The sequence below is a fragment of the Hyperolius riggenbachi genome, chromosome 5, assembly GCF_040937935.1.
Source record: "Hyperolius riggenbachi isolate aHypRig1 chromosome 5, aHypRig1.pri, whole genome shotgun sequence".
Lineage (NCBI taxonomy): Eukaryota > Metazoa > Chordata > Amphibia > Anura > Hyperoliidae > Hyperolius > Hyperolius riggenbachi.
Window position 1 is genome coordinate 34,323,846 of NC_090650.1, and position 144,179 is coordinate 34,468,024.

Sequence of the window (144,179 nt, forward strand, 5' to 3'; positions counted from 1 at the left end):
ACGGAGACTTCATCTTTGCTCCAGGGGCCTAGTAGATATAAGCCCCTTGCCATAATCGCTGTTTGTGCTCACTCCTGCGCACATTCTCATTGCCACCCATTAGAACATTAACCAGTGAATGTGTGAACTTAGTTCCCATTCACCAATCTACAGTAAGTGCCTGTAATCAATGAGATGCCGGTGGTCATTGACAAAAGTAAAAGTAACACATAAACACATTACTTCCTCTGTATACTGTGTGTGTGTGTGGGGGGGGGACATCTAGTGGCCAAATAGTAAGATTACACCTACGTATATTACATTAAGTAGCAATATATAAAATACAACATTTTGCAACCCCTTACCTCCCCTTCTGTAGTTACCAACATAAAAAAGTGGCATTTTTAATATGTATGTCATGAGGGTATATTACTGTTATTTTTACAAATAACGGTGTGTAATTAGGGCTGGTTCAGACGGACGCTTGCAGAGCGTTTACCGCAAGTGTTCGGAACGTCGTCGTAAACGCACCCATTCAAATGAATGGGAGCGTTTACACCAAGCTTTTGCGCGCGTTTACACGAACGCGCCGTTCGGGTCCCGATTTTCGTTAGTGTTCAAGCTGCCCCTGGAAACGACATGTAGCTTCCAGGGGGCGGCCAACCGCGACGGCTAATGTCCCCCTAGGGGAAGAAAAAAACGCGACCGCATCAGAACGCGACGTGAAGGCTACTGAAAGCCGGAACGCGCAGCCGCCGCAACGCCCCCAAGCGCGACGCCACGCAGACGTCCGTCTGAACCAGCCCTTAGTGACATACGCAAAACGGAAAACATACACCTTTATTCCCAAATAAAATATTGTCACCATACATTGTAGTAGATGCATATTTTAATGGTTGTAATAACCGGGACAAATGGGCAAATAAAATTGGTGCATTTTATCCACAGTAAAATGTTTTATTTTATAATACCCAAAAACTGAGGAATAATGATTTTTTTTTTCAATTTGTTTCTTATTATTCCCATTACAATGCATTTAGAATACATTAATTGATAGCAAAATGTACCACCTAAAGAAAGTCTAATTGGTGGTGAAAAAACAAGATATGGATCATTTAGGTGTGATAAGTAGTGATAAAGTTATTGGCGAATGAATTGGAGAAGCGCTGACAGGGGAAAATTGCTCTGGTCCATAAGAGAAAAACCCCCTTAGTGGTGAACAGAATGCAGATTCAACTCGGAAGTATTTAGCCAATCAGAGAATGCAAAAAATGACCCAAAAAACACTACTCAGAAATCGTAAACCGATTGGAAATCCGTGAAATCGGTAATCGGCATTGGCAGAAATCGGAATTTCAGTGGAATCGCAAATTGACATTTCTGACCATCCCTACCAATTACACTTGATACTAGACCTTAGATCAGCGGTGACCCGCACTGCCGCAGTGATGAAGAGACAGAAGGGCGGCTCCCGTAGTGGTGCTGGTGCATATACAGGAAGTACTTCCTGTATATGCGCCGTTACCAGGGGAACTGCTCTCCTGTCTCTTCACTGCAGTGCTGCGGGTCACCGCTGATTTGAGGGCTAGTAGAAAGGGGAACCAGGGACCATCATGGAGGAAGAGGCTGCTGACTCAGAAGGTAATCGAGCGGTGGCCAGGGAGGTAGGGGTGACAGGCTAGCTACCTACGGGGCACCTACCTGGCTAACCTATACTGCGGGCAACTATGCCTGGCTACCTATACTGGGGGCACCTATATCTCGCTAACCTATGCTGGGGGCACATATATATTTGGTTATCTGTACTGGGGGTACATATACCTGGCTATCTACACTGGGGGTACCTATACCTGGATTTCTTCAGGCTCACATCTAAAATCGAAATTGCAAACGCAAGCGTTTTGCGATTTGGTGAGGAACTTTTCTTTAGCGCCTCCCGTCGCTCCACTCTGCACTGCATTTTTTTTGAAAAGCGCTATTCTAAGCACTTTTTCAGCGCAATTTTTTAATTCACTCCCTGACGCAAGGAAAATAATAAATACAATGTATTTATTCTTAAAAACGCGAATGCAATCGCTGCACAAAGCGATTTTGTGAGCGTTTTTCATTTTTTCCTGTACCTTCCATTGAGGCAAAATCGCCTCAAAAATGGTACAGGCACCGCTTTACTGAGCAGATCGGAACGAACCGCTCAAATGTGAACTCTCTCATAGTGAATCATTGCACAAGCATTTTTAGGGCGATTTTGAAAATCGGCTGCGTTTGAAAAAATGCCCTCGATGTGAACGAGACCTTACTGGGGGCAACTATACTTGGCTGCCTATACTGGGGGAACCTATATCTGGCTATCTATACTAAGGGCACCTATACTTGGCTACCTATACTGAGGGCACCAATACTTGGCTACCTATACTGGGAGCACCTATATCTGGCATCCTCGAAAGTTCTGAACGTAATAGTTCGGGCACCTCTTACAACTCTGGGCCCCCCTGCTGTTGCAGTGGCTGCTCCCCCCTAGTTACACCCCTGGCAGCAAGAAAAAAAAAACGGTTGTTAGAAACTGTAAAAGATATAATTTTATTTAACGTTTCACGAAAATTCTTCTGTTGGCACGTGTGCCCTGCCAGAGTCAGGGGAGCAGCAGCAGCTCCCACCTGAGGATTCTCACACAGGTACTTTCCATCATGACATTTTGCCTTTCAATTTCCAGTTAATTGAAGGAAAGGAAAGTTCTTGGCTCAACTAGAGAAAAAAAACTTTTTTAGATTTCATAGGCAGCAGAGGTAAGAGCGTTGCATGACATTAATAATAAGTCTTCTTGGCCCCGGGAAAGCTCGCTTCAAAGCCGCAGATTTTGTAACTTAAGCATGGGAATGGTTTAGCTAATTTGCAGTTAACTGCAGCAAACATGTAAAGCTTAAGCCGCGTTCGCTCCGATACTTTCTAGTCAACCGGCTGGATTTTTTTCTCTCCCAATTTAGAACAGGCTTCATAGAGCCGAGGAAATTCTTAAAAGAAACCTGCACAACACTCCTTCTTCTAAAAATAATAGGAATTGTGGAGTCGCTGCGCAGGGGGGTCGTATGTCACCACAGATCTCTCCTTCCTCAAATAACACATTACTTTTTGTCTTTGCTGCTAATATACCTAAAAAATTACCTTTCCAAAGGTTCTTAAAGGGAACCTACAAAGCAGAGGAACAGGGAAGCTGCCATCTTTATTTCTAGGACCACTATCGCGAAAATTGTAATATTTAAAATACAAGTAATCACTTTCATATAAAGTACATTTCTTCCGGGGTAATATGAGCCATAAATTACTTCTCAACCTATGTTGCTGTCACTTACACATACCTCCCAACTTTTTGAAATGAAAAAGAGGGACATTTAAGCCACACCCATGCCACACCCCTGATCACGCCCCCACCACACCCCTAGGCACGCATACCATAAAGATTTAATAAGAAAAATATGTTGTTTTGTATTTAAAACCACACTGGTCCTTTATATCCTGGTTCATTTTCATTTATATTAACATTTTAAAATTAGTAATATATCAATTTAAAGGATGAGAATAAAGTTTAGAGTCAATCAAACACATTTTTAGTAGAGAAATGTATATCTTTACATAGAAAGAGGGACAAAGTCCTGAAAGAGGGACAAATGAGGAGGAAAGAGGGACAGAGGGTCAGTCCTCCCAAAGAGGGACTGTCCCCCTAAAAGAGGGAGAGTTGGGAGCTATGCTTACAGTCGGTAGTAGAAATGGAACCGACAGGTTGTGGAGTAGTCGATCTCCTCATGGGGGGTTCTCAGGGCTTTCCTCATTTTCAAAAGCACTTAGCGAATGGCAGTTGCTCCTTTCAGCTGCCAAAAAACTGTGCAGCGAGCAGGGAAGCTGGCCAGCATCTTTGTATAAATCCTTTTCAGGGAATATCTTTATTGGGAATAAAGGCCAAGCTGAGAATCCCCTATGAAGAGATGGACTAGCCCAAAATCTGGCAGTTCTGTCAGATTTCTACTGCCTACTGTAAGTGACAGCAACATAGGAAAAGACATTTATGGCTCATTTTACTCTGGAAGAAACGTACTTCTTATTTCTATACATTTATTTTAAATGATAGTTTTTTTTGAAGAAAGTGCATAGACTGCACTGTCTGATGTTCACACTGCATGCGTTCTGGACCAGTGCGGTCGGCGAACGCATGCTGCACGCATTCTTCAGTGAATGGGATCAGACATGCAACGCATACAAATGCGGATGGCGTGCGTTCGTATGCGTTGCATTCAGAACACACGGCCATTCGCGTTTGCTGATGTGAACAGGGCCTAAAGGCACCTATTCCTTTTTTAAAGGGAAACTCCGACCATGAATTGAACTCTATCCCAATCAGTAGCTGATAACCCTTTTACATGAGAAATCTATTCCTTTTCACAAACAGACCATCAGGGGGCGCTGTATTACTGATATTGTGGTGAAACCCCTCCAACAAGAAGCTCTGAGGACCGTGGTACTCCTGGCAGTTTCCTGTCTGTGAACCTTGCTGCATTGTGGGAAATAGCTGTTTCCAACTGCCAAAATAGCAAGCAGCAGCTACATCACCTGCCAGCAGTAAAAATGTCACCATGTAATAAATGTCAGAATGTAAATCAGGGATGTAAAAGATTTTACAATGGACAAACACTGACTAAATCATTTATACATAATTATTGTAAAAATGAAACACTTTTTTATTACATTATTTTCACTGGAGTTCCTCTTTAAAGCAAAACTGGACAGAAAAAAAAGTATAATATAATGAATTCTACAGTATATGTAGTACGGTTAATAAATAGAACATTAGTGGCAAAAAAAGTCTCATAAGTTATATACCGGTAGCTTTTTTTTTTATAACATTGCATCATTCTGTCACATTTGCAATTTTTTTAAACCACACTCTGTCTTTTAAGCTATAAAACAAAAGCAGAAATAATGATCCTTTGAAGTTTCCTGCAGTGAGGCCCGGTGCACACCAAAACCCGCTAGCAGATCCGCAAAATGCTAGCAGATTTTTAAACGCTTTTAAAAAATTTTATGAGGCGTTTTGTGGATTGCTGCTGCGGATTTCAGTGTAGCATATTTCATATATTGTTACAGTAAAGCTGTTACTGACCAGCTTCTGTAACAAATCCGCCTGGCAAACCGCTCTGAAGTGCCGTTTTTCAGAGCGGTTTGTGCTTTTCCTATAAAGGGATACTGTAGGGGGGTCGGGGAAAAATGAGTTGAACTTACCCAGGGCTTCTACTGGTCCCCCACAGACATCCTGTGTCCACGCAGCCACTCCCCAATGCTCCGGCCCCGCCTCCGGTTCACTTCTGGAATTTCAGACTTTAAAGTCTGAAAACCACTGCGCCTGCACACCCGTGTCCTCGTTTGTGCTTATGTCACCAGGAGCGCGCAGGCACAGACCATACTGGGCCTGCGCTGTGCGCTCTTGATGACATCAGCGGGAGCGAGGACACGGGCGTGCAGGCGCAGTGGTTTTCAGACTTTAAAGTCTGAAATTCCAGAAGTGAACCAGAGGCGGGGCCGGAGCATCGGTGAGTGGCTGCGCGGGCACAGGATGTCTGCGGGGGACCATTAGAAGCCCCGGGTAAGATCAACTCATTTTCCCCCGACCCCCCTACAGTATCCCTTTAACATTGAGGCAGAAACGCCTCCGCAATCCAAAAAATGCCTCACCCCGGGAGTATGCGTTTCTGCAAAACGCCTCCCGCTCTGGTGTGCACCAGCCCATTGAAATACATTACCCTAGCGTATCCGCACCCGCAAGCGGCTACAAAAACGCTCAAAAAGCCGCTCAGTGTGCCCCAGCCCTCAATGCTTATCGTAAGCTGTCTCTCACTGTTTCTTGTCTACTTAAAGAGAACCTGAGACAGAATTTTTAAATCCTAATAGGACCCAGAGGCATGTCATGTGCACAATGACATGCCTCTGTGTCCTTCTATCACCGCTGCTAGTCCCTCCATGGCTCTGCTGACCCCCCTGAAAATATAAAGTTTCAAAAGCACTTAGGCCCAGTGCACACCAAAACCGCTAGCAGATCCACAAAACGCTAGCGGTATGGGAGCTGATTTCAGAGCGAATCGAGGCATGTTTAGAGAGGTTTTCTAAGCATACCTAGCGGTTTTGGCTGCGTTTTTGGGTAGCAGATTGCACATATTGTTACAGTAAAAGCTGTTACTGAACAGCTTCTGTAACAAAAACGCCTGGCAAACCGCTCGGATGTAGCGTTTTTCAGAGTGGTTTGCGTTTTTCCTTTACTTTACATTGAGGCAGAAACGCTTCTGCAAACCGCAAACGTGCAGCAGGAGGCACGTTTGCGGTTTGCTACAAACCTCAAACCGCCCGTGTGCACCAGCCCATTGAAATACATGAGCTAAGAGTTTTTACAGGCGGATGCGGCCGGCGGATCGCATCCAAAACCGCTCGGTGTGCACTAGGCCTTAGTGAATGGCAGTTGTTCTGTCCAACTGCCAAAAAAGTGTGCAGCGATCACAGAGGCTGGCCAGAATCTTTTATAAATCTTTTTCAAAGAGTGTCTTTGTAAAGAATAAAGGCTATGCTGAGAATCCCCCATGAAAAAATGGACTAGTCCAAAACCTGTCAGTTCTGTCAGATTTCTACTACCTACTGTAAGTGACAGCAGCATAGGAGAAAAGTAATTTATGGCTCATTTTCTTTGGAAGAAACATACTTTTTATTTGTATATGTTTACATGTATTTTAAATTTTACAATTTTAAGCAATAGTGGTCCTTTAAGGTACATTTCCAGGCTCTGTAGATAAGATGGGCCAAGGGGCAGTTCCAGGTTCATTTTGATGTTCACTAGGCCAATCTGAATATTGTTTTTTTGCGAATAAATCAGCATTTTCCTTAAAGTGGACCTGAACTCAGAACTTCCTCTCTGCTCTAAAAGATAAGCAACAGCATACTATCCTTTAAAGAAAAACACTGTTTTTGTTACAGCTGATACAAATCCTGCAATAAATCTGCAGTGTATTTACTTCCTGCTTTCATGGAAGTAGACACAGGGTGAACATCCTGTGTTTACAAATTAGCTGCCAGCTGACACAGCTGAGAGATCAAATTACAGTTGTGATTAGTTACAGATGATACATAAGCGGCGATTCGCATAGCGGTATGCGGTATGCGAATTCTGCAGGGTCTACCGTGCAGATTTTTTCTGCACAGAAAAACGCTCAGAAATCCTGACAAGTGGAAACAGTCCCATCCAGTTGTATTGTCTATGCGAATCTGTATGCAGGAAACGCATGCAGATTCCCTCAAGTGGAAACGGGCCCTTATACATGTCCTGTGCAAGACTTCAGGTCCATTAACACTGACTTTCATTTTTTTTTGTATTGTTTACAAATACATAAATAAATAAAAGGAAATATGAAAAAGAGCACATTTATGCTGACTTTGATCATAGGAAAAACATTTCTCAAATGAAGGAATGTGCTATTTTTTTTTTTTTTTTTTTTTTTTTATGCTAAGCTACATTTTGCCATTTCCTTGATTACTAAAGTACCAGATCTGTCGTTTTCTTTCCAGTTCAGTTTTTTTTTTAATATGATATGTGTATGCCCTAAAATTCACAGGCAGATCTCTGCTCATTAAAATGCCATGGCAGCTCTGATAAGAAACAGCGGGCGACGGTACGTAACCATTGATACTGCCACTTTGTAATTCATGATTACTGTGATTGATAATCAAAGACATTTTGAGACATTTTTATGATTGCATTCTCGCCTCTAATCTACATAAACATGCTACATGGCCAACCAGTGTATTCGGGGGAAACCCAGGCCAACCCAAAGAGAATGTACAAACTCCATCCAGATAGCGTATTCCTGAGATTCTTACCTTGGACTGTCCTGTCCACAAAATGATTAAAGTGGACATGAACTCTTGAACAGGACAGAAGGACATAGAGAAATGCACCCTGTATGTATTTAGAGAGTTTAGCCTATCTAATTCCCCCCTCATCTGTGACTAATTAAAGCTGTAATTTGATCTCTCAGCTGTGTCAGCTGACTGCAACAACAGATAAGCTCATTTGAAAGCACAGGCTCTTGACCCTAAGTCTGCTTCCATGAAAGCAGGAAGTAGACAAACTGCAGATTTATTGCAGGATTTGTATCAGCTGTAACAAAGAAATGTTTTTGTTTAAAGGTTATTATGCTATTGCTTATTTTTTAGAGCAAAGAAGCAGTTTTGAGTTCAGATCTGCTTTAAGGTGAAATAGGGTTCCTGGACAAGGTAGCATTTTCTGTCCACCGCTGATGATCACCTGGCTTTTTTTAGTAAGATTTGGTGGGGTCTAGCATCCACCAGGCCCCTATACTCTCTCTACGCTCTAGGCAGCTGCCTAGGTTTGCCTTATGGATGATCCGACTCTGGTGCTGTCCACTGTGCCCCATGCTAGTCATTAACAGTTCTTTATAAATAGGCCCCATGCCGGCCTTAGCTTATGCATAGCTCCCAACTGTCCCTATTTTGGAGGGACAGTCACTCTTTGGGGGCCCTGTCCCTCTTTCCTCCTCATTTGTCCCTCTTTCAGGACTTTGTCCCTCTTTCTATGTAAATATATATATTTCTCTACTAAAAAATGTGTTTAATTGACTCTAAACTTTATTCCCATCCTATAAATTGATATACAGTATTACTCATTTTAAAATGTTACTATGAAGGAAAATGTACCAGGATAGAAAGGACCGGTGTGGTTTGAATTATAAAACGACATATTTTTCTTATGGTATGCGTGACTAGGGGTGTGACGGGGGTGTGATCAGGGGTGTGGCAGGGGCGTGGCTTAAATGTCCCTCTTTCTCATCTCACAAAGTTGGGAGGTATGGCTTATGATCTGCAGACCTGAGCTATGAGTGCTTAACAGAGATGGTCAGTGAGTAGCAAAATAATCATTTCTAGTTTGCATGCATATTATAAGCAGTTTGGAACTGGGCCAATAAAAGTCACTTCCTGTTTGGCTTTGATTGGCCCAATTCCAAGCTACATACAGTTTGCGTTAAAATTGCATTCAAGCGGGGGCATAAATAGAGGGGAGCATCCACTGCAATCTCACGGGGGCCCAGAGCTGCGAGAAGGCCCCAACCACTAACCTTCTAATCCTCCAGATCAGGTGTTTTTGTGGCTACACTTGTTATGGGTGTGAAGATTATGATGGCCATACTTGTTTATGGACCTTGTGAGATGGGCCTCCAGGCTGCAAGGGTCACCAAAGCAAGGGGAAAGAGTGTAAACATTGGAGGGCCCAGGATTTGTAGTTATGGCCCTACATTCAAGTCAGAATTGACAAGACACAGAACATTTATATAGTGCTTTTCTCCTGGGGGACGCAAAGTACCACAACTACATCCACTGGGGCACACTCTATAAGCAGTAACAGTGTTAGGTAGTCTTGCCCAAGGTCTCCTCACTGAATAGTTGCTGGCTTACTGAATAGGAAAAGCCAATATTCGAACCCAGGTCTACTGTGTCAGAGGCAGAGCCCTTCACCATGACACTATCCAGCCACTGCATGTCATTGCCCAACCCTACTGCTCAACAAATATAAACATGCTGGTCTGTCTGGACAGAGATCAACCCATTCAGATACATTTGTGGTAGGTCCAGAATGATTCACATTCAATCTTATGGACCCCCTAACCAGTTCACTTCCGAGTCAGCTTATATCCAGAGTTGGATTGTGGGGCCTCATTCAGAGAAGGATTAAGGTGACACGGGGCCCTAATCAAGATATCAACTTTGGTCCAACTGTGGTCTTTTTGAAAGATTTGGTAGGGGACCATACTAGCCCCTAGTATGGACCAGGCTGCCGGTCTGTCTCCAGGCCCCAGGCATGTGCCTAAGGTATCTTGGGGATAAGTCGGCCGTGCCTCCAGCTCATCTTTCACTTCGCTATACCATTTTGTATCTCATCCGTTTATTTTTCCCTTCTGAGTGCTGGGCAGTGCTGGGCACTCATGATGGTAGTGGATTACCCCGTAACTCATTACAAATCACTTTGAAACTAACTTATTTATGACTCTTGAAATTACCTGAACTTAGGAAAGCAGACTAAACTTTGAACCCGATGACGTGAATGCTTTTTCCTAATCTAGAATACTTTAAGACTTATTTTGAACTTTGCCCTTTCCTGAATTACCCAGCAACGGTTGCCGGGAAAAATCCATTCCCACGTCTAAAAGAAATAAAGTCTTGGTTCTAATTACTGCGCAATCTACTGACTAGAATTTATAGGCTAACTATGAACTTTCCTTAATTAGTTTGGTTGGTTTCAATGAGCAGAGTTGATGCCGCACAGCCCATCCGGTGCCTCCTCCTCCTCCTCTCGTAGCGGGGAGATGTTCAAGGCCTGCAGTTATCTTAAATTACTTTATAATCCTCTTGTCCTATACCCTTATCATTTACAAACCTTAAAGCGCCCAATAATGTTGGAGTATCTTAATAATGTGTTTTATCTCTGGACACAGTCTACAAGGATTGAAAGCTATTTAAATATTGTTCCGGAGATAGAGCTCAAGCAAATTCTTTCCCAAGCGTTGGCAGATTAGTAGCAGGCAGGAATGGATCGCTGCGTGACTGTCACGGGCTGAAAGGACATAGTTGCCCCCCCACGCTTACACACACTTCTCCGGAGGCAGACAGGTGACATAGGGCACCAGCAACAGGAGTGTTTACACATTTTCTGGTGTTTTCATTTAATTTGACATGATGTCCTCATCGCCCATTATCTTGCACTGCTGTGTTTTAAAGGATAACTGCACTGTCAACACCTTTTAGAAATTGGGCAGCATGGGACCTTTAAAGAGAACCTGTAACTTAAAAAAACACCCCTGGGGGGTACTTTACTTACCTCAGGAGGGGGAAGCCTCTGGATCCTATCGAGGCTTCCCCCGTCCTCCTTCGTCCCACAGTTTCAGCGCAAGAAGTCCCCGAACGGCAGCCATGTAAATATTTACCTTCCCGCTTCCAGCGCAGGTGTGGCTCTCGGCTCGGGCTAAGGCGGAAATAGCTAATTCCAATTGGGTCCGCTCTACTGTGCAGATGCAAGTCGCCTGCGCAATAGAGTGGACCCGATTGGCAGGGCAGTTTCTAGGCTACATTGCACCCAGGACAAGGGTGTAAAAATTGCGTTCCCTTCCGCCCCACCCCCATGGACTCGCGAACCCTTGCTCTTTATGGACAGTCACACAGCCACAGTTCACAAGTAGATCTGTCTACTTACTAGTAGTGATCAGCCACCCATCCAGGAGGAAGCAGGGACCAGGAAAACACACAGGCGAAGAGAGCCCGGAAAGCCCACTCCTCCATGGGCGCTGCGGACTGACAGCATGCAGTACCGCTACAGGACATCAGGTGTTATCATGCGGTGATGACGTGATGATGACTGGACATCTGACGCAGGCAGCCCAGGAGAAGTCAAGGAAGGTGATCCCGCTGGTAATCTTTCTTCTTCTATTTGGCTGCACTGTGTGTCACCAGCTCGCTAGTGGTTATGTTCTTCTGCCTGCGCCCCCCTTCTTCTACTTGCCGATCTGCGCCCAGGGCGGTCGCCCTACCTGCACTGCCCAAGAAACGGCCCTGACGATTGGGATCGGCTATTTCCGCCTTAGCCCATCAGGGAGCCGTTACTGCACCTGCGCTGGAGCCAGGAAGGTAAATATTGCAGGTGCTACTGTGCCAAAGCACAACGAATTGTCGGCTGTGGTTTTGGAGGGGCCCAGCGAGGCCACCGTGGGACGGAGGATGGGGGAAGCCTCGATAGGATCCAGAGGCTTCTCCTACCGAGGTAAGTACCCTCCAGGGGCATTTTTTGTATGTTACACAGCCTCTTTAAAATGACCCCCCCACCACCACCACCACCACCACACACGCAGTGGGAAGTGAATGGAACGGACCCAAAAAGATCCAAACAAAGTAGATTGTGACAGAGGTCTATGGAATTAATGCTAACCTCTTACTAGGCTGCTTGCCATGTATGTACTCACCTTTCACTGTCCATTCCGATCCTCTGCCACAGAGGCCGTCCTCCATTTGGTTTCCTGCTCTCTAGAAACACCAGTATACCAGAGCCTCATCAGAAGCATCAGATTACAATTGGTTTGCAATAGACCCATGGGAATCGTCCCTCCCCAGGGAGGATTCTCATTGGTTGGCTGAGTAGTGGTGGACCAATGAAAATCTTCCCTAGTGCTCTGGAAGGATTCCCATTGGTCTTCTGCAAACCAATGGGAGCCTGATGCTTCTGATGGGGCTCAAGGATCAGTATACCGGCGTTTCTAGTGTGCAGGGACCTAAATGGATGGCAGCAGCGGTGGAAGCAGCAGCAGAGGAATGCGGTGACAAGTACCAAGCTGGTGGCAAACGTAACGCAACACTACATGGAAAAATGATGCCCAACGTAACAAACTGATTTGTGCATACGGAAAACGGATCCATTTTTACAGGATTAGTTTTTCATCGGGTAAAGTGTGAATCCAGCCTAAGAAGGTTCCTCAACCTATCACCCTCTCTTACTTACTTATGGGGGTCCTAGTCTAAAGATCACTTAAATTCCACCTTTGGAATCTCACACTCCTCCTCATATTACCAACACCACCCACCTCCCTGGGCAACAACTATCTCCAATTGGGAAGAACAGATAGGAGGATTAGAGCCTTACATGCTGGGGTTTTTGGAGTGTGGCACAAGGTAAGGGATGGGGCAAAGCTAACCCCAACTCTACTCAGATCTTAAAGTGTACCCATGCCAAAGCTCGGGTCAAAAGTGGAATTCTTACCCAAGAAGAGGGAAACCTATGGATCCTGTAAAAGCTTGCCATTGCGTCCTCCGGACCCCCATTTCCGCTCGCAGACCCTCTAAAGATTTTCGACAAGGACTTGACTGATTCAGGTTGTGCTTTTCTTCAAGCACAAGCACGGCTGTAATGTGCCTGCACAAGTATGGCTGCATCCAGGGCCACCATCAGAGGGGACAACAACCAACACTGGAGTGATGAGTCCAGAACCCGTATCTGGGCACCCCGCCAACATGTGGCAGTCTGGTGTATGTGGTCCGTGCGTGCCCTGCTGTGTACCGCTCCGTCTCCCTCCCTCTTTAGCTAGAGCAGGGCTACAAGAAAATATCAGCCGATGTCTACAGCGGCCATTTTTCTGTAGTCCAGCTCTAACTATCAGCGGTGAGGGAGGGAGAATGAAAAAGCAAGAAAGAGCGGGGTACTGAGGAATGACGTCAGCGCTGGAACACGAAGCTAGTGAGTTAGCCGCCAGCCCACGCTATTGGGTGCACCTATTCCTAACGCTCTATCCTGCTGCTGCGGGCACCTATTTCTAGCTATATATCCTGTGGGCATCTATTTCTAGCTATCTATTCTACGGGCACCTACTCCTAGCTATCTATCTTGTGGGCACCTATTCCTAGCTATCTATCCTGCGGGCACCTACTCCTAGCTATCTATCCTGCGGGCACCTTTTCGTAGCTATCTATACAGTGGGCACCTACTCTTAGCTATCTGTAATGCGGGCACCTACTCCCAGCTATCTATCAAGCAGGCAAATACTCTTAGCTATCTATCCTGCGGTCACCTAATCCTACCTATCTATCCTGCAGGCACCTACTCCTGTATATCCTGCGGGCACCTACACCTTGCTACCTATCCTGAGGGCACCTACACCTTGCTACCTATCCCGAGAGCACCTACTCCTAGCTATCTATCCTGAGGGCACCTACTCCTAGCTATCTATCCTAAGGGCACCTACTCCTAGCTATCTATCCTGAGTGCACCCACTCCTAGTTATCTATCCTGAGGGCTCCTACACCTCTCTACCTATCCCGAGAGCACCTACTCCTAGCTATCTATCCTGAGGGCACCTACACCTTGCTACCTATCCCGAGAGCACCTACTCCTAGCTATCTATCCTGAGGGCACCTACTCCTAGCTATCTATCCTAAGGGCACCTACTCCTAGCTATCTATCCTGAGTGCACCCACTCCTAGCTATCTATCCTGAGGGCACCTACTCCTAGCTATCTATCCTAAGGGCACCTACTCCTAGCTATCTATCCTGAGTGCACCCACTCCTAGTTATCTATCCTGAGGGCTCCTACACCTCTCTACCTATCCTGAGAGCACCTACTTCTAGCTATCTATTCTGAGGGCGCCTACTCCTAGCTATCTATTCTAAGGGCGCTTACTCCTAGCTATCGATTCTGAGGGCTCCTACACCTCTACTACCTATCCTGAGAGCACCTACTCCTAGCTATCTATTCTGAGGGCGCCTACTCCTAGCTATCTATTTTAAGGGCGCCTACTCCTAGCTATCTATTCTGAGGGCTCCTACACCTCTCTACCTATCCTGAGGGCACCTACTCTTTCTATCCTGAGGGCACGTACTCCTAGCTATCTATCTTACGGGCACCTACTCCTAGCTATTTATCCTGCGGGCACCTACTTCTAACTACCTATCTTGCGGGCACCTACACCTCACTATCTATACTGAGGGCACCCATCTACTCCTGGCTACTTTTACTGACGGCACCTACTCCTGGCTACCTATACTGAGTAATCCTACTCCTTGCTACCTGTACTGAGGGCACCTACTCCTGGCTACCTGTACAGGGGGCACCTACTCCTGGCTACCTATACTGGGGGCACCTATACCTGGCTACCTATACTGGGGGAACCTATACCTGGCTATCTACCTACCTATACCGAGTATAAGGGCGTTTGATTGGGGGGTGGGGGGTGGGATGTGTCACAGAGATCTAAGCATTTGATTAGATGTGTCACGACTTCAAGATTGGGAAACACCAAGGTGGGGGGGGGGGTTGGTAGGGAAGGCCTGATAATGTGTGAGGGGCCCCAAAATTTCTGATGGCAGCCCTGGCTGCACCTGGAAAATAATCTGGAGCCAGTCATGCACAAGTAGCTCCGTGCTACTGCTCAAGCACAGCCACGCTCGTAGCAGAAGAGGGACGCTGCCCCGGACCTATCTGGCAGATACTATTGCAGTCTGAATAAATACATAGCAAGACACTGCTGGACTGGTCCCCCTGTGTTACAGGGCCTCATAGCACTTTTCTGGTCTGCCACAGTTGTAGTTAGGTTTGATCGAATGAAAAAGCGTGCTATGGCTTTTCTGGGTGATTCTTTGTTCTCATCAAGTTCCTGTTGGTTCCTGTGTATATTGATTGATTGGCTGCACTTGCAACCGGCACCAATTAATATTTACCAGCATGTTCGATCCCTAAATGATTGTACAAGCTTATTGGTTTTTTTAATAAATGTACATGAAACAGGCCTTCAGTCATTCATTGTCCCTACCTCCCTCACTGAGCTCCTCTCATTGGCTATCTGTCACCATTTCTAGTCATGTGACATAACTGGCATGATCACAAGATAGTGGTCTTCATTTATCCTAGTGTGGCTTTTCCTGTGAAAGCGATGACACTGTAGCCTAAGGTCTTCTGTGAGATACGTATTTGTGCTTGTTGCTCATAGCAACCAGTTACATTTCTTGTATCCTTTGTAATTCAGCACTGTGAAATGACAATTGGAAGCCGGACAAACATTCCATTGGAACCAACAATCATTCTCACCTACACGGAGGAAAATAAATGCATGGGACTGACTTCCTGTGCCCATGTACGTCAGTCGGAGATTTAAAGAGACACTGAAGCGAAAAAAAATTATGATATTATGATTTGTATGTGTAGTACAGCTAAGAAATAAAACATTAAGATCAGATTCATCAGTCTAATTGTTTCCAGTACAGGAAGAGTTAAGAAACTTCAGTTGTTATCTCTATACAAAAAAGCCATTAAACTCTACGACTCTCAAAGTCGTGGAGAGGGCTGTTTTCTGACTTTTATTATCTCAAATGTTAGTTAACTATTTACTTTTTTTCTGCCAGAGGAGAGGTCATTAGTTCACAGACTGCTCTGAAAGAATCATTTTGAATGCTGAGTGTTGTGTAATCTGCACATATTAGAGAATGATGCAATGTTAGAAAAAACTATATACCTGAAAATAAAAATATGAGAATATTTTCTTTGCTGCTAATCTTCTAGTAATTATTCATAGTACACAACCAATTCATTATATCATATATTTTTCTTCGCTTCAGTGTCTCTTTAACCCTCCTGGCGGTAAGCCCGAGCTGAGCTCGGGGTAAGCCGCCGGGAGGCACCGCTCAGGCCCCGCTGGGCCGATTTGCATAATTTTTTTTTCCTGCACGCAGCTAGCACTTTGCTAGCTGCGTGCAGTGTCCGATCGCCGCCGCTACCCGCCGATCCGCCGCTACCCGTCGCGCCGCAGCCGCCCCCCCCCCCCCAGACCCCGTGCGCTGCCTGGCCAATCAGTGCCAGGCAGCGCCGTGGGGTGGATCGGAGTCCCCTTTGACGTCACGACGTCGATGACGTCGGTGACGTCATCCCGCCCCGTCGCCATGGCGACGGGGGAAGCCCTTCAAGAGATCCTGTTCTTTGAACGGGATCTCTTGATCTCCGATCGCCGGCGGCGATCGGAGGGGCTGGGGGGATGCCGCTGAGCGGCTATCATGTAGCGAGACCTCGTCTCGCTACATGAAAAAAAAAAAAATAAAAAAAAAAAACGTATTTGCTGCCCCCTGGCGGATTTTGTCAAACCGCCAGGAGGGTTAAACAATGAACTTCTAAACTTACAAGAAATAGACGGTATGGAAATTCTTAATTATCACTCAGTATAGCAACTGAACATGCCTTTAACCTATAAGGGCTGGGAGCAACTAGAGCACTTTTTGGAGCGCCATAAATTGCTGGCGATTTCCAAAAATGCTTGTTAATGTAAGTGAACTGAGAGGAACCCACTGGAGCAAGGGTGTCAAACTCAATTACAAAGTGGGCCGAAATTGAGCTCTGGGACCAAGTCATAGGCCAACCTCAATGTCTTGTGGCCACCTCTCTCCCTTATAGAGTTCCCTGGTGTATAATAGCCGCCCTCCATCTCCTATACAGTTCCCTGGTGTTTAGTGGTCTTCCCTCCCTCATCTATACAATTCCGTAATGTTTACTGGTCCTCCCTGCTCTATACAGTTTCCTGGTGTCTAGTGGCCCCCTTCCCTATCCTATACAGTTCCTTGATATCTAGTGCTTTCCCCCTCCCCCATATGACTTCCCTGGTGATCTGGGGCTTCACCTCAAATATAGCTTCCCTGGTGGTCTAGAGTGGGCCAAACATAATGCAAAGTGGGGAAACCACCTGAGGGCCAAATCTGATGACTCCGAGTGCTGGATTTGGCCCACGGGCCGGAGTTTGACATGTATGCACTGGAGTGATGGCGATTAGGATAATTGCAGCATGCAGCATTTTGGGAGCATTTGCGCTCAAGTGTACATAAGCGCTGTCAAATCGCTAATGAATCACTACACATAGCGCTTTGTGTGTAATTTTAAAGCCCACAAACCATTAAGCCCACAAACCATTATTTTACCCAGATGCTTAAAAAGCACCATCAGGCCCGGATTTACCTCACAGGAGCCTATAGGCACAGATCTCCTGGCACTCTAGATTTCGCCCTCCATGGACCTACAGATACCCACCAAACTGCATCGCTGGCTGCCCCAGCCGTCACCTCTCCCCTACTTTCCCTGCCTGGTGTAGGTAGCTACAGGCCCCCTTAGTATTAGGTAGCCAGAAGTACCCTCAATATTAAGTAGATAGAGGTACCCTTAAGTATTAGGAAGCTAGAGGAACCTCAGTATTAAGCTAGAGGTGCCCCCAAGTATTAGGTAGCTAGAGGAACCTCAGTATTAAGCTAGAGGTGCCCCTTAGTATTAGGTAGCTAGAGGAACCTCAGTATTAGGTAGCTAGAGGTGCCCCTGACTGAAGGGAGATCATGTCAGTGGAAGGCAAGAGAGAGCTGGGTGAGTAACCTCTAATCTACATTTCACTCGGGAATCTGCATAGGGAAGAAGGGAGGGAGGCGCTTGTGGAGGGAAGTGACCCGCCTTTCAATCATCAGGCGCCTGTAGGCACGTGCCTACAATGCCTTATAGTAATTCCGGCCCTGAGAATCGTGATACTTTTTGTTTACTGTCTCCTGATTGATTTAAAAATTGCTAGTCGCAATCACAATTGCTGGCAAAAAGCTTACACAATTAGAGAATCTGAAGCCAGATTAAAAATGGCTTGGTAGCTTATATTCAGCAGGGGCATGTTTGCCCCTGCTAAAACGCCGCTATCCTGTGGCATAACGAGGGGTCTTTACCCTCCAAATCCCCTCCGTGGTGCCTGGAGAGCGCTTCCGTATGAGGCAGGGCTATGAGCTGCAGCCCTGCCTCACACGCATCTGTCAGTGCAGATCTCCGCCCCTCCCCCGCTCTGCCTCACATGCGTCTGTCAGTGCGTATCTCCGCCTCTCTCCCGCTCTGCCTCACATGCGTCTGTCAGTGCGTATCTCCGCCTCTCCCCCGCTCTGCCTCACATGCGTCTGTCAGTGCGTATCTCCGCCTCTCCCCCGCTCTGCCTCACATGTGTCTGTCAGTACGTATCTCCGCCTCTCTCCCGCTCTGCCTCACATGCGTCTGTCAGTGCGTATCTCCGCCTCTCCCCCGCTCTGCCTCACATGCGTCTGTCAGTGCGTATCTCCGCCTCTCTCCCGCTCTGCCTCACATGCGTCTGTCAGTGCGTATCTCCGCCTCTCCCCCGCTCTGCCTCACATGCGTCTGTCAGTACGTATCTCCGCCTCTCCCCCGCTCTGCCTCACATGCGTCTGTCAGTGCGTATCTCCGCCTCTCCCCCGCTCTGCCTCACATGCGTCTGTCAGTACGTATCTCCGCCTCTCCCCCGCTCTGCCTCACATGCGTCTGTCAGTACGTATCTCCGCCTCTCTCCCGCTCTGCCTCACATGCGTCTGTCAGTGCGTATCTCCGCCTCTCCCCCGCTCTGCCTCACATGCGTCTGTCAGTGCGTATCTCCGCCTCTCTCCCGCTCTGCCTCACATGCGTCTGTCAGTGCGTATCTCCGCCTCTCCCCCGCTCTGCCTCACATGCGTCTGTCAGTGCGTATCTCCGCCTCTCCCCCGCTCTGCCTCACATGCGTCTGTCAGTGCGTATCTCCGCCTCTCCCCCGCTCTGCCTCACATGCGTCTGTCAGTGCGTATCTCCGCCTCTCCCCCGCTCTGCCTCACATGCGTCTGTCAGTGCGTATCTCCGCCTCTCCCCCGCTCTGCCTCACATGCGTCTGTCAGTGCGTATCTCCGCCTCTCCCCCGCTCTGCCTCACATGCGTCTGTCAGTGCGTATCTCCGCCTCTCCCCCGCTCTGCCTCACACGGAAGTGCACAGGGGCAGCAAAATCCACGACCAAGAAAGTTGTGAATTTTGCAAGGGGGATTTGGGGGGTAAAGACCCCTCGTTATGCCGTGGGATAGCAAAACTGAATTTCTCCAAACTCTCTTTAGCAGTAGTTGAGAAAATCCAGTCAGGGAGTGCAAAATGTTTTGAGTCCATTTTTGCTGAATAATTTTTATTCCAGTCAGAGATAAGCTGACAGGTTATTACAGCGCACAGCTATATGACAAGAACAGAGGCAGCATTTGCCATGCCTGGCTGCCATAAAGAGGGACCATTATCACTCAGCGGCAGTAAATGGTGTCATTTGCAGCTATAAAATGATTTGCGTCTGGCGGCTGACATCAGAAGAGAAGAGGGAATATTGATAGATAATACAGATAAAGGCTTTAAACGCTGGAAAATTGTCACCTTCTCCGTTATCAGCGGCTATTTGCTAACTGGCAGATAATGCAACTGGCGGTATTACCGTAGGTGTGGCGGTAAAGTGCTCCAATCATGTAACACTGAAATCTGCTATTATTATTATTGCAGCAGATGGCATTTATATACCTTTGCCTTATCATGCACACATATTTAATCATAAGTTAACATATGATCAGTAGCGTCCCTACCGAAGGGCGGCAGGGGGCGCCCCGCACCGGGTGTCGGGCGCCCCAGGGGGTGTCATCAGGCCTCCCACAGAGGCCTGTGTAATGTGCAGGACAGGAGGGGGAAGCAGCACGGAAAGGAGGGGTGGCGGGGAAAGCGGCGGGGAGGGGGGCCGGACCCCCCACCTCCCTCACCTGGGTCCCCTCCTTCTGGCGCTTCCCCCTCCTAATTGGCAGCAGCGGGCAGCAGCGGGCAAGAGGACTTACTCACCTCCTTCCTGCGTTCCAGGCGATGGCAAATAGCGTCATCGTCACGTGACGCTGGTCTCCGCCTTCTCCACCGCTCACTGTGCTTCCTGATTGGCGGAAGCACAGTGAGCAACAGAGAAGTCGGAGACCAGCGTCGCGTGAGGATGACGCTATGCGCCGCCGCTATCGCCAGGAGCAGGTGAGTGAGTCTTCTTCGCCACTCCTGCCCCCTGCTGCTAATTAGGAGGGGGAAGCGCCAGAAGGAGGGGACCCAGGTGAGGGAGGTGGGGGGTCCGGCCCCCCTCCCCGCCACCCCTCCTTCCAGGCTTTCCTCACACTGGGGGCAACTAAACTAGCTATACTGGGGGCAATTATACTAGCTATTCTGGGGGCAATTATACTAGCTATTCTGGGGGCAGCTATACTAGCTATTCTGGGGGCAACTGTACTGGCTATACTGGGGGCAACTAAACTAGCTATACTGGGGGCAACTAAACTAGCTATACTGGGGGCAGCTATACTGGGGGGCAGCTATACTGGGGGCAGCTATACTGGGGGCAACTAAACTAGCTATACTGGGGGCAGCTAAACTAGCTATACTGGGGGGCAGCTATACTGGGGGCAGCTATACTGGGGGCAGCTATACTAGCTATACTGGGGGCAACTAAACTAGCTATACTGGGGGCAGCTATACTGGGGGCAGCTATACTAGCTATACTGGGGGCAGCTATACTGGGGGCAGCTATACTAGCTATACTGGGGGCAGCTATACTAGCTATACTGGGGGCAGCTATACTGGGGGCAGCTATACTAGCTATACTGGGGGCAGCTATACTGGGGGCAGCTATACTAGCTATACTGGGGGCAGCTATACTAGCTATACTGGGGGCAGCTATACTAGCTATACTGGGGGCAGCTATACTGGGGGGCAGCTATACTAGCTATACTGAGGGCAGCTATACTGGGGGCAGCTATACTAGCTATACTGGGGGAGCTATACTGGGGGCAGCTATACTGGGGGCAACTATACTAGCTATACTGGGGGCAGCTATACTAGCTATACTAGGGGCAGCTATACTGGGGGCAGATATACTAGCTATACTGGGGGCAGCTATACTAGCTATACTGGGGGCAGCTATACAGGGGGCAAATATACTAGCTATACAGGGGGCAAATATACTAGCTATACAGGGGGCAACTATACTAGCTATACTGGGGGCAACTATTGACGATTGAAGTGTTTTGTGGACAGGTCTGCCACACGATTGCATGTATTTTCTGGTCAAATCTGCTACATGATTGCATGTATTTTTTGGGCAAATCTGCCGACATGATTGCATGTATTTTCTGGGCAAATCTGCCGACATGATTGCATGTATTTTCTGGGCAAATCTGCAGACATGATTGCATGTATTTTCTGGGCAAATCTGCCGACATGATTGAACGTATTCTCTGGGCAAATCTGCAGACATGATTGCATGTATTTTCTGGGCAAATCTGCCGACATGATTGCATGTATTTTCTGGGCAAATCTGCCGACATGATTGCATGTATTTTCTGGGCAAATCTGCAGACATGATTGCATGTATTTTCTGGGCAAATCTGCCGACATGATTGCATGTATTTTCTGGGCAAATCTGCCGACATGATTGAACGTATTCTCTGGGCTAATCTGCAGACATGATTGCATGTATTTTCTGGGCAAATCTGCCGACATGATTGAACGTATTCTCTGGGCAAATCTGCACACATTACGTGTATTTTCTTCAGAAAACCTGCACAATTATGTGAATTTTCTGGGGAAAGGGTCACCAAAACTTGGGTCCACTGTCTTTGCATTGCACTTTTAAAGGGAACCCGAGGTGAGAATAATATTGAGGCTGCCATATTTATCTCCTTTTAAGCAATACCAGTTGCCTGGCTGCCGTGCTGGTCCTCTGCCTCTAATTCTTTCAACCACAGACCCTGAACAAGCATGCTTGTTTCTGGTGTGATTCAGTTCACTACTGCAGCCAAATAGATCAGCAGGGCAACTAGTATTGTTTAAAAGGAAATAAATATGGCAGCCTCCATATCACTCTCACCCGGGTTCACGTCAAATTACAGTTAGCTCCGCCCTCATCCGGTCATGGCCACGCCCATTTTTTTGGCGCGCCGCATGTTATAGCGCCACCCATTTTTTGCCCCTTTACTTTTTTTTGGGGGTGGGGGGTGTCTTATAATACCCAGCACCGGGTGTCAAATGCCCTAGGTACGCCACTGCATATGATACATCTATATAAAACCTTTCCAACACATAGCAAAGAGAAAGAGCACTCAAACTTAGCTGAGGCACGCCATGTCAAAGTTAAATAATGGGAACCTGAAGTACTGTATATGGAGGATGCCGTATTTATTTCCTTTTAAACAACACTAGTTGCCTGGCAGCCCTGCTGATCTATTTGGCAGCAGTAGTGCTTGAATCACACTTGAGGCTACTTTCACAGTGGGACGTTGCGTTTTGATGCGACGTTAAAGTCGCAACGCAAACTAACAACGCAACGTCCCAAAAATGTCACAACGCAACTCTATGCCCTGTTGTCGTCGCATACAGTAGAACATACAGGCAATGAAAAGTATGCTTCCAGGTCATTACTGAGCATGTGCAAACAGACCAACGCAGTTAATAACGTATGCAGCATGCAGCACTTTCTAATATTGCTACACGTTGCACACAAATGCAACGTGTGCACTGTGAATGTCGCACAGACTTAGTATTGCTGTGCGTTAGGCCACGTTAAACCATTTTCTAACGTGCGACTTTAACGTTGCACTGTGAAAGAGGCCTGAAACAAGCATGCAGCTAATCATGTCAGATCTGACAATAATGTCAGAAACACCTGCTCTGGATGCTTGTTCAGTGTCTATGGCTAAAAGTATTAGGCCCCATTCACACTTAAAAGCGCAAAAACGCCGGCGATTACTGCTGGCATTTTTCGGGAGTGATTTTTCCGCAATTTCCAGAGGAAAAATCACTGGACACTGCAGCAATTTTTCCGCGATTGCGTTTAGCGCTTCTATAGCACTAAAACGCGATCTCCGGGAAATCGCCTGAAAATGGTGCAGGCTACGTGTTTGCGTTTGGCGATTTGCATTTATCGCTGGCGATTAACGCAAATCGCCCAAGTAAAAATTGGCCCATAGGGTTTTTTTACACTAGCGCTTTCAAAAGCGCTAGCGTTTGCGCGTTTGGCCGAAATTGCCTGCAAAACGCTCTAGTGTGAATGAAGCCTCAGAGGCAGAGGGTCAGTGGGGCTGCCAGGCAACTGGTATTGCTTAAAAGGAAATAAATATGGCAGCTTCCATAACACACTTCAGTTGTCCTGTAAATAATTGGAGAATTCTGCTCTGAAGGGTGAAGGGGAGTAATGTGGAGGTATCAGAACCAGGAAACTGATATTGCTTAAAGGGAAATTAATATGGCAGTCTCCATATCCCTTTCAATTCAGGTGTCATTTAAAACGACTTATTTAGTCTCTCTTTCTTTTACTGTCTGTTTGTTAAAAAAGTTATATTATAAATAAAGTAAGGAAAAGATAAGTGGTTGATCAAATAAAAGGCATCAGTGTATTAACAAATTTTCGTTATCTTTTTGTATTTTTTAATCTTAGGTTAGAAACCAGTAATCATCAGATTCTTTTTAAGACTCTGCCATGTGCTTTTGCCATGTGCCCCCCCCTTTGCACACACACACTCTCGGCATAACCCCTGTCACATGTCCCTTCCGCCCTCCTTCCTCCCTGCCTTGAGTGCTTGTAATAAGCAAGTGGGGATGATGCTTTCCAGGTATAATCAGCTGCCCCTGCCAAACAGCCTGAAACAAAGCCCTTAAAATGTTAAAGAGAACCCGAGGTGGCTTTGTATAACGTTAGTGGGGCACAGAGGCTGGTTGGGCACACTAACACCAGCCTCTGTTGCCCCATGGTGTGTGTCAAAGACCCCCCTGCTCGCCGCTATCCTTCCCGCAGTGCTGGCGACACGCAGCGCGTCGCCAGTAGTGTTGTCCGGATCATGAACGATTCGGATCTTTGATCCGAATCTATTTTATGAGTCGATCATCCGAATCATCAAAATGAACGATTCGGATCGCAAAAGGGGCGGGGCCAGGAGCGACACGCCCCCTCTCAGCGGGCAGCGGGGTCCTGGAAGCAGAGCTGAGATGGATCGCTGAGTTGGAGGGGAGCCAGCCTTGCAGGGAGACAGGTAGATGAGAGAGAGGGGACATGGGTGCCACTGCCAGATATGTGTAGAGCACACATACTGGCTGCAATGTGCTGCTCATTATAGGCTGTCTGTTCCGTAGTTGTGCACAGTGATCACATGGGAAGCTTTTGGCTCAGCACAGCTCAGTAACTTTGCAGACACTGTGATTGAAAGGCAATATAATCCTCCTGCACTGGGCACTAAACAGCTGCACTTATCTTCTGGGAATGCTTTCTTTCACTGTGCGACCTTTTCTTTCAAAGTGTACAGATGAACATATAGGTGAAATATATGTAAAGCATGTGATTTGCAGCATGTGGGTATTACGTGCAAACATTTCTGCTCTCTGCTCGTCCCTCCTCCCTTCTCTGTCCACTCCCTGCCCTCTGTCCATCTTCTCCCCTTCTCTGTGTGTCCACTCCCTCCCCTTCTCTGTCCACAGACCTGTCCTGCTGTTCATTTCACCCCCGAATGCTTCCGGTAGTAAAATGATCCGAGATTCGGATCAAAGATCCGGATCTCTTCAATGATCCGATTCGAATCATCCGGATCATTGAAAAGATCCGAACTTCCCATCTCTAGTCGCCAGCACAATGTTTACCCTAGCGCTGTCTGTCAGCGCCGCTCCCCCGCCTCCTCCGCATCGCCGCTACCCGCCCTCGTCCCTTCCCTCCAATCAGCGTGAGGGAAGGGACGAGGGCGGGTAGCGGCGATGCGGAGGAGGCGGCAGAGCGGCGCTGACAGACAGCGCTAGGGTAAACATTGTGCTGGCGACACGCTGCGTGTCGCCAGCATTGCGGGGGTATAGCGGCGAGAAGGGGGGTCTTTGACACACACCATGGGGCAACAGAGGCTGGTGTTAGTGTGCCCAACCAGCCTCTGTGCCCCACTAACGTTATACAAAGCCACCTCGGGTTCTCTTTAAGGCAAGACTTGTAGCCACGTCACACAAAAACATAACATCTGAGAACTCACATTGGTGTGACATTGGAGCAGGCCGGGGCAAGCGTTAACATGTCTGAAATTCCAACCCCCCCTCCCTCCAGGAAAAGTTGCAAGCGGGCACCAGGGGATTTGAAACTCACCTTGCTCACGATGTCATTTCCATGGCAAGAGGGAGTCACATGACGGGACGTCAGGACGTGCCAGTGCATTACACGCTGGCACATGCTGACGTCACGCCATGTGACATGCCCTGTAGCCATCGAGACGCGACTCATGACATCAGTGAGTGAAGTGAGTTTCAAATCCCCCGCTGCCCGCTCGCAATTTTTCACGGTGGGAGGGGGAAAGGAGGGGAATCTGCCTGTCCACTTTTTGGAGGGCCGGAGAAGCAGCGCACAGAGGCCAGATCTGGCCCGCGTACCGTAGTTTGCCCATCGCTGCATTAGAGGATATTTGAACTTTTTTGCTTTCAAAAATGGCTTATGAAGTTGGGCTTTAAGTATTAGTTCTCACAGTACTAACAGTCAAGTAGGGGGCGTAAGGGGAGCAGCGCCTGCGACTGTAGGGGAGCCTAGGGCTGTAAAGGGTTCCCGAACTACTACTTCACTCCTTTTCATAAAGGGGTCCGTCCTCCAGATCAGGTGTTTTTGTGGCTACACTTGTTAATGCTGTGACGAATATGATGGCCACACTTGTTTTATGACGTTTGCAAGACGGGCCTCCAGGCTGTGAGGGTCACCAGGGGGAGGCAAGGAAAACATGGTGTGAGGGGGGGGGGGGGGGGGGGGGCCATGATTTGTAGTTAGGCCCCTGCAGTCAAGCATACAGACTAGGGAGACCTTTGAGCTCTGTACTATACATCAGATAGTTTCCTCATTCTAATAACCGTGTCCTTTCCTTTGATCTCTTTCAACATTTTGATTGTATTTTTTTCCTTTTCTTGTCTTCGTCAAACAACAGGTAAATAGAGTGTCTTGGTCTGATGACTATATTACACTCTAGTTTAAGTAAGCCCTTGTTATCTCCATCTTCCATGTCATCTTCCCGTTCCTATAGGCTTAGAATGTTTTTGACTTGACTGCGATTGTTCCCGTAAAATCTCTCCACAGTCAGAGTCAGCTCACGCCAGACCCATTGTAGCCCCTGCGATGGGCAGCCAGCCCAGAAATATAGGTTTTATCTGTAATAGACCCATTCCAGATGCTTGATGGCTTCCCAGGCATTGCATAGCATGATCGGGGTGATAAAACCGGCGTGCTGATTTTAATAGGGACTCGTCCTATTCTTAGAAGTCTTTAAGGGACTGTTAAGCAGACATCAATGGCGTGTTGGGATTGTGCACTAATCTTATCAGCCAAGCGCAAGGCCTCTTCTAGCTGCTCCTGAGACGTTATGGAAACTGAATATCGCCATCAGGATTTACATCGTTCTCAGCACTTGGGGCTTATTCAGTGCAGACGTGTCCTTTTCCGAAACCTTCACTTATCTCTTCCACTGCAGGCCTTTTCATGTGCCCACTCCTTCTCACCAGGTGCCCAAGTCATTAGAACAGCCCCTGTGTGCCGCTATTTCCACTGTTTTTAATCTGAAAGAATGCAGTCTGTGCTCCGTTCTTGGAACTGCAGGTAATTTGAACTGAAGCTAGCGGAAGTTGCCATCTGCCATCCGTGGAGGCTGCCATCTGAATTCCCTTTAACTACTTTACGACCGCTCTACGCCAATCGTCGTGGACGTGGCGGCAGCCCCAGGACCGCTCAATGCCAATTGGCCTGTGGTCCCTAAGTGGTTAATTAAAGTGAACCAGAGACGAAGCACCCTCATGTATTTTGCCATATAGATCAGTGGGAACATTAGAGAAAACACCTACCTTGCTTTCTGTTTCATTCTGCACTGCACAGCTTGCTTCTAATCAGCCCTGATAAAATCCCCGACTGAGCATTCAGTCTGGCTTTGCTATAATGACTCAACTATAATGATTCCTGAGCAGAGCCAGCAGGGGGCAGGCTTGGACTTGAAAAGACATGAGAGAATACAGACTGAGCTATAAATATTCCTGAACAAAGCCAGACTGAAAGCTCAGTCGGGGATTTTATCAGGGCTGAATGAAACAGAGCAAGCTGTGCAGTGCAGAATGAAAAAGAAAGCAAGGTAGGCGTTTTCTCTAATGTTCCCACTGATATATATGGTAAAATACATGAGGGTGCTTCATCTCTGGTTCCTTTAAAGGGGACCTAAACTCTTGCACAGGACAGAAGGAAAACATAGAGAAATGCACCCTGTATGTATTTAGAGAGTTTAGCCTGCCCGATTCCCCCTCATCTGTGACTAAGCACAAGTTGTTATTTGATCCCTCAGCTGTGTCAGCTGCCTGCCACATCAGAGAACTAATTGGTAAGCTCAGGATGTTAAGACTATGTCTGCTTCCATGAAAGCAGGAAGTAGAAACATTAGATATTTATTTTAGGATTTGTATCAGCTGTAACAAAGAAATGTTTTTTTCTCTTTAAAGGTTCTAAGGCAGAGAGGAAGTTCAAGTACAGGAGGTCCACTTTAAAAGGTGACAGCTACCAGGCGGGTATTTTTTTTTCTTTTTTCAATCTTCAATTGCCCTTTTAAAACAAAAAGTCATTGCATTTTTTCCCCCTTCAAACGAGTGAGATATCTACAATTTATCGCTTCAGAGCAGTCAGTCACGCAGGTCTGTTTTCAGGTAAAGGCAAACCAGGCAGATTCCTGGGGTGACACTTGTAGGAAGGGGCACCACAGAGCTATTGCTAGCACACTGAGCCTGATTCAATTCACCTTTTCTCCTAGGTGATATATTCATACCTTTTCATGCCAGAAAATACTCAGAATAACTTTGATAGTCCTTTTTTTTGTATTTAGTACTTTTTCAATTCGACTTAGGAGGTTAGCCCCCCCGATTTGAAACGATCGCACAGCACCCAACAATTTACTCAGCTTCATTTAATGTTCTCAGTCAGCAAGAGAGAATATGCAACAACTTGAGACATGACATGCTGCAGCACAACATAATAATACACTGTGACTCAGCCAGTTGGCTGTCCTCCATTCCTCCTCAGTCAGGACAGTAGTGCCACCTCCTCCCTTCTGCTGTGCAAGTCAAATGAAACACTGCTGCTCTCCTGACTCCCCCGTCACTCACTTTCAGACTCCTCACACAGCACAACAAGCTGCTTTTCCCCAATGATGACCTCTTCACCTCGCTCTCCTCTCACTTCTCCTCCTACTCTGACTGCATGCTTTAAGTGTAAACACACAGTACAAACATGCTGCTCCTGTAATCTCTGCGCCTGATGCAAATGTTTAACCTTGCTTCATGAGAGAACCGGCCCTGCTACTATACAGGTATGTCGTTACGGTTTGAGTTTACCTTTAACACTTTTTTCATCAATAAGTACTTTTTTTTATTCTGCCTGACATGATATCTGTGGTTGGAATGGAGTTGGCTTTGCCGCTCTGTGCTGCTATTTGGACTTCTATCAGGAGGACAAATGCCCATGTAATAATATTATGGGATTTGCATGTGTTTCCAGCTAAGTAGAGCAGATTTCTCTGGGCATTGCCAGTGTAGCAGAGATATCTAAGCTCTGAAAATCAGCCTTATCCAAATACTGGAAATTCAAAACAAACATGGATCGTGGCTTGCTTCTGTGCCATCCGTGGAGGCGTGAGAGGTCCACTCACATCTTTGTTCCTGGATGCAGATTGCTGTTTGATCACGTGAGTCAGTCGGCAAAATCTAGGAGTCAATGTTCGGACAAACACAGAGGCACTTAACTAATCTACCCAGCACATGAGTTGTTATGCTCTTCTCAATAGCCTGATGAAGTGGGATGTGCCCACGAAACACGTTGCACTGTCTTGGAGTATGTGAATAAATTAATTTTTGTTTAACAAAAATCAACGTTATCTTGTGACTACATTGGGGAGATAAGTCCACCACGAGCCTCCCTATTTTTAAAACTTTTATTGAGATTTTACATTTCTGGCGCCTCTGTACCATTGTACGAATTCGGACAAACAGTTTGGGTAACCTGGTGCCTGCCTAGTCTCCGCTCTCCTGCCTGCCTTCCTGGCACAGGCACTACCCTCCTCATCCACACATCCCCATTAGAGGACGACCTACCATGACCAATCAGACGGGGGAACCGGCACCAGACCGCGCCACTGCTCCTTTTACTATTACATGTCACTGCTACTGATCGAGTGCAGTGATTGGCTTAATGATGGTGCCGTGATCCTGCCCACGAGACCGTCAGCACCAGTTAGTCAAAAGAGCAGCGGGCGGCTGTGATTGGCCGGTGTAGTGCCAGCACCTTAACCCCATTGCTCGCATGCCAAAGCTTCCCCTCTGGCTGGCCATGGTGATCTCTCGCCAATGATGGGGTTTATATAAGGAGTATATATGATAAGAGGTATAAAAGAAAACGACGCTTATGGCGACGGGCGCGTGATGAAGTCAGGTGCCCGGACGGGCCGTGCATGCGCAGTTGTGCACAACTTTGCCTGAAGTCACTGGGCAAATGGGGCCGCCAGTGGGACCACAGAGGGGACTCAGTGGATGCTGTGGGACCTTGTGAGCTTTGGGGGGCTGGAGAAAGCCCCAGTTTTTCATAATCATTGCAGATCTTCATTTTAAAGAAAATCTGTAATGAAAAAAACCTCCCCTGGGGGGTACTCACCTCGGGTGGGGGAAGCCTCCGGATCCTATTGAGGCTTTCCCCGTCCTCCTCGGTTCGGGAAGCCTTGATAGGGTCCAGAGGCTTCCCCCTACTGAGGTGAGTACCCCCCAGGGGGACCTTTTTTTCAGTACAGGTTTTCTTTAATGGTCGGCTCGGGGTCCCTTTAAGACACTGTGAACTTTCCTTCTCTGCAGGGTGGTAAGTAAGCAGGCTGGGAGAGCTGACATCTTGGGCGGTCTGGCCTGGAGGTGACTCGCACTGATTACTGCATGATGAAAGTTGACTGCGTGTTTTTCATTGCATCCGCGATATCAAGATATGAGAAGTCTGGAAATAAAAATAATGTTCGCCCTGATCTCTTTCCCAGGGTGGGGCCGGACGGTTCCTAAATGGCTTATACGAGTTTTCCGATGCCGGGTGAAAAAAAGGGAAATATAAATTATCTGTAAACAGGAGGAATTACATTTTTCCAGCAAACGTTTAATGAGAAGTTTGGGTGTAGCGGGCTGAAGTATGCCAAACATTCCACTGATCTCCAGTAACAGAATCCTGGAATGTATACAAAAAGTGAGTGTCCAAGTATTTCGTGCAGCGCCGCAGTATAGAAAGACATAAAGTGAGCTTCCAGGCAGGCAAAAAGAAGAACCATTTCATTCAGTAATGTGTTCAACAGTGAATGATGAAAAGCATTTTTAAAGCCACCCCTACCCTAACTAAGAGAAAAGTCGTTCCAGTATCCTCTCATACTCACCTAGAGGGTTGCCTGGGAATTTGCCAGATATATGAGGCAATAGTAATGTTAGCTCTCTGACCGCTTGGGCGGCTCAGGGTTATTTTTGATCCCCCTGTACCTATAAGTTTCCAGGTATAATTACTGTCCATGGGTCTTCAACACTAACCTCCCCTCTCCTCTACCTAACACTAACCTCTCATCTAACCTCCCCTCCCCTATGCCCAACACTAACCCCTCCCCTCTCCTCTGACTAATACTAACCTCCCTCCCTCCTCTGCCTAACACTAACCTCTCCTCTGCCTAACACTAACCTCCCCTATCCTCTACCTAACACTAACCTTGCTCCTCACCTCTGCCCAACACTAACCCCTCCCCTATGCCCAACACTAACCCCTCCCCTCTCCCCTGACTAATACTAACCTCCCTCCTCTACCTAACACTAACCTTGCTCCTCGCCTCTGCCTAACACTAACCTTTTATCTAACCTCCCCTCTCCTCTCCCTAACACTAACCTCCCCTCTAACCTCCCCTCCCCTATGTCTAATGGTGTTCATACATGGTACAATTTTTTTTATCCAATCTTACCATTTCTATGTAGTAAGGGTAAATTAAGTGAATATACTGAATGGATAATTTAGGCAGTTCCCTTATATTACATAGAGATGTAAGATTGGATGAAAAAAAATGTACCATGTATGGCCACCATAACACTAACCTCCCTGCCCTTTGCCTAACACTAACATTCCCTTTCCTCTACCTAACTCTAGCCTCCCCTCTCTCCACTGACTAACTAACACTAACCGATCCTCTGCCTAACACTAACCTCCCCTCTACGCTGCCTAACACTATCCTCCCCTCTCCTCTACTTAACACTACCCTTCCCTGTTCTCTGCCTAACACTAACCCCCTCTCTCCTCTGCCTAACACTAACCCCCTCTCTCCTCTGCCTAACACTAACCCCCCTCTCCTCTGCCTAACACTAACCTCCCCTCTACGCTGCCTAACACTATCCTCCCCTCTCCTCTACTTAACACTAACTTTCCCTGTTCTCTGCCTAACACTAACCCCTTCTCTCCTCTGCCTAACACTAACCCCCTCTCTCCTCTGCCTAACACTAACCCCCCTCTCCTCTGCCTAACACTATCCTTCCCTCTCCTCTACTTAACACTAACCTTCCCTGTCCTCTGCCTAACACTAACCCCCCTCTCCTCTGCCTAACACTAACCCCCTCTCTCCTCTACCTAACAATAGCCTCCCTTCTAACCTACCATCTCATATGCCTAACAATAACCTCCCATCTCCTCTGCCTAACAATAACCTCCCTTCTAACCTCCCCTCTCCTATGCCTAACGCTAACCTCTTCTCTACTCTACCTAAAACTAAACTCCCTTGTCATTTGCCTAACACTAACATAACCTCTCCTCTACCTAACACTAACCTCCCCTCTCCACTGACTAACACTAACCTCGCCTCTCCTCCGCCTAACACTAACCTCCCCTCTTCTCTGCCTAACACTAACCTCTCCTGTCCTTTGCCTAACACTAACCTCCCCGTCCCCTCTCCTCTGCCTAACACTAACCTCTCCTCTGCCTAACACTTAGCCCCCTTTCTTCTGCCTAACACTAACCTCTCCTCTCTTCTGCCTAACTCTAACCTCTCCTCTTCTCTGTCTAACACTCAGGGGTGCAGCTGAGGTTTTGGTGGCCCCAAGCAATCCATAACTTAAGTGCCCCATCCATGAAAGAAGGTGAAAAATGGATAGCCACACCTCCGTGGTAAAAAATGGGCATGGCCCAAGCATGATGTGGGTGGAGCCAAATACTTTCAGTTCCTAGGCTAAATTGCACCCAGGGCGAGTGCGTAAAATGCGCCCCCAACGCGGAGACAGGTATAGGTGCCAGCAGTATAGGTAGCCAGCTATAGCCCCCCCCCCCCAGTATAGGTAGCCCATATAGTTGCCCCAGTATAGGTTAGATAGGTAGGTGCCCCCATATAGGTTAGATAGGTAGGTGCCCCTGTATAGGTCAGATAGGTAGGTGCCTCCAATATAGGTAGCCAGTATATTTGCCCCAGTATAGGTTAGATAAGTAGGTTCGCCCATATGATTTAGATAGGTAGGTGCTTCCAGTATAGGTTAGATAGGTAGGTGCGGCTGGCGCACGGAAGGGGTTGTTCCGGGTGTCTGGAACCACCCCCTTGCACCTAGACCGGAAGTGCCTCAAGAATCTGAGCAGCGGCAGCCACTGAATGTAATAGTGCAGCTGCCGCTTGCTCATGTGTGTGCGCAGTAGGGGGGCCCGGGGCCCGCTAGCCGTGTGGGGGGGGGGGAGCGCTGTCACCCTCCCTATTGAGGGACCCCCCAGCCAGATATGCTGCTTCTTCCCCGCAGCCCCGCAGTCTCCCGGAGGCAGATCAGGGCTACGGCAAGATGGCTGCCGAAGCCCTGCTCTGGAGACTGCGTCTCCAGTACAGGGCTTCGGGAGCCATCTTGCCGTAGCCCTGCACTCTGCCTGTCAGCGCGGGAGATGTGCTGCAGGATAGTGATGGGAATTCCGGCTCTTCTCGGAGAATCGGCTTTTCTGAATCGGCTCCCATTAAAGAGCCGTCTCTTACGGCTCTCAATCGGCTCTTCATTAAATATCATTAGACACCACTCAGAATCGGAGTAAAAGCCCCGCCCCTGTCTCCATGACAACTCCAGACTGCTTCACTGACTGGTGCAATCCCTCCTGCTACTGCTCTGCTCCGCCCCATACACTCGTACAAGCTGCAAGAGGAGGACTACATCTCCCAGCATGCCTCAGCGCCCTTTATTACACAGCAAATCAGAGCTGTGTGGGGTGGCTGAGGCATCGGCTCTTTGAAAACCGAGATCCGGCTCTTGTCGTTCACGACCCATCACTACTGCAGGAGGATCATCGGGGAGCTGCGAGCCAGATGCCGGGAGAGGAGAAGACTTCTGTCAGGTAAGTGATTTGTTTTTTGTTCACAGGTGCATTTTTTTTCTAGTTTCTGCTGCCCACATTACGATTTTCAGGTGTCTGCTGCCCACATTACGATTTTCAGGTGTCTGCTGCCCATATTACGACTTTCAGGTGTCTGCTGCCCATATTACGATTTTCTGGTCACTGCTGCCCACATTGCGATTTTCTGGTGTCTGCTGCCCACATTACGATTTTCTGGTCACTGCTGCCCACATTACGATTTTCTGGCGTCTGCTGCCCACATTACGATTTTCTGGTGTCTGCTGCCCACATTACGATTTTCAGGTGTCTGCTGCCCACATTACGATTTTCAGGTGTCTGCTGCCCACATTACGATTTTCTGGTCTCTGCTGCCCACATTGCGATTTTCAGGTGTCTGCTGCCCATATTACAACTTTCAGGTGTCTGCTGCCCATATTACGATTTTCTGGTCACTGCTGCCCACATTGCGATTTTCAGGTGTCTGCTGCCCACATTACGATTTTCTGGTCACTGCTGCCCACATTGCGATTTTCAGGTGTCTGCTGCCCATATTACGACTTTCAGGTGTCTGCTGCCCATATTACGATTTTCTGGTCACTGCTGCCCACATTGCGATTTTCAGGTGTCTGCTGCCCACATTACGATTTTCTGGTCTCTGCTGCCCACATTGCGATTTTCAGGTGTCTGCTGCCCACATTACGATTTTCTGGTGACTGCTGCCCACATTGCGATTTTCTGGTGCCTGCTGCCCACATTATGATTTTCAGGTGTCTGCTGCCCACATTACGATTTTCAGGTGTCTGCTGCCCACATTACGATTTTCAGGTGTCTGCTGCCCACATTACGATTTTCAGGTGTCTGCTGCCCACATTACGATTTTCTGGTCACTGCTGCCCACATTGCGATTTTCAGGTGTCTGCTGCCCATATTACGACTTTCAGGTGTCTGCTGCCCATATTACGATTTTCTGGTCACTGCTGCCCACATTGCGATTTTCAGGTGTCTGCTGCCCACATTGCGATTTTCAGGTGTCTGCTGCCCACATTACGATTTTCTGGTCTCTGCTGCCCACATTGCGATTTTCAGGTGTCTGCTGCCCACATTACGATTTTCAGGTGTCTGCTGCCCACATTACGATTTTCTGGTCACTGCTGCCCACATTGCGATTTTCTGGTGTCTGCTGCCCATATTACGACTTTCAGGTGTCTGCTGCCCATATTACGATTTTCTGGTCACTGCTGCCCACATTGCGATTTTCAGGTGTCTGCTGCCCACATTACGATTTTCTGGTCTCTGCTGCCCACATTGCGATTTTCAGGTGTCTGCTGCCCACATTACGATTTTCAGGTGTCTGCTGCCCACATTACGATTTTCAGGTGTCTGCTGCCCACATTACGATTTTCTGGTCACTGCTGCCCACATTGCGATTTTTAGTTGTCTGCTGCCCACATTATGATTTTCAGGTGTCTGCTGCCCACATTGCGATTTTCAGGTGTCTGCTGCCCACATTACGATTTTCTGGTGACTGCTGCCCACATTGCAATTTTCAGGTGTCTGCTGCCCATATTACGACTTTCAGGTGTCTGCTGCCCATATTACGATTTTCTGGTCACTGCTGCCCACATTGCGATTTTCAGGTGTCTGCTGCCCACATTACGATTTTCTGGTCTCTGCTGCCCACATTGCGATTTTCTGGTGACTGCTGCCCACATTGCAATTTTCAGGTGTCTGCTGCCCATATTACGACTTTCAGGTGTCTGCTGCCCATATTACGATTTTCTGGTCACTGCTGCCCACATTGCGATTTTCAGGTGTCTGCTGCCCACATTACGATTTTCTGGTCTCTGCTGCCCACATTGCGATTTTCAGGTGTCTGCTGCCCACATTACGATTTTCATGTGACTGCTGCCCACATTACGATTTTCTGGTCACTGCTGCCCACATTACGATTTTCTGGTCACTGCTGCCCACATTGCGATTTTCAGGTGTCTGCTGCCCACATTACGATTTTCAGGTGACTGCTGCCCACATTGCGATTTTCAGGTGTCTGCTGCCCACATTGCGATCTTCAGGTGTCTGCTGCCCACATTACGATTTTCTGGTCACTGCTGCCCACATTGCGATTTTCTGATGACTGCTGCCCACATTGCGATTTTCAGGTGTCTGCTGCCCACATTGCGATTTTCAGGTGTCTGCTGCCCACATTACGATTTTCTGGTCACTGCTGCCCACACATTGCGATTTTCTGGTGCCTGCTGCCCACATTGTGATTTTCTGGTGACTGCTGCCCACTTTACGATTATTTTCTGATGACTGCTGGCTGCTGCCCACATTACGATTATTTTCTGATGGCTGCTGCCCACATTACGATTATATATATACACTGGCTGTATGCAGGGGGAACTGGCTATATACACTGGCTATATGCAGGGGGATCTGGCTATATACACTGGCTATATGCAGGGGGAGGCATCTGGCTGCATACAGTGGGTATATGGGTATATACAGGGGGGGGATCTCTGGCTATATATACAGGGGATCTGACTATATACACTGGCCATATATACAAGGGGGATCTGGCGAAATACAAGGGGGAATGTACTGAACGGGGAGTTATCTGGCTATATACTATAAATGGGGATCATATGGTTACTTATCCTAACTGGGGGGGGCCTCATCTGGCTACCTGTGTGATAAATGGGGGTCATCTGGTCACCTATACTAAAGAGGGGTGGGGTAATTTCGTTATCCATAATAAAGGGGGGTTATCTGGCTACTTAATCACTGCCACATTATATATATTTTGGCGAAACGCTACTGCATCATGTGTATTTTGTAGGGAAACACTGCGCATTGTGTGTATTTTGTGGAGAAATGCTGTGCATCATGTGGATTTTGTGGGCAAACGCATGCGCGGTAGTGTGCGGCTTGCCAAAAGAGACCTATCAGGAATCCTCCCCTTGAAAATCCTGGATTTGCCCCTGGTGCCTCCAATATAGGTAGCCAGCATAGTTGCCCCCAGTATAGATTAGATAGGTAGGTTCCCCCAGTATAGGTTAGCTAGTATAGTTGGCCCCAGTATAGGTTAGATAGGTAGATGCCCTCAGTATAGGTTAGATAGGTAGGTGCCCCCAGTAGAGAATAGATAGCAGAATAGGCTAGATAGGTAAGTGCCCACAGTATAGGTTTGATAGGTATGTGCACGCAGTATAGGTTAAATAGGTAGGTACCCCTCAGTATAGGTTAGCTAGGTAGATGCCCCAGTCTAGATTAGATAGGTTGATGCCCACAGTATAGATTAGATAGGTATATGCCCTCAGTATAGATTAGATAGGTAGATGCTACCAGTATAAGTTAGATAGGTATATGCCCCCAGTATAGATTAGATAGGTAGATGCCCCCAGTATATAGGCTAGATAGGTAGCTGCCCCCAGTATAGATTAGATAGGTAGATGCCACCAGTATAGGTTAGATAGGTATATGCCCCCATTATAGATTACATAGGTAGATGCCTCCAGTATAGATTATATAGGTAGATGCCCCCAGTATATATACAATAATACAATACAATAACATTTCTATAGCGCTTTTCTCCCATAGGACTCAAAGCGCTTAGGCTCTCTCAGATTCAGTAGTTAGTAGGATGAAGTATTCACACAACAAAAGTTATATTTCTGCAAATGCCAGACTGAACAGGTGGGTTTTCAGTCTGGATTTAAACACATCCAGGGATGGGGCTGTCCTGATCTGTTGAGGTAAGGAGTTCCAAAACATAGGGGCAGCATGACAGAAGGCTCTGGGACCAAAAGTTTCCAAGTGGACTCTGGGTATGACTAGATTATTAGAACCTGTGGATCTGAGAATGCGGGGATTGCTACGCAGCTGTAACATATCTTTCAAGTATCCAGGGCCTAGATTATTCAGGGATTTAAATGTCAGTAGGCCGATCTTGAATAGGACCCTCCATTCTATAGGTAGCCAGTGAAGGGAATGCAGGACTGGCATTATGTGGCAGTGACGGGGTTGGTTGGTTAGCAGTCTGGCAGCAGTATTCTGTATCAGCTGTAGGCGGTACAAGACCTTTTTTGGAAGGCCAGTGTAGAGAGCATTGCAGTAGTCCAGTCGGGATGTGATGAAGGCGTGGACTAAGGTTGGCAGATCTTCTGGGGGTATGAGGTGCTTGATTTTTGCAATGTTCTTCAGGTGAAAATAGGATGATTTCACCACCGCAGAGATTTGAGTTCTGAAGTTTAAATCCCCATCAATTAGAACTCCCAGGCTACGCACATGATCAGAGCTGCGTAGATCCGTGCCTCCTATTCCCAGTGGTGAAGACTGCAAGTTAAGTTGTTTTGTTATCATGCTCTGCCCTCCAATCAGAAGGACTTCAGTTTTGTCTGCATTTAGTTTCAGCCAGTTGTCATTCATCCATTGCTGTAGTTCACGTAAGCAGGCGTTTATAGTTAGAGTTGGGTCTGTCACACCAGGCTTGAAGGAAAGATATAGTTGGGTGTCGTCTGCATAGCAGTGGTATGTCAGGCCATGTTTTTGGATTAGTTTTCCCAATGGTAGCATGTAAATCGTGAAAAGCAGGGGAGAGAGGATTGAGCCCTGGGGCACCCCATACTTAAGTGTTACAGGGGTGGACAGGAAGGGCCCCATAGACACTTTGTGGGTTCTGCCACTCAAGAAGGATTGGAACCACTGAAGTACTATGCCATCAATGCCGCAGTATTCCTGTAGCCTGTTTATCAAGATGTCATGGTCAACTGTGTCAAAGGCTGCAGAAAGGTCTAGCAGTATGAGGATCGAGCACTCTCCTCTGTCTCTTGCCATGAGCAGGTGGTTGCATATTTGGATGAGGGCAGTTTCAGTGCTGTGGTGTTTCCTGAAGCCAGACTGGAATGGGTCATAACTGTTATTTTGTAGGATTCTGGCTTCTAGCTGGAGGTATACAGCTTTTTCAATTAGCTTGCCCAGAAAGGGGAGGTTAGAGACAGGTCTGTAGCTGGTCATTGCATCTGGGTCCAGGGAGGGTTTTTTGAGGAGAGGCCTGATGATTGCTTCCTTCAGTAAAGCAGGAAATATCCCTGATTGTAAGGAACAGTTAACAATTTTGAGGAATACCGGTACGAACAGGTCTGGGCAGTTCAACATGAACTGTGTTGGGCCAGGATCTAGGTCACAGGTAGTTAGGCGGACGTGAAGGAGGTAGATGCCCCCAGTATAGATTAGATTGGTAGATGCCCCCAGTATAGGTTAGATAAGTATATGCTCCCAGTATAGATTAGATAGGTAGATGCCCCCAGTATAGATAAGATAGGTAGATGTCCCCAGTATAGATTAGATAGGTAGATGTCCCCAGTATAGATTACATAGGTAGATGTCCCCAGTATAGATTACATAGGTAGATGTCCCCAGTATAGATTACATAGGTAGATGCCCCCAGTATAGGTTAGATAGGCAGGAGGGTGGGCGTAGCGGAGGGGGAAGCGGGCAGAGAGAAATTTCCACTCACCTGGCTTCCTCGATCCTGCAGACTGCTTCTATCTTCATCCTGTCCTGGCCCGCGTCGCATTTGTAAGAGCTCCCCCTGTGATGACATGCGGTTACGTCATCACAGTGGGAGCTGTTACCATAGCGACAGACCCCAGGACAGGATGAAGATAGATGCTGCGTGCAGGATCGAGGCAGGTGAGTGGAAACTTCTCTCTGCCCGTTCCCCCCTCTGCTATGCACACCCTCCTGCCGCACCACCTGCACGCCCGCCGCCAGCTGCAGAGCGAGGCCCCCCGTAGTGTGAGGCCCTGTGGCTCACCTGTATGCTGGCGGCGCCCCTGCTAACACTATCCTAAGGGTACCCACTTATGATAAAATCTTGATTGTACAATCTTACAACTTCTATATAATATAAGAGACTATCTAAAGCAGGGCTTTCCAACTTCAGTCCTCGAGGACAATATCCAGGCCAGTGTTTAGGATGGGCTGAGACATGGAGAAATGTGTTCTAGTTGATCGACCACACATTTCCGGATTCAGTGCCACCCCTGGGGCCCATAGCTTCTTAGTTATGCCTCCATTGAAGGTGGTTAACTAGCGTCAGTTAAAAAGCAAAAACCGAACCACTCGTCAACCAGTTGCATCAGCTAGGCCTTGCTTTAAAATACTTCCCCTTTAAATGCAGAATTAGGCACGCCAATCCAGCTTATAACAGGCGAGAGTTCCAGGCACATTTTCTCCACTTTCCTAAAGCTGTCTCTCCCAGCACAACAGCTCCGGCTCAGCCGCTGCCAAACCATAAAAGGCTGTTACGTCTCTTCCAGCTTCAGCCCTGGAATCTCGTCTGCCAGGGAGCCTGGCCAGCAGCGAGGAATGCGTTCTTCCTAGCCATTGTTTCTCCTCTATAGAGTACAACTGCTAATACTTTGCATGTGTTATTAGAAAAGGCGGCCTTTATAGCGGAGCCAGCGCCTCGAACATTCCGGAAAATATCACTCCGACGGAATTTTCCTGCCTCACGTGTTCGAATTCACACTTCCATTTCGCAGAGTCGCCTGCGATCCGTTCCCCCAGTTTCTGTCTGGAGAGGATCGCAGCTTTTAGAGAAAAACAAGTTACTTTCTTCTGTTCTCTGACTTCTGTTCTTCGGGCCACACACGATCACGTTAGATAATAAAATGTTTGGCGTCCTTTGGGGGTTCCAAGAATGTTACACATCTCTCTAGCAACAATAACTCCTGATCTGCAGCAATAAAATAAGATTTTCAAAATAATAAGGCCTTAGGGTTGACCTTCATTTTACTACAATATTATTTACGTTCCATCTACAGCAAAGTCCCCTGTATCCGGCTCCGGTGGGGATTGCCTGAAACCGCATACATGTGCTTGCCGCCTAAAAAACCCACACCCAGCATTACAGCACTTACTGTGCCTCCAGCGGCGTCTTCTAACCTTCCTGTAGCTCCTAGTGGCTTTCAGTTGTCCAGCTCCCGGCATGTCTCATGACCTGCATCGGGTCACGTGACACGCAGGAAGCCATGCACGGACGCTAGAAAGCTGCTTGGAGCTACAGGAAGATTAGAAGGTTAGAAGATGGAGCTGAAGGCTCGGTAAGAATTTAACCTCCTTAGCGGTATGCCCGACACTGTGTCGGGCATACCGCCGGCTGTCCCCAGGAGTCCCCCAGTATAATTTTAAGCGATCGGATAGCTGTAATAGCGCACTAGGCTAGCTAGTAGTGGTGGAGAGGATCCTCAGATTACTTTTGATCCCCCCCCCCCCGATCGCCGCTAAATACATTACCCCCCCCCCCCCCCCCCCCTGGATCCAGCGATCGGCACAGCCTCACTGCACATCTTCGGTCCTCTCTATGGGGAGGATCGGGTCTGCACATGACGTCATGTGCGATCCTCCCCACAGAGAAGAGGGGAGCTGTCTGTGGAGGCTGCGCCGATTGCTGGATCCAGGCTTGGTAATGTATTTAGCGGCGATCAAAAGTAATCCAATTACAGCTTCAATTCGCTAAGCCTTCGCTGAATCCGTGTTCATGGATAAGGCTAATGGAAAAACAGCAAAGAGGTGTGGTAAATGGATCATATTCAAAATGGGTCACTTTTGGCAGTAGGGCCCCACAGGGGTCAGTACTAGGTCCAGTACTTTTCCCTTTTTTTATTAATACTGACCTAGCAGATGAAGTGGTAAGTAATGTTGTCATTTTTGAAGCTGATACAAATGTATGCAGAATTATCAACCCACAGGAAGATGGTGACATATTGCTGACAGATCTGGATAGGATGGCTAAATGGGCATGTAAAATGCATAGTAAATTCAACTGTGAAAAATGTAAATTCATGCATATTGGTCGTACCAATGGTCTAGCACCATAGTTATATATAAATAGAATAAAGATGGGGGCATCAAACTTGGAGAGGGACTTAGAAGTACTAGTTGACAACAAATTACATAATAGTATTCAATGCCAAGCAGCTTCAGCTAAAGCAAATAACATTTTTGGATGCATTAAAAGGGAAATAAAAACTCAGGATGCTAGCATAATACTGCTCCTATTTAGCTCTCTAGTAAGGCTGCAAATGAAATATGGAATTCAGTTCTGGGCACCGCATTACAGGGGGGACAGTGCAGTTTTGGAGCAGGTGCAGAAATGAGTCACAAAATTGATCAGAGGAATGGAAGGTCTCACTTACCAGGAAAGGTTAGATAAACTGGACTTATTTAGTTTGCAGAAAAGACGTCTAAGTAACATCTAGAAATTCATCAGAGGGCCATATAAAAGCTTGGCAGAGTGGCTTTTTTTCCCTAGGCTTGTGCAGAGGACTAGGGGACATGGTGGAGGAAAAATGATTTTGCCAGCTATTCAGAGTGGTGTTCTTTATGGTGAGAGTGGTTACAATGTGGAATATATTGCCACAGGAAGAAGTTATGGAAATTCTATATCTTCGTTTAAAGGGGGCTTCGATCCTTTCCTTGCATTGAACGACATCCATGGCTATAGTTACTAGGTAATTACTGGCAGTGGTGATCCAGAGACGTTATCTGATTGCCATCTGGAGTCAGTAAGGACATTTTTTCCCATTTAGGGCTAATTGGTCCAAGTATTTGAAGGTCTTTTTTTTTTGCCATCCTCTGCATTAACTGGGGTATATAAGGGTCCAGGTTAGTGTTAGCATTATGCAAGTACCATACTTTCTGATTGAACTTGATGCAATACTCAACTGACAGCCAAATAGTCCTCTTCTGTTCTGTGGAGAAAGGGGGAGGGGGTAGTTACTTCTAGAACAGGGTTGGTCAGTAGTGATCAGGCACATGGATGACTAATAACTACCTCAACAATGCCAGAGGACATCTGGATATCTGGAGGGCTGCAACTCTGGCTACCGAATAATGAGGGAGAAGGCTACCTCTTGCTACCTAATAACAGGGGTGCTTCTGGCTATCTTATACTGGGGGGGCACCTCTGGCTGCCTAATACTAGGGGACACCTCCAGCTACCTAGCACTGGGGGACACCTCCAGCTACATAATACTGGGGGGCACCTCTGACTACCATATATGCGGGCTACCTACCAAGGGGTACCTCTGGCTATCTAATAAGAAGGGGGGCTACCGGTGGTTATCTAATTCTGGTGTGTGCCTCTGGCTACCTAATACTTGAGGGGTACTGCTGACTACCTGATACTGGGGGCACCTCTGGCTACCCAATACTGAGAGCCTACCTCTGGTTATCTAATACACGGGGGGCACCTTTGATTATCGTATATTGGGGGCTACCTAATACTGAGGGGTGACCTCTGGTTATCTCATACTGGGGGGGGGGGGACACCTCTGGCTACCATATATTGGGGCGCCTCTGGCTACCTAATATTGGTGGGGCAGTTTTTGATACCTAATAAAAAAAAGTCATGAAAGCGGATTTTCAAGACCAGTTCGGAGGTTAGCCAAGTGAAAGGCAAGCGACTTCTTTCTGACACTGAGCAATACACACAGATATGCAGATTACTCTCCTGGGCAAGTGGGCATTGTCTTGTCCCACTGTTTTCACCATAGATAACCTCTGTTTACGTTCTTTGTCATCATCTGTGTAGCTTTTATTGATCCAGTTTACTTGAGGGTCACTTTAACAAGCAGGCTATAAATAGCAATCAATATTAAGCCCCCAGGAGAGACAATAAAAACCTAGAGGCTGCAGAAGACTCTTCCCACAATTCTCAACCATGTAATGTTACTGCTATCGATAGAGCCGCGGCGCAGTGCTTATCCCGGTAAGTGCCATTGAACGGCGGTGTCTTATGTGCTGTGTAATGGTTCATCGCCCCCCTGGGCCTGCAGGAACTGCGTGAAACCACACTAAAGAGAAGCACAATAGTTTGAAGCCTACGCGCTCCGCACATTGTTTGTGTAAATATAATTTTTATACACTCGGAGGAGAACAAAGTGGAGTCTGTTGAACTATTCCGGCATGCTACGATGTGTGAGAAAAATGTCTTTGTCAAATCCGCGATATTGTTGATCCGCCTCCTGTGGGGACGTGAGGCCCGGGGGCACCAGAACAATAACAATACTATGATGATGCCACAGATTGGCATTGTCTCCCTGCACCATGGAGGCTCAGAGTGTCATACTTAGATCATGGCAGTAGAGAATCAGGCTTCAAATAGTTTTAAAAATTAGTGTTCTTTAAAGTGAATCGGTAGTGCAAATAAAACCAAAACAAAACAAAAAACAGTCACCTAAGGAGAGGGAAGGCTCTGGGTCCTATAGAGCCTCCCCGTTCTCCTGTCTGTTCCCTTGATCCTCCGCAGGCTTTACCATTCAAATCTCCAGCCACGGGAGACTTCAGGAGTCTTCAGAAGCACTCGGGCTTCCGAAGACAGGCGGCAATATACTGCGCATGCACAAGTGCGCGAAAGAGGGCGCTCACCCATACACAGTATAGAGGGCCCGCATAGCTCCCAACTGTCCCTCTTTTGGAGGGACCGTCACTCTTTGAGAGCCCTGTCCCTCTTCCCTCTTTCCTCCTCATTTGTCCCTCTTTCAGGACTTTGTCCCTCTTTCTATGTAAATATATATATTTCTCTACTAAAAATGTGTTTGATTGACTCTAAATTTTATTCCCATCCTTTAAATTGATGTATTACTAATTTTAAAATGTTAATTTGAAGGAAAATGAACCAGGATAGAAAAGACCAGTGTGGTTTGAATTATAAAACAGCGTATTTTTCTTATGAAATCTTTATGGTATCTGTGACTAGAGGTGTGATGGGGGCGTGATCAGGGGTGTGGCAGGGGCGTGGCTTAAGTGTCCCGCTTTCTTATCTCAAAAAGTTGTAAGGTATGCGCCCATCTTTGGAAACCCGAGAGCTTCTGAAGACTACCAAAGCCCACCCAACGAGGAAGAGAGCAGTCTTTGACTAATTGGTCGAAGACTGCTAATGGGGGAACCCTGGGATTGTGGAGGATCACTAATTACCCCACCTGTGGTTGTGTGTGGTTTCCTGCAAAACGTGTACTGTTGGTGGGCCTTGAGGACATGGTTGGGGAACTCTGCTCTATAGGACCCAGAGCCTTCCCTCTCTCTTTAGGTGAGTATCTCTTTTTATTTTTACCTCAAACTCCCTTTAACCTCCTTGCAGGTTATCCCGAGCTCAGCTCGGGGTAACCTGCGCAGGAGGATTTCTCAGGCCCCGCTGGGCCGATTTGCATAATTTTTTTTCCCTACAAGCAGCTAGCACTTTGCTAGCTGCGTGTGGTACACGATCGCCGCCGCCACCCGCCGATTCGCCGCGCCGGGGGCTCGCTACATGATTTGAGAAAAAAAAAAATACAAAAAAAGTTCTGCGCTGCTTCCTTGCCGGCGGGAATTAGACCGGCAAGGAGGTTAAAGAGGAACTTTAACCAAGGATTGAACTTTATCCCAATCAGTAGCTGATACCGCCTTTCCCACAAGAAATCTTTACCTTTTCTTGAATAGATCATCAGGGAAGTCTGGGTGGCTGATATTGTGTTGAAACCCCTCCCACAGTGTGATGTCATGACCATGGCCCTGACAGTTTGTTTTGAACCTCGTTGCACCTCAGTGAGTTATTGCCTCTGAATAAACACCTGCCAATCCTAGAAGCATTAAAGCAAACCCGAGGTGGGAGTGATATGGAGGCTGCCATATTTATTTACTTTTAAGCAATACCAGTTGCCTGACAGCCCTGCTAATCAATTTGGCTGCAGTAGTGTTTGTATAACACCAGAAACAAGCATGCAGCTAATCTTGCCAGATCTAACAATTAACCACTTAAGGACCAGGCTTGTTTGCGCTGATCTGTGCAGCGTGGGCTCTCCAGCCCACAGCACAGATCAGCAAACAGCCAGGGCGACCAGACTTCTCTCCTTTTTTCCCCACTAGGGGGATGTCCTGCTGGGGGGGTCTGATCGCCGCCGGCTATTTTCGATCAGCGGGGGGGCTCCTCAAAGCCCCCTCCACAGCGATTTTCCGCCCCCTTCCCTCCCTCTCCTCTTCCCCCTGGGCGGCGCAGGATGGAGATTCATCCTGCGCCGCCTCTAATAGGCTTCAGCCTATCAGAATGCGGCGATCCCCGGCCAATCAGAGGCCGGGGATCGCCGATCTCCTTTACGGCGCTGCTGCGCAGAAGCGCCGTATGATGTAAACAGCGGGGATTTCTTTACGGGTGTTTACATTTCGCCTGCGAGCCGCGATCGGCAGCTCGCAGGTTGTTCACGGAAACACGCTCCGTGAACTGACATGGAAAGTTCGAGCGGCTGTTTCCATGTAAAACCACTTAACACCAAGGTCTACCGTGGTCGTTAAAGGGAACCTTAACTGTGGGGAAAAAAAAAATTCACTTACCTGAGGCTTTCCCAAGCCTCCTGCAGCCGCCCTGTGCCCGCGCCGGTCCTTCTGTGCTTTCCGGTCTCCCTCCGCGGCTAAGTTTCGTTTTCGGCCGACTGCCAGTCGTCCTCCGGTAAAGCGTCTTCTTCTTCCGCATTCCCCGTTGTAAAGAGCCGTAAATCGCGTCCGCATGACGCAAGACGTGTCATGCGGACACGCTTTACGGCTCTTTACGATGGGGAATGCGGAAGAAGAGGACGCTTTGCCGGAGGACGACTGGCAGTCGGCCGAAAATGAAACTTAGCCGCGGAGGGAGACCGTAGGGCACCGAAGGACCAGCGCGGGCACAGGATGGCTGCAGGAGGCTTGGGAAAGCCCCAGGTAAGTGAATTGTTTTTTCCCCCACAGTTAAGGTTCCCTTTAAGTGGTTAATTTCAGAAACAGCTGATCTGCTGCATGCTTGTTCAGGGTCTATGGCTAAAAGTTTTAGAGGCAGAGGATCAGCAGGACTGCCAGGCAACTGGTATTGCTTAAAGGGAAGGTCCACGGTCGCTCTGTAAAAAATAAAAATACAAATCCACTTACCTGGGGCTTCCTCCAGCCCGTGGCAGGCAGGACGTGCCCTCGGCGCCGCTCCGCAGGCTCCCGGTCTTCTCCGGTGGCGCACCCGACCTGGCCAGGCCTGCTTCCAGGTCGGGCTCTTCTGCGCTCCAACATGCGCCCCATGCGAGCGCGCTGACGTCATCAGACGTCCTCCGGGCAGTACTGCGCAGGTGCAGTGGTGGGAATAAATATGGAAGCCTCCATATCACTCTCACCTCGGGTTCATTTTAACAGAGAGCCTTACATTACAGACTCTTTATTTTTTTAATCCTGGTCCTTGGAATAAAATATAAAATCCATTACTAATAAATTTGCATAGTGAAAAAGTTTCCTGGACTTGGGATTTAGAACCCTTTTAGTACATCATTACCTGTAGTCAGCCAATTTTAACTACGGTAAATACCATATATCACCATAGCTTAGCAATGAATTTCCACATATAGATCACGTTTAGTCTGCAAAATATTTATTAATCGGCTAGACAGCGTTAATGTCATCGCAGATACCATGCGGCAAAGGTTTGGGAATAATGAAGTGGTTCTATCAGCCTACACTGGATTTCTCGAGGCATGAGCTCATTGCGTCTGCTTCCGATCTTTCACTTTGCACCTGCAAATATCTTTAGCAGAAGCGAAAAAAAGGCATTTTAATTGCCTGGCGACTTGTCAGAGGGTTTGTGTGAATGAGATATCGCTCTTTGAGAGCGTGAATGCGGAATACATACATGCACTTAATTACCCGCCGTGAAAAGAGCGGATCGTAACTCATATTTCTGGCCGGGCTTCAAATAAATATGTCGGAGGAGCACTGTTTGGCTCCTTCCCTGGTAACGCTGCACAGACCGTCTCAGTGCGGACGGCCACACAGGCGCGGGGCGTATTCAGGTGTAGTAAACGGTCGGCAAATACGAACGGCAGAGAGAGCTGAATGGGCCTTTGATATTTGGAAAATGTTTTAGAAGCTTGTTTAAGATATTTGCCTAGCTGGTACAGTATCAGAATTTCCAGGCTTATTGAGGGATAAGAAAGGCCGACCTTATATTGAGGCGAGACTCCCAGAAGGGAACAAATATTATTTTACTTTTAAAAAGCAGTGGTCATCTCCATCATAAAAACAAGAATGTCACCCCCACGATGGCTGCCGTCTCCCTAAATTAAAGGCAGCGACTGTTAACCCTTTCAAGAGTTTATTTCCATCCGCTGTGCATGCAAAGCAGAGCTTTTGGTGCCTGCTTCGCGCTGTGTAGCTTGGCGTGCTTATATTAGTAATGCTACCACGCATGGGTAATTTAGCGATCCTGCAATTGCTGGACCCCAAATTACTTCTCCTTCCAAGTTGTGATGACTCAGAGGGCGAATAGTATTTAACAAACACAGACAAACACAGAACATTTATATCGCGCTTTTCTCCTGGCGGACTCAAAAGCGCCAGAGCTGCAGCCACTAGGACGCGCTCTATAGGCAGTAGCAGTGTTAGGGAGACTTGCCTAAGGTCTCCTACTGAATAGGTGCTGGCTTACTGAGCAGACAGAGCCAAGATTCAAACCCTGGTCTCCTGTGTCAGAGGCAGAGCCCTTAACCATTACACTATCCAGCCACTAACACCCATTTAACACCCCTCCCCCAAATTTGTGCGGCAGCAGGGTGAGCTGGCTGCTCCAAATAGCCCCATGCCAACCAGCCTTGTACGCCTGTGCATGGGGGGGGGGGAAGAGTTAAAGAAATGACTGGATATCGAAGGGGGTGGGGCATGCAGTGACACACATGGTCTAGCAATGGGCTATAAAGCATAATTACGTGGCCCAGAGGGTTGCCAAGTGTTGGGGGGTATGGGTTAAAGGACACCTGAAGTGACCCAAAATGTACTCAGATAAACACGTAAATTTGACCATCATGGACTTCTGATACACACAGGTAGGGGTCACACTTGACCTAGCATTTTTCCATGCAATTTCAAGGTTTACAGCACTCTGCAATGTAATTTTTTCATGCATGAAACTACTACTGTGGGGAAATAAATTTGGAATGTGGGCATCATGTGGAAAAAAGCAGAAAACTGTACAGTGGCAGTCCTTGAGTTATAGGGCCCCCCCCCTATAACTCAAGGACTGCCACCGTACAATTTTCTGCTTTTTTCCACATGATGCCGACCCTCCCTTGGTGGAGGTCCTTCAGTTATAGGGGAGGACCCGCCCTTGGTGGTGATCCTTCAGTTATAGGAGAGGAGTGGACCCGCCCTTGGTGGCAGTCCTTGAGTTATAGGGGAGGACCCACCCTTAGTGGCAGTCCTTGAGTTATAGGGGAGGACCCACCCTTGGTGGTGGTCTTTCAGTTATAGGGGAGGACCCACCGTTGGTGGTGGTCTTTCAGTTATAGGGAAGGACCCACCCTTGGTGGTGGTCTTTCAATTATAGGGGAGGACCCACCCTTGGTAGCAGTCCTTCAGTTATAGGGGAGGACCCACCCTTGGTGGCAGTCCTTGAGTTATAGGGGAGGACCCACCCTTGGTGGCAGTCCTTGAGTTATAGGGGAGGACCCAACCCTTGGTGGCAGTCCTTCAGTTATAGGGAAGGACCCACCCTTGGTGGTGGTCTTTCAATTATAGGGGAGGACCCACCCTTGGTAGCAGTCCTTCAGTTATAGGGGAGGACCCACCCTTGGTGGCAGTCTTTGAGTTATAGGGGAGGACCCACCCTTGGTGGCAGTCCTTGAGTTATAGGGGAGGACCCAACCCTTGGTGGCAGTCCTTCAGTTACAGGGGAGGGCCCAGGAGGGCCAACCCTTGGTGGCAGTCCTTCAGTTATAGGGATGGATCCGTCCTTGGTGGCAGTCCTTTAGTTATGGGGAGGACTCTCCCTTGCTGGTGGTCCTTGAGTTATAGGGAAGGACCCGCCCACATTGGTGGTCCTTGAGTTAAAGAGGAGGACCAGCCCTTGGTGGAGGTCCTTCAGTTATAGGAGAGGACTCGCCCTTGGTGGTGGTCCTTCAGTTAAAGGGAAGGACCCACCCTTGGTGGTGGTCCTTGAGTTATAGGGGAGGAACCAGCCTCGGTGGCAATCCTTCAGTTATAGTGGAGGATCTGCCTTCTGTGGTGGTCCTTCAGTTATCATGTTTCGACTACAAGTCAATGTTTGCATCTGGGGGCCAGTTATTAGTTGCGCTCCTATAGTCTTGGTGACCCCTCCCTCGGGTCTTTTGGTACTTAAGTTCATTGTTGATCTGTTTGTATTATTGTGTGTTATGCTTTAATATTTTGCAATAATGGGCTGTTTTGCCCTTTACGTTCAAATGGGCAGTCCTTGGCAGTGAGTTATATAGCTAAGGAAGTCTGTGGGATTGTGGTATAAATTGTTGTGGTGTTAACCTGGGATCTTAGCAATGCCCACGTCAAGAATACGGGACCTTATCACACTAATGCATTTCCATGTGCGCTGCAGTCCACTGTGTGTTTGCAGTCCTTCCGACTCGCTTGTGACACCTGGAGGCACAGCTAGAAAATGACCCTATAAGATTATCTCAGGTGCCGGTGTGAGAGCAGTGAGTCTCCCTCTGGCTGAGCTCACCATTAGTGTACACAGGTCTGTTCTGCCGCAGGCACATCCATCACACAACATGATTGATGACCGTCAGACTTCACAGTAAGAGCTGAGTTCTGATCCTGACCAGACTCTCATTGCTGAGAGCAGAGGGACCGCCAAGCTAAGCGCCATGTCTGGATGTTATTTTTATCCTTTGTGCCGGTTCTCACACTGATCTGTGAATAAGTTTCCCAGCAAAGGACTCACCTATCACATGGCAGGACACAAGACAAAGTACAACACTTAAAGGGTGTCTGAAATGAAAAAACAAAAACAAAAATAGATACTCACCTAAGGAGAGGGAAGGCTCTATAAAGCCTTCCCGGCCTCCTCACGGTCCCCCACAGGGGTGTGGGGGACCGTGGGTCGTAGAACTGCTCTCTTCCGGGTTGGCCTGTCTTCGGGAGTCTTTGGAAGTACTTAGGCTTCCGAAGACAGGCCGCTCTGTACTGCGCATGGCGAGCACCCTCTCTCGTGCACTTGTGTGTTTGCAGTACAGAGCCTGGTCTTTGGGAGGCTGAGTCCTTCCGAAGACTCCCGAGGTCTCCTGTGGAAGAGATTCAAACAGAGGAGCCTGCGGGTGAACGAGGACACCGTGAGGAGAATGGGAAGGCTCTATAGGACCCAGAGCCTCCCCTCTCCTTAGGTGAGTATGTTGGGGTTTTTTCTTTTTTCTTTTAACTTCAGACTTGCTTTAAAACTTTGGTTCACCTTGGTGGCATTTTTCACATTTTACTTTTCATAGGTTATCCTTTTCAAGCATCTTCGTGTTGCTGGCTGTTAAATATAAGCGAGGGGTGTAACTACGAATTATTGGGTTCCACTGCAAAACTTCGATGCCCCACTCCACATTCACACCCATGGTCGGATTTAGCAGGCATACCAGGCATGAGCCTAGAGTAGCTCACCATGTTGAAGCCACGCTGTTGTCACCGCCCACAGAGCAAAGAGCTGGATGATGGTAGGCTGGATCGGACTGCTCATACGATCCACTAATACAATTTCAGGTTTGTGATGATTCAGACTATACTGATGTCAATTTTTACTCAAAAACGAGAGCCAAACTAAACTAGTAATGCTTAAAAGGAAATAAATTTGGCAGCCTCCATATCCCCCTCATTACAGTTGTCCTTTAAGGAGGAACTGTAATCCAGGACTGAACTGCATCCCAAGCAGTTGCTGATTGCAGACATTCAAAAATTACCCATGACAATCAACAGGAATTGGGATGTTGGGGGAGCGCCCAATATATATGATATGGCGTTAGGTAAATATATGAAGGAAAACATTTCTATAAAGAGGTATCCTACCCAGCCCCGGGCCACCCATGAGGCAGAGGTGAGGCAGGTTCCTCAGGTGGCATTTGTGGGGGATGGGGGGGGGGGGGCATGAGTGGGTGGGGGAACCGCCGAGCTGGAGGGAGTATCAGCCAGGATGGGGGGCAGCAGGTCGTACCAACGCTCGTCACTTCCTGCAATGCTGCCTACTTGCGCGACAGCAGGAAGTGACGAGCGTTGGAACGTGGAAGAAAGAGGTGAGTAATTTCTCCCCCTCCCGCTGCCTGATGTGTGTGCCCGCTGGCAATGGCGCAATTAGCTGGCGGGGGAAAGCGGATGTGCCCGCTGCACCCCTTCCTGGCTGCTACCCTCTCCAGTCTACCTGGGAGCAATTATACTAGCGGTGGGGGTGGGGGGGGGAATTGGGAGGCGGCATCCTCACAAGTTTGCCTCAGGCGGCAAAAAGTCTAGAGCAGGCCTTGATCCTACCTCCTATGATGACTCACACAAGAAATTTGGCAGAAGGGAGTCTTTAATGTTCAAAGAATGGTTATACTGTTGACAACGCATTTCGTGGGTCTCTGCATGCTTCCTCAGGTCAGTGCAAACAGATAAACCTTCTCTATAAGCTGTGTGGGGCGTGGGCGCCTTTGTTTGTTGCTGAAGTGAAGACTAAGGCGCTATGTAAATCTAAATAATAACAATAACAATTTCTAGCTACACCCGTTACCTGGCTTCACATCTCTATATACAACTACAACCAAATATTTTCCTTGAATAAATGTAAATGAAGCATGCAGGTAGACATGTAGACATGCACTGGCCAGGGAAATCTGAAGTTTTCTTACATCCGCTGCGTGCCAAACACAACTTGGCATTCTGCTATCCCTCCTCATTAATGCCCCTTTCTCACTATAACACTGTACACATTTCCTATTCCGCAGCTGCTGCACGCACCCCCACGCTAACGCCGCATAACTCCCACTACGGCCTGTTTTATTTTCTTAGGCTGCAACGAAAAGGAAACATGGAAAGTTGGAGGTATCGGGATATACTTATTACCAAGACACAGATGACAAGGTAAATATAGGTGGTATAGGAAGGGCAGCAAATGGGTCACCCCCTCGCATGAGTAATGGATTTGGCTTTACCCGGCTCATTGTCAACAGTTTGACAGTACTTACTACTTAGAAATTAATAGCAGGTAAGCGGGAATCTGTGTCTGCCTTTAATACCAGCCCTGGGAGACCGCACTAGACATAATAAGCGTTTAGCCAGGAGCTGGGAGGGAGTGCAGAGGCTGCAAGTGAGGGAACGAATGTGGCTCAGAGAGTAGGAATCTGACAGATGAATTATTAACACTGAACTTTACTCTCTCCTTACTAAGGGCCTTTAGAAATGCAGCCTCACTGGAATAGTACAGCGTAGCTCTCAACTGTCCCTCTTTTGCAGGGACAGTCCCTCTTTGGGAGCCCTGTCCCTCTGTCCCTCTTTCCTCCTAATTTGTCCCGCTTTCAGGACTTTGTATATTTCTCTACTAAAAAATGTGTTTTATTGACTCTAAACTATATTTTCATCCATTAAAGAGACTCTGAAGTCTCCAAAAAAATGAGGTTTTATGCTTTAAAGGGAACCAGAGATGAATGGCCAGCTAAAATAGAAAAATATTTTATACATACCTGGGGCTTCTTCCAGCCACATAAGCCTGGATCGCTCCCACGCCGCCATCCTCCGCTTCCTGGATCCGCCAGTACCGGGCCCGTCACTTCCGGCAGACGCGGCCAATTGTCCGCATCACAGGGGCTCCCTCCATACCCGTACGCATGCGGCTGCGCAGTAGGCAGCCACATGCGTATCTCTATGGGGAGAGCACCCTGTGATGTGGAGAATTGGCCGCGTCCACCGGCCGACTGGCGGTAATGATGGGACCCGGTATCGGCGGATCCAGGCAGCGGAGGACGGCGGCGTGGGAGCGATCCGTGCGTATGGGGCTGGAGGAAGTCCCAGGTATGTATAATTGATCCTCTCTGGTTCCCTTTAAAAACCTCATTAACATTATTGCCCCTCTTAAAACGCTGCATCCCCGCGGCTGAAAACACCCTAAATCACCCCAAACTCTCTGGGATACATTGCGGGCTCCTTCCGCATAGAGGCAGAGCATTTGGCTGCAGCTTTGTCTCTATGTGCGTCAATCATCGCGGATCTCCGCCTCTCCCCGGCCCCTCCCCCGCCCCTCTCAGTCTTCCTTCACTGAGAGGGGCGGGGAGAGGCGGCGATCAGCGCTGATTGACGCGCATAGAGGCGGCAGCAAAATCCACGACCAAGAAAGTCATGGATTTTGCCGGGTGAGTTAGGGGTGATTTAGGGTGTTTTTAGCTGCGGTAATGTGGCGATTTAAGAGGGGCAATAATGTTAATGAGGTTTTTAAAGTAAAAATCTCATTTTTTGGAGACTTCAGAGTCTCTTGAAATTAATATATTTTTAATTTTATAATGTTAATATGAAGGAAAATGAACCAGGATAGAAAGGAGCAGTGTGGTTTGAATTATAAAACAACACATTTTTCCTATGAAATCTTTATGGTATGCGTGACGAGGGGTGTGGCGGAGGCGTGATCAGGGGTGTGGCTTAAGTGTCCCTCTTTCTCATCTCAAAAAGTTGGGAGGCATGAGTACAGTATAGCTCTCCACGTGGCTAGCCTGAGATTTTTTTTACGTTTATTTTGTATTTATATAGGGCTGACATATTTTATTCACTTGCTTTTTCTTCTAAGCTTTCTCCTAGATGATATTTTTACACCTTATCAATTAAAGTGGACCTGAACTCTTGTACAGGACAGAAGGAAAACAGAGAGAGATGTACTCTGTATGTATTTAGAGAGTTTAGTCTGCCTAAAGGTAGCCAAACACTGGTCGATTTGCCATCAGATCGACCAACAGATAGATCCCTCTCTGATTGAATCTGATCAGAGAGGGATCGTATGGCTGCCTTTACTACAAACAGATTGTGAATCGATTTCAGCATGAAACCTATCACAATCTGTGAAGCTGTCGAACCCCCCCCCCCCCCCCCGCATACATTACCTGCCAAGGCTGACGCGACTCCCCCCGGTCTACGCTGTCTTCTTTTCCGCACTGGTCTCCGGGTCTGGCTGGCTTCACTGAATTTCCTGCCGGGGGAAGTTTAAACAGTAGAGGGCGCAGGAAGTTCAGTGAAACCAAGCCAGCCGGACCGGAGACCAGCGCGGAGAAGAAGACAGCGGAGACAGGGGGAGTTGCTCCGGTGGAACAGGTAATGTATTGTCGCTTACGTCGGTCATTGGGCATTCGAACGCCGCTATCAACGCACTCCCGACGCGCCGGCGATCGAGCAAAATCTTCCGCATGGACGGATCGACGGGAACGATTGATTTTGGACGGAAATCGATCGTTCTGTCAGCGTTTGCACAACGATTTCACAGCAGATTCGATCACAGTAAAAATCGTTAGGTGTATGGGCCCCTTAATTCTCCCTCATCTGTGTCTAATCACCAAGTTGTAACTTGATCCCTCAGCTGCGACAGCAGATAAACTCATTTGTAAACACAGGATGTTAACAATATGTCTGCTTCCATGAAAGCGGGAAGTAGAATTTATTTATTACAGGATGCTTTTTGTTTAAAGGTTATTATGCTATTGCTTATCTTTTGAAGCTGAGATGAAGTTCTGAGTTCAGGTCCCCTTAAAGCCACCAGCACATTGGCAGTGCTTTTTCAACTACTTTGTGGTCTTTTTTCCATTGGAAAATGCAAAAGTTATTTTAAACAGAAGATGAAAAAATAATCTCCTAGGATAGTGATGGCTAACCTCGGCACTCCAGCTGTGACAAAACTACAAATCCCACCATGCCTCTGCCTCCCCGAGTTATGCTTAGAGCTGTCAGAGTATTGCAAATTAGCAATGCCTCATGGGACTTGTAGTTCCACCATAGCTGGAGTGCCAAGGTTAGCCATTACTGTCCTAGGATAAAACATAAAAAGTGAATTGGATCGAGCCAACGGGTCCATCTAAAAATGGCGCAGGGAGAAAAATGGCGCACCGTTCTGCCGATAAATGTATCATAAAACGCTATTTACCGAAAATACATTAAAACGGTAAATAGCGTTTTATGCTACATTTATTTCAGCACGGTACGCCAGGGGGCTGCGGGTCGCTAGTATAGGCAGCGGGGGTTGGGGGAGAGAGGCAGCGGACACTGAAGGGCATAGGCAGCGGACACTGAAGGGCATAGGCAGCGGACGAAGATGTGTGCAATATGCATACATTACCGTGTCCCGGGCCGCCGATCGCTCCTTCCCTCCGCTCCTTCACTTCCTAGTTTGTTTGCTGTAGTCCTGCAGCCGGCCAATCACCATGCGGAGAATGAAACCGCATGGTGATTGGCCGGCTGCAGGACTACAGTAAACGAATGGAGGAAGTGAAGGAGCGGAGGGAAGGAGCGATCGGCGGCCCGGGACAAGGTAATGTATGCATATTGCACACATCTTCGTCCGCTGCCTATGCCCTCAAGTGTCCGCTGCCTCTCTCTTCCCCCCGACCCCTCTGTCCTCAGAAATTTTGAAGCTTTATAACGCTATTTAGCGTTATAAGTGTAAGGCACACTGCCTGCGCCATTTTTTAACACTTATAACGCTAAATAGCGTTATATAATGCAAGTCTATGGGGCGCCCTTCTTATTCATCTGGCGCTGTGCGCCATTTTTAACTGTCCCGCGAGCCAACAGGGACCCATACAGAAGCGGACGTAGGCCCGCCCAGGCTGTGCAGCCGCACAGGGGCCCCATGCCCTTTAGGGCCCCTGCACCACAGTTAGGGCATGGTTATTCTCTAGGCTCCTCTCTATGTATTTCTCCCTGAATCCCAGGAGGAACAGTGATATTTGCTTGTAGTCCAGTCATACACAAGTACGAAATGTGTGCTCCATTCCACAATGTAACCTACATTCATGTACTTTTATGTTATCGACATTATATGGATCCAACCATAATCTGATATTATTATGGCCACTCACATGGGGCTGGGGCCCCTTTATTTATACTGCACAGGGGCCCACTGCTTTGTCCGCCACTGGACTCATATGCAATTCCCTTTTCTCCTGAGTTTTCTCACTGTACATAGCAGAAACGCTAGCTTTGCGGAAAACGCTGCATTTGTGCCGCTGATAGACGTCTAAGGACTGCAGGAAAAAACGCATATAAAAAACACATATGCGTTTTCTATGCGTTTTCGCAATGGTGTGCGTTGTACATGCGTTTTTGAAAAAAAAAATAGTTTTATGATTTATTTCCGCTTCCTGTTGTCTTCATAGTGATTTGCATAAAATGTATAAGAAGAATGTATGAAAAACGAATATATGCAAACGCATTAAAATGCATGTAAAACGCACCACCGGAAAAAAAAAACGATAACGCAAACGCAGCAAAAACACAGTAAAACGCAGCAAAAACGCACACAACATTAACATAAAACATGACGTAAAACGCAGCCTTTCACGCTATGCTATGTGTGCACCTAGCCTGATCCATTCTCTGGCGGACGCAGGACCACCCTTCATATCCTGCAGCCTGAAAAGTGTGTTTGGTGGAGATAAAAGCTCCATTTTACTTCCCCCAATAGATTAAGCCATTCACGTTGCTCTGTAAAATAATATTCTACCTTCATCCGGCTCTGCGATAACCTACAGTGACTTTACAGATTACAGCGCAGCCTATACATTCAGCTGCCAAGTTATTAAAGGACCGCTATCGGCAAAAATTGTACAACTTAAAGTGTACCCGAGGCACTATAAAATCTATAAAAGGGATACAGAGGCATGTTCCCATGTGAAGGACGTGCCTCTGTGTGCATTGCTCGCCGCTCTCAGTGCCCCCTGTTCCCCACTAGCCCCCCTGGAATTTGCATGCATGCAGAATGTCCTCAAACTAAAGGGGAAGGGGCATCTCACTGCAGGATAGGAACTCCTGTGTAACGCCCCTTCCCCGCCTATTAGAGCCTCCTAATTGGCTCTCTGCTGCTTGCACTCCGCCTCTCCCCACCCCCTCAGAGTAGAACACAGAAGCTGCTTTCCCAGCGTCATGACCCCAAAAGGTCACTGAAGTGAAACTACAGGATTGCAGGAGATAGAAGCAGCAGGGAGAGGAGGTAATGGGTGCTGCCCGATCTGGCACCCCCCCCCCCCCCCATGTTCTCCCATGTTGCAAAGCTGACAGGTATTTGACTAGTCCATCTCTTCATGGGGCATTCTCAGTAGTTAATTTATTCTTTACAAAAGGACTCACTGAAAAGAATATGTACAAAGATGCAGGCCGCCCCCTAACTGTTCGCTCACTATTCTGGCAGTTGGACTGAGCAACTTCCACTCACAAAGTGCTTTTGAAAACAGAGAAAACCCTGATAATCCCCCATGGAGAGATGGACTAGTCCAACACCTGTCAGTTCTGTCAGATTTCTACTACCTACTATAAGTGACAGCAACATATATAGCACATTTTACTCTGGGAGAAATTAACTTTTTATTTATGTACTTTCATGTATTTTTAACGTTACAATTTTTTTTACAATAGTGGTCCTTTTAGCCATTATATTAAGAACTATGTATTCAAAAGTCCGGTTGTGAGCTGTGGGCCGGCGGGCCTCGAATAGCTTCTTAAAAGTGCTCTGTTTCCTTTCACGTTTGCGTCCCAGAACTCTGAAACTCGCAGAATGGAAAGTAGACATTTACGGCCGTAATGCATCCCGCTAAAAGGTTTGGTGGAGGGCTTAGCTCGCCGAGGGAGCTGGGATATTTGCGCGGGGGTTATTTCACGAGGCCTCCCTAAGTAATTCTTTATTGCTTTTCACTTAGCTTGTTCTCCGGTTAAGAGTAGCACATTCCTCTGGACTTTAATAGCCTTGTTCCAGTATTATAAATGCAAACATGATTGATGTGCAGCATTAGCTTGCCTCTAATCCCTACATATTGCGGCCATGCGTTACAATGTGCGCGCTGTAATTGTTTGCGCAGCTGAATATGTCACATAGATAAAAACCGTCTGTCTCTCCCCTAGAGATGTCCTCGGCGAAGCAGACCTGAATTTACCCCTGCTGAAAATGAAAGACTTTTAAAAGGGAACTCTATCAGATTTCATTGGATTAAGAATTGAACAATTGTACTGTATATACTCGAGTATAAGTCTAGAAATTTAGATCGGATTCACTTGATAAAAGTATAGGGGAGTCACAGGCAACAATGATTACCCTGAGTAATGTGTGTACTAATAGTGACATTCCCATTTGCAGCAATTTACCCTGTGGTAAGTAGTACTTTAAGCAAAGGAGATGCCAAGAAAACAAAGGTCTGAAAGTCCTGGCCACAACAATTAACAAGGAAAGGGACAATACTGGGCTGCATAAAAAGGAGTGAATAATTGCAGCACCTGGGGGCCTGGAGGAGGCACTGGCTGCACTTTAAGCGGAATGAAACCCAGCATTTCTTCTTTGCTCTAATAGATCATTTACAGCATATTATACACAACCGGCATTTTTTTTACTAGAACAGCATTCAAAGGGTTATACACAGGATTTGAAAGTTCAGTGCAGAGAAATCTAGACGCTTCTGCCAAGGGGCAGACTGCTGTAACGAGAAAGGGAATAGGAGTGCAGCTAAGGCTAGACAGGTACTGGTGGTAGGGGATTCAATTATTAGGCGCACAGACAGGGTAATCTGTCGAAGAAACCGTGAATGCCGTACAGTCTGTTGCCTCCCGGGTGCTCGGGTTCGGCATGTAGCGGAAAGAATTGACAGATTATTGGGTGGGGCTGGGGAAGACCCGGCTGTCATGGTACACATTGGCACCAATGACAAAGTTAGTGGGAGATGGAAGGTCCTCAAAAATGATTTTCAGGTACTTGGAGATAAACTTAAAGCAAGGACCTCCAAGGTGGTGTTCTCTGAAATACTGCCAGTGCCACGTGCTACATCTGAGAGACAGAGGGAGCTTAGGGAGTTAAATAAGTGGCTGAGAAATTGGTGTAGGAAGGAAGGGTTTGGGTTCCTGGAGAACTGGGCAGACTTTGCAGTCGGCTACAGGTTCTACAGCAGGGACGGGCTGCACCTTAATGGGGAGGGTGCAGCTGCATTGGGGGAGAAGATGGCTAAAAGGTTGGAGGAGATTTTAAACTAGGATCTGGGGGGAGGCGGGAGGATAAAGTCTCAACATATAGACAAGATAAGGTAAAAAGACAGTGGGAGCCTAACATTATGGGGGGTGGAGAGGGGGGTGGGGACAGTGTAAAGATTAAGGAGGTTGGTAAAACTTCAAGTAGCCCATTTCAGGTAAACAAAATTGGTAAATGTGGTGGTAAAAATATAAAGTGCATGATAACCAATGCTCGGAGCCTTGCAAATAAAATAGATGAACTAGAGTTCATTCTGAATGACAAAGGCTATGACATTGTGGGAATAACCGAGACATGGATGGATGAAAGTCATGACTGGATAGCCAATTTAAAAGGATACAATGTGTTCAGGAGGGATAGAACAGGGAAAAAAGGTGGAGGGGTTTGTCTCTTTGTTAAGAATTCTTTTACAGCTGTCCTCAACGATGAGATGGAGGAAGATTGCGAAGATGTGGAGTCCGTTTGGGTAAATATTCATGGTGGAAATAAAAGTTGCCAATTGCTTATTGGGGTATGCTACAGACCACCTCATATTAATGAAGCTGCAGAACTGCAATTACTACAGCAAATTGAAAAAGCGGCAAGTAAAAATGAGGTCATAGTTATGGGCGACTTCAACTTTCCAGACATTGACTGGGGTATTGAGGCTACCCATTCTGGTAAAAGCAGCAGATTTCTGGCAGCACTACAGGACAATTACTTGACTCAAATGGTAACGGAACCAACAAGGGGGAATGCGTTACTGGATCTGATCATTTCGAATAGACCAGATAATGTAACAAATGTGCAGGTTCAAGAACATTTGGGAAATAGTGATCACAACATGATAACGTTTGATCTGGTGACTGATAGGCCACGGGGCAGCGGGACCACTAAAACTATGAATTTTAGAAAAGCAAAGTTCAATCAAATTAGGCAGGCACTAAGTTTGGTGAACTGGGATAATGTACTACAAGGGGACGACACTGAAGGGAAATGGCAAGCTTTTAAACGTATTCTCAATCAATATTGTAGTATGTATATCCCATATGGAAACAAAATGTCTAGGAATAAAAAAAGGCCTCTATGGATGAATAGAAAGGTTAGAGATAAAATGAAGAGGAAAAAGAATGCCTATAAGGTCCTAAAACAGGAGGGGTCCGAGGCTGCACTCAGCAATTACAAGGAGTGCAATAAAAATTGTAAAAAAGAAATTAGGCTGGCAAAGATCGAAGCTGAAAATCAAATCGCTAGGGATATCAAATCTAACCCAAAAAAGTTTTACAAGTACATCAACTCTAAAAAAAGAAAGGTTGACTGTATAGGACTCCTAAAGGATGAAGGTGGAAACTCAATGGTGGATGACCAAGGTAAGGCAGAGTTATTAAATGCTTTCTTTGCTTCTGTCTTTACAAAGGAAACAGCACTGTTGCAAATTACAGAGGCGGAAGAGTCTCAATCTTCTAACTGTAATATTAAATACTTAACGCAGGAAGAAGTAAAGGCAAGACTAAATAAATTAAAAATAGACAAGGCACCTGGCCCGGATGGCATGCATCCTCGGGTCCTAAGGGAATTAAGTTCAGTTATAGATAAACCCCTTTATCTTATCTTTTGTGACTCTCTTGCAACTGGCAGAGTCCCAGTGGATTGGCGTACAGCCCACGTTTTCCCATTATTTAAGAAGGGCAAAAAATCAGATCCAGGAAATTATAGACCTGTAAGCTTAACATCAGTTGTATGCAAACTATTTGAGGGGTTACTAAGAGATACTATACATGACTTCATAGTAGAAAATAATCTTATTTCTCAGCATCAACATGGGTTTACTAAAGACAGGTCCTGTTTGACTAACATGCTCAGCTTTTATGAGGTAGTGAATGCTAATATGGATATTGGGAATGCTGTAGATGTGATATACTTAGACTTTGCTAAGGCCTTCGACACTGTTCCCCACAAAAGTCTGGTGCAAAAGATGAGGATGCAAGGACTGGGGAAGAGTCTGTGTGCTTGGATAGGGAACTGGCTAATGGACAGAAAACAAAGAGTTGTGGTCAATGGATCATACTCAAAATGGGAGACTGTTAGCAGTGGGGTCCCACAGGGGTCTGTACTGGGTCCAGTGCTCTTCAATTTATTTATTAATGACCTAGTGGATACAGTAGTGAGCAATGTTGCTATTTTTGCAGATGATACAAAATTGTGCAGAATCATCAACTCTAAGGAAGATAGTGTTATATTGCAACAGGATCTGGATAGGATGGCTATATGGGCACATACATGGCAGATGAAATTCAATGTTGACAAATGTAAAGTCATGCATTTTGGTCGTACCAATGGTCTAACACCATACAAAATAAATGGGATACAGTTGGGAACATCAAACTTGGAGAAGGACTTAGGAGTACTCATCGACAACAAGTTAAATAATCGTACTCAATGCCAAGCCGCTGCAGCTAAAGCTAACAAAATTTTGGGATGCATTAAAAGGGAAATAAAAACTCGAGATGCTAGCATAATATTGCCCCTGTTTAACTCTCTAGTAAGGCCACATCTGGAATATGGAATTCAGTTCTGGGCACCACATTACAAAAAAGATATTGCAGTTTTAGAGCAGGTGCAGAGACGAGCAACAAAATTGATACGTGGGATGGAAGGTCTCACTTACCAAGAAAGGTTAGATAAACTGGGTTTATTTAGTCTAGAGAAAAGACGCCTTAGAGGAGATCTAATTAACATGTATAAATACATCAGAGGGCAATATAATAGCTTAGCGGATGAGCTTTTTGTCCCTAGGCCTTCTCAAAGGACTAGAGGACATGATCTGCGCATGGAGGAAAAACGTTTTAGCCATTTATTTAGGAAAGGGTTCTTTACAGTAAGAGTGATTAAGATGTGGAATGCATTGCCACAGGAAGTCGTTATGGCAAACTCTATACCTGCATTTAAAGGGGGCTTAGATGCTTTCCTTGCGTTGAATGACATCCATGGCTACAATTACTAGGTAATGCCAATGATGTTGATCCAGGGATTTTATCTGATTGCCATCTGGAGTCGGGAAGGAATTTTTACCTTGTAAGGGTTTTTTCGCCTTCCTCTGGATCAACAGGGATATGTGAGGGAGCAGGCTGGAGTTGTACTTTGTACTGGTTGAACTCGATGGACGTATGTCTTTTTTCAACCAAAGTAACTATGTAACTATGTAACTATGTAACTATGTAATGTTATCTTGTGTTTAATTGTATCAAGTGAGGAATGTAAATAAACACTTCTCCTGCACTGCCGGGTCCCCTGAACAAAGTCAGACAATTTAGAAAGCATTTCTGCTTGTTAGAACATGAATAAACCAGTTATAAATAAAATGCAAAGTCAGCTTTCAGAGCAAAAAAAGTGTACTTTGGGAACATATAATTCCTAAATGAATACTAATACTTATGCACAAAAGCAAATATGATAACCGTATGGCATATAAAAAGGAAACCGTGTTTTTATTGAAAATACAAGGTTTTATACCACTTTAAGGGACAGGAGGGGTTAATGGCTGCAATACTGTATGCAGGGCAGTCATTAACCCCTCCTGAGCCCCAAGTGCAGCCATTGACTTTGCTGGGTAGACTTATACTTGAGTCAATAATAAATTCCAGATTAAAACGGAATATAACCCTGCATTTCAACTTTGCTCTAAAACATTATTTACAGTATATTATATGCAACCAGCATTTTTTTTTTACTAGACCAGCATTGGAAGGGTTACACAGGGCTTTAAAGTTCCTGGAGATTTCTGCAGACGCATCCAAAGCTGAAATAGATACATTTTGTTTACATAAATGTATCTAAGTGTTGAATGTGACTCACTCTCTCTGACTGAGAAGGAGCTTGGAGGACAGCCAAAGAGTGTGTAACATTTATCAATAGATACATATAACTAAATAGAATGTAACAATCTTAACTTCTGCATATCTCTCCATGGAACTTTAAACCTCTGTGTTTAACCCTTCCAATGCTGGTCTAGTAAAAAAAAAAATGCTTTTTGCATATAATATGCTGTAAATATTATTTTAGAGCAAAGTTGAAATGCAGGGTTATATTCCGCTTTAAGAGGGTTAAATGTTGGAGTTGACTTATACACCAGGTTGACTTGTATTCAAATATATACGGTAGATTGTGCTTTGGTTTTTAGGTGACATTTAACATGAAACATGTGTGCGTATACTCATACAGTCCCATTCACATTTAGAACTACACTGTGTTACTTTTTTTTTCTTTTTTCTCATGGTAAGGGTTAAAGGATTGATACAATTTCACCAGAAAATATATGTAATGTGGCAGCATTCTCCTAACAATACACATACTGCACAGCGTTTCCCTGAAAATACAAATAATGTGGCAGTGTTTCACCAAAATACACACAATTTTTCCCACTTGCATTAGGCAGGGTTCCTCTGTCTCCACCATTAGTGCTCCCTAATAGCCCCGGGGCTATTGGTGCACCTGTAAAGAAAAAACACTCACCTGGCAGACGACTCCTCTCTAGGCCTCCAGCGTAGCCCCCCACTCATCTTCAGTGCAGCAAGTCCGGCTGAAAAACTCCTGCGCTGACAGAAAGAGCAGAGCTACGGGAAAATGGCGCCCGAAGCCAAGCACTGGAGACATAAATAGATTCCAGTGCTGGGTTTCGGACACCATTTTTCCGTAGCCTTGCTCTGCCTGCTGGAACCCACAGCCTGGAAGTGAGCTGCAGGTTGTGGCTGGTAAACTGGATGGGGTGTCCACTGGACGCCGCAAGCCAGTTCAACTCCTGCGGGTCACACCATTCTGCCCTGCAGCGGGTCTAACCCTGCCCGCGGGCCATAATTTACCCACCCTTGGGTTAGGTCATTGTAAAATATCAGTAAAGATTACAGATATTTAACTATTGGAAGTTAACCAGTAGAATATTGATCATTTTACCAATACTCCACTAGCGGCTGTCTCCGGCGGCCTTTTTACATGTACATGTTACGACCCGCCCACCTTCCCTCTCCTGCGGCCACTTATAATCGGCCCTGCATAGGCACCACTCATACCGCTAGATGCAGATCATGTCATTTATTTGCCGAATGCCTTATGTAAAGTTTCGCTGTAAGAGGTAACGATATTAATATGCCTAGAGTGCCGAGAATCCATCGCAGCAGCGCACGCCATGCGGCCATCCAAGAATATAATGGATCTTGCCGGCTGTACTTTAACCCCTGCCTCACAGCAGGCTCCCTCCTCATCAAAGATGGCTCGGCAGGGAAGAGAACTCACAGCCCATACCTGCCAAGACTGAACCTGAATTTCTAAGTAATTAAAACATGAATAATTACAGTGATGGGCCTAAATTTCCCATGCATATTTTATGAAATGGGGAGATTTTTTTATTTTTTTTTTCCACGGCGCCCCGATCCTAATCCACCTTTGAAGTTTCATAGTCAGCAATATGGACTGTAAGTTTAAAAAGAAATTTAGAAAGAATTTGGAAGTTAAAAGGTGTGTTTGATGTTGTTCTTTCCAGTGCATTACAAGGACATTCGTAACTGCCGAACGGGGCACAAAAAAATAAAATCTGGACAGAATTGCTAATATCTTAATGCTAAGTAGGGCTAATGATTTCGTTAGGGACTTGGCTGACTCTCATTACCTTCAGAAAGGTGCTGCGACGTCGGCGGATAACACAGCCAAGGATATAAATATGAATCAAATTATACTTTATTTATTAATGTAAGGCGTCGGGAAATAGCGAGCGCATAAAAATTTGTCGGCGGTAGAAGGGTGAGATTAAGGTGGATGGAGGCCCACTCTTCACGTGAAATCAATCTCGCTGTGGAGACTGGCTTCACAGTCAGGATTTTTTGTAACAAAAAGAAAAAAACAAAACACTTATATTTTTTATTATTTTAATGGATCATTATTATAATCAGTAGGTGGACCTAAGCACGTTAATGTAATGAGCTCAAGTCCCTCACAACCCCCCCTCCCCTCCCGCCCCTATGACTGCCACCGCATGTAAGCGTGCAGGAGCATGTACACCCGCGCACATGCCCGCATACTTGCGTGCTCACACGTCCACCCCCTGGCCCCATCCTCCTCCTGTCCCAACACATGCGCAGTAGCTAAAACACACGAACACAGGGACAGGAGGATGACGCAGGGACAGTTAGGTTTTATTATATAGTACTAGCTGATGACCCAGAGTTGCCCGGATATGTATTTGGCTGGTGTTGGCTCCATCCACTTTTTCTAACCTTCACAAACAAACACTCAATGATCAGGTTTGTGAGCTTTGAGGTCTTTGGCATCAATATTTTGTATATTCCCATAGAAATCAAACAAATTAGATATGCTATTTGTGGCTCAGCCCCTCTCCAGCATTTGAACCCCAGTCATGCAATGACCAACTGTATCAGGTTTGAGACATCTGCTATTAACAGTGTAAAAATGGCAGCAATTTAAATATTCCCCTTGAAAATCAACAACTGAATTTTGATTGGCTATTATAGGCTCCACCCACTTCCCTGAATATTAATCAGTCACCCAGTGATCATCCGGGCAAAGTTTGAGAACCCTGCCATTAACAGTGTAAGAATGGCTGCAGTTTATGTTTTCCCAGTAAAATTTGTTTTTGGCTCCGCCCAATTTTTTGTAACCTGGACACACAGTCACTCAATTACCAATTTTGTGAGCTTTGGGTTCCTTGACATCAATAAATTTGTATTTTCCCAGTGAAATGAAACAAATCTGATTGGCTGTGGCTCCGTCCCTTTTCTGAATTTGAACCCCAGTGACCCAATGACCAACTGTACTGTAGGTTTGAGGCTTGTGCCATTAACAGTGCAAGAATGGCAGCAATTTCAATATTCCCCTTGAAAAACAACAGGTGAATTTTGATTGGCTTTTTTAGGCTCAACCCACTTTTCTGAATATTATTCACAGTCACCCAGTAACCAACTGTGCAAAGTTAGAGAACCCTGCCATTAACAGTGAAGAAGGGCTGCAGTTTACATTTTCCAGGGAAATCTGTTTTGACTCCACCCACTTTTTGTAATCTTGACACACAATGACCAAGTTTTGAGCTTTCGGTTTCCTGGCATCAAAATGGTGTGAATGGAAGCATTTTATCCAGCAAAGAAATCTGATTGGCTGTTTGTGGCTCCGCCCCTTTAGTGAATTTTAACCCCAGTCACTTAATGACCGACTATAGCAAGTTTAAAGCCTCTGCCATTAACAGTGTAAGAATGGCAGCAGTTTTAATATTCCCCTTAAAAATCAATAGGTGAATTTTAATTGGCTATTGTAGGCTCCACCCACTTTCCTGAATCTTAATCTCATTCACCCAGTGACCAAGTGTGCCAAGTTTGAGAACCCTGCGATCAACAGTCTAAGAATGGCTGCAGTTTACATTTTCCCATTAAAAATGAATGGCTGAAATTTGATTGGCTGTTTTATTATCCGCCCACTTTTCCTGGATTTGCAACTTCGGTCACCAAGTGACCAACTGTGCCAAGTGTGAGGACTCTGGCTTGATTACTGTGAGAATGGCAGCCTTTTCCATTTTTTCCATTGACATGAATGAGTGAATCTGATTTGCTGTTTGTAGCTCCGCCCAGGTGTGCAGGGGGGACGCGAGACCCCCAGAACATATCATCTCAGGTAGTAAGGGATCTGTATACCAAGTTTCGTTCAAATCGGTAAATCCGTTTTCGAGTGATCGCGGAACATACATACACACACACACACATACATACATACATACATACATACATCCGATTATATATATATATATATATACTAGCTGGACGCCCGGCGTTGCCCGGGTATGTATTTAGCTAGTGTTGGCTCTGCCCACTTTTCCTAACCCTAAACACACAATTACTTAATGACCAAGTATGTGAGCTTTGCGGTCTTTGGTATCAATAATTTGCAATGAAATAAAATTAATCTGATTGGATGTGGCTCCACCCCTTTTCTGAATTTGAACTCCAATCACCCAATGATTTTGATTGGCTTTTATAGGCTCCACCTACTTTTCTGAATATTAATCCCAGTCACCCAGAGACCAACTGTGCAAAGTTTGAGAACCCTACCATTAACAGTGTACGAATGCCTGCAGTTTACATTTGCACAATGAAATTTGTATTTTTCTCCACCCACTTATTTCCTAACATTGTTCAGGTATGTTTTCGGCTGGTGTTGGCTCCGCCTACTATTTCTAACCCTAACACACAATTACTCAATAACCAAGTTTGTGAGCTTTGCGGTCTTTGGCATCAATAATTTGCATTGAGATTAAACAAATCTGATTGGCTGTTTGTGGCTCCACCCCTTTGTCTACATTTGAACCCCAGTCACCCAATGACCAACTGTACCAGGCGTAAGGCTTGTGCCATTAACAGTGCAAGAATGGTAGCAATTACATATTCCCCTTGAAAATCAATAGGTGAATTTTGATTGGCTTTTGTAGGCTCCACCCACTTCTCTGAATATTAATCCCAGTCACCCAGTGACCAATTATGCAAAGTTTGAGAACCCTACCATTAAAAGTGTAAGAATGGCTGCAGTTTAAATTTTCTCAGTGAAATTTGCATGTGTCTCCACCTACTGATGACCCGGCATTGCCCGATTATGTATTTTGCAGGTGCTGGCTGCGCCCACTTTTCCTAACCCTAACACACAATTAATCAATTACTCAATGACCAAGTTTGTGAGCTTTGCGGTCTTTGGCATCAATAACCTGCATTAAAATGAAACAAATCATATTGGCTGTGTGTGGCTCCACCCTGTTTTATGAATGTTAACCCCAGTCACGCAATGATCAACTGTACCAGGTTTGAGGCTTGTGCCATTAACAGTGCAAGAATGGCAGCAATGAAATATTCCCCTGAAAAATCAATAGGTAATTTTTGATTGCCTTTTGTAGGCTCCACCCACTTTTCTGAATATTAACCCCAGTTACCCAGTAACCAACTGTGCAAAGTTTGAGAACCCTACCATTAACAGTGTAAGAATGGCTGCAGTTTACATTCTCCCAGTAAAATTTGGAATTTGTCTCCGCCCACTTATGACCCGACGTTGCCCGCTTATGTATTTGGCTGGTGTTGGCTGTGCCCACTTTTCTAACCCTAACGCACAATTAATTAATTACTCAATTACCAAGTTTGTGAGCTTTGATGTGTTTGGCATCAATAATTTGCATTGGAATGAAACAAATCTAATTGCCTGTTTGTGGCTCCACCCCCTTTCTGAAATTGAACCCTAGTCACCCAATGATCAACTGTACCAGGTGTGAGGCTTGTGCCATTAACAGTGCAAGAATGGCAGCAATGTAAATATTTCCCTTGAAAATCAATAGGTTAATTTTGTTCAGCTTTTATAGACTACACCCACTTTTCTGAATTTTAATCCCAGTCACCCAGTAACCAACTGTGCAACGTTTGAGAACCCTACCATTAACAGTGTAAGAATGGCTGCTGTTTACATTTCCACAGTAAAATTTTTATTTGTCTCTGCCCGCTTATGTATTTGGCTGGTGTTGGCTGTGCCTACTTTTCTAACCCTAACACACAATTAATCAATTACCAAGATCTTTGCGGTGTTTGGCATCAATAATTTACATTGAAATGAAACAAATCTAATTGGCTGTTTGTGGCTCCACCCCCTTTCTGAAATTGAACCCCAGTCACCCAATGATCAACTGTACCAGGTTTGAGGCTTGCGCCATTAACAGTGCAAGAATGGCAGCAATGTAAATATTCCCCTTGAAAATCAATAGGTTAATTTTGATTGGCTTCTATAGACTCCACCCACCTTTCTGAATATTTATCCCAGTCACCCAGCGACCAACTGTGCAAAGTTTGAGAACCCTACCATTAACAGTGTAAGAATGGCTGCAGTTTACATTTTCCAGTGAAATTTGTATTTGTCTCCGCCCCCTTTTTGGTTATGGGAATAAAAAGTATCCTATACTTTATTCCAGGTAATGTACTATGTGTGTGCCAAATTTCATTCAGATCCGTTCAGCCATTTTTGCTTGATCGAGTAACAAACATCCAAACATCCGAACTTTCGAATTTATTATATTAGTAGGAGATATATATATATATATATATATATATATATATATATATATATATATATATATATATATATATATATATATATATATATATATATAAAAAAATATATATATATTTAAAAATAAGTTATGAGGCAATATTATTGTCATTTTTGCAAATAAGGGCTGGAAATTAGTGACAGACGCAAAACTGAAAAGTTACACCTTTATTTCCAAATAAAATATTGTAGCCATGCATTATACTGGGGATACATTTTAATGTTGTAATAACTGGGACAAATGGTCAAATAAAATGTAGCACGTTTTATTTTACCCACTTCACCACTGAGGGGTTTTACCCCTTGAACACCAGAGCAATTTTCACATTTCAGCGCTCCTTCCATTCACTCATCTATAACTTTATTATTACTTATCGCAATGAAATGAACTATATCTTGTTTTTTTCGCCACCAATTAGGCTTTCTTTAGGTGGGACATTATGCCAAGAATTATTTTATTCTAAATGTGTTTTAATGGGAAAATAGGAAAAAATGAGGGAAACAATTATTATTTTTCAGTTTTCGGCCATTATAGTTTTTAAATAATGCATGCTACTGTAATTAAAACCCATGAAATGTATTTGCCCCTTTGTCCCGGTTATAAAACCATTTAAATTATGTCCCTATCACAGTGTTTGGTGCCAATATTTTATTTGGAAATAAAGGTGCATTTTTTTCAGTTTTGCATCCATCCCTAATTACAAGCCTGTAGTTTATAAAGTAACAGTGTTATACCCTCTTGACATAAATATTTAAAAAGTTTAGTCTCTAAGGTAACTATTTATGTTTTTTTTTATTGTATTTTTTTTTTTATTACAAAAAAAAAAATTGGGGAGTGTGGGAGGTAATGAGTTAATTTATTGTGTAAAACTAATGTGTTTGTATATGTAAAATCAGTGCTGGGCCGAAATTACGCATGAGCGTAATTACGCATCGTAATTCAATGTAAATTTCCGCGTAAGCGCTACGCGTAACTTACGGTCTTACGTGTAATTATTTACGCGTAAGCAGTTAAGTGGTATTGTAATTACGCTGTCTACCGTAATTGCTAGGTATGCGTAATTTTACGAAGACTTACGCGTAATTTTACACGTAATTACTAACGTAAAAACTTCCCTTTTCTAAGAGTAGCCAATCAGTCAACATCCTAAACAACCAATAGTATCTTCTCCCGCCCTTCAGTATAAGCGTACGTTTTGACGCATACGAATGATGTGTACGCAATAGCTGTTACATTGACGACTATTGCATACACATTGTCCGTATGCGTCAAAAAGTACGCATTCATGGGTATTACGGCACTACGCGTAACATCGTAGCGTAAGCGCCTACATTACGGTATCCTTACGCGTAACTGCGTAAGTTAACGCGTAATTACAGTGATGAACCATAGATAATTTCCTACGCTGTAACCGTAATTGCGTAATGCGTAATAGCGTAAAATTACGCGTAATGATCTGTAAACGTAGATTTTTCCATTACGACCAGCACTGTGTAAAATGCTTTACGGCAGGGTAGGGAACCTATGGCTCGGGAGCCAGATGTGGCTCTTTTGATGGCTACATCTGGCTCACATACAAATCAGTAGTGGTTGATTCACTAAGCTACACTGCTCAAGCAGCGCAGCTTAGTGTGGCAGTGCAAGCAACATTTTCAAAGTAGGCACACTAGTAGGCACACTACTGCTGTAGCATGCACTACTAACTTACTCATGCTACCCCAAAATGAACAACGGCTGTTCCTATTGTCCCACTCTGGACCCTGTCAGGTCCAGTGACTTTGTAGGACGAGATCCCCACTTTGATCGGGCCAATAGGCTGCCTGTCACTCGTCCTACAAAGTGAATCAACCCCCAAGTCAGCTAGCTAATTGTACAAGCTGCTAGTCGTTATTTATCCTCTTGTGAGACGTGAGCCCTACTGTCCCAGTTTGAAATATATTGTATGGTTCTCACAGAATTACATTTTGAAAATATGTGGCGTTTATGGCTCTCTCAGCCAAAAACGTTCCTGATCCCTGCTTTAGGGTGTAGTTTTACTATTTGGCCATAAGATGGCCACAGTGTGTTTGTTTACATGCGACCTGTAAGCGTCCGGAAGGACGCTTACAGGAAGCAGTACGAGGCTGGATAAATCACAATGATCGCGCTGTTTCTAATAGAAGCAGCGGATCACTGCGGGGGCTTAGATCAACAAACGGGAATGGATTTTCCCGTTCATTGATCTCCGGGCCAGCGGGCGGCAGCGTGCACGAGCATCGGGAGCGCGAACAGCGATGGTAGTGCGGAAGGTACGGATTTCTCCGTCCCTGGTTTTTTTAGGGGGGAAAAAGGGACGGAGAAATTCGTACCGCGGGGGTTAAAGTGGTTAAAACTGTAATGGCCGAAAGCTACAAAATAATGATTTTTTTTCTTATTATTCGCATTAAAATGCATTTAGAATAAAATAATTCTTGGCAAAATGCATCACCCAAAGAAAGCCTAATTGGTAGCAAAAAAACAACAACAAGATATAGATCATTTAGGTGTGATAAGTAGTGATAAAGTTATTGATGAATGAAAGGGAAGTTCAATGAAATGTGAAAATTGCTCTGGTACAGAAGGGAAAAACCCCCTCAGTAGTGAAGTGGTTTAAAGTCACCTATCCCTGCAGCCTTCCCCAAGGCAGCCATTAACAAGTTACTTCTGCATATGAAGCTGTTAACTTGCTATTTGCTTATCGCTAAGCCCCGTCTGTGACACTATTTCTTGCTAAATATGATCCTCAGAATTACGCAGAATAGAAGTGCATTAAAGTAACAGAAGAAGTGTTGAAAGGGATTATAGAGAGGGTGTGTAGCGGAGGCCTGTTCTGTAAGCCTGGTACTCACTAGGCGAGGTACAGAATGGATCTATTATTGTCTCGCCAGGTGATGAAAGTGTTTTGTCAGAAATCCCATACCTGCCTTCAGGATTCTCCACCCTCCCAGCCTGCAAGCTCACGAACCTCATCATGCATGTGCTGTGCAGCGGTACGAAAATATTAGCCGTGATTAGAAATGGACGTGTGTGTTGCTGCAAAGCTCATGTCTAACGGCAAACTTCAATGTTTCATAGCCGGTTGATAGCCGTATATTTTACTTTTTAATATACGGCTATCAACTGGCTATGAAACATTGAAGTTTGCCGTTAGATATGAGCTTTGCGGCAATACACGCGTCTAGATCCAATGAGCAGTCTAGAACCACTGCCTCCCCCTGGCGGGCGCTCTCTGCCTCCCTCTTCGGGTGTGCTGCTGCCAGAGTCCCGAGCTGCTCCCGGGATATTCAGGGCGGCCTGCGAGTGCGGGGCCTGGCTGCGGATCCCTCTTACAGAGCGGCTCCGGGAGCTGAGAGCAGGCGGCGTGTGCTCCGACACTCCGGGGCCAGCTGCCCCTGCCTGGAGGTACCTGCTCAGCGGGGAGGAGGAGGCATTTACGCCCGTGTCCGACCAGCCAAGGCCGGGTTGCTGCTCTGCCGTCCGCCCATCCCCAGTGCAACCCCGGCCGGGTCACCTCGCAAGTGTCTGATACAGTGCGCAGTGTATCTTCCATACCGTTATGATCCACAACGGTACGAGAATATTGGCCGCGCCGTTATCAAAGCCGATACGGCGCCGATTTGTAATGTGGATCAGAACGGTGTGGAAGATACACTAGGTTGAACCGGCGCGTCCATTTCATTGTGCGGCTAAATAGCCGTTTCCGGCTGTGCAGCTGCTACGTTCACAGAAACCATCTGGTTTCTAAAGCTTAGCACAAACCTTGGATACATGTTATGTTACAAGGATTCCAGAGCTGAAAACAGGAGAAACGTTCACCTGTGTCCCCCTCCTTTCTTACCTAAAGTCTCCCATCAGCCTCTTCTGGGTAGGCAAAGTTGGGCTTCAGTATGCAGACGCTAGCCTAGCTGGGTGCATCCTACAGCGCGTGGCCGACTGGCCGTGGTCAGGAGCACTCTGCACAAGACATAATTGTAATGTCATACGCAGTACACTACCGTCTGTGGTTGTGCGCTGGGCTACCGACTCCTGCAACCCAGAAGATCTGCCCGGGGACTTTAGGTAAGAAAAGAGGGGGGCACAGGAGAATGGGGGGAAGCGGTGGCCATCAGGACTGCTCCTCATACATGCCTGCTCCCCCCCCCATTTCTCCTAATGTTTTCAGCTCTGGTATCCTTTAAACGGAGCATAGCAAAAGCCCTTGCCCTGGTCCCTGCAGTTGTGGGGTGCCCGCTCTTGTCCTCTATGCCACAGTTTGGTAGCCGATCCGAGCAGAGGCATGTTGTATCACATTGTGAGACAGCACAGGGGAGAAAGGACTGCCTAGCACTGGAGAAGGTCAAAGGCCAAGGCCGGATTTATACTTTGTGTGTCCCTAGACCAGGGGTGTCAAACTCAAATACAAAGTGGGCTGAAATTGTACACTGGGACCTAGTCGCGGGCCAACCTCAATGTCTACTGGCCACCTCCCTCCATAAAGTTCCCAGGTGTCTAATGGCCCCCCCTGCAGCCCCTATACAGTTCCCTGTTGTCTATTGGTCCTCCCTCCCCTATACAGTTCCTTGGTGTATAGAAGCCCCAACCCTCCCCTATACAGGTCCCTAGTGTTTAATTACTTCCCCCATATCCCCCACATGTATTCCCTGTTGTTCTAGGGCTTCACCACCAATATAGTTTCCCTGGTGGTCTAGAGTGGGCCAAACATAATATAAAGTGGGGAAACCACCTGAGGGCCAAATTTAATGGCTCTGAGGGCCAGATTTGGCCCGTGGGCCGGAGTTTGCCATGTGTGCCCTAGACCAAGTATTATTATTATTATTATTTACTAGCTGATTGCCCGGCGCTGCCCGGGTATGTATTTGGCTGGTGTTGGCTCCGTCTATTTTTTCTAACCCTAACACACAATTACTCAATGACCAAGTTTGTGAGCTTTGCGGTCTTTGGTATCAATAATTTGCATTGAAATTAAAAAACTGATTGGCTGTTTGTGGCTCCACACCCTTTTCTGAATTTGAACCCCAGTCACCCAATGACCAACTGTACCAGGTTTAAGGCCTGTGCCATTAACAGTGCAAGAATGGTAGCAATTAAATATTCCCCTTGAAAAGCAATAGGTGAAGTTTGATTCACTTTTGTAGGCTCCACCCACTTTTCTGAATATTAATCGCATTCACCCAGTGACCAACTGTGCAAAGTTTGAGAACCCTGCCATTAACAGTGTAAGAATGGCTGCAGTTTACATTTTCCCAGGGAAATTTGTATTTGTCTCCACCCACTGATGACCCAGTATTGCCCTGTATGTATTTGACTGGTGTTGGCTCCGCCCACTTTCAAACCCTAACGCACAAACACTCAATGACCAAGTTTGTGAGCTTTGGGGTCCTTGGCATCAATAATTTGATTATTCTCATGAAATGAAACAAATCAGATTGGCTGTTTGTGGCTTCACCCCCTCTCCAGCATTTGAACCCCAGTCACCCAATAATCAACTGTAGCAGGTTTGAAGCATCTGCTATTGGCAGTGTAAAAATGGCAGCAATTTAAATATTCCCCTTGAAAATCAACAGGTGAATTTTGATTGGCTATTATAGGCTCCACCCACTCCCCTGAATATTAATCTCAGTCACCCAGTGACCATCTGGGCAACGTTTGAGAACCCTGCCATTAACAGTGTAAGAAGGGCTGCAGTTTATATTTTCCCAGTGAAATTTAGTTTTGGTTCCGCCCACTTTTTGTAACCTGGACACACAGTCACTCAATGACCAATTTTGTGAGCTTTGGGGTCCTTGGCATCGATAATTTGTACTTTCCCATGAAATGGAACAAATCTGATTGACTGTGGCTCTGTCCCCTTTTCTGAATTTGAACCCCAGTGACCCAATGACCAACTGTACCAGGTTTGAGGCTTGTGCCATTAACAGTGCAAGAATGGCAGCAATTTTAATATTCTCCTTGAAAAGCAATATGTGATTTTTGATTAGCATTTTTAGGCTCCACCCACTTTTCTGAATATTAATCCCAGTCACCCAGTAAGCAGCTGTGCAAAATTTGAGAACCCTGCCATTAACAGTGAGGAAAGGCTGCAGTTTACAATTTCCCAGAAAAATCTGTTTTTGACTCCACCCAGTCTTTGTAACCTTGACACACACTCACTCAATGATCAGGTTTGTGAGCTTTTGGGTTCCTGGCACCAAATTCTGCTAATGGAAGCAGTTTATCCAGCAAGGAAATCTGATTGGCTGTGTTTGGCTCCGCCCCTTTACTGAATTTGAACCCCAGACACTTAACAACCGACTGTAGCAGGTTTGAGGCCTCTGCCATTAACAGTGTAAGAATGGCTGCAGTTTCAATATTCCCCTTAAAAATCAATAGGTGAATTTTGATTGGCTCTTGTAGGCTCCACCTACTTTTCCGAATATTAATCCCAGTCACCCAGTGACCAACTGTGTGAAGTTTGAGAACCCTGCCATGAACAGTGTAAGAAAAGCTGTAGTTTATATTTTCCAATGTAAAAAGTTAGTTGTTTTTGGCTCCACCCACTATTTCTTCTGACCTTAACATACAATCACTAAATGAACGTTTATGAGCTTTGGAGTCCTTGGCATAAATAAGTTGCATTTTACCATTGAAATTAAACAAATCTGATTGGCTGTATTTGGCCCGCTCCCTTCAGAATTTAAACCCCAGTCTCCCAGTGGCTGACTGTACCAGATTTGAGGCCTCTGGCATTAAGAGTGTATGAATGGCAGCAATGTAAATATTCCCCTTGAAAATCAAAAGGTGAATTTTGATTGGCTGCTGTAGGCTCCACCCACTTCCCTGAATATTAGTCCCAGTCACCCAGTGGCCAACTGTGTCACGTTTGAGAACCCTGCCAATAAGAGAACGGCTGAAATCAATCTAACAAATCTGATTGGCTGCTTGTGGCTCCACCCCTTTAGTGGATTTGGACCCCAGTCACCCAATGACTGACTGTGTCAGGTTTGAGGCCTCTGCCATTAACAGTGTAAGAATGGTAGCAATGTAAATATTCCCCCTGAAAATCAATAGGTCAATTTTGATTGGCTGTTGTAGGCTCCACCCACATTTCTGAATATTCATCCCAGTCACCCAGTGGCTAATTGTGTAAAGTTTGGGAACCCTGTCATATTAAAAATTTAGTTGTTGGCACCGGCCACTTTTTCTAACCTTGACATACAGTCACTCAGTTCTCAAGTTTATCAGCTTTGGGGTCCTTGCTATCAATACTTTGTATATTCCCATTGAAAAATAAACAAATATGGCTGTTTGTGGCCCTACCCCCTTTCTGAATTTGAACCCTAATCACCCAATGACTGACTGTATCAGGTTTGAGGCATTTGCTATTAACAGTATAAGAATGGTAGAAGCTTAAATATTCCCTTTGAAAATCAAAAGATGCATTTTTATTGGCTGTTGTAGGCTCCACCCACCTTCCAAAATCGTAATCTCATTCACCCAGTGACCAACTGTGCAAAGTTTGAGAACCCTGCCATTAACGGTGTAAGAATGGCTGCAGTTTAACATTAACAGTGTAAGAATATTTTCCCAGTAAATGTTATTTTTGGCTCCGCCCACTTTTTTTTAACCTGGACACACAGTCACTCAATGACCAAGTTTGTGAGCTTTCAGGTTCCTGGCATCAAAAATGTGTGAATGGAAGCAGTTTATCCATCTAGGAAATCTGATTGGCTGTTTGTGGCCCCGCCCCTTTAGTGAATTTGAACCCCAGTCACCCAATGACCGACTGTAGCAAGTTTGAATCCTCTGTCATTAAAAGTGTAAGAATGGCAGCAGTTTAAATATTCCCCTTAAAAATCAATAGGCGAATTTTGATTGGCTGTTGTAGGCTCCACCCACTTTCTTGAATCTTAATCGCATTCACCCAGTGACCAACTGTGGCAAGTTTGAGGACTCTGCGATTAACAGTCTAAGAATGGCTGCAGTTTATATTTTCCCATTTAAAATGAATGGCTGAAATTTCATTGACTGTTTTATGCTCCGCCCACTTTTCCTGGATTTGTAACCTCGGTCACCAAGTGACCCACTGTGCCAAGTGTGGGGACTCTGGCTTGAATAGTGTGAAAATGGCAGCCTTTTACATTTTTTCCATTGACTTGAATGGGTGAAATCTGATTTGCTGTTTGTAACTCCGCCCAGCTGTGTAAGGGGGACACGAGACCCCCAGAACATATCATCCCAGGTAGTAAGGGACCTGTATATCAAGTTTCATTCAAATCGGTCAAGCCGTTTTCGAGTGATCGCGGCACATACACACATACATACATCCGATTTTATATATATAGATTAGATTTATATAGCGCCAACATATTACGCAGCGCTGTACAATAAATAAGGTTACAGACAATGATAACAGGGGTGACAGAACAATACAGGTAATAGACAATAGATACAACAATACAGGTAATAGCAAAAAGATACACAATACAATGCAGACAGTAGTACAACGCCAGATCATAAACTGGAGTGGTAGTGGTAACAACTCAAGTTCCAAATTCTGGGTAAAGTGCACACAGTCATGTATGATACACAAGGGGAGAGGGCCCTGCCAAAGGCTTACAATCTAGAGATGTATGTTGTAGGATCCCCTTCCATATGCAGTCCCCAGTTCCACATGTAACATCCATGTAAATCATTCCCTTTCTTTTATGAACAGCTCCCTTGAGCATCACTTTCCCTTTTTCATGTGATCCTCCCCATTTTCAGCCTCCTCTTACATATGTAATACACCCTCTTTCATGCCCAGGCGCCGCCTTGGACTCCAGCCATCCAAGGCCCAGGCCTGTGTGGCCATTCCAGAACTCCAGCACTATCAAAGACTAACTCTCTGCAATACTCTGCAATATGGGGAAAGGGGTGCAGGGGAGGGAATGGAATACTGTATGTGGGTGGGGGGGGGGGGGGAAGGCTCACTGGCATTTCTTGGGGGGCAGGAGGCAGGCATACTTGCCACACTTGTATGGGAGAGGGGAAAGCATGCTGGCCTCCCTTTTATGATGGAGGGTGTTGGGAGGAGGTAAAATAAACACACATTTATTGGGGGGATGGGAGGGTGAAAGGCATACTGGTATTACTTTTTATAGTGGGGGAGGGAGGTATACTTTACTGGCTACAGTTGCATGGGGGGTGTATGGAAGGCAAACTGGTTGTTCTTGTGTGGGGGGAGGAGGTGGAGGTATAGAGGCCACACTTGTATCGGAGGGGATTGCTGTGCGTACCGCTACTCTTATAGGGATACAGGCCACACTTGCTATGGGGGATGAGAGGGAGATTACAATAGCCATGTACAGTATGTTGGCACAAGGTAGGAGGTTTTACAGCAGTTTTATTGGCGACCCTTTTTATCAGGGGGACGTAGCAGCACATTGTGGGGAGGTCCTAGGGAGGTTGGCCACATGACATCTTATTTGGGGTACCCCATGATCTCTGATTGTTTTAATTGACAGTTTGCACTCAATCAGTATACTGATGAACTGGGCAAGCTTCCCATTCTGTTCTATGTGAATACAACAAGAAAATACAAACTCCATGCATATAGTGTTCTGGTCTCGATTCAAACCACTGACCCAAGCACTTTAAAAAAAAAAAAAAAATTAAGGAAATTTATTAGGAAAATAATAAAATAAATATTTGTAAAAAAAAAAAACACAGGGGGAGCGATCAGACCCCAACAGAAAGCTTTGTTGGTGGGGAGAAAAGAGAGGGGGGAATCAAGTGTGTGCTGAGTTGTGCGGCCCTGCAGCGAGGCCTTGAAGCTGCAGTGGCCAATTTAGCAAAAAATGGCCTGGTCTTTAGGGGGTTTAACACTGCAGTCCTCAAGTGTTTAGATTGAACTATGATGATAGAAAGGGCCAGTGTGGTCTGAATGATAAAACTACATCTTTTGATTCTGAATTCTTTGTGATATGCATGGCAAGGGGTGTGGTGGGGCGGGGTTAGAGGTGTGGCAGGAGTGTGTCTTAAAGCGTCCCTCTTTCTTATCTCAAATTAGTTGGGAGGTATGTAGGGATGCTCATTCGGATTCCGCGGAAATGCAATTTCCGCATTTCCGATCGGAAATTGCATTTCCGCATCGGAATGCGGAAATCGGTAATACAAGTGTGGTAGGCGGATTTCCGATGGAAATCGCGGAAATTTCCACCGACTTTAACATCAAATTTCTCAAAAACAATAGGGTTGTTTTGAAAACTTTTTTTTTATCTTGTTCACAAGATTCTGTTTAATAAACCCTGAAAACGCGGAATGAATAAGCCAATCAGAAAATGCGGAAATTTCCGCCTAAATCCCCATTCTCTGATTGGTTTATTCATTCTGAGTCTTCTGATTGGCTTACAATTACCGCATATCGGATAATGCAGATTTTCTGCATTTTACATTACAGTAAAAATCCGCCAACTTTATCAGTTAATAGCAAAGCACCCATAAGTCCTAGAAACACCAAATTTTCAGGGTTTATTAAACAGGATCTAGTGAACAAGATGAAAAAAAAGAAAGTTTTCAAAAAGACCTTATAGTTTTTGAGAAAATCGATGTTAAATTTGGCAGAAATGTCCTCGATTTCCGGCGGAAATCCACATCGGAATCCGGAAATTGGTAGCGGAAAGCGGAATTGGTAGCAGTAGCGGTAATTGGCAATGGAATGCGGATTTTCCGCGGAATCGGAAATTGGCATTTCCGACCATCCCTAGGTATGAGTAAACACACAGCATTCCTGCTGTCATGGGTCACGATAGCTGGAGGGGCACCTTAGGGGGGGGGCTCAGAGGCTCTGGGCCAGTTGCCCCTTTTGCCCCTATGGAAGCGCCGGCCCTACAAACTAAAGAAAGGTCTTGGAACATTTACAAGAGAATCCGGCTTTGTAGTACGATCCTGCGCAGTGAGTTTTGTATCTTTTTGAACTTTTTCCCAGTCTGAGCTGTTGATTCCTGTCATTCCCTCGTGTTATCTTGTGCCTGCATGCTACAATGAGCGCACCCGTCACAGGATAGGGTGTCATTTTCATACATAGTGTGTAGCGCTGACTGAAGTGATTACCTCAGCCGGCCCTCACACACCTTCCTTCATTCATCACCGCTCTGATCATCTCATCTTCCTCCTCAGACTCCTGCTCCAGTCCTCTCATAACTCCAGCCAGGCCTCTCTCATCACCCAGGCCTCGGTCTTAATTGCGGATGACAAAGTCAGCAAGAAATGACATCTCCTCGCCAATCTCACTAAATTAGTGAGATGGGATCGTCGCGGCTGTAGCTCCGAGCTCTTCTATTGGCCTCACTAATTTTCTGCGTGATACGATTGGCAATAATGAGCAGGAATTGTCTCTCCCAAATGAAGTCAGACTGCTGAACTTGAGTGAACCACAGTAATTCAGCTGGATGAAACGCACAGGGGAGAGGACTGCGGAGGGTTTATCTTTTTTTTGTCTTTGCTGTAAACTTTCCATATTTAACCTTTTTCTTTAAACAATGACACCGAAAATATATAAGGCAGGAAAATGAAAAGAGAAAATTAAACACCAGAGAAAATAAACAATAGGAGCAGCATATAATACATAAACAAGCTAAAGGACAACTGTAGCGAGAGCAGGAATGAAGGCTGCCATATCTATTTCCTCTAAGGCTGGGTTCACATATGACATAGCGTGAAAGTCTGCTTTTTATGCCATGTTTTATGTTAATGTTGTGTGCGGGTTTTGCGCGTTTTTACTGTGTTTTTGGTGCATTTGTAAAGCTTTTTTCATGCAATACCATTGCGTTCCCATTGACTTTCATTATGTACGTTTTGGCAGTGTTCCTGCATAATATTAATTTGAAAATGCTTAAAAAAAACGCATATGCCGCAATAGCAGCATAGGGGGCGATATTGTGGCTGGGAACGCGAATAATCACTCGCGTTCCCAGCCTGTCGGGTCCTGAAGGCGAAACCGGAAGTGGTTGCCGGCGGGCAGGGGCGCCGCGAGGCATAAAGCGAACCAAGCGGTCGCTTGGGGCCTCACAATCTTAGGGGCCTCGGCGGCTCCGTGACGTCGGCGTGACGTCACTTTTTCCCCGCAGCCCCGCCGGGCTGGCAGAGCAGAGCAGGGCTACAGGAAGATGGCCGCCGCCGAAGCCCTGCTCTGGAGACTATGTCTCCAGTACAGGGCTTCGGGTGGCCATCTTCCCGACCCGTAGCCCTGCATGAATCAGCGCGGGAGATTGGAGGAGGAAGCCAGGAAGGGAGCTCCGTGGGAACTGCGCGCCTGAGAAGCCGGCCGGGAGAGGAGACCAGGGAGAGAAGACTTCTGCCAGTGCCAGCCTGCCAGGTGAGTAAATTCTTTTCTTTTTGCAGCCGCAGCCCTAATTGCGAATTTGCGATTGATTTCTGCTGAACTGTGCCCTAAATGCATTTGATATCTGCTGAAAATGTGGCCCTAATTGCGATTGATTTCTGCTGAACTGTGCCCTAAATGCGTTTGATATCTGCTGAAAATGTGGCCCTAATTGCGATTGATTTCTGCTGAACTGTGCCCTAAATGCGTTTGATATCTGCTGAAAATGTGGCCCTAATTGCGATTGATTTCTGCTGAACTGTGCCCTAAATGCGTTTGATATCTGCTGAAAATGTGGCCCTAATTGCGATTGATTTCTGCTGAACTGTGCCCTAAATGCGTTTGATATCTGCTGAAAATGTGGCCCTAATTGCGATTGATTTCTGCTGAACTGTGCCCTAAATGCGTTTGATATCTGCTGAAAATGTGGCCCTAATTGCGATTGATTTCTTCTGAACTGTGCCCTAAATGCGTTTGATATCTGCTGAAAATGTGGCCCTAATTGCGATTGATTTCTGCTGAACTGTGCCCTAATTGCGTTTGATATCTGCTGAAAATGTGGCCCTAATTGCGATTGATTTCTGCTGAACTGTGCCCTAAATGCGTTTGATATCTGCTGAAAATGTGGCCCTAATTGCGATTGATTTCTGCTGAACTGTGCCCTAAATGCGTTTGATATCTGCTGAAAATGTGGCCCTAATTGCGATTGATTTCTTCTGAACTGTGCCCTAAATGCGTTTGATATCTGCTGAAAATGTGGCCCTAATTGCGATTGATTTCTGCTGAACTGTGCCCTAATTGCGTTTGATATCTGCTGAAAATGTGGCCCTAATTGCGATTGATTTCTGCTGAACTGTGCCCTAAATGCGTTTGATATCTGCTGAAAATGTGGCCCTAATTGCGTTTGATTTCTGCTGAAAATGTGCCCTAATTGCGTTTGATTTCGGCTGAAAATGTGCCCTAATTGCGTTTGATTTCTGCTGAAAATGTGCCCTAATTGTGTTTGATTTCTGCTGAAATGTGGCCCAAATTGCGTTTTTATTTTCTGGTGTCTGGGGTAACTGTTGCTGCATTTATTATTTAATGGTCATAGTTGGCTATATTTGCTGTGCTACGGTTAAGCTTCGCCCATACAATGTCATGGCCGCGCCAATCTTTCGGCGCGCTACGCGCGCCTCAATCACCCCAACATCCATTTTTTCCCCGCAAACAGCCCCGCCCCAATCCGCCCTCCTGCTCCACCCACATGTCATGGCCACGCCCACTTATGCGGGATAGCCACACCCATTTTTCGCCGCGGCGCGCTTCGCGCGCCGCAGGATAGGGCCTCTTGCTACAGTCCGCTTGGGGCCACAAAAACCTTAGCTGCACCCCTGCCGGCGGGGACAGGAGGATCGGAGAAACACGGCGAGGGCAACGATCAGCTGCAGGGGGCTGAAGGAAGCCCCAGGTGAGTAAAACTAATTTTTTTGGGTTGGTTTAAGGTTCACTTTAAACCAACCCGCACAAACTACCTACCTAATGTCTAACCCTTAAACCCTCGCCCCCGCAAACTATCCACCTAACCCCTAACCTTTAAACATTCCCCCCTCCCCGCACAAACTGCCTACCTAACGTCTAATCCCTACACGCCCCCACCCCACACCCACCATAGCCATAGGCACCTGAAAATATTGGCATTTGGGTGCCCGCGGTGCCTGAAATATATTTTACATTGGCACCTAATTAGTCCATTTGCCGCATGCGCCCATATTCACTGCTTCGCTGAACCTCTGCCTCTAATACTTCTTGCAATAGGCCCTGAACAAGCATGCAGCAGATCAGGTGTTTCTGACATTATTGTCAGATCTGACAAGATTAGCTGCATGCTTGTTTCTGGTGTGATTCAGACACTTCTGCAGCCAAACAGACCAGCAGGGCTGCCAGGCAACTGGTATTGTTTAACAGAAAATAAAAATGTCAGCCTCCATGTCCCTCCCACTGCAGTTATCCTTTAAATACTGTCCTCGAAGGCATCACAGTGATTTACCAAACACAACTGCTTACCACCCAAGATGATCGTCTGAATAGATATAAATATTCAGCCAGAGGGTCAGCTATGCCTCTTGAGTGGTCTCCAAAGTACAACTTCCATGTTTAACTTGGAGGGCGACATTCATTTATTTCCCTGAAAAATAATATAAAAGAGAGATGTGTTCTCAGGCAGGCGGAGGAAGCTAAATTGTCCAAAAACAATACGGCCCTAAGACAGTCATCAGGCCCAGAGAGGGTTCAGCGAGGTTGTGTTTGGACGAGAGGCACAAATGGAAGCTGTTTAATGCTTTATTTGCATTTTTACGCCAAGCGGTAATGAAAGTGTCTGCCGCTGATTCCCCCCCCCTCCCCCCCCCCCAGTGATGCAGCTCCGCACCACACACAGGCTGTACGTTCTCCAGGTTGCCCAAATTATTCCTAATATCTGGAAAACGTGTATATTTTAGTTGTGCGCCTACAGCCTGTCTGCTCCCAGGAATGAGCTGTCTGCGGCTGGTGGCGGAATGATCATTTCTGTACTTTTAACGTCGCTGGAAAGCAATTGAGTCTGCAAATTAAATGAAGCTTACAGGAGGGCCTCTAAGGCACAAAGAGAACCGGTCGGAAGCAGAGATGGTCGATGGTATGCTACCAATTCTGGATTACATGCAAATTTTATGCAGATTGTATGCAGCTTCGATAGAGTAGGATCATCCACTAGGCAACCTAGGCACGAAGAAGGTCCTTTTGGCACGCGCGCTGCCTGCGCCTGACCTGGGCACTGCCACAAACATTCTTTTATTAGGAGGGGAGAAAGTAACTAACACCACCCAGAATTTGTGCGGCAGCACAGTGAGCCATCATTGTGCCAAAAAGACCGGGCGGGTAAGATACCTCTTTAAAGAAATGTTCTTCTGTATACCAACCCGCTCCAGAACAAAAATATATTAGTGGCCTCCCCAACAACCAAATCCCCTTTGTCACTTAGACATCTCTTTAGAGTCTTTGCTAGTTGTAGTTACTTACAAGCAGGAAAGAACACAGGAGGAGAGCAACCACTCAGGTCCAGGAGGATCCGGTATACGGAGCGGGAATGATTCATTTGCAGGTGCGTATGGTATGGTGGTGGCAGGATTGCAACCCATCTTTGTGAGTATCCACTACCCACAATTCTGCACTCCTCATCTAACAATACTACATACACCATTAGGTTCCTGGTTTCCCTTCTCTCCACAGGCATCAGGACTTCCCCACCTCCTTGGCTGAGAGGAATCTTTGAAACCTGATCTAGAGACATACAGCATGAATGGAAGTGAGGGCAGCCCCTCAATCTTGTTCTTTGGGTCTCTTTGGATGGGTCACATTTAAAAAAGTTAGAACAGAGAGCCGCAAAACTTGCTATCTGGTTAGTGTTAAAGGATACCCGAGGTGACATGTGACATGATGAGATAGACATGTGTATGTACAGTGCCAAGCACACAAAAAACTAGGCTGTGTTCAAGAGTTAAACATCAGGTATGTAAGTGGCAGTTCCTATCTGAGTCAGGACTACAGTGTGGCCCTCACTGATAAGAAATTACAACTATATAAAACACTTTCCTAGTAGAAAATGTCTTCTGAGAGCAGGAAAGAGATAAAAAGGTCAATAGTTCATAGATTTTAGCTCTGTCATACTTCAATAAATGCGTCATTTGAGAAAAAAAAAAAAAAAAAAAAAAACACAGTAAAAAATTAAAACGTAGATTTAAATATAAAATAAAACTGTGGAATATCTTAAATAGCCATTTTAGGAGAAGGAAGATAGATACAATTGTTTATTTCATTAATTTATTTTCACCCCGTGTGTCTTTTAAATAAATAAAAAAACTAGGTTGACCTCTTTATTTGAGGTTAGCACATTGTATTAACAAGTGCTGCTATTGTCCACACAAAGTATTGTTTTCAGGAGCCTCTTCCCTCCCAATACAAGTCACAAATACTCCTGAATGCCGGAAACTGACCTATCGGAGAGTAGAGTTGGGCCGAACGGTTCGCCGGCGAACCTGGTTCGCGCGAACCTAGGTGGTTCGCGTGCGGGTACCGCACGCGAACTTTATTGCGGAAAAGTTCGCCCCATTGCGGTTCGCCCCATAATGCACTGAGGGTCAACTTTGACCCTCTACATCACAGTCAGCAGGCCCAGTGTAGCCAATTAGGCTACACTAGCCCCTGGAGCCCCACCCCCCCTTATATAGGCAGGCAGCGGCGGCCGTGGCCACTCGTGTGCCTGCATTAGTTAGAGTAGGGCGAGCTACTGCAGTCTCTCATAGGGAAAGATTAGTTAGCCTTAGCTTGTCCCTGGCTGCATACCTGTTCATTGATCCTGCCACTGCATACCTGTTCATTGATCCTGCCACTGCATACCTGTTCATTGATCCTGCCACTGCATACCTGTTCAGTGATCCTGCCACTGCATACCTGTTCATTGATCCTGCCACTGCATACCTGTTCATTGATCCTGCCACTGCATACCTGTTCATTGATCCTGCCACTGCATACCTGTTCATTGATCCTGCCACTGCATACCTGTTCATTGATCCTGCCACTGCATACCTGTTCAGTGATCCTGCCACTGCATACCTGTTCATTGATCCTGCCACTGCATACCTGTTCATTGATCCTGCCACTGCATACCTGTTCATTGATCCTGCCACTGCATACCTGTTCAGTGATCCTGCCACTGCATACCTGTTCATTGATCCTGCCACTGCATACCTGTTCATTGATCCTGCCACTGCATACCTGTTCATTGATCCTGCCACTGCATACCTGTTCAGTGATCCTGCCACTGCATACCTGTTCATTGATCCTGCCACTGCATACCTGTTCATTGATCCTGCCACTGCATACCTGTTCATTGATCCTGCCACTGCATACCTGTTCAGTGATCCTGCCACTGCATACCTGTTCATTGATCCTGCCACTGCATACCTGTTCTGTGAACCCACCACTGCATACCTGTTCTGTTCAGTGGACCCGCCACTGTATACCTGTTTAGTGAACCCGCCACTGCATACCTGTTCTGTTCAGTGGACCCGCCACTGTATACCTGTTTAGTGAACCCGCCACTGCATACCTGTTCTGTTCAGTGGACCCGCCACTGTATACCTGTTTAGTGAACCCGCCACTGCATACCTGTTCTGTTCAGTGGACCCGCCACTGTATACCTGTTCAGTGGACCCGCCACTGCATACCTGTTCTGTTCAGTGAACCCGCCACTGCATACCTGTTCTGTTCAGTGGAGTTTGGTGTGTCAGTGTGAAGCAGTACCTTAATTACACTCCCTGATTGATGTATACACATGCAAGATGTTTTAAAGCACTTTAGGCCTGTCATTTAGCATTCAATGTGATTTCTGCCCTTAAAACGCTGCTTTGCGTCAAATCCAGATTTTTCCCGGTGACTTTTGGCGTGTATCCCACTCCGCCATGCCCCCCTCCAGGTGTTAGACCCCTTGAAACATCTTTTCCATCACTTTTGTGGCCAGCATAATTTTTTTTTTTTTTCAAAGTTCGCATCCCCATTGAAGTCTATTGCGGTTCGCGAACTTTAACGCGAACCGAACCTTCCGCGAAAGTTCGCGAACCCGGTTCGCGAACCTAAAATCGGAGGTTCGGCCCAACTCTATCGGAGAGCTACCACTCTGGAACTTCTTTTTTTGCTGATATTTAGTTGTATTTTCCCAATTATATCAGATCAGAAAAAAAAATCCAGTAAAGCTGTCCTTGTTCTGAGACCTTCTTGAGGACAAATATTTCCAAGGACTAATCTTCGGGACCTGAGGCAATCTCGAGCGACCCAGGAGAGTTGACCACCATGGAGCTGATTGCTGTAGGCCTAGCATCTGTTTATGCCCAACTACTTCTACACTAATTCTCGCAAATAAGCCCCCAGCGTACATCTCATCGGAGATCGCTGTAGGCGGATGCACGGGGGCTGCAATTACGATGTTTGTTGTTCGACTCGAGCTGATCAGTCTGTTTAATTATGAAGTTAAATAATTAAACAAGAGGCCCGTCAGATGAAAATTCGGGAAACGCGGAGTGTTGTGACTTGGAACCGTCATCGGCTCTCTGGACAGGTTCCAGAAACCATTTCTTTATTAATGAGCACGCTTCGAAGTGTGTGAGCTAGATCAACTGTTCCCTATGCCAAAATGCCTGCCCCAAAATTGGCAAGCGCTCACAAAAGAGATCAGTTAACGGTGGGAAAGTTAAACAGTATTTTCAGTGTTATGTTAACTGTTCTGTAAACATACTTATAGCATAATAAACATTTATGTTCCATTACATGGGATGAAGTCATCTCTTTTTGTTGCTTGACATGGTGCAGGAGGAGAAAAATCGTAAGAACGCACGTAGAGAGCATGAAGTAGGAAGAGGTTGACACTCCAAATAAGGCACAACATTTTTTTTTGCATTGCTACTTGATCTGAATCTGATGTTTCTGGCACCTCTTTATCAAGGTAAGCAATGGAAGAAAATCGGAAAACAGCACAAAACAACATAAAGGCATCAATTCACTAAGCATAAACGCATTCGGTAATGCAGAAAACAGCTGATATGACAGATAACTTTGCAGAATGCCAATTCATTAAACCTTTCACCGCACTGAAGTAAAATTACCGACTAGTGAGGAAAATGTCCGACTTGTGACTTCCTCAAGAGATGTCAAGAAATTGCAATTCACAAAGATTAAAGCATTCAGTACATCAAGTAAAAGAGTTTGGCATTTACCTCCAGCTCTGTCCACTTGGTAACTCACAATCTCCATATGGTAATATTGACAGATGTAGCAGGCAGCCAATAGGGAGAGCCAGACAGCTAATAGGGAGAGCCAGACTGCCCTGCTTCTCACCCCATTGGATCCGATACTCTGGAAGGTGTGACTTTAGAACGGCAGAGCAGGAGGAGACATTTAAGCTCAACACACACCATACAATCTTTGTTGTACAGATTTACTAAATCTATGTAGTATAAGGGCCAACAGATTGAAAATACCTTGAATGGATTATTGGATAAGCTCTTATACTACATGAAAGTGGTAAGATTGAACAACCAAGATTGTATGGTGTGTGTTGAGCCTAAGAAAGGTTTTTCTGTATCCCTTTAGATGTGCATAGCTACATATTGGTATATACAGAAGTGCTCCATCTGGTGGCTGCAGCACATCTAAAGGGAAGCCGGGGATGTACTGCCCATAACCTGCCCCCACCCCCCACCCAGTCATGTGCACCACTGGGAAGACTCACTGCTTCCTGCTTGACCTGCTCTACAGCTGGTGAGATTTACTGTGCAGGGCTTAGATGAATTGAAGTATGTTTCTTTGGTATATTACTGAACTTCTAACGAATGCGAGAAGTCTTAGTGAATTTTGAAAAAAAGTGTAAAATACTGAATGCGGTATTATTTAACCGAACTGCTGTTATTGAATTGAGCCCAATGAGTATGTACATGTATCTACAGCAAAGCCATGCAATAGTTACCAAAAACCACCACTAGGCAACAAAGAAGCACAAGTGCTCATACTGAAAGACCAGTAGTAATGGGAACCAAGAGAACGGAGTTGATGTGTTTTGGCCAAAGAGGGTTGACAGCAATGCTGTCAGACCACGCCCACTTAGTGACAATAACAAGGAAAAATGACCATGGTGGAAAAGTGATCACAACGTATGTGATCACTCTATGTAGTCTGACTCTGACGTTGGCCAGACAAGATTCAGTGTCGGCGTAGGCATTGGGCTGTCCACAGGCGCCCACGTAATATTTATATTTCATGATGCAGCATGGGTCTGGCAGTGATCATAGTATTGGACTTAGTCATACACTTCGATCTAAAGCGGCTGCCGGACTAGATCCAGCGAGAGGGCCCTGTAACGGCAGCCATATTTGTCCTTGTCAGACAGGGAGTTTGGCGGTGGAAGCTGAGAGCATTTATGAGCTACTCGCAACTCTGCATTTGAGGGAGAGGCACATCTAATACCTATACTGGGGTGAGGGCTACTTAATACTGGGGGTACATCTGGCTGCATATACTGGTGAAAGGGCTACGTAATACTGGGGGCACATCTGGCTACCTGTACTGGGGTGAGGGCTACTTAATACTGGGGGTACATCTGCTACCTATACTGGTGAAAGGGCTACTTAATACTGAGGGCACATCCGGCTACCTATACTGGGGTGAGGGCTACTTAATACTGGGGGTACATCTGATACCTATACTGGTGAAAGGGCTACATAATACTGAGGGCACATCTAGCTACCTATACTGGGGTGAGGTCTACTTTAATACTGGGGGTACATCTGCTACCTATACTGGTGAAAAAGGGCTACGTAATACTGGGGGCACATCTGGCTACCTATACTAGGGTGGTGGCTACTTAATACTGGGGGTACATCTGCTACCTATACTGGTGAAAGAGCTATGTAATACTGGGGGCACATCTGGCTACCTATACTGGGGTGGTGGCTCCTTAATACTACTTAATCCCATGTGGCTACCTATACTGGAGGAGGGGAAACCCTAATACTGGAGGCACACCTAGGTACCTATATTGGGGGAGGGGGTTATGTAATACTGGGAGCAGAGCCGGGACAAGGTCCTCCAGCACCCAAGGCTGAGACACCAAAGTGCACCCCTCCATCCCTCCCACCCCAGCCGTCACACACTGATTGCTATTAGACTAAGAGCCGCCACAGGGCCCACAACCTCCCCAACACCTTAATATCTAGTTATCTGGCTTGCAGTCACTGCTATGTATCCCCTTTTCTTATTTCTTTCTGCTTCATACACAATTAGGAATGACAGCTGAATGAATTGTGCGCCCCTCCTACACTGCGCCCTGAGGCTGGAGCCTCTCCAGCCTATGCCTCGGCCCGGCCCTGACTGGGAGGCACGCCTTGCTACCTATACTGGTGGGGGGAGACTCATCTGCTTCCTATACTGATTTGCCCCTCAAATTTAGAAACCATTTGTAGCCCACGAGTCATACAATTTTCCCACCCCAGCTCTAGACGGCCGTGCTGCAGGAAATGACTGGAGAAGACACCCCTGACAAGGTACTTTAACTGACAGTAACTAATCCAGGAACTTCTAGGCAGATAGCAACAAGCTCTACCAATGTGTGCCTGTGCAGGACTAGGAGGCTATTTGTGACTGATGTCAGGCCATAAGGATGACAGCCCCAGGGTTTGCAACTTTAAAAGCTCATCAGCAGCAGCAGCTGCCACATACATCCTGACAGGTTCCCTAACAAGACGAGATTATATCGGAGATAGGAAGCCTTGTTGTCAAGCTTTGGATACATGCCACAGATTGCAGCTGAAGGCAGCCTGCGGAATCCTGATTAGTCGGCAGTGACAGTAATTTATGGCCCTCAGAGAAGCGCTGAAAGTGACTGGAGCTGCGGAGTAACTTCATTCGTTCTCTGGGGGAATTTATTTCACAGCATTTGTTTTCTCAGAACAGGAATGTTTTAAGTGGCTGTAAACACGCAATGAATCATACCTATCATGTCTGTTGATTTACTGACTAAACTTGTTGTGCCTACAGAAGTGAGAGGTCGCAGTTGTCCAATTCGGCTGGTCTCGGCCCGGATTTACATCACAGGAGCCTATAAACACAGATGTCCTGGCACCCTAGACTTTGCCATCCATGAACCTACAAACCCTCCACAGAACCACACCGCCAGTGTGCTGGCTGGTCAAGCTGTCACTTCTCCCTTACCCATCATAGGTAGTTACAGGTGCCCCTTAGTATTAGGTAGCCAGAGCTATCCTCAGTATTAAGTAGCTAAAATTGCCTCCAAGTATTAGGCTGCTAGAGGTGCCCCCAATTGAAGGGAAATCTGGTCAGTGGAATGCCAAGATCCGGGTGAGTATCATCTCAATAACACCCACTTGGGACTCTGCAAGGCAGGAAGCACTTGGGGAGAGGAGTGAGCTGCCCTTCCATCATCAGGCGCCTGTAGGCATGTGCCTACAGTGCCTAATGGTCCCGGAAGAATAGTTCCTTTAGATAGGCCTCTCACTCTTGCATCCAGGACTTCTCACGAGCATCACCTCTCCTCTGGAATTCTCTCCCACAGCATGTCTGTCATGCTCCCTGGCTGAAAATCTTCAACTGTACTTTCCGCTCAAATCACACTTGTTTAGACAAGCGAGTGTAGCAATCACCCCTGCCATCACAGGAGGGCCCAGAGGCTTTGGGGGCCCCTCTGCCTCCCTCTTTCCAACAACAAGTGCAGTCAATTAGCAAAAAAAAAAACCAAAAAAAAAAAAAAAACCTCCCTGTTCACTCACAACAACCATGTGCAGGAGAGTGTGTAATTTTTTCCTACTTCATAGCAGAAAACTCTCTGCTGCTATTTGCTGGCTCCTGATTACATGACCCAAAGGGGTTCGGGGCCAATGGAGCTCCATGCTATCATTTTTGCAGTGGGGCCCTATTAAGTCTAGTTACACCCCTGGACAAGCCTATAATTTGCTGCCTCATCTGGAGTGCCTCATCACTCCATTTTTCACTGGACCCCACAGTTGCTACAGCCTCCTGCTGGATGCACATTACATCTGAGTGCGAAGAGGAGCAGAGTCTCCCCAGCTAACCTTTTAGGTTTACCCTGAAGCAGCAACAGATTGTTGCCTAGGGCAACGTGTGCCTTGATAGGGTCTGTACTCCTTTTTCTGCCACGTGCCAATGCATGACAGAGCAGCACAGAGAGGGAGAGATGAGGGAGGACAATGGGCTTGGCTGGCAGGCCAACGAGATGATCTGGCAGTGCGAATGCATCGGGAGGGGGGATCAAAGGCCGCCATTCATACCCTAGAATCTCAGCAGAGGCGGCCCCGACCAATCACTTCGCCCGAGAACCATCTAGCTTGTGTATAAGGCTTTTAGGTCCACTCAGGGCCGGATTTACCATAAGGCACCGTAGGCACGTGCCTACAGGCACATGAAAGATGTAAAGGTGGCTGACTCTCCTCCCCGAGTGCCTGCCTCCCTCCTTCCTTATGGAGGGTCCTGACGAGAGTGTAAATGAGAGGTCACTCACCCTGCTCTCTGCATCCCACTGACGAGATCTCCCTTCAGTCAGGAGAACCACTAGCTACTAATACTGAGGTTCCTCTAAAGCTACCTAATACTTGGGGACACCTCTAGCTACTTAATATTGAGGGTACTACTGACTACCTAATACTAAGGGGAACTGGTAGCTACCTATGACAGGCAAGGGAAGTGAGGGAAAAGTGACAGCTGGGACAGCCAGCACACTTCCGGTGCACTTTGGCGTGTGTTTGTAGGTTCACGGAGGGTGAAGTCTAAGGTGCCAGGACATCAGTGCCTATAGGCTCCTGTGAGGTAAATCCAGGCCTGGGTCCACTTTATTGGTTTCTCAGAACTATTCAGGTTTCAATATCCATAGTGGTGTATCATTTTATAACTGATTCACAGGTAATATTGACAATGGATTAGCATGATTATGGGAGTGTAGACAACACCAATAGTTAATTAAAACTTAAACACAAATAAAGAAGCATTGACTTTTGGTGCATAAAAAGGCCATCTTTATTGGTTTCAACTAAAGCTTAAAGAAGAGGTCCAAATAACTTTATTAAACTTGAATAAATAATAAATAATTAATAAATAACCAAACTCCAGGATAGGTCCACCATTATAGTTCAGACCCACTAACACATATTTATTAAACCGCAAGGACCCCTTCACATAGACCAATAAAGTTTTGACCACGACGAATCTCTTCTTGATGGGAAGGGTGGGGGAGGAGCTTGTCCCATCCATGCTGGAACCTAAGGCAAAAAACAACTGCACAGCACCTTCTTATATACCCTTAAGACCCCCTTGATTGGGTGTTGCAACAAAGTTTAGGCCTAGCAACACATGGCAGGTTCTACCTTACACCTACTGCGGCCAATCAGAAATCTGCCTACAGTTTTCTTCCTCACTACCTAGGAGCAAATAGCCAGCCAATCAGGAGGTTAGACACCTCAGCCATAGAGGCTATAACAAAACACCTCATAGCAATGTTACATGTAATTTACTATCCCAAACCTGCCTATCATTCCCTATGGTTGTCACAATCCCATGATGGGCCTGCTTTATTAATATGGCCCTGTACATTATTTACAGACTTCACCTCTGTGTGCTGCCTTTAGTGTTAGGGAGATACTGTATGTGTGTCACCAGCAAAGACCAATCAGCATACTGGAATTGGTCTGTTACACTGAATAACAATTAACCCTGGAGGCAATTGATACTATTTATACTAGATTTATACTATTTGCTTTGGCCTTCCCTAGAGGTAGTTTCCTTGCCTGGGGCACTAGGCAGGAGATTCAGGGCCTGTGCCCCAGCTGCCAGGGGTCACCAATAATGCCTCCAGTAAAGCCATGGGGCCAGCAGATTTATCCTAGCCCAGTTCTGTCTCAGTAAGAGCCCAGTTTTTTCTTCAGTAGCATTTAATTCATCATTTTGGGTAACACAGAGCAATTCTTTTACTAGCCCCTCTAACTTTAAATATAGATTCTGTCAGGAAATAAAACATCCTTGAAAACAAGTAATTATATTGAGCTGCTTCCTCCGTATCCTCAAGGAATAGTCTGCTGAGATTAACAGTGGATAATGACTACCTTCTATGCGCCCGTGGTGTGTGGGCTCGGAAACGCAACCCAGCTCAACAATGTTTGTCCTGTTCTCATTAATCTGAGAGTCTATTATGATATGGAAGTATAAGAGGGGGAAAAAGAGCCCATCCAACACTACGAAACAGACTCATTTCTAAAACTAGAGCAGCAAAAGCCTTCCTTGCATTGCTTAAAGGGGAATCCTGGGAAGAAATACGAGCAAATACATATTGTTGTCAGGGGCGTAACTAGAAATCACTGGGCCCCCCTCAATCATCACTACAAGACATCACTTTGGGAGGGGTAGAAAGGCTGGGGGTAGTACAGCGCTGTACACAAGACCCTGCTGAACACTGAATAGGGACTGTCTACAAATCTTTGTAGGATTCCTTATCAGTGGCTAAGCAAATGCAGATGGACTGTTGTAGGCCTCTTTCACATGGATAGCTGAACTACACACTTGCCTAGTGGTTCATCTGAATCTGAAAAAAGAATGAGTTCCATGAATGAGTGTTATGCACTGCAGTACCAGAGCAGGATCATCCACAAGGCATCCCAGGCAGGTGCCTGGGGCCTAGTGGGTGTCAGGGGGGCCAGCTGCAACTTCCTCTGACCCTTCTCCCATCTCAGATTACCAAAAGAGCCATAAGGGGGAGCCCAGAGCCTTGGGCCACATTAACCGTATATACTCGCATACAAGCCGAATTTTTAAACCCCCAAAAAGTGGGTCAAAGGTTGGGGGGTTGGCTTGTATGCGAGTCATGTGGTCCGCGGGGGCACTACCTACCCATACTGGGCACTATACTAGGACACACTAGGGGAATAAGGCGGCCAGCATTTCCTACCCCCGGCTTATATGGGGGTCAATCATTTTTCCCTTCTTTTTTTAGGTAAAAGTGGGGGATGGGGGGGGGGGGGGGGTCGGCTTATACGCGGGTCGGCTTACATGCGAGTATATACGGTAATCTTAATCCATCTCTGTGCAGTACAAATGAATAGCAGATATTTCAGCACGCATGCCAGTAATTATTATCATTTAGTATTTGTACATAGTCATGTCCCTCAAAGGGGCTCACAATCTAAGCCCTACCATAGTCATATGTCCATCATAGTCTAGGGCCAATTTTTTGGGGGAAGCCAGTTAACTTATCGGTACGTTTTTAGGATGTGGGAGGAAACCGGTGTGCTTGGAGGAAACCCACGCAGACATGGTGAGAACATACAAACTCTGTGCAGATAGTGCACTGGCTGGGATTCAAACTGGGGACCCAGCGCTGCAAAGCGAGAGTGCTATCCACTACGCCGCCATGCTGCAATTAGTGCACAACCTGTTTGGATGTATACATGGGGGATGAACACTACCCCACTGGCTGTACCGAGCACTTACAGTCACCTACAAGTGCCTGACAGGTCTTCAGGAGCAGCTGATGGGCGTAGGATGGACGGCAGAGAAGGATCGAAGAACAAGTGACACCTATGCTAACCTAGAAATAAAAAACACATATATAAGTAGATAAATACTAGTTCTACTTATATAACAGACGTACTGCATTGCACTGTCCACGTTATGATTCCCAAGGCTGGATTTACCATAAGGCACTGTAGGCACGTGCCTACAGGTGCCTGATGATGGAACGCGGCTCACTCTCCTCCTCTAGTGCCTCTTTCTCTCATTCCCTCTGCAGTGTACTGCAGAGGGAAGGAGAGAAAGACTCAGCTTCCTCTCAGCATTCCACTGTTGAAATCTCCTTTCAGTTAGGGGCACCTCTAGCTACTTAATATTGAGGGTACTTCTGGCTTCCTTATACTAAGCCTTAGTATAAGTAACTAAGGGGCACCTGTAGCTACCTATGACGGGCAAGCAAAGTAAGGGAGAAGAGACAGCTGGGACAGCCAGCACACTTGGGGTGTGGTTCGGTGAGGGTTTGTAGGTTCATGGAAGGCGAAGTCTGAGGTGCCAGGACATCTGGGCCTATAGGCTCCTGTGAGGTAAATCCGGGTCTGATGATTCCTGTGAATTTTATAAAGGAAAGCAGAGAATCCTATTCAGACAGTTTCCATCTTGGTTACCTTTGACCTCCTGACATTTCCTGCTTCACTCTTTTTTGCTAATTGCTAATTGCTAATTGAGTATTCGTTACCCGCCCTCCTCCCAGAGTCTTCAAACACTCCCACTGAGGTCTATACTAGGAAGTGGACTGTCTTATGTCATTAGCAGGAGGGGGAACTAAAGGGAAGAGGCGGAATATATTATAGATAAAAAGACCCCCCAGCATGCAACTGTTTGGCAATGGCAATTAAAGGGCCAGTGCTCCTAAGGTATGTGATAACTCCAAACCATAACAGCAGAAAAAGTTTTGAAAATTTTGAATGCAGGATTAGCATCTTTATCACTTAATACACTCAAACCAGTTGCTGTTGAAATTTGATGAACTAGGGCCCAGGGCAAGGTAGTAGCTTTGGCTTTCCTGGAGTCTTTTGGGTAAGCTGAGGTAGTAGAGGGGTCAGAGAAGGTAGCAGCCGGGCCCTATGACATCCACTAGGCCCCAGGCACCTGCCTAGGTTTCTTTGTAGATGATCCTGCTATGATGGACAGCTGCCAACCGTTTGTGTTTAAAAGAAACCTGAGGTGAGAGACATATAGAGGCTGCTATATTTAATTTCCTGTCAATAATACCAGTTGCCTGTTTGTCTTGCACATTTTTCTGGTCAGAATTACCCACCTGAAACAAGCATGCAGCTATTCTTGTCAGATTTTTGGCAGAAACATTTGATCTGCATGCTTGTTCAGGGCTATAAGTATTAGAGGCAGACGGACAGCCAGGCAATCTGCATTGTTTAACCTTTTGCCGACCAGGTTTAGCCGATGGGTGTGGACGCGTCGGCAGCCCCAGGACCGCCTAACGCCGATGGGCGTAATGTCCTTGGGGCGTGGTTTGCAGGCGAACACGCGCATACCTGCTCTGATAATGGAGACTGTTAACCGCCGTCTTTTATTGCTGTACAGCACTGCGATCTAAGGCAGCGCTGTACTGGGAACAGAAGTGTGACACGGCTGTCCCCTCCAGAAGCAGGGAAGTGATCAGCTGTCATAGGATGAAGCCTATGACAGCTGATCACGCTGATTGGCTGGCGAGGGGCGAGAGGGAGGAGTATGAAAGTAAAAATAAAATAGTCATATTTATTTAAAAATAATAAAAAAAATATTTATAAAAAAAAAAAAATAAACATCTGGGGGGCGATCAGACCCCACTTTGGCCCCGTTCACACTTGCGTTTTTTAAAAACCGGAACGGATGTCCGGACCGCACCGGATCCGGACTGGACCTGATCCGTACGGTTCCTATCCGGATCCGTTCCGGATCCGGTCCGTTTGCATCCGTTTTCCGTGCGGTATGAACACGGTTGCGGTCCGGATCCGTTTGAGATAACAAGCTGTATAATAATACCTGGGGTCTGGGAGGTCGGCAGAAGCTCTGGGGTCGTTGTAGGGCCTCACCTCCTCGTTATCAGACGTATCGGACATGTTGCTGCCGGGGAGCTCCAGCGTGAGGTCGCTGCTGCTCCACTCTGTGGGCGCTGGGCCCATGTGTCCCCGTCCAGGATGGCCGCTGTAGCATGGAGGAAGCATGGGAGGTGGGGTGGAGCGTCCGTTTTTTACGGCCAGTGTGTTGTGCGCTCTCCGGTTCTCATTGCTTTGTATTGGCCGGATGCAACAGTCCGGCTCCGCTTCGGATACGTCTGCCGGAGGAGCTGGACCAAAAAATAGCGCATGTTGGATCTTACGCCGGAGTCCGGATCCGGTCCGGCTCCGGTCCGGACGGAACGGACGCATGTGAACGGACGCATAGACTTTCAATGCTGTGCCGTGCGTCCGTTCCGCATGCGGTACGGCTCCGGCACGGCGATTCCGGACAGCGACCGCCAATGTGAACCGGGCCTAACAGAAAGCTCTGTTGGTGGGGAGAAAAGGGGGAGGGATTTGGGGGCGTAATCATTTGTGTGCTGAGTTGGACGGCCCTCCAGCGAGACCTTAAAGCTGCAGTGGCCTATTAAGTGAGAAATGGCCTGGTCTTTAGGGGGGTTTAACACTACGGTCCTCAAGTGGTTAAAAGGATTTTTTTTTATTCACTTCAGGTTGACTTTAAGCTTATATAACTGTGCAGCTGTCGCACCGAATGACCTCTCTTATTGCTACATAAAGCGGTCAAAACGGTTAATTGACTTACATTGCTGATGAAAACCCCCTTATAAACATATTTGGTCTCGGAGTATGCTCCTGTGCAGGCAGAGCTGAGTCTGGCCAATCAGTATTGAAATTTGCAAAAACAAATCCTCCAAGCTGAAAAGACTCCTCTCTGCCAAGGACGAGAAGCGGCGGGTGTTTGAAGGTGCGCTGCTGCTTTTGCTCCGTGTTTGCTTTGCGCAGGAGGGGTAATTGCAAAGTAAACTGTATTTGCTTCTTTGTGTCTTTCATGCTGCCAGCTGGCCACGCCCACCACCTGCAGGCACATCACACGCAAGGTGCTGTTACTTAATAAACTGGACCTGAACTCTTGCACAGGACTGAAGAAATACATAGAGAAATACACCCTGTTGGTATTCAGAGAGTTTAGCCTGTTTAATTCACCCTCATTGGTGTCTAATCACAAGATGTAATCTGATCTCTCCCCTGTGTCACATGACTGTCTATGGCAGAGATGGCAGATAAGGCCATTTGAAAGCACAGGAGGTTAAATATGTCGGCTTCCATGAATCAGGAAGTAGAAACTGTGCAGGTGTATTTTAGGATGTGTATTAGCTGTAACAAAGAAATGTTTTTTTTGTTTAAAGGTTATTATGTTGTTGTGTATCTTTTAGAGCAGAGAGGACGTTCTGAGTTCAGGTCTGCTTTAAGGGCATTTTAGTGTGTGCGTGTGTGTGTGTGTGTTTTTTTTAAATAATGAACATGAATTTTATATAAAATGTTGAGCAGTGAAAAACTTAACCGTTATTTTTACATTTTGACTATGTTGTTCCAGTATTCGCTCCTCTTGACACGTTTCCATCCTTGCTCTATTGGAAAAGATAAGGTCAGAGGAATGTACTGCTAGGTTCACCTCTGGGTGCTCTTTCTCAATAACTAAGGGCTCAGACACACTACAAGCGCTTTTCTGTGCCCTTTTAGGTCATCAGCGCTTGCTAAAGGTGGCCATACACTGGTCGATTTGCAAACTGGAAACAGATTGTGAATCGATTTCAGCCTGAAACCGATCACAATCTGTGGAGCTGCCGCTGCTGCCCCCTCCTCCCCCCTGCATACATTACCTGTGCCGGCCGACGTGAGTCCCCTGCTGACTTCCTCTCCGCTCCGGCTACTGAACTTCCTGTCCAGGGGACGTTTAAACAGTAGAGGGCGCTCTACTGTTTAGACTTCCTGCCGAGACAGGAAGTTCGGTGTAGCTCTGGAGCTCGAAGCGGAGAAGAAACGGTCTGGAGCCCGAAGCGGAGAAGAAGACCAGGAGACTCGCGCTGGCTGGAGAAGGTAATGTATTACCGCTGTATTGCGTTGGTCGTCGGGCATTCGAACGACGCTAACGACGCACTCCCGACCCGCCGAAGACCGAGAAAAATCTTCCGCACGGATGGGTCGATCGATTTCGGACGGAAATCGATCGTTCTGTCACTGTGATCGAAACGGCTGTATATCGGCGGGAAAATCGTTAGATGTTTGGGCTCCTTAAGCGGTTTTAAAAAAAATTGCTCCCATTCACTTGCATTAAAATGGCGTAAAAATCGCTGCAATTGTCTAAAATTGCAACCGCAAATTTTTTTACATGATCGCAAAAATTTGTAGGCAATTTTAATGCAAGTGAATGGGAGTGATTTTTTTTTAAAAGCGCTCAGAAAGCAATCCACCCTCGACCAATTCCGATAGTGGAGTGGAAAGGGTTACTTCGTTCCTATATTAAAGTGACACTGAAACAAAATAAAAAAACCTCATGATATAATAAATTGGCGGCGTAATACAGATAATGAATAGAACATTAGTAGCAAAGAAAATAGTGTAATATTTTTATTTTCAGGTATATAGTTTTTTTATAACATGGCATCATTCTCTAATAATTGCAGTTTCTACTATACACTCGGCATTTGAAATGATTTCACATAGCAGGCTAGTGACCCTTTGAACTTTTCTCTGCAGGAAAACCATAAACAAAGAAGAAATAATGAGAGACGGTTGAGATAAGAGCTTTAAAAGACAGTGCTGTCCAGACTTTATAAAGTCACAGAGGTCAGAGAAGCTGTTTTGCACAGATAAGTGAAGTTTCTAAGCTCTTCCTGTACTGGAAACAATATGAGACTTATATCTGTGCTAATAATGTTCTATTTCTGTAGTACTACACATACAAATCGTTATATCACAAGTTTATTTTCACTTCACATTCCCTTTAAATAAGACTTATTGTCATTCAGTACCAAATTCAGCATCTCTAAGTGCTTACGATGTCTATCAGCTGCCAGGAGTGGTATAAAATGGTGACTGTATTCAGGGGGAAAGAATTTCCCTTCTATCCCTGCGTTTGAAGATTGCCCGCGGCGTTTAACTATCGCGCCGTCCAATCGCGTAGCCTGACTGCAGGAATGTGAGAGGAGAGATTACACTCAAGTTCCATGATTGACTTTCTTTATTCGTTTCTGCCTTCCTCAACTGCATGCGATGTCATTTGCTGAGAGTTGAAGCGAGCCTTTTGCCTTATCTGATGCTGAAACTGCGCTGCGTCGGGCATGGCGGGGAGAGCGCCGACGCGGAGGTGCGCTGCAGCGGCTTCCACTGACATTCTCCTGGTGATAAGACAGAAAAATGTTTACATTAAAAGACATCAATGTTAAAGGATAACTGCACTTCTGATAAATGATAAGGCTCAGACGCAGTTAAATTCCTGTAATGTTTTTACCTTTTCTGCTGTGAAAGTCTGGAGACTCTCTTGTACTGTATAAGAAGCACTTGCTCTCGAAACAGGAAATTTGTGCACCGGAGGTGCTGTGGAAGTTTGGCCATGGGCACCCCTCAGAGCAGGATTATCCACAAGGCAACCTAGGGAGGTGCCTGGGGCCTAGTGTTTGACAAGGGGCCCAACTTTCTCTGTTTCATCTCCCACCTCAGATTGCCAAAGTGACCATCAGGATGAGAAAAGCCACTACCTTGCCTAGGGTCCCATTTCATCTCAATCCATCACTGGCACCCACTTTATTATTTGTAATAAACGTAATTTGGGCATTTGATAAACGGGCACTGGGACCGCCCACTATACAAACTTCAGCAAAGGTAGCATGGAGAGTGTGGGGTGGGGTGGGGTGGGGGGGCTGGGTTTAGAATGGGTGAGGGGTTTGTTTGGCTTAGGTAGCGGGGGGGGGGGGGGGGAGGTGTTCAATGGGCTGGGATTGTATTGTCCTCCTTGCTGCTACCGACCGCTCACTGAGAACCTCTGGAAGATCAAAGCCATGGTCCTCTTCATACACGAGCATGGCCATGCTGCACCTGCACGAGCATGGCCACAAGCAGGTGCAATATGCAGAAAAGGATTAAGATGAAATTGGGCACTAGGCAAGATAGCAGTTTTTGCCCACCACTGATGGCCTCCTGCAGTGGCATACCTAGGGAATTTGACACCCGGTGCTGATTACTTACAGACGATAACCCAAAACAACCAATTTTTTGGATGGAAGGGTTGACGGGTTGGGGCGCTGAGGGTGTTGCTGCAAATTTTGGGGGATTTTTTGGGAGAAAAGTAGTCGTTAGTATGAGGATGGAGCTAACCGTTATGAAATTCTGCACCCTATACAGTGCTGCAGAAGATGTCAGTGCTATATAAATACACAATAGTAATATGGTAAGACATAGATTGTGACTATGGTATGATTAGATTCTGAAGACAGAAAAGGGGGACATACGAAAGAGGGTAATGCATAGGAGGGGTGGAGGTAGAGGCACAAGACAGAGAGCCTGGTGGGAGAGGAGAAATGGCAGGAAGGACTGCAGTTTTGCAGGGACATGCTGTTAAAAGGAGCCACTGAAATCTGAAAAGAGGAAAGGGTCATGGGGAAGACAACAGGGTGGGAAGGGAGCTAGGAAAAGAGATAAGATTACCTGCAATCAATCTAAATTGCCTGGAGCTTGCTTCTCTGTTCACTACAGTTAGTACCTGTATCACTGGCTTTTGCAACAGCAGACTGCCCTGCATGATTAATTACTCTGATCAGGATAAATAATCAATAGTCCAGGGTAATCTAGTATTACAGCAGGCAGTGCACATGGCTACTAATGACAACACACATGGCACTAAAGACATCCTGCCACCTCTCCCTGCTAATGTCCCAGCTGCTGCACAGCAATCATTTTCTCTACTCACCCTGTTGCTCTGCACATTCACTCACTGCAGGCTGTGTGTAGAGAGTAAGGAGACACATTGCCCATGGGGGTGGAGTGCTACATCTAGTGCAGGAAGTAGTACAGTCCCATGCAGTGCCTGCTGCTATTTTTCCAAATGTTGCCCAAACTATAAAAAAATGTCCCAGGTTGAAAAACACAGTGGCTGAGCACAACATCGGCACCCCTAGTCATGGCTACACCCCGGGGCTGTAAGCATCTGCAGCCCTGTGGTAGGTACACCTCTGATCTCCTAATTTTGTAGTTAGATTTGGTAGGTGCTAGCATCCATTAAGCCCCTAGACACTCTCCAGGCCCTATGCAACTGAATAGGTTTGCCTTGTGGATGATCCGGCTCTGGCAATATGGCCATTGGCCACGCCCATGCATGGAGAGGAGCGCGTCCCAGATCTAAAATTATGTCTAATAAACCATGTTAATTATTAGACTATCCTGACACAACCTTGAGCAGACCTTTAAAGCCAGTTGGATGTGAAGTTATGATTCAGCTGCCCACCGAAAATGGGACAGTTGGAAGCCGCTCCTAAAGTTTCCACTTGTTTAAATTAACACGTATACTTCCCCCCAAAAATGGGTAGGCGCCTCTGTAAGAACATATTTGTGCCTGTTTTTATGAGTCTGTCCGTCTGACCCATTCATCCATCTCCTCTGACCTTAAAGGGCAGAGCCAGACAGACCCCACTGCCTACAGACCGCCTCCTCTGCTTCTGTATAACTCGCCAAGATGTAAAAAGAAATTACATTGAGCAGCATTGGACTTTGTTCGTAAGTGGTAGAGACTTTCCACTCCCTCAGCTGCTGTGCTCTGCTCGTTCCGGGAGGGTCCGGGAAATGACTGGGAAAGGTCAGAATACCAACGCGTAACATCTGCGCTATTTAAAAGTCATTAGCCAAGCTTGTGATTTCCTGTTTATCTAATAAGAAATACCGAGAACATGCATTACTATGAAAAAAGAGAGAGTATGAAGAAACGATTCTGCAGGACCACTTTAAGGATGACCCAGCGGAAAGCGACAAGAGCGCAGAATCGAAGAGAGCCACGCCAGACAAAACAAGCGCCAACTCAGTCATCATGATTAACCATTCCAGTCATTGGATGACTTATGTCTGAGCTATGAGGACTAATCAGCGGTAATGGAGCAAAAATACAGAAAATATTATTTCACAGATTGTGTAAATATTGCGTTAGAGCATTACTTTAAAGTGGATCCGAGGTGAACTTTTACTCATTGCATAATTGTGTTCCTTTCCTATTGTTTATAGGGCATTCCTCAAGCCAAATACTTTTCTGTTTTTGTTTTAGTACTCTAATTCCCTATAAACTAAATAAACCACACCCACGGGTTTTCAGAGAGCCTTGGCAGTAGCAAGGGCTCATGGGAGCTCAGTCTGGGCAGGAGGGGGAGGAGGTGTTACTAGCCATTGATTTCAGAGGCAGAGGGGAGGGGGGAGGAGGGGGGATTAGTTTTTTTTCACAGGCTGAGTGCTCAAGATACAGATAAGCCTGCCTCTGTGTAATGTTTACAAACATGGCTGCTGTCATTGCATCACAGGAAGAAATAATCATTTTCTATTAAAGCTGTTTGCAGCTAGATTTGCTGTGTAAACTATCTGAACTTTAGATAAGATATATAGACAAGTTACTTGTTATAGTTAGTTTTTCATCTCGGATCCGCTGTAAGTGAACTTACAGCTCTTTACGCAAAAGTCTAAATAATGCAACTACTGGACATTCAGCACGCTTCCTAAGAGACCCAACAAGTCAACAACCATCAACTCCAAGTGCACAATTTAAATATAAGCAGGTACTACTTATATCATTATTAATTTATATAACGTCACCATATTCCAAGGTGCTGTATAAAGTAAGAGGCAAACATGGGGTACATAATAATACAGACAACGGTGTACAGCAATATGCAAAATACAGAATTGATACAAAATACAGAATTGATAATTATAGTGACAAAAGTAACATGATGAACCAAATGTGTAACAAATTCCAAGACACAAAAGGGCGAGAGAACCTTGCCCTTGTGAGCTTACAATCTAAAGGCATAGGGGGGCAACAAGAGGTGGGGTAGTATACAATAATCATACCTAGAGGCAGGTTATCTAGTAGGAGTGCAACTTGGCCACAGGTCACTGGTTTAAGATAGATTGTACGCTTTTTGGAAAAAGAAAGTATTGAGAGAGCGTTTAAACATATCAAAAGTTGGAGAGTGACAGAAGTGTTGTGGAAGGGCATTTCAGAGGAGGGGTGAAGCGCGTGTAAAATCTTATATGCATGAATGCGAGGAAGTGATTCTAGAGGAGGACAACAGCAGGTCATGTGCAGATCTGAGATTACGATTGGATTGGTATCTGGAAACTAGTGAGGGGATGTACTGGGGAGAGAGATTGTGGAGAGCTTTGTAGGTTAGAGTTAAGAGTTTGAACTGAATCCTCTGGTTAATTGGTAGCCAATGAAGAGCTTGGCAGAGAGGAGCAGCAGAGGAAGAGCGAGAAGAGAGATGGATGAGACGAGCAGCTGAGTTCAGTACAGATTGGAGCTGTGCCAGTCTGTTGGTAGTCCACAAAGTAGTATGTTACAGCAGTCCAGACGACATATTATAAGAGCATGTATTAACAATTTAGTTGTTTCCTGAGTGAGAAAATACAGTATATAAAATTGGGTGAGTCTGTATAAGTCGCATTGGTAAAGCAATAGGGGATGCAGCTGTTGCAGCCACACCAGGGCCCCTGGAACAGAGGGGCCCTCATTTAGCCACTGTATATATTGGTGCTTTGCTGGTAATGATCATCTCTATATGAGAATTGATTAGTGGTAATCAATAAAGTGTACCTGAGACAGAGGGGACAAGAAGATAGTTACCTGGGGCTTCTTCCAACCCCATGTAGTCAGTTTATCAATTGAAAGTCTGGTCAAGTTGGAAGATCTCAATGCAATGGGACGGGGCAGGAGAAATGGAGAATTGATAACCCATTGCACGGCTCTGCATTGAGCAGTGCAACCCAGGGATGCTGTCACGAGTAGATTCGAGTGGCCTAAGCACTCGAACTCGTGATTCAAATGAGCAATAATTAATGCAGGTGAGGAGCGGGACATAAGGGGTTATTTACCCATAAGGCTGCGTGTTCCCTGCGCTCCAAATAGGATCCATACGTGTCCTATTCATCGCATTACAAGCCTCGCTGCAGGCACTTCTTCCGGCTTGAAGGAGGAAGTGCCCGCAGTGCCTGCAGCGAGGCTTGTAACGCAAAGAATAGGACGCGTGTGGATCCTATTTGGAGCGCAGGGAACACGCAGCCTTATGGGTAAATAACCCCTTATGTCCCGCTCCTCACCTGCATTAATTATTGCTCATTTGAATCACGAGTTCGAGTGCTTAGGCCACTCGAATCTACTCGTGACAGCATCCCTGGTGCAACCCTTCAAAAATGAGCTTGTTATGTACAGTAGGAATCAATCACTGGCTGATCAAATTCCAACCGGAAAGGGATCCATCGACTAGGCCATAATTGATCCCAATATGGCTAAATGACTGCTGATTACATATATGAAAATAGCTTTCAATTTTAGGTCCACCACATAGTGCTTTTTACTGTCCATTTTATGTTTTTGTTCTTTAATTGTTTTTTGCTTTCTTTTTCAAATGTAAAATTAGTTGGAAAAATACATTGAAGAACATCTCCGTTCAGATGTTCATCTTTGGTGGTTTGGACTTCATGATTGAATTGACAATGAGATGGCCGAAGATAGCAGAAGTAGGGTGTTCCTGGCTGGAACTGTGTGGTCCATGGACAGTAATGAGGAAGGACAAATATACTGGCCACCAAGTGAGGAGCACCTGCGGAGGAGACTGGGGAATGCTCCTAATCGGACATCTGAGCTAGTGTTGGGCGAACAGTGTTCGCCACTGTTCGGGTTCTGCAGAACATCACCCTGTTCGGGTGATGTTCGAGTTCGGCCGAACACCTGACGGTGCTCGGCCAAACCGTTCGGCCATATGGCCGAACTAAGAGCGCATGGCCGAACGTTCCCCGAACGTTCGGCTAGCGCTGTGATTGGCCGAACGGGTCACGTGGTTCGGACCCGAACGCGCTCTGATTGGCCGAACTGTCACGTGGTTCGGGTAAATAAATACCCGAACCACGTCATATCTCCGCCATTTGTCTGTGGGTTTAGCTTTGGGTAGGCAGGCAGGGTAGTTCGCGCTCCAGCCACGCTAGCCAGGGTCCCCCCTGTCATTGTGTCACTGCTGGGAACAGTAGTACACCGCTTGCTCAGCCACACTATATAGCATTCTGTTTACTGCCACTCTGTGTACCTCGCTCAGCCACACTATATAGCATTCTGTTTACTGCCACTCTGTGTCTGCTGGGAATAGTAGTACACCGCTTGCTCAGCCACACTATATAGCATTCTGTTTACTGCCACTCTGTGTACCTCGCTCAGCCACACTATATAGCATTCTGTTTACTGCCACTCTGTGTCTGCTGGGAATAGTGGTACACCGCTCGCTCAGCCACACTATATAGCATTCTGTTCACTGTTCTGTGTCTGCTGGGAATAGTGGTACACCGCTCGCTCAGCCACACTATATAGCATTCTGTTTACTGTTCTGTGTCTGCTGGGAATAGTGGTACACCGCTCGCTCATCCACACTATATAGCATTCTGTTCACTGTTCTGTGTCTGCTGGGAATAGTGGTACACCGCTCGCTCAGCCACACTATATAGCATTCTGTTCACTGTTCTGTGTCTGCTGGGAATAGTGGTACACCGCTCGCTCAGCCACACTATATAGCATTCTGTTCACTGTTCTGTGTCTGCTGGGAATAGTGGTACACCGCTCGCTCAGCCACACTATATAGCATTCTGTTTACTGTTCTGTGTCTGCTGGGAATAGTGGTACACCGCTCGCTCAGCCACACTATATAGCATTCTGTTTACTGTTCTGTGTCTGCTGGGAATAGTGGTACACCGCTCGCTCAGCCACACTATATAGCATTCTGTTTACTGTTCTGTGTCTGCTGGGAACAGTAGTACACCGCTCGCTCAGCCAGAGTATATAGCATTGTGTTTACTGCCACTCTGTGTACACCGCTCAGCCAGACTATATACCATTGTTTACTGACACTCTGTGTACACCGCTCAGCCAGACTATATACCATTGTTTACTGACACTCTGTGTACACCGCTCAGCCAGACTATATACCATTGTTTACTGCCACTCTGATTCTGCTGGGAACAGTAGTACACCGCTCGCTCAGCCAGACTATATACCATTGTTTACTGACACTCTGTGTACACCGCTCAGCCAGACTATATACCATTGTTTACTGCCACTCTGATTCTGCTGGGAACAGTAGTACACCGCTCGCTCAGCCAGACTATATAGCATTGTGTTTACTGCCACTCTGTGTACACCGCTCAGCCACACTATATAGCATTGCGTACTCTGCCAGTCAGTGTGTATATTGCTGGGATCAGTAATACTCCACTCACCGTCAACCACTATATGAGCTCAACATGAGTTCCCCAGAGACCTCCGCTGTGAGCAGCACTCCCAACAACAGCAACAGCCAACGCCCCACGCAAGCTATAACATCCACCCCAGCAGCCAGTGGTCAGCAGCAGCCCTCCCCGGAGGAGAACGTTGTGTCCATCAGTCCGTCGCCAGAGCGATTAATGAGGGCTGCCATTGAGGAGATGATGGGGCCTGATGTGGAGGAGGAGGTCTGGCTCAGGCCAGCATCCCAAGTTAATGTTGAGGACGATGAGGGGTCTGTGTCTGGGGATGTTGGGGTGGCAGAGGTGGTGGGTGGGTCAGACTCAGGAGAAGAGTTGTATGATGAGGATGATGATCGGGACCATCTGTATGTGCCTCAGAGTCCGACCCCGGAAAACATGTTGTATCGTGTGTTTAGGTACTAAAATCTGCGTTCCCTCCCAGTAGTGTTGGGCGAACAGTGTTTGCCACTGTTCGGGTTCTGCAGAACATCACCCTGTTCGGGGTGACTATATAGCAGACTATATAGCATTGTGTTTAATGCCACTCTGTGTACACGGCTCAGCCACACTATATAGCATTGTGTTTACTTCCACTCTGTGTCTGCTGGGAACAGTAGTACACCGCTCACCCGCCACTGTATAGCATTGTGCTCTGTGTCACTGCTGACAATAGTGGTACACCGCTCACCCACCACTGTATAGCATTTCTGTACTGCCACTGTACTGCTGCCAGTCAGCGTGTACTTTAAGGATAAGTGAAATGAGGAAGAAATCCGGTGAAAGAGGGAGGGGCAAGGGAAGAGGTGTTTCCCCTGACGGTTCACGTACAGGCCACAGGGGAGCACCCAAGAAAACCCACTCAATACTGCCCATGTTGTCCAGGACAACAACCCTCACAGATCCAAAAGAACAGGACCAGATAATTACTTGGATGACCTCTCAAGCGTCCAGCAGTGGGTTAAGCAGCACCAGCACATCACGCACGAGGTCCGAGTCCTCAGCCAGTTAAAGTCTGGGCTTTCTTTGAAGACTGCACTGAGGATGTTACCATGGCGATTTGCAAGGTGTGCAAGACCCGCCTGAGCAGGGGGAAAAGTATTAACAACCTCTCCACCACCAGCATGAGCCGCCACATTCTATCCAAACATCCCACTCTGTGGGCAAACGCGGCAGGACAGGGTACCACCAGCAACACTGCCTCCCTTGGGTTCACCAGACTCACCACCAGACCCGCCTCAGCAGCAGCAGTAGCCCAGCCATTGCGTGGTTCACAACATTCACAAACATCAGACGATGCTGACACTGTCACTTTCCGGACTAGTGCTCTTGAGGTCTCCCAGTGTTCATCAAACACAACAACCAACAGCCCTTCGGTGTGCAGCGCTACGGTTGAGTTGTCTGTCTCTGAGATGTTTGAGCACAAGAGGAAATTGCCAGCAAATGACCCCCGGGCCGTGGCAGTAACAGCCAGCCAGCATAGCCAAGCTTCTGGCCTGCGAAATGCTGCCATATCGAGTGGTGGAGACAAACAGCTTCAAGGGCATGATGTCAGTGGCCATCCCACGTTACGTGGTTCCCAGCCGCTACCACTTTGCGCGCTCTGCAGTGCCTGAGTTGCATGAGCACGTGGTCAGCTAAATAACCCAAAGCTTGAAGAATGCCGTTGCCTGCAAGGTTCACCTCACCACTGACACCTGGACGAGTGCGTTCGGCCAGGGTCGATACATCTCCCTTACCGCGCACTGGGTGAACCTTGTGGAGCCTGGCAGCGATTCCTCACCTGCTACGGCGCGGGTGTTGCCCACGCCGCAAACAGCTGGATAACAACAGCAGCACCTACCTCTCTGACTCCTTCTCCTCCAACGCATCTCAAAGCTGTACCTCATCCGGAAATGCTAACCCAGCACCAGCAGCAGTAGGATCGTGGAAGCAGTGCAGCACAGCTGTTGGCATGCGTCAGCAAGCGTTGCTGAAGCTGATCTGCCTTGGGGATAAGCAGCACACAGGGGAGGAAATTTGGAGGGGAATAAAGGAACAGACGGATTTGTGGCTGGCACCGCTGGACCTGAAACCGGGCATGAAGCTAGACACCTGGCACGAACTGGCAATGTACGCAATAGAGGTGCTGGCTTGCCCGGCAGCCAGCGTTATGTCGGAACGCTGTTTCAGTGCTGCCGGAGGCATCATCACAGATCGGCGTATCCGCCTCTCCACAGAAAATGCAGACCGTCTGACTCAAATTAAAATGAATCAATCCTGGATTGGAAACGACTACGCAACACTCCTGGACCCCAACCAAGTAACATGACCGATGAACATCTGGGATGGTTTAGCGTTTCCGGTCCCTGTTTATTGAACCTCTCATCTGTATTACATTTATGACTGCATGGCGGCAAAAAGCATTGCTGCTATATCCGCACGCTTTTTGTCCTCATGCAAGGCCTGGGTTGTTGTGTCTCACAAAGCGTGGCCTTCTCCTCCTGCGCCTCCTCCTGTTCCATCACGTGTGCTGCTGCTGGGTTAGCGTTGCCGCGTGGTCCCTGTTTATTGAACCACTTATCTTTATTACATTTATGACTGCATGGTGGTACAAAGCATGCTATCCGCACGCTTCTTGTCCTCATGCAAGGCCTGGGTTGTTGTGTCTCAAAGCGTGGCCTTCTCCTCCTGCGCCACCCTCCTCCTGTTCCATCACGTGTGCTGCTGCTGGATTAGCATTACCGGTCCCTTTTCCTGGAACCTCTTATATGTATTACATTTATGACTGCATGCCGACAAAAAGCATGTTACCTGTGCAAAGAAAACAGACATTTCCCGCATTTAAAAGACAGTTTTCCCTTTGAAACTTTAAAATCGATTTTCTCAAAAACTATAAGCTCTTTTTGCTAAATTTTTTTTTCCTCTTGTACCCACTCCCAAGGTGCACATACCCTGTAAATTTGGGGTATGTAGCATGTAAGGAGGCTTTACAAACCACAAAAGTTCGGGTCCCCATTGACTTCCATTATGTTCGGAGTTCGGGTCGAACACCCGAACATCGCGGCCATGTTCGGCCTGTTCGGCCCGAACCCGAACATCTAGATGTTCGCCCAACACTAATCTGAGCCAGTGGGACAAGCAAGGAAATTTTCGGAAGAGACAGATTCCATTCCAATGAGCCTATCTCCAGATGCCTGTTTTGCAACCAACAACTTAACACATCTGTGATGCATGTTAGGTTATGAGCTACTGTATGTTTTATAAATACTGTTCATTCTAGTTTACTGACTTCAGTTTAGAACTATCTCATTCATTGGTTATCATGCTATATTGTGTAATAGTTTAAAGAGGAACTTTAACCCAGGATTGAACTTCAACCCATTCAGTGGCCGATACCCCCTTTCCCATGGGAAATCATAACCTTTTTTGCTGAATAGATCTTAAGGGACATCTGTATGGCTGATATTGTGGTGAAACCCCACCCACAGTGTGATGCCAGGGTCATGGCCATGGCCATGACAGTTTCCAGTCTGTGAACTTCATTGCATCATTGCATTGTAGGCAATTTCAGCTGTTTCCAACTGCCAAGCAAGCAGCATCTTACTCTAAAACCTTTTAGGAGGGCCTTTTTCCACTAGCCTGCGATTTGCGATTTGCTTCTGATCGCAAATCGCAAGGTACATTAAACTAATGGAAACTACAGCAGCAATTTCCATTAGTGCGATCCGATTGCGATGCGATTTTGGTCAAAGCGCAATCGTCGTCCTGCCGCGTTTTGTATGCGATTAAGCTGGACTATAATGAGTATAGTAGCTCAATCGCAATCGCATGGTGGAAATTGAAACGCGATTGCGATCGCAATCGCGATCGCAATCGCGATCGCATTTCATAGTGGAAAAGAGCCCTTAGGCTATTACACTGTTAATGGGTGTATTTATAGATAAAGTCTAGTTGTTTTTTTCTTGTCTGTGATCAAACCACATGAACAAGGTGCATAGCGAATAGCATCCATTTCTTGATCTATCTTTTTTTATCTTCTCACTCAATGTATTGATTTCCTTTGTCCAAGAAGCCTCAACTGTGCCCTAAAAAATTCCCAGAAATTATTCACCCAGTGGCCCAGCCTGAGTATCAGAAGGGGCTGTTCCACTAAAGAGATGTAACTGGCTGCACCTTGTACAGACAGGATGGGCATTAGAAAGGAGATTGGCTACGTAGAGGGACCCTTTAATTCCTTTCATCATCTGTTTCTTTTATTCCCAGTGGGGAATAGGGTATCCTTGAAAATTCACCATTCAGATCTGTTTATTGCAACTTTCTTGATCTCATTTTATGCTTTTACGATCATTCAGAATTTTTCATCTTCCCCTGATCTTCTCCCTGTTTTTCAAGGCCGTCCCCTTCTTGATCCCTGTGGATTTCATTCTAGGACTATTTTTTCTATACTCACATAGTTATTTGGGTTGAAAAAAGACATACGTCCGATAGAGATGGCTCGAACCTCCGATTTTAGGTTCACGAACCTCGAATGTGAACACTGCTGTGTGCAGGGACTGACTTAGTCTTCGGGCGGGCAGTAGCCCTCCGGGATCCATGCCTTATTCATTTTGATAAAGGTGAGGTACTGAACACTTTTTTGACCTAGGCGACTTCTCTTCTCAGTGACAATGCCTCCAGCAGTGCTGAAGGTCCTTTCTGACGGGACGCTTGAGGCAGGGCAAGACAGAATTTGGATGGCAAATTGTGACAGCTCTGGCCACAGGTCAAGCCTGCACACCCAGTAGTCCAAGGGTTCATCGCTGTTGTCTACATCCACAGTTAAGACCAGGTAGTCGGCTACCTGCCGGTCGAGGCATTGGTGGACGGTGGATCGGGAAGGGGTACGGCGAGGCGTTGGACTAAAGAATGTCCGCATATCCGACATCAACATGAAATCGCTGGAGCGTCCTGTCCTTGCCTGCGTGGACATGGGAGAAGGATTACTGGCAGTGGTACCTTTATTCCGTTGTGCTGTGACATCACCCTTAAACACACTGTAAAGCATACTTGGCAGCTTGTTGTGCAAGTGCTGCATCCTTTCTGCCTTCTGGTGAGTTGGTAACATGTCTGGCACTTTGTGCTTATACCGAGGGTCTAGTAGCGTTGCCACCTAGTACAGGTCATTCCCCTTGAGTTTTTTTATACGGGGGTCCCTCAACCGGCTGGACAGCATGAAAACTGCCATCTGCACAAATTTGGATGCAGACTTACTATCTATCTCCTCTTGCTCTTCCTCAGTGATGTCAGGTAAGTTCTCCTCCTCCATCCAGCCACAAAGAATACCATGGGAAAGTTGAGCAGCACAAGCCCCCTGCGACGCCTGCTGCGGTTGTTCTTCCGCCTCCTCCTCAAAAAAAAACCCACCTTCCTCATCTGACTCCTCTTCCCCACACGACTCTTCCTCCTCCTCCCTCCTCCTCTGTGCTGCCGCAAGTGTTGAGGAAACATCTGGTTCTGCTGGTAATTGATCACAAAACTCTTCCTCCTGTTCCTGTTCATGCTTCTCCACAGCTTGATCCACCACTCTCTGCATGGCACGCTCCAGGAAGAAAGCATATGGGATCAAGTCGCTGATGGCGCCTTCACTGCGACTCACCAGGTTTGTCACCTCCTCAAACAGCCGCATGAGCCTGCAGGCATTTCGCATGAGTATCCAGTTCTTCAGCCAGAACAACCCCATCTCCCCAGAGCATGTCCTTTTACTGTCACACACAATGTTGTCGATCTCCAATTGCTGCGGGGTCAGCCACTGATCTACCTGTTTGTTAAGAGCAGCCAGGAGAGCTGCTCCAGTGTGACTCTCTACTTTGAGGTAAGACATGTCTAAGATGGTGTGACACCGTCATACCTGGCATGCAGCATAGGCCTTGGGGAGCTGGGGCTGTGTAGCTGGAGAGGAAATCGCTGCACCAGTAGAGTAGCACTGCCACTCAGCCGAGGAGGAGGACAACGACAGCGAAGAGGATGTAGCAGGAGGAGTAGAAGGAGAAGGAGAAGAGGTGGCAGCAGGCCTGCCTGCAAGCCGGGGAGGTGTCACAACTAGGTCCGCTGCACAGCTACGTACTCCCCTGCTTGCCAGCGGTCACCAGGTTGACCCAATGGGCTGTGTAAGTAATGTACCTGCCCTGACCGTGTTTTGCAGACCAGGCATGCCAGAGATGACACCATTTGCCTTTCATCTTCATAGTACAGTTTGGGTATCACTTTTTTTGAGAAATAATTGCGGCCTGGTATCTTCCACTGCAGTGTTTCAATGGCCACAAATTTTCGGAAGGCCTCAGAGTCCACCAGCTGGTATGGTAACAGCTGGCGAGCTAACAGTTCCGCCAAGCCAGCTGTCAGTCGCCGGTCAAGGGGGTGACTGGCAGACATTGGCTTCTTCCGCTGAAAGATTTCCCTCACGGACACCTGGCTGCTGCTGTGGGCAGAGGAACAGGAACCGCTCAAGGTGAGAGGCGGAGTGGAGGAGGGTGGCTGTGAAGGTGAAAGGGAGAAAGCGGCTGAAGATAATGCACCTGAAGGAGGAAGAGGAGAAGGAGGGTGGCTTTGCTTTTGTGTGCTGCTTTTCCTCAGGTGGACTTCCCATTGCCGTTTGTGCTTCTTCTCCATGTGCCTTCGTAAAGGCAGTTGTCCCTACGCAGGTGTTGGCTTTTCCACGGCTCAATTTTTGGTGGCAGAGAATACAGATGGCATTGCTTTCATCTGAGGCAGACACACAAAAAAATTTCCACACCGCTGAGCCCTGGGGTGATAGCACTATGGTGGCATCAGCAGCTGACGTTGAAGGGCATGTTGGCTGGCTGTACATAGGTGGTGATACATGGCGCCGGACACTGCCACCAGCTGTTTCTGATGACGAGCTCCACCTGCTTCTTTCAGCAACTCGTTTCCTCCTACTCCTCTCTGACTCCCCCTCTGAACTGTCCCCTTGTTCATCTCCTCTATTGGGAACCCATGTGACATCCATATCATAATCATCATCATTATAAATATCCTCCCCAGCTTCACTTGTATCAGAAACCTCCAAAACTGCACCAACAGCAGGTACTTCATCATCCTCCTCCCCTCACCTTATGTCCATAGTGCTGCCTAACTCAGACAAATGAGGTGGTGTTACTTGTTTAGCGCCTTCATCTGGTTGTAACAATAATGGCTGTGAATCAGTTAATTCCCCACCAAATAACTCCTGCGAAGTGTCAAATGTAGCGCATGTGGTGCTAGTAGTAGCGCTGGTGGCTGTGGAAGATGAGGTGTTCTGTGTTAAATAGTCAACTACGTCCTGACAATCTTGGGAGTTGATGGCACGTGCCTTCTTCTGAGCACTGTACTTAGGTCCAGGGCCGCACTTTTATTGATGTTGTACTTTTTGCACCGTTTGATATCTCAGCAATAAATTGAACATTCGCAGCAGTGCCAGTTTTCCTTCTATCTTTATCAGCTTGAAACCAAACTCCACAGCTTGAGCATGCTGAAGAGGTTTATAAGAAGGGGTGTGCTTGCAGTCTATCTGTACCCACTGCATGTTCCCAACGTTGAGTTATGTTAAGCCACTGTATTGCCAACCTCTAACTTCTCCCCACCTGTTTGGCAGTGAAAGGTATGCAGTGACTGGTATTACAATACAATGAGCAGCTGTCACGCAGGTGCACTGAACAGGTATGCAGTGACTGGTATTACAAATGTGCAGCTGTCACACACACAAGTGCAGTGAACAGGTATGCATGGACTGGTAAATAAAACAGCGTGCGGTCACACAGGTGCAGTAAACAGGTATGCAGTAAATGGTATTACAAATGTGCAGCTGTCACACACACAGGTGCAGTGAACAGGTATGCATGGACTGGTAAATAAAACAGCGTGCGGTCACACAGGTGCAGTAAACAGGTATGCAGTGACTGGTATTACAAATGTGCAGCTGTCACACACGCAGGTGCAGTGAACAGTTATGCAGTGACTGGTATATAACAGTGCGTGCTGTCATGCACGTGCACTTAACAGGTATGCAGTGACTGGTATCAATACAATGTGCAGGTGTCACACACACAGGTACCGTGAACAGGTATGCAGTGACTAGTATTACAAATGTGCAGCTGTCTCACACACACAGGTACCGTGAACAGGTATGCAGTGACTGGTATATAATCTAACACTGTGTGCTGCCTGTCACGCAGGTGCACAAAACAGGTATGCAATGACTGGTATCAATACAATGTGCAGCTGTCACACACACACAGGTACCATTAACAGGTATGCAGTGACTAGTATTACAAATGTGCAGCTGTCACGCACACAGGTACCGTGAACAGGTATGCAGTGACTGGTATTACAAATGTGCAGCTGTCACACACGTGCAGTGAAAAGGATGGCACTGAATGTGCTGGGCCTGGCAGTGGCACAGTAGGAATTAGCAAGGGCCAGCTGCGACTGACTGAGGGCTGTATATGCAAGTGTCAGTGGGCCACACACAAAAAAAAAAAAAAAAAAGATCACAAGAACAACATTAGCTCTCAAAAGAGCTGTTGTGTGGTGCTTTTTAGCAATACATATAAGCAAGGAGAAAGCTAACAAGCCTAACAAGAGCCTAACCAAGCTTTCCCTATGGCTACAGCAGGTTCCTCTCCCTTCTTTAATTACTGCAGCCACACAGAGTGAGATAATGGCTGACGCAGCTGCCTTATATAGGAAGGGGGGGGGGCTCCAGGAGGGAGTGTAGCCTGACTGGCTGCCCTGTGTCTGCTGACTGTGATGTAGAGGGTCAAAGTTGAGTCTAATGATGTAGTATAGGGGGCGGGTCGAATTCGCATATAGTTCGCGAATGCGAACCACCGATGTTCGTGCGAATTGGTTCTCCAGCGAACCATTTGGGCCATCTCTAACCTCCATCGAGTTTTTCCTCCCTGCGCAGATCATGTCCTCTAGGGACAAAAAGCTCATCTGCCAAGCTTTTATATTGCCCTCTGATGTATTTATACATGTTAATTAGATCCCCTCTAAGGCGTCTTTTCTCCAGACTAAATAAACCCAGTTTATCTAACCTTTCTTGGTAAGTGAGACCTTCCATCCCACGTATCAATTTTGTTGCTCGTCTCTGCACCTGCTCAATAGATTCCTCTCCCTTCCTAAGTGTTTGGCCTATCCAATCCCACTTACTTTTCCTTAAAGAGGAACTGTAGTGAAAATAACAGAATTCATAAAATTACTTATTATTTACAATATTAATTTACAGATTATGTAGTCAGTGTTTGCCTATTCTAAAATATTTCCTCTCCCTCATTTATATTCTGAAATTTATCACTGGTGGTGACATCTTTAGTTCTGCCAGAGGGCAACTGGAAAAAGCAGTTATTTTCACAATGCAAGGATGTTCACAGACAGCAAACTGTCAGGACCATGGTCATGACATCACACTGTGGGAGGGGTTTCACCACAATATTAGCCAGCCATACAGATGTCCCTGATGGTCTAGTCAAGAAGAGGTAAAGATTTCTCATGGGAAAGAGAGTCTCAGCTACTGATTGGAATGAAGTGGAACCTAAGGTGAAAGTTCCTCTTTAACTGAATTTCTATTGATAGTTGGTGCCAGGGATGAGCAGAAACTACGCCAGTGCGAATTTACGCATCGTAGTTCGCATCTACACATCATAGTTCGTAGGTGAAGTTTCAAAACTACGAATTTACACGTAGCGAAGTACCGCTACGCGTAGCTTACGCCCACTATGTGTAATTAACATGTGTATTGCGTAGTGAACTATGAATGCGTTACTCGCGTCTAATTTTCCGCGTGCGATTGTATGCTTACAAATTTACGCATTGGAAAGGGGAATGTACGCATAGAAGAGTATATGTACAAGCAATAAAAAAGAAAAATAATAATGCGTACATTTTTTTTCATGCGGGCATATGCATCCGCATACACTACGCTTCGCACTACGCGTAATTGCGTATTTTAACGCGTAGTCTACGAAATGCATACGAAGCGAATATTTGATTTCGAAGTCGTAGTTTGGCGAAGCGTAATTGCGTAAAACTACGCGGATTTCCAGCGTAGCGAAGTTGGCTGACTACGACCATCCCTGGTTGGTGCTTTTCCTCAGTTCTTCATTTGTCACTTTCTACGGCCATTTTATATTGATAAGTCTCTGTGGGCACCTGTTTGCAAAGATCTGGATTTTTGTGATAATAGGTTGTGTGACCTTCTAAATTTCACTTGCACAGGTCTTTCACATTAGTATTATTTCCTTTGTTTTCTACTAAATGTATCTTTCAGTCCACTCGAATGAGAACATTTTGCAGTCAAACTAACTTCAGGGAATCAGACAACTTGCTGAGTGAAACCAGTTTCCGCCCTGGGATTCATCTTCCGCTAATGATCTTCGTGCTAACTACCTACAACCCTACAGTGGCTGGCATGCTTATGTCCAGGATGAGCCTGGACCGTATCTGAAAAATGCATCGACAGTGTTCCCTGGTTCATACAACTATTCATGTCAGCCGAGTCAGAGATGCCTTTCTTGCCGAACTTAATATATTCTCTTATTCTGTTTGCTTTTTCCAACAGTCAAGACCCTGACTGAGGAGTATGCCATTGCCCTTTCGCTTGGTAGAAGGGCTGTACTGATATCTGGACTCTACAGAGTTATTTAAAGGACAACTATCAAAGCTTGTGTTTTGCCACAACACCTGTCATATAGTGGACCAGTATAGGGATGAAAAATAGTAGTGGTCATTTTTTCTTAATCATGCTTCTATTACCTTTTTTTCCCCATTTACACAGAGTCCTTTAGAAAGGGAGTCGGCATCGGGGAGTAGAAGACGCCATCTGTTGCAGGGGGTCGCCGGTATTTGTAACATTGGCGTTGACTCCCATTCTATTGGACTCATTTTAAATAGAAAAATAAAGGTAATAGAAGCATAATAAAAAAAATGGCCTCAACTATTTTTCATCCCCATACTGCTCCACTCAGGGCCGATTTACCATAAGGCACTGTAGGCACGCGCCTACAGGCGCCTGATGATGGAAAGGTGGCTCACTCTCCTCCTAGAGTGCCTCCCTCCTTCCATATGCAGAGGAAGGGTCAGGTGACCGTAACATCTAGTGTGTGTCCAAGCTCAATAAACTACAAACGTAAGTTTGAAGCCTATGGAGTGCCTTTTTCTACCAAATTGGAGTTCCATATGCAGAGTCCTGATGAGAGTGTAAATGAGAGGTTACTCACCCTGCTCTCTGCATCCACTGACCGGATCTCCCTTAAGTCAGGGGCACCCCTAGCTACTTAATACTAAGGTTCCTCCAGCTACTTAATACTTGGGGGCACATCTAGCTACTTAATACTGAAGTTCCTCTAGCTTCCTAATACTTGGGGGCACCCCTAGCTACTTAATAGAGTACTTCTGGCTATCTAATACTAGCTACCTATGACTGGTAAGAGAGAAGTGTCAGCTGGGACAGCCAGCACACTTGCGGTGCAGTTTAGCTGGGGTTTGTAGGTTCTTGGAGGGCGGAGTCTAAGCTGCCAGGACATCGGTGCCTATAAGCTGCTGTGAGGTAAATCCGAGCCTGGCTCCACTATATGACAGGTGTTATGGCAAAACACAAGTTTTGATAGCTGTCCTTTAAGCTAGCCATCCCTTGGGCAAATACACTCAGAGACTCCTGTTGGCTCACTGTGAATTGACCTGGCGATGCTTTGTTTGTTGTATGACATCACAAATACATATTTGAGCATCAGAGGCAGCTTTGCTCTGGACAGGATCATGTGACAAGAGTCTGGTCACTAGGAGAAGCATTCTGATAACAGCAATTCTTGCCAGTTGGGACTTCCAGTTTCACAGGTCATCCAAATCACTCTTTGTGGGTTCCTCACCTCCAGCAGGTTGACCTCTTTTGCTAACAAAACCAATAAAAGAACAAACAGACATTTGCACACCACAGGGTCAGGTTTCAAAAATTCACTTATGGTTCGTTAGATGACATCATTGTTCTCTACTCTTCATTTAGCTTAGTAACTATTGCCTATACAATGAAGAATATCCCAGTCTGATGAAAAAGTATGCTGCGTTCCGGTACCGTATCTCTGGAAAGGTCACAATGGCCCAGGCCTTGGGTGGCTGCTGCCCAGTGGGGTTGCTGGAGATGGAAGAGCCCACTGCTTATGGAAGAGAGGGTGCAAATGGGAAGCAACACATGAAAGAGGAGAGCTGCAGACAAAGGGAGCTGTATATGAAAGAGAGGGACTGCTGTACATGTATGTTACACATGGAAGAGGGGGCTGCACATGAATTTGGAAGGGTGGCTGCTGTACCTGGAAAGGGAGCCACAAGACAGGCCTAGGAGTGAAAAAAATATAAATCCGGCCTTGACTGTGTGAAACTTGTTCATCCAATCAATGCTCCAATACCATCATTAACACCTAAGCCTGTGGTCTGCTGTTTCCATTTTCTCTATTATTGAAACATTATGAGCCTTCTGCTAAAGGTCAATGACTAATATTAAGTTAAACTAGGTGGTGCTGACTCAAGCACAACTGCAGAAATTGGTGATGAAAACCATTTAATTGTTCATTAATGTATTTTGAAATGAACAGAGGCGCCAAATGGATAAAAACAATATTTAAAATGTTTAAAAATTGCTTAGGAGGCAGTGGTGGACTTACCTCCCTCAAGCAGACACAAGAGTGCTGTGTTATTCAACAAGGATAATTTTAATGGTACACTCCAGGGGTTTAATACAACGCGTTTCGCAGGTATACACCTGCTTCATCACACCTGTGACAAAGGCGCCAGGTGTGACCCTGACATTACGCTGTTTTGTACTCCTCTGTTCACTGCCTGATGAAGCGGGTGTATACCTGCGAAACACGTTGTATTAAACCCCTGGCGTGTACCATTAAAATTATCCTTGTTGAATAACACAGCACTCTTGTGTCTGCTTGAGGGAGGTAAGTCCACCACTGCCTCCTAAGCAATTTTTAAACATTTTAAATATTGTTTTTATCCTTTTGGTGCCTCTGTTCATTTCATAATACAATATGTATCCACCCTTGGTGGAGGGGGATACCCCTTTTTCTTCACGTCTACAGAGAGCGACTTCTTAGCCCTGAGTGAGGACAGGCCTAATCTCCTCACCTGCCTTTACGGTGGTTGCCTGGAGGTAACCCTGGTTTGTAAGTATATATCTTACTCCTTCACAAATATACCAATTGCCTTGACTTACTACACTATATTGGGCTCTCGATTCTCTTTTCCCTAAATAGTTCATTAATGTTCATGTGAATTGTATTCATCCTTTGAGCAATATTTGTGTAAAAAAGACTCGGTAGGAAGAAGAAAGTGAATGCAGGTGGACATCTGAAGCCAAGGATGGGTCACTGGGAGGACAAATCAAAGGTGCAGGGGGGATGTGTTTCCACCGAAAGTGATGCAAGGCTCAACATCTGTAGTCAACAGTTGGTTACTTAAAGGACAAATACAAGGTGCAGTGGTTAAGTTGTCTGGAGATAGAGGCTGTTGTCTGGAGTGGTGGGAGGCAGGATATCTGTAGCCAGGGGTGAGTTACTGGAAGGACAAATACAAGGTGCAGTGCTTAAGTTGTCTGCAGATAGTGGCCACAGGGAGTGGTGGGAGGCCGGACAATTGTAGTCAATGGTCGGTTACCGGAAGGACAAATACAAGGTGCAGTGGTTAAGTTGTTTGGAGATAGAGGCCACAGGGAGTGGTGGGAGGCCGAACATCTGTAGCCAGGGGTGAGTTACTGGAAGGACAAATACAAGGTGTAGCAAGGAGTTTTGTGGAGATAGTGGTCACAATGAGTGGTGGAATTCTGGGGTGGAGATAATTTTCCCTCCAGATGCTTCAGCAGTTATTATTGCACAAACATGTGTAGTCAAACAATTATCATGGAAACAAAATTTGCTGATGTTTTTTTCCTGAAGGTTGGTTGGCAGAAATAACTCTAACAATTATGATGCTGATTGGAGCCATAGCAGGTCCTAGAAATAGTTTAAGTCATTTTAACGCTTACTCCAAAAAAAGTCACATCTAAATTGTGGCCAAAGTCTTGCCAGAGTGTGATTCTTGAACAGAACTATGATCATCCTCAAATAAATCTCTTTGGATCTGGGAATTCCCTGGATGCCTTCTGTAGAGAAAATCTCTTGATTTCTGCAGGGCCGGAGCTACCATAGGAAAAAAATGGGCAATTGCCCCAGGGCCCCAGAGCCTGTAGGGGCCCCCAAGTTGTCCCTCCCCCATCTTAACTGTTGCTCCCCAGGGACTCTGCAGAGTCTGTTAAGTTGGGAGGTGATTAGGGGAGGGTCAGCAGCCAGCTCAGGGGCCCAGGAGGGAAATTTGGCTGCAACAAAGGGCCTCTAATAACGCTTTTTGGTCGTGGGGTGTCAGTTGGGGGGCCCCGAGGCTAATTTTGCCCTAGGGCCCAATTGTTACTTGAACCGGCCCTGGATTTCTGTTACTTGGAGCCACCCTCTTGTGGCTCACAGCTCCTGTTTAATGGCCACCATGTTGGAGCGCCACCTTGCTGATGTCTTAAGGATGACTGGCCAGAGAGAAGAAAAGCAGTAGACCCTTGTTAGGAAAGGGAAAAGACATTTTATTTCATCTTGTTAAACTCCGCTGATTCTCCCCTGCTGTACAGCTCATGAGGAGAGTATAAGCACAACATGCCAAGCAAATGAGAACAAGATCCTCACAGATAGGGCTGGAGCCCCGGCAGAAACAAGTAAACAAAGAGATCACCAGAGCTAAAGTTAGTAAGGGAGTCTCTGCAATGATCCTCAAATATTTACTGTACATGTCATAATAATTGTGTTCCGGTGACACAATAATTAACCATTAAGAGCTCTGTTTATGGAAAAATGATGTACAGCTTCGATTGGCATTTCATCTACGCGGATTGTTGTATTTCACCAACTGAAGGATGCCAGAAATGTCATTACAGGCCAATCCGACGGCAGAGAACAATCAGACGGATCCCGCCAAGTGTTACGAATGATGCTGTGAGACGCAGAACAGCAGAAGGGAGATATTTCACTGTATATAAATAACAATTGGCCCTCATTACTCAGCACTGGCCTAGATCTGTATCTGATATCATTCGCCAGACGCCTGTTACGAGGGTCACTGCTACAGCTGGGCACAGAGACTGGACAGCGGTGTGATGGGCCGAAACATTGGGGTTGATTCAATAAGCTGTGCTTCTACAGCAGCGCAGCTTAATGACAGCAGTGAGTGGAAATAATTCTCAGCGCACTAAATCACGCTCTGCTCTGATAGTTTAAAGAGCGTTTCGTTAAACTTAATGAGAGCTCCACTGAACCCACCCAGAGACCTGGTGGGTCCGGTGGCTTCAAAGAACGATATTCCTGCACTTTGATTGGTCCCAGTGTCGGGCCGAGGCGAGAGAGGCTCCAGCCTCAGGGCGCAGTGTAGGAGGGGGGCGCACAGCTCACTCAGCTATCATTCCCCTATTGTGTTTGAAGCAGCGATAAATAAGAAAAGGGGATGCATGGCAGTGACTGCAAGCCAGATAATGAGAGATTAAGGTGTTGGGGGCCCTGGGGCACCTCTTAGTCTAATAGCAATCAGTGTGTGACGGCTGGGGTGGGAGGGATGGAGGGGCGCACTTTGGTGTCTCAGTCTTGGGTGCTGGAGGACCTTGTCCCGACTTTGATTGGCCCAGTAGGCTGACTGTCAAGTGACAGGCAGCCCACTGGGCCAATCAAAGTGCAGGAATCTCCGGGCGGGTTCAGTGGAGTGCTCATTAAGTTTAACAAAGAGCTCTTTAAGCTATCAGAGCAGAGCGTAATTTAGCAGCGCACGCTATGGCTGCACTGAGAATTATTACCACTCGCTGCGGTCATTAAGTTGCGCTGCTAAGTTAAAAGCCGGGGTCTTAGTTCACAGAAGAATGCATTCTTATGCGTAGTCACCTATACTGCTCAGAAGTACCCTGGGACAGATAGTGCATCTTACCAATCGTGTTTGTCCGCATGCACACAGCTTATGCTGGTGTATGTGCATGGTGCACATGGATACATTACGTTAGCTCCCTTGTGCAATTGGTAAGATGCACTATCTGTCCCAGGAGAGGACGTCAGGATGTGTGCTCCTAATCCATTGATAGGTTTGATGCAATGAATGTGTTTGCATGTCTGCACTATGCATGTTACAGGGCTAGAGTTAGGACACCTATGTTTACCTGGGTACTTCTGCACAGTATAGGTGACTAAGCATAAGAATGCATTCTTCTGTGAACTAAGACCCCGGCTTTTAACTTAGCTGTAGGGATAACAGTTGTGCCTGGATGAGTAAATCTGTGAATGCATTTGTTTGAACAGTTGCATGCGAGAGTGCAAAGGGTTAATAGATTTTTTCCAATGACCAACTGTTCCAGGTTTGAGGCTTGTGCCATTAACAGTGCAAGAATGGCAGCAATTTTAATATTCTCCTTGAAAAGCGATATGTGATTTTTGATTAGCATTTTAGGCTTCACCCACTTTTCTGAATATTAATCCCAGTCACCCAGTAACCAGCTGTGCAAAGTTTGAGAACCCTGCCATCAACAGCGAGGAAAGGCTGCAGTTTACAATTTCCCAGAAAAATCTGTTTTTGACTCCACCCAGTTTTTGTAACCTTGACACACAGTCACTCAATGATCAAGTTTGTGAGCTTTTGGGTTCCTGGCATCAAAATTCTGCTAACGGAAGCAGTTTATCCAGCAAAGAAATCTGATTGGCTGTGTTTGGCTCCGCCCCTTTACTGAATTTGAACCCGAGACACTTAACGACCGACTGTAGCAGGTTTGAGGCCTCTGCCATTAACAGTGTAAGAATGGCTGCAGTTTCAATATTTCCCTTGAAAATCAATAGGTGAATTTGGATTGGCTCTTGTAGGCTCCACCTACTTTTCCGAATATTAATCCCAGTCACCCAGTGACCAACTGTGTGAATTTTGAGAACCCTGCCATTAACAGTGTAAAAAAAGGCTGCAGTTTATATTTTCCAATGTAAAAAGTTAGTTGTTTTTGGCTCCGCCCACTATTTCTAACCTTAACATACAGTCACTCAATGACCAAGTTTATGAGCTTTGGGGTCCTTGGCATAAATATAGTGGCATTTTACCATTGAAATTAAACAAATCTGATTGGCTGTATCTGGCCTGCTCCCTTCAGAATTTAAACCCCAGTCTCCCAGTGACTGACTGTACCAGATTTGAGGCCTCTGCCATTAAGAGTGCATGAATGGCAGCAATGTAAATATTCCCCTTGAAAATCAAAAGGTGAATTTGGCTGCTGTAGGCTCCCCCCACTTTCCTGAATATTAGTCCCAGTCACCCAGCGGCCAACTGTGTCACGTTTGAGAACCCTGCCAATAAGAGAATGGTTGAAATCAATCTAACAAATCTGATTGGCTGTTTGTGGCTCCACCCCTTTAGTGAATTTGGACCCCAGTCACCCAATGACTGACTGTATCAGGTGGGGCTAGTAAAAAAGGGCGCACAGGGATAGTGGACAAAAAGGGCGCCGCCATAGACTGCAATGCAAAATATCGGCTATTCGGCGCCCGACAGGAAAAAAGGGCGCCCGAGAAATATCGTTTTACAGGGATCGTGTTAACAAAAGGCTCCGTTTACAGGATAAAGTTTATAACAAATATCGTTTACAAGTTCGTTTTGACTTTGTATTATACTTATTTTTTCGTTTGTAAATTTCGCTGATATGAGTTTTAACTAGTTTTTTCGTTTTAAAATTACGCTTACAAACCTATTACAACTAAAATTTCGTTTACACTTCTTTTAGCATTTAAAATTCGTTTTCAAATGTATAATGCTTAAATAACGTTTCTCAACCTGATTGTATTAGAAAAACATCACTTTTGGTATTAACTTTGTTTTTACACTTATAATGCGTTGATTATAGTTACTAAAATATCACTTTAAATATTACTGTTATTTTAAGATTTCTAATGCATAAGTGATTGTAAGGTTATCTATTGTAATGTATGTGTATATATATTATATATACCTTTTTCTACTTCTAATATTATTAATGTATACGTGATTTTAAGGCTACCTATTCCATGACAAATATATAAATTATTTTATTCATGTTATTTGTAGTGAAGTATTTTAAGGATTAAATATATTATTGTTTATATGTGTTTAGCGTGTTTGTGCAGTGGGGATGGTTAGGTTTAGGTATTACTAGGGGGTCTAATAATAATAATGGCAGTATTTGTATAGCGCCTTTCTCCTGTCGGACTCAAAGCGCTTGCGAGGCAGCCACTAGAGCGCACTCAGTAGGCAGTAGCAGTGTTAAGGAGACTTGCCCAAGAAACTCCTTACTGAAATAGGTGCTGGCTTACTGAACAGGCAGAGCCGAGATTTGAACCCAGGTCTCCTGTGTCAGAGGCAGAGCCCTTAACCATTACACTATCCAGCCACTGCTGGGTCTAGGGGTTAGGGATAGGTACAGGGAGGGTTAGGTATAGTTACAGTGCAATATACACCACCAGGGGGGTGGTTAGTTTTAGGCACCACCAGGGGGGTCTTAGGTTTAGGCACCACCAGGGGGGTCTTAGGTTTAGGCACCACCAGGGGGGTTTTAGGTTTAGGCACCACCAAGGGGGTCTTAGGTTTAGGCACCACCAGGGGGGTCTTAGGTTTAGGCACCACCAGGGGAGTCTTAGGTTTAGGCACCAACAGGGGGGTCTTAGGTTTAGGCACCAACAGGGGGGTCTTAGGTTTAGGCACCACCAGGGGGGTCTTAGGTTTAGGCACCACCAGGGGGGTCTTAGGTTTAGGCACCAACAGGGGGGTCTTAGGTTTAGGCACCACCAGGGGGGTCTTAGGTTTAGGCACCACCAGGGGGGTCTTAGGTTTAGGCACCACCAGGGGGGTCTTAGGTTTAGGCACCACCAGGGGGTTCTTAGGTTTAGGCACCACCAGGGGGGTTCTTAGGTTTAGGCACCACCAGGGGGTCTTAGGTTTAGGCACCAACAGGGGGGTCTAGGGGTTAGGGATAGGTACAGGGAGGGTTAGGTATACTTACAGTGCAATATACACCACCAGGGGGGTGGTTAGGTTTAGGCACCACCGGGGGGGTGGTTAGTTTTAGGCACCAACAGGGGGGTCTTAGGTTTAGGCACCACCAGGGGAGTCTTAGGTTTAGGCACCACCAGGGGGGTCTAGGGGTTAGGGATAGGTACAGGGAGGGCTCTGTGTGAGAGTAAGGTTAGGTATAGTTATAGTACAATATATGTCATATATACAATTTATTACATTACAGTATGTGTATTTACACAAAGGGGGGGGGGTCTAGGTGAGAGGGATAGGGATAAGGAGATAGATCTGCGACCCTAAAGTTAGGTATAATTGTAGTAAAATACCTGTAAAACCTACCATTCTAATACTATGCTTAATACACGTGTAAATAGCGTTTTTTTTCTATAGACGCTATTTGACATTTTATTTCAGAATTCGTTTACTCTTATAGACGGTATTTTGCCATTTCATTTCCGTTTATTTAACCTATTTAGCACTAAATTATCGTTTATAACATATTAAACGAAAATATGGTTTTGCATTCAAACGTACAATTTCGGCTACACCCCGCGCCCTTTTTTCCAGGCGCCCTTTTTTGATAGACGCGTATCAGGTTTGAGGCCTCTGCCATTAACAGTGTAAGAATGGTAGCAATGTAAATATTCCCCTTGAAAATCAATAGGTCAATTTTGATTGGCTGTTGTAGGCTCCACCCACATCTTAATCGCATTCACCCAGTGACCAACTGTGGCAAGTTTGAGAACCCTGCGATTAACAGTCTAAGAATGGCTGCAGTTTACATTTTCCCATTTAAAATGAATGGCTGAAATTTGATTGGCTGTGTTATGCTCCTCCCACTTTTTCCTGGATTCGTAACCTCGGTCACCAAGTGACCAACTGTGCCAAGTGTGGGGACTCTGGCTTGATTACTGTGAGAATGGCTGCCTTTTACATTTTTTCCATTGACTTGAATGGGTGAAATCTAATTTGCTGTTTGTAGCTCCGCCCAGGTGTGCAGGGGGGCCACGAGACCCCCAGAACCTATCATCCCTGGTAGTAAGGGATCTGTGTACCAAGTTTCATTCAAATCGGTCAAGCCGTTTTCGAGTGATCGCGGCACATACACACACGCACACGCACACGCACACACACACACACACGCACACACACACACATACATACATACATACGATTTTATATATATAATAGATAATAGATAAGTTTGTTTATTTTTTTATTATTTTATTTCTAACCCTCCCACCCCCCGGCAGCCAATCCCTAGCGATCCCAGCAATCAGCTCTCATAGACATGAGCCTATGACAGCCGATCGCTCTCTGTGCCTCCCAGGGGGACAGCCGTGTGACACAGGGCTGCCTTAGATCACATCGCTGTACATTGTAAACAGACAGCAGTTTTGCCATCTAAAGGTGGCCACTAACGGTCCAATTTCTAGCAAAAAAGCGTTCGAGCGATCAGAAATTCTGATCGGATTGATTGTAAATAATCTCTGTTGATGGACGCAATCGATTATGAACGAGTGAAAAAAATGTCGTCCGAATGAATTTTCGTCGAACCAAAATTTGGATTTTTCTGTTGGTTGTGATAGGAAGCAAAGATTGGTTCGTTGATAGTGTAGTGAACGAAGTATTACAATATTTCACTTCTGTTCAGAATTTCTGATCGCTCGAACGATTTTTTGCTAGAAATTAGATCGTTAGTGGCCACCTTAACAATCTCCTAGCGGCGACCGCCGCTGGGAGACTGATGAGGGAGCGGAGCTCAGTCATTCACGCGTGTGATCTCCTGCAAAACCCCGCCCCAAGACTTCACGTCAATTGCTGTTGAGCAGTCCTGGGGCTGCCACCACGTCCAGGCCAGTTACCGTGGAGTGGTCGGCAAGCAGTTAAAGAAGAACTTTAACCGAGGATTGAACTTCATCCAAATCAGTAGTTGGTACCCCTTTTCCCACGAGAAATCTTTACCTTTTCTCGAATAATAGTAATAATAATCTCAAATAGCAAACCTGAAGTGAAAAATAAAAGTCAAAATAAAATACACACGTTAGTTACCTCCCGCCTAGTCTACTCGCAATCTCTCTCCCGCGTCCTGTTTGTCCACTGTGATCAATGGAATTCTCCGTCCTACATTTTAAAAATGGAGATGACCCTGTAACAGCTTCCAGGTCAGAACTCCGTTAACCAGTAATATCGCTACTTGAGGGAAACACGAACATTACCTTACCATTTGTCCAACCAGTTATAACTGACAGCAACTGATATAATGGAAAAGGGCCCTAAGGCTTTCAGTTCTGACAAGATCTTGTCAGAACAGGAAGGGATAAATGTTAGAAGAAAATGGAGAGCTTCTGAGAGGAACTGAGGGCGAGGTCAGAGCCGGATTAAGGCCAAATGAGGCCCTAAGCAAAGTAGTTGATTTGGGGTCCCCTCCCTCAACCACTCTATAAAAATGTTATTAATCTTATATTGATCTTCTCAAAAAATTAGCATATTGTGATAAAGTTCATTATTTTCTGTAATGTACTGATAAACATTAGACTTTCATATGTTTTAGATTAAAATACACACAACTGAAGTAGTTCAGCATGAAGTGCTCCGAAATCTCCTGATAGCTAGCTGCCTTGACCCTGCCCTTGATAAAACACAGTTAGACCAACACCAGCAGCTGACATGGCACCCCAGACCAGGGGCGTAACTAGAAATCACTGGGCCCCCCTGCGAATATTTGGATGGGGCCCCCCCCATAGGTGCCAAATAATCGTAATGGGGCAGCGTTTCACTGTAAATTAATTGTAAAGTGGGCAGCATTTTACCAGACAATCGTAATGTGGGCCAGAAAATCGTAATGTGGGCAGAGTTCACCAGAAAATCGTAATGTGGGCCTTTAGAAAATCATAATGTGGGCAGAGTTCACCAGAAAATCCTAATGTGGGCACCAGTCACCAGAAAATTGTAACGTGGGCAGCATTCACCAGACAATCGTAATGTGGGCAGCGTTCACCAGAATATCGTAATGTGGGACAGAAAATCGTAATGTGGGCAGAGTTCACCAGAAAATTGTAACATGGACAGCATTCACCAGACAATCGTAACTTGGGCAGTGTTCGCCAGAAAATCGTAATGTGGGCCAGAAAATCGTAATGTGGGCAGCGTTCACCAGAAAATCGTAACGTGGACAGCATTCACCAGACAATCGTAACGTGGGCAGTGTTCACCAGAAAATCGTAATGTGGGCCAGAAAATCGTAATGTGGGCAGAGTTCACCAGAAAATCGCAATGTGGGCAGCAGTCACCAGAAAATTGCAATGTGGGCATCAGTCACCAGAAAATCCTAATGTGGGCAGCAGTCACCAGAATATCGTAATGTGGGCAGCAGTCACCAGAAAATCCTAATGTGGGCAGCAGTCAGTCACCAGAATGTCGTAATGTGGGCAGCAGACACCAGAAAATCCTAATGTGGGCAGCAGTCACCAGAAAATCCTTATGTGGGCAGCAGTCACCAGAAAATCCTTATGTGGGCAGCAGTCACCAGAAAAATCGCAATGTGGGCAGCAGTCACCAGAAAATCCTAATGTGGGCAGCATACACCAGAAAATCGTAATGTGGGCAGCAGACACCAGAAAATCGCAATGTGGGCAGCAGACACCTGAAAATCGCAATGTGGGCAGCAGACACCTGAAAATCGTAATGTGGGCAGCAGACACCTGAAAATCGTAATGTGGGCAGCAGACACCTGAAAATCGTAATGAGGGCAGCAGACACCTGAAAATCGCAATGTGGGCAGCAGTGACCAGAAAATCGCAATGTGGGCAGCAGTGACCAGAAAATCGTAATGTGGGCAGCAGACACCTGAAAATCACAATGTGGGCAGCAGACACCTGAAAATCGTAATGTGGGCAGCAGACACCAGAAAATCGCAATGTGGGCAGCAGACACCAGAAAATCGCAATGTGGGCAGCAGTGACCAGAAAATCGTAATGTGGGCAGCAGACACCAGAAAATCATAATGTGGGCAGCAGACACCAGAAAATCGCAATGTGGGCAGCAGACACCTGAAAATCACAATGTGGGCAGCAGTGACCAGAAAATCATAATGTGGGCAGCAGACACCTGAAAATCACAATGTGGGCAGCAGTGACCAGAAAATCATAATGTGGGCAGCAGACACCTGAAAATCCTAATGTGGGCAGCAGTGACCAGAAAATCACAATGTGGGCAGCAGACACCTGAAAATCGCAATGTGGGCAGCAGACACCTGAAAATCGTAATGTGGGCAGCAGACACCTGAAAATCGTAATGTGGGCAGCAGACACCTGAAAATCGTAATGTGGGCAGCAGACACCTGAAAATCGTAATGAGGGCAGCAGACACCTGAAAATCGCAATGTGGGCAGCAGTGACCAGAAAATCGCAATGTGGGCAGCAGTGACCAGAAAATCGTAATGTGGGCAGCAGACACCTGAAAATCACAATGTGGGCAGCAGACACCTGAAAATCGTAATGTGGGCAGCAGACACCAGAAAATCGCAATGTGGACAGCAGACACCAGAAAATCGCAATATGGGCAGCAGTGACCAGAAAATCGTAATGTGGGCAGCAGACACCAGAAAATCGTAATGTGGGCAGCAGACACCAGAAAATCGCAATGTGGGCAGCAGACACCTGAAAATCACAATGTGGGCAGCAGTGACCAGAAAATCATAATGTGGGCAGCAGACACCAGAAAATCGCAATATGGGCAGCAGTGACCAGAAAATCGTAATGTGGGCAGCAGACACCAGAAAATCGTAATGTGGGCAGCAGACACCAGAAAATCGCAATGTGGGCAGCAGACACAAGAAAATCGCAATGTGGGCAGCAGACACCTGAAAATCACAATGTGGGCAGCAGTGACCAGAAAATCACAATGTGGGCAGCAGTGACCAGAAAATCACAATGTGGGCAGCAGTGACCAGAAAATCACAATGTGGGCAGCAGTGACCAGAAAATCACAATGTGGGCAGCAGTGACCAGAAAATCACAATGTGGGCAGCAGACACCAGAAAATCACAATGTGGGCAGCAGACACCAGAAAATCACAATGTAGGCAGCAGACACTAGAAAAAAAAATGCACCTGTGAAAAAAAAACAATTCACTTACCTGACAGAAGTCTTCTCCTCTCCCGGCATCTGGCTCGCAGCTCCCCAAGTCCTCCTGCAGCACATCTCCCGCGCTGACAGGCAGAGTGCAGGGCTACGGCAAGATGGCTGCCGAAACCCTGTACTAGAGACACAAATAGTCTCCAGTGTAGGGCTTCTTCGGCGGCCATCTTGCCGTAGCCCTGCTCTGCCTGCTGGAGACTATGCAGGCTGCTGGTGGAGCGGGGCTGCGGGGAATGAACTGGCAGACGCTGCGGCCAGTTGAGCACCTTGCTGGGGGGTCCAGAGCAGCGCTCCCCCCACGCACAGTGAGCGGGCCCCAGAGCAGCCCCGGGAGGCCGGCCCCCCCTGCGGCTGAGAGAGTCGCATCCCCGGTAGGTACGCCGGTGGTGACAGCCTTTCCTCCTCCGGGCCCCTGACTTGCTAGGGGCCCCCCTGCAACTGCAGGGGCTGCAGGGTCTATTCCTACGCCCCTGCCCCAGACCATCACTGACTGTGGGTACTTGACACTGGACTTCAGGCATTTTGGCATTTCCCTCTTCCCAGTCTTCCTCCAGACTCTGGCACCTTGATTTCCGAATGACATGTAAACGTTGCTTTCATCTGAAAAAAGTACTTTGGACCACTGAGCAACAGTCCAGTGCTGCTTCTCTGTAGCCCAGGTCAGGCGCTTCTGCCGCTGTTTCTGGTTCAAAAGTGGGTTCATGCTTCCATCTGCTGAAAAGCTTTATGGAGATGAAGATTTCATTTTTCAGCATGACCTGGCACCTGCTCACAGTGCCAAAACCACTGGTAAATGGTTTACTGACCATGGTATTACTGTGCTCAATTGGCCTGCCAACTCTCCTGACCTGAACCCCATAGAGAATCTGTGGGATATTGTGAAGAGAAAGTTGAGAGACGCAAGACCCAACACTCTGGATGAGCTTAAGGCCGCTATCGAAGCATCCTGGGCCTCCATAACACCTGAGCAGTGCCACAGGCTGATTGCCTCCATGCCGCATTGAAGCAGTCATTTCTGCAAAAGGATTCCCGACCAAGTATTGAGTGCATAACTGAACATAATTATTTGAAGGTTGACTTTTTTTGTTTTAAAAAAAAACGTTTCTTTTATTGGTCGGATGAAATATGCTAATTTTTTGAGATAGGAATTTTGGGTTTTCATGAGCTGTATGCCAAAATCATCAATATTAAAACAATAAAAGGCTTGAACTACTTCAGTTGTGTGTGTAAAATATATGAAAGTCTAATGTTTATCAGTACATTACAGAAAATAATGAACTTTATCAAATATGCTAATTTTTTGAGAAGATCCTGTATAGTCAGATGTGCCGCTCACACTCTGCAGAGGGAGGGGGGACTTTAGGTGTACTGGGTGAAACTTTTACCCAGTACGGCTAGAGCCCCCCCTCTGCAATGGGCGATTGGAGCGTTTAAGAAGAGAGTCATCGGCTTCTGACATACCTGCGCTGACAGCTCTCTTCCGCTACGCCCCAGCATCCTCCTCTTGGTTACAGCAACAACATGTGACAGCACGTCATGTGACACGTTGAGTACGTACTGTCACATACCATTGCTGCAACCATGGAGAGGACGCCGGGGGTGCTGGTGCTGCAGAAAAGAGCTATCAGCACAGGAATTTCAGAAGCCGGTGAGCTTCTTCCTGTACCCGCACTGTCCAGGCCGCACGGAGGGAGAAAAAGGTAGTTGTGCCTACCTTGCCTGAGGCCCCTTAGACTGTGACTGGGGGCCCCCAAGCAAGTGCTTCAGTTGCCTGGTCTGTAATCCGGCCCTGGGCGAGGTAAGTATGTAATCTTTATCTGCAGATACATCATGTGTTTATTAAAATACTTTTACTTGGTTCAGGTTCCCTTTAAGGGGCCCCATCAAAATTTTGCAGGGATGCCCCGTAATTTCCAGTTACACCCCTGTATTCCGCTGAACCTGTAACTGTGTAACTATTACCACTGCCGCTCTATAAGTATTACATTTTATCAATTTCCAGTCTGGGATAATAGCATCCCATCAGAGACAAGAGAGAGAAAGAGAACAGTTCAGAGGAAAAAAAAGAGCAGGAAAAACTAAATCTCTCCAACAATGAAGATTTTAAGAGAGCGGAAACTGAGACCACTGCATGTTCGGCGTACAATGTGGCCTTGGCCTTTTCACGCACCGCCATTATCAAGTGACTGATAGTCACCGGTCCGATCCTCTTCAGCTTATCCTCCTTTATTCCGTTCCTCATTCACGGCTTTGAACTGCCAATTCAAAGCGTGCGTTTTCGCAGAGCCGGAAGCAGATTTGTGAAATTTCTTTGTGCAGTGTGTAAGATGATTAAGGGGTGGCGATCGGCGCTACATGTGCCCTTTCTTTGAATGAGCCACCAAGCGGGGGGGGGGGGGGGGGGGAGAAAAATACATATACTGTATGTATAGACAGGTCCTCTCTACGGCAATCCAGCCACTGCCTGTCCTCGGCTGCATTTCATAAACAATAACTGCAAAAAACAATATATATAGATATATAACTTTCTTTATGGAGTCGTGCGTAGGACTCGAAGGGGTCAGGAGGAAATCTGCGGCTGAGTATCGATCTCATTCTGCAAAAGGCCACATATCAAGGAGGCATTTGCAGATTGCTTTTTTCCTCTGTGATGATTCGAGACAAGACAGAATTAAATCTCCCTCAAAGCCTGCGGTGCTCAGCCAAGCACGTTTAATATTAATATAATGGCTTGGTCGCTTTTTCCTGTATTAAGTGTATTATTTCATTTCGGAGTCTGATTGTCCCATTGTCCTCTCGGAACCCTCTTAGAATGTCAGCCCTTCATTCAATCTCTGCCCATTATTTTCCTTCAGCCCTATCAGTCTCTTGCTTGGATGGCTTCTGCAGATGTTCCCGTCTTAGTTGGAGGGATGGAGGGGGATTTGATAGAAGCAGGTTATTAAAGACACACACAAAAAAAAAGAAAAAATAATTGATACTGAGAGGACAGGGCTGGGGAAATACACAAAGAAATGTAAGATTAGGAAGGAGGAGGATTCACAAGTGGGGGATGTTGAGCAAATAATATTTTTTAAAGGCAGAATGACATGCAGCAGTCAGGGCCGGATATGTACTTTCTCCAAATAGGCCATCTTACTTGTGCCACCCTCATTACATGTGCAGCCCCTTTGTCATATACTGCAGTCTCACTCTTCTATGGACAGCTACATTTCCTTATACAGCAGACCCCATATCTACAGCAGCAGCCCCCTCTTCCAATTCCAAATACAGCAGGTCTCACATCTATAGCAGCAGCCTCCATTCCATATACAGCAGACCCCATTCCATATACAGCAGACCCCGCATCTACAGCAGCAGCCTCCATTCCATATACAGCAGACCCCATATCTACAGCAACAGCCTCCATTCCATATACAACAGACCCCAGATCTACAGCAGCAGCCCCCTCTTTCAAATACAGCAGGTCTCACATCTATAGCAGCAGCCCCCATTCCATATACAGCAGACCCCACATCTACAGCAGCAGCCTCCATTCCATATACAGCAGACCCCATATCTACAGCAGCAGCCTCCATTCCATATACAGCAGACCCCACATCTACAGCAGCAGCCCCTCTTCCAAATACAGCTGGTCTCACATCTATAGCAGAAGCCCCCATTCCATATACAGCACACTCAATATCTACAGCAGCAGTCCCTATTCCATATACAGCAGACCCCATCTATAGCAGCAGCCCCCATTCCATATACAGCACACCCAATATCTACAGCAGCAGTCCCCATTCCATATACAGCAGACCCCATCTATAGCAGCAGCCACCATTCCATATACAGCAGCCCCCATTCCATATACAGCAGACCCCATATCTATAGCAGAAGCCAACTCTAGACATGGCAGACCCCACATCTACAGGAGCACCCCCCCCCCCTCTTCCATATATATATAGCTCACATCTACAGTCTAGCTTTCATCTACAGTCTAACTAGCAGTCCCCATTTCTTATACAACAGACCCTATCTAAAATACAAACAATGAGCAGCTCAATAAAAAACATTTAGATTCTTTACAGCTTTTGTTTGTAATGGTAGGGAAATTCCACAGACAATTATCAAATCATTTATTTTGTAACAAATAATATTATGAAATACATTTACCCACAATCCCTTTTTGGGAACTTCATCCCTTCTTCCCGTCCTTCTTTCTTCCTCGTTTGTCCCTCTTTCAGGACTGATGTACAGATCTGTGTAAATATATGTATTTTTTCTCTTAAATAATGTGTTTAATTGACTCTAAATTTTATTCCCATCCTTAAAGAGAACCAGAGACAAAGCACCCTCATGTATTTTACCATATATATCAATGGGAACATGACTGTAAACACCTACTCTGCTCTTTGTTTCATTCTTCACTGCTCAGTCTGCCTGTTATCAGCTCTGATAAGAATCCCCGACTAAGCATTCAGTCTAGCTTTGCCCCGGAATGATTATAAGTGAGTCAGTCTTCTGTGATGTCTTTTCAAGCCCAAGTCTGCCCCCTTGTGGTTCTGATTTAATGCTATGTATACTCTTAGCAGGAAAGCAGAGCCAGGAGGGTGCAGGCTTGGGCTTGAAAAGACATCACAGAAGACTGACTCGGCTATATTCATTCCAGGGCAAAGCTAGACTGAATGCTCAGTCCGGGATTCTTATCAGAGCTGATAACAGGCAGACTGAGCAGTAAAGAATGAAACAAAGAGCAGAGTAGGTGTTTACTGTCATGTTCCCATTGATATATATGGTAAAATACATGAGGGTGCTTTGTCTCTGGTTCTCTTTAAAATTGATATATTTCTTACTAGCTGATTGCCCAGGTATGTATTTGGCTGGTGTTGGCTCTGCCCACTTCTTCTAACCCTAACACACAATTACTCAAGCTTTGCCCTGGAATGAATATAGCCGAGCTTTGCAGTCTTTGACGTCAATAATTTACATTGAAATGAAACAAATCTGATTGTCTGTTTGTGGCTCCACTCCCTTTTCTGAATTTGAACCCCAGTCACCCAATAACCAACTGTACCAGGTTTGAGGCTTGGGCCATTAACAGTGCAAGGATGGCAGCAATTAAATATTCCCCTTGAAAATCAATAGGTGAATTTTGATTGGCTTTTGTAGGCTCCACCCAATTTTCTGAATATTAATCCCAGTCACCCAGTGACCAACTGTGCAAAGTGTGAGAACCCTACCATTAACAGTGTCAGAATGGCTGCTGTTTACATTTTTCCAGGGCAATTTGTATTTGTCTCCACCCACTGATGACCCGGCGTTGCCTGTGTATGTATTTGGCTGGTGTTGGCTGCACACGTTGAATAGCCCGTGGCGTGTGGTCGGGATGCCGCGGTGCGACGCAGTCAGTGGCGGAAGTGTCTGAAGACAGAAACTCCATGCAGATTTTGCCCTGGCCAATGTTCAAGCCTAGGACTCAGCACTAAAATGCAGTAGTGCTACCCACTGAGCCTCTATTCTACTCATAGATATCTGCTCATCCATGTCATCAATTCCGACCCTCTACTACCCTTCCTCCCTCCATTCTACTTCTCTTCTCTTGTATCACTTACACTACAAACACGCTGTGCTTATCTCCAGAATGGATTATGAATCAAACCATTAGGCCCAGTGCACACCAAAACCGCTAGCAGATCCTCAAAACGCTAGCGGTTTTTGGAGCAGATTTCAGAGCGATTCTAGGCATGTTTAGAGACATTTTCTAAACATGCTGAGCGTTTATGTGAAGCAGATTACAAATCTTGTTACAGTAAAAGCTGTTACTGAACAGCTTCTGTAGCAAAAACGCCTGGAAAACTGCTCTGATCTAGCGTTTTTTTCAGAGCGGTTAGCATTTTTCCTATACTTTACATTGAGGCAGAATCGCTTCTGCAAACAGCAAATGTGCAGCAGGAGGCACGTTTGCGGTTTGCTAAAAACCTCAAACCGCTGGTGTGCATCATCCCATTGAAATACATTAGCCAAGCGTTTTCACAGACAGATGTGGTTGGCGGATCGCTGCTAAAACCGCTCGGTGTACACTGTGCCTTAAACCACCTTACCATATCAGCCCTTCAATGTCATGATATACCCACTCCAGTCCTACCCCAACAGGTGGTAACATATCTGCATATATCATAATGTTTGTGAAAAATTATTCTGAAAGGAAGAATGTCTTGCTTGATAATCCAATCTTGCAATGTGACTGACATTGGAACTTGTAGTGTGGGTGTTGTATTTATTTGAGGTGCATACTGGCAGCATGTGCTGTATGGCATACAATGCTGATCATCCACAAGGCAAACTTAGGCAGCTGCCTAGGGTCTAGAGAGAGTTTAGGGGCCTGGTGGTTGCTAGCCCCCACCAAATCTAACTAAATGAGCCAGGTGACCATCAGTGGAGGGCAAAGTGTTATCTTGCCCAGGGCCCCGTTTCATAGTTATCCTTCTCTGATGGCTTATATCATGTGTGAAGTGTTCTATAATGTATATGATTTTTGTTTTATTTTTATGGGGGGGGGGATTTCTTGCCTGGAGTGACAAGAAGGCTAGAGGCGCCCCTGGCGGTAGCTATTAATTCAACCTGATGGGAAACCGCCAGCTCCCGATGATTAAAAGCTCCCGGGTGCGTCGTACCGCAACGCATCGAAACTCAGCGGCGGGTGTGAAAGGTAAAATAAAAGTCTATGGACTTTCATTTTGAAACTTTGCATTAAAATGCAGCAAATGGCCATTGTTGCGTGATTGAGTAACAAACATCCAAACTTTCGCATTTATAATATTAGTGAGATTTTCAAATGTTCATATGAAAGATAATGAATCAGGATAGAATAGATAGACCAGTGTGGTTTGAATTATAAAACTTATTTTTTAGAAAAAAACTTTATGGTATGCGTGACTAGGGGTGTTCCAAGCGTGTGATCAGGGGTGTGTCAGGGGCGTGGCATAAGTGTCCCTCTTTCTTATTTTAAAAAGTTGGGAGGTATGGATATACAGTACCAGTTCTTACTGTAACCCACCTATGCTCGCTGGGAGGGCCTATTTCTATTTCCCCAAATCGTAGGCCATTTTCTGCATGCAATTTCAGATGTGGACATGCGGCAGATGTGGACTTGCTGAAATCAATAGGCTGCATCCAAAATCGTGCGCGGCCCAAAAAGAATGGCATGGCTAAAATTTCCCGCAGGCCACATCTAAATTTCTATAGTGATTTGGCTGTGGCTTTGCAATAGTACGGGTGCTGCGTTCATTTCCAAGTCACACCACCCAGTGGAAATAAGCCCAAACCCACCTGTCCTCACTGTGACACACCCAAAGCTGGATTTATACTGTTTGTGCCCCTAGACCGAGCTTGTTGTGGCTCCCTGTTTATGTGCAGCAGCACCCCTCCCATTCCATGTGCAGCCCCTCCTCCATCTGTATCATCCATGTACTGTAGCCCCTCCCATTCTATGTGCAGCCCCTCCTCCATGTGTATCATCCATGTACTGTAGCCCCTCCCATTCTATGTGCAGCCCCTCCTCCATGTGTATCATCCATGTACAGCAGCCCCTCCCATTCCACATGCAGCCCCCTCTTCCATGTGCAGCTCTTCCATGTGCAGCAACCCCTCTCTTTCAGGAACAGTTCTCTTCAGCATCCCTTTTTATGTGTTTTTCCCCATTGTCAGCCTCCTCTTTCATATGTAGCAGCTCCTCTTTCATGTCCAGGTGCCCCCTCGGACAGCAGCTGCCCAAGTCCCGTGCCTTTGGGGCCTTTCCAGAAAGCCGGCCCTGGACACACCAATTCTTTCATATATATAACTAGCCAACCCGCGTCGTAGCATACGCCGCATCTTCTATCTATCTAAGGGCTGGTGCACACCGAGCGGCTTTTTCAACGCTTTCGCATGCCAAACTATGCAGGGTTCAAAAACCAATACCGCAAAGCGATCGCCCTGCGGGAATTAGTTCATGCTACATTAGCACTATCCAGGAGCGCCACGGGGAGGCTTCCCAATGCCCCCATACAACCGGGGGCATTGGGTCCCAGACTCTCTCACTGCCTGGGAACCCCCCCACCCAAGTGTGGTCAGTGCCGGGCCAGCTGTCCGCACCTACCTCCCAATATTAAAAACAGGCCCTTACCTTAAAGAGACACTTAAGCGAGTAAAAAACTCGCATCTTCTCTTATATTCAGCAGGGGCAGGTGTGCACCTGCTAAACCGCCGCTATCCCGCCGCACAACGGGGGTCCCTTACCCCCCAATTCCCCCCTGCATAATCTACGACCAACTTGGTCTTAGATTTTGCTGCTCCTAGAGGCAGGGCTAACGGAAGCAGCCCTGCCTTTCAGCGCCATCTATCAGCGGCGGATGTCCGCCTCTCCCCGCCCCTCTCAGTGAAGGAAGAGGGAGAGGGGCAGGCGAAAGGCGGAGATATGCGCTGACAGACGCGTGAGAGGCAGGGCTGCGGCCATTAGCCCTGTCTCACCAGGAAGAGATCCCCGGCGAGGACGGAGGGGATTTGGGGGGTAAGGGACCCCCCGTTGTGCGGCGGTTTAGTAGGGGCACACATGCCCCTGCTGAATATAAGAGAAGAAGCAAGTTTTATACTTGCTTCAGATTCTCTTTAACGTCCATTGCGTTCTGCTACATGCGCATTAACTTGGGGGCACCACATTAGAAAGGAGTGAAGTATGGGTCACCCCGAGCTTTAGAGCTCAGGGCTGGCTCACATACAACACTCCGGGGGGGACAGGCGCAGACAGCTCACTCCAGGGCTCACACCACCGGAGCAAGCCATCCACCACCTGCCTCCAAAGGATACAACTGCAAAAAATGCTTTCCATGAGGAGAAAAATTATGCGTGCTCAAACACCAAGTTTAACCCTAGCAAGTCTGGCTTTCCAAATCTGGCCTAATTAGCTATTCATGAGGCAATGCTCATGCAAATATGCATTTGCTTTCGCATGCCAAACTATGCAGGGTCAAAAAAACAGGTACTTATCCGTTACCCGGGCGCATCCGGCAGGTGGCGCTAATTACTATTCCCCCTCCAGGCCGACATGGATAGTAGGAAAAGACGTAACTCTGGTGGAGTTTTGGCGCCACCTATAGGATGCGTCCGGCTAACGGATAAGTACCAAAAACCAATACCGCAAAGCGCTCTCTCGCTGCCTGGGAACCACAGCGGCACCCCGGAGGGGGAGGCTGGGTGGCGCAGCTGCCCCCCCCTCCCCCCAAGTGTGGCCATCGCCGGGGAGAGCCGTCCGCACCCACCTCCTAATATTAAAAACAGGCACTTACCTTAACATCCATTGCGTTCTGCTACATGCGCATTAATTTTCTCATGGAAAGCATTTTGTGCAGTTGTATCCTTTGGAGGCAGGTGGTGGATGGCTTGCTCCGGTGGTGTGAACCCTGGAGTGAGTTGTCTACGCCTTTCCCCCCCCCCCCCCCCCCCTCTGGAGTGCTGTATGGCCTGGTGCACACCAAAAAACGCTAGCAGATCCGCAAAATGCTAGCAGATTTTGAAACGCTTTTTCTTCTTTTTATGTAGCGGTTCAGCTAGCATTTTGCGGTTTTGGGAAGCGTTTTTGGTGTAGTAGATTTCATGTATTGTTACAGTACAGCTGTTACTGAACAGCTACTGTAACAAAAAACGCCTGGCAAACCGCTCTGAAGTGCTGTTTTTCAGAGCGGTTTGCGTTTCTCCTATACTTAACATTGAGGCAGAAACGCATCCGCAATCCAAAATCTGCAGCAGCCTGGGAGTATGCGTTTCTGCAAAACGCCTCCCGCTCTGGTGTGCACCAGCCCATTGAAATACATTACCCTAGCGGATCCGCACCCGCAAGCGGATCGCAAACCGCAGCCGAACCGCTCTGGTGTGCACTAGGCCTATGTGAGCCAGCCCTGAGCTCTAAAGCTCGGGGTGTTCCATGCTTCTCTCCTTTCTCATGTGGTGCTCCCAAGTTAATGCGCATGTAGCAGAACGCAATGGACGTTAAGGTAAGTGCCTGTTTTTAATATTGGGAGGTGGGTGCGGACGGCTCTCCCCGGCACTGACCACACTTAGGGGGGTCGTCTGCGCCACCCAGCCTCCCCCTCCGGGGTGCCGCTGTGGTTCCCATGCAGTGAGAGAGCCTGGGACCCTGCGGTCCCCCCGGTTGTATAAAAAGGGGGCATTGGGAATCCTCCCCGTGGCGCTCCTGGATAGTGCTAATGTAGCATGTAGCAGGGTGACTGCTTTGAGGTATTGATTTGTGCATGTATTTGCATGAACATTGCCTCATGAATAGCCAATAAGGCCAGATTTGCAAAGTCAGACTTGCTAGGGTAAGGCCTCTTTTCCATGGACTGTTGATAGGCAGTGAAATGCCTCTCAAACTCTCACAACTGCTCACTGCTGCCTGGTAACTGCTTGCTACTGCCTAGTAACTGCTCACTGCTGCCTGGTAACTGCTTGCTGAGCACACAGCTGAACAGTCCGTGGAAAAGAGGCCTTAAACTTGGTGTTTGAGCACGCATAAATTTTCTCATGCAAAGTACTTCTTCTTCTTGCTTGAAGGTTGAGGCACTTACTCTATTATATATATAGATGATTAGCAGTAGAGATAGCAAAGGGAATATGCAGAAAAGGTCATAATTCACATGCCTGCTGAAGCTTATGGCCAGGACAGTAGGCTTCACCAACAGGCAAGAATAAAGGTCACAGTTACAGCAGATTTACAGAAGTCAGCTCACGCTCCGTCCTTGTGACATGTCAGGAGGCGCCTGATGACACCCACACCACTGTAATCTCTGTCCTCCAGCATTAGTGAAAGGAGTTCAGTGTCCTGACTCCAGCCTTCCTAAACTGAGAGCAACCAGGAGAATCCAGCCCAGCTGAACTCACACTGTACAATGCAAGACTCTCCTAGTGTCATAGCTCTCAACTGTCCCTCTTTTGGAGGGAGAGTCCCTCTTTAACCTCCTTAGCGGTAACCCCGTGCTGGGCACGGGGTAAGCCGGCGCGGAGGATTTCTCA

At 46.4% G+C, this 144,179-nt stretch overlaps 1 long non-coding RNA gene across 1 annotated transcript; it reads left to right on the forward strand.

Moving 5' to 3' along the window:
- Positions 1 to 33,613: 33,613 nt before the first annotated feature.
- LOC137519584 (uncharacterized) lies at positions 33,614 to 101,265 on the forward strand. The gene is made up of 3 exons (XR_011021019.1): positions 33,614 to 33,802; positions 88,664 to 88,796; positions 101,152 to 101,265. It is a non-coding gene; the product is annotated as an uncharacterized lncRNA (long non-coding RNA).
- Positions 101,266 to 144,179: the final 42,914 nt, after the last annotated feature.